Here is a 142,693-nt window from a genome sequence, read left to right as displayed (position 1 = left end):
GTGATGCAGTATTCTAACAGACTAAAAATGTAACTTTCGGCAGATTAAAAATTTCTCGGAAAATATATTTCTCCGATAACCTGAATTGAATTGATAGCGATGGATTATGACAGTTGAAATTTCATTTTATGCTGACATATGATTGCAGAGAAAGGCGCAGTTATATCAGAATTGTATAAAATATAATTGAAAATAACAGGGTTGTTCAAAACTTGTCCCCCAATTCACACGTCATTATTCGCAAACCGACCTCTAAGCTGAATTGAACTGAACGGTATACACGATCCTTTTAATGTAGGTTGCATATCGTAGGTTTAATGTAGGTTGCATATCGTAGGTTTAATGTAGGTTTCATATCGTAGGTTTAATGTAGGTTGCATATCGTAGGTTTAATGTAGGTTGCATATCGAACGCTGACACTTATCGACTACGGAGTACCTTTGCCTTGATATCAATGCGATTCGGGACTATGATATGCCACACACATTTTATCAAGCCGCAATGAGCCCATTAATGACACTGAAACTTAAAACCATCTATTATCTGATAGTATAGGTAACTTATAAACTTAAAACCATCTATTATCTGATATTGTAGGTCACTTAAAAACTTAAAACCATCTATTATATGATATTATAGGTAACTTACAAACTTAAAACCATCTATTATCTGATATTGTAGGTCACTTAAAAACTTAAAACCATCTATTATCTGATATTAGAGGTAACTTATCAACTTAAAACCATCTATTCTCAGATATTGTGGGTCACTTATAAACTTAAAATCATCTATTCTCAGATATTGTGGGTCACTTATCAACTTAAAATCATCTATTATCTGATATTGTAGGTAACTTATAAACTTAAAATCATCTATTATCTGATATTGTTGGTAACTTATGAACTTAAAACCATCTATTATTTGATATTGTTGGTAACTTATGAACTTAAAACCATCTACTATCTGATATTGTAGGTCACTTATCAACTCAAAACCATCTAATATCTGATATTGTAGATCAAGTTTAAACTTAAAAACATCTATTATCTGATATTGTAGGTAACGTATAAATTTAAAACCATCTATTATCTGATATTGTAGGTAACTTACAAACTTAAAACCATCTATTATCTGATATTGTAGGTCACTTAAAAACTTAAAACCATCTATTATCTGATATTAGAGGTAACTTATCAACTTAAAACCATCTATTCTCAGATATTGTGGGTCACTTATAAACTTAAAATCATCTATTCTCAGATATTGTGGGTCACTTATCAACTTAAAACCATCTATTATCTGATATTGTAGGTCACTTATCAACTCAAAACCATCTAATATCTGATATTGTAGATCAATTATAAACTTAAAACCATCTATTATCTGGTATTGTAGGTAACGTATAAATTTAAAACCATCTATTATCTGATATTGTAGGTCACTTATCAACTCAAAACCATCTATTATATGATATTGTAGGTCACTTATGAACTTAAAATCATCTACTATCTGATATTGTAGGTCACTTATCAACTCAAAACCATCTATTATCTGATATTGTAGGTCACTTATGAACTTAAAATCATCTACTATCTGATATTGTAGGTCACTTATCAACTCAAAACCATCTAATATCTGATATTGTGGGTCACTTATAAACTTAAAACCATCTATTATCTGATATTGAAGATCACTTATAAACTTAAAACCATCTATTATCTGATATTGTAGGTCACTTAAAAACTTAAAACCATCTATTATCTGATATTATAGGTAACTTATAAACTTAAAACCATCTATTATCTGATAGTATAGCTAACTTATAAACTTAAAACCATCTATTATTATCTGATATTGTAGGTCACTTATAAACTTAAAACCATCTATTATCTGATATTGTAGGTAACTTATGAACTTAAAACCATCTATTATCTGATATTGTAGGTCACTTAAAAACTTAAAACCATCTATTATCTGATATTATAGGTAACTTATAAACTTAAAACCATCTATTATCTGATAGTATAGCTAACTTATAAACTTAAAACCATCTATTATCTGATATTGTAGGTAACTTATGAACTTAAAACCATCTATTATCTGATATTGTAGGTCACTTAAAATCTTAAAACCATCTATTATCTGATATTGTTGGTAACTTATGAACTTAAAACCATCTATTATCTGATATTGTAGATCAATTATAAACTTAAAACCATCTATTATCTGATATTGTAGGTAACTTATAAACTTAAAACCATCTATTATTTGATATTGTTGGTAACTTATGAACTTAAAACCATCTACTATCTGATATTGTAGGTCACTTATCAACTCAAAACCATCTAATATCTGATATTGTAGATCAAGTTTAAACTTAAAAACATCTATTATCTAATATTGTAGGTAACGTATAAATTTAAAACCATCTATTATCTGATATTGTAGATCAATTATAAACTTAAAACCATCTATTATCTGATATTGTAGGTAACTTATAAACTTAAAACCATCTATTATTTGATATTGTTGGTAACTTATAAACTTAAAACCATCTATTATCTGATATTGTAGATAACTTATAAACTTAAAACCATCTATTATTTGATATTGTTGGTAACTTATGAACTTAAAACCATCTACTATCTGATATTGTAGGTCACTTATCAACTCAAAACCATCTAATATCTGATATTGTAGATCAAGTTTAAACTTAAAAACATCTATTATCTGATATTATAGGTAACGTATAAATTTAAAACCATCTATTATCTGATATTGTTGGTAACTTATAAACTTAAAACCATCTATTATCTGATATTGTAGGTCACTTATCAACTCAAAACCATCTACTATCTGATATTGTAGGTCACTTATCAACTTAAAACCATCTAATATCTGATATTGTGGGTCACTTATAAACTTAAAACCATCTATTATCTGATATTGTGGGTCACTTATGAACTTAAAACCATCTATTATCTGATATTACAGGTAACTTATAAACTTAAAACCATCTATTATCTGATATTGTAGGTAACTTATAAACTTAAAACCATCGATTATCTGATATTACAGGTCACTTATAAACTTAAAACCATCTATTATCTGATATTACAGGTAACTTATAAACTTAAAACCATCGATTATCTGATATTACAGGTAACTTATAAACTTAAAACCATCGATTATCTGATATTACAGGTAACTTATAAACTTAAAACCATCGATTATCTGATATTACAGGTAACTTATAAACTTAAAACCATCGATTATCTGATATTACAGGTAACTTATAAACTTAAAACCATCTATTATCTGATATAACAGGTAACTTATAAACTTAAAACCATCGATTATCTGATATTACAGGTAACTTATAAACTTTAAACCATCTATTATCTGATATTGTAGGTCGCGTATAAAAAAAACATGCATCGACTAAGCATAAGTTGTTTTTGGTAGATTTCATAATTGGAATTGCCAAAACAAGTTATGTTTGGGAACCCTCGATATGACTACAGCTACATATAGTACCACATCAAACTCAGTTGGTGATATACATATTTTAAACAAAACATGTAATTAGATATCGCATTATTTACAATAACGATTCCAATAATTCCACTTGTATATCCCCAAAATCCCCGACAAGCCAAGCTAAAGTGCGCTGCAAATAATTATCTTGAGTAATTGGCCAAAATTATAAACCATCTTAACTCCCCGTGGAGCGCACGAATCTAAATGTTGTTTGGGGTTAAATGCCAAACATTCCACACCAGGTTTTCATTCATCCCTTGATAGACAAAGCGAGTACGAGTTAAGTACCTTGCCCAGAGGAACAGCACTTGTTGTAACCAGCAATAAAACTCTGCCGTTGTAATTATTTACAGAGAATTCAAATAATTGGAACACTAGAATGTATATATTATAGTATACATACAAAGAGTGACGATCGACATATATATCAACCTAGCCATATAACTAGCACCTAACTCGAGAAGAGAGAGAGAGAGAGAGAGTAAACTGAATCCTAATGTATTCACTGAATATGCCAAGGACAAATCGAGGTCTATACAATTTTCATGGCGATTTCCCTTGACGTGCCTCACAATATTGTCTGCAAAATTGAACTGCAGATAATTTATTGAAAACATCTACTATATACACTATAGATAAAAAACAATACATTCGTATCGAGACAACTACATTATCATGACAAAATACGAATCACCAAGGTGTAGATACGTAAGCGCACCGTCGCCAGGTGATATCTATATGAACGTAGGTACCGTTGTCACACCTTATTAAACTCCGAGTGACGTAAAGTACCGGAAATGTAAATGATTATCTGATATATAATAAAGTATAATGACAGGTGATACGCCGGCGGTCGGCGACATGTTACCACGCATGGAAACATTAAAATACCCACCGAATATAATTGTTATGTGGGGGTTACCTATTTGAAATTTGGGGGCTATGTATTTTTTTGAAATGTGTATATGCCTGACGATTTTTACTCCAATAAACTTTCAATCATTCGCAAAAAATATTTTTAACTGTTTTTTCTCAAAATATCCCTCAACTGAAGAACCCCTTGCCATGCAACAAACGCATTGTGCTGAAATTAGGTCGGATATCAAGATGACCCAATTTAATAAATTTACACCTTCGATAGAAAAAAATATTTTCAATTCATCAGCAATTGTGATGAACTAATTACCATGACTTGTCAAATAACTTTATTCTCTTGTTGGATAATATTAATGAGACTTATCGATGCATGCATGGTTTGGTGTATCAGCCAAATTGAATATTAAATGAATATGCGACATTAGCAGCAGTTACACTATTCATATATTGATGCACTAACCCAAGAATAAGTCTTCATACTCTTCACACTTGCTATGTTGATTTCAAAACGAAATGAATACAGTATGGTTGCAATGTACATGCTGAGTAGAGGGCAACGTGTTAGCATGCGAATACAATGAGATTAATTTGAAAAATCGTCATCTGTTGAATATTACACGAATAACCAATGTGCATATCGGTCGCGTGACTTTTTTTAATTAGTGTAATTGCAATTTTAATTTAGCTGTCAGTTATCAGCGACATAGCTTTTGCTTAGTAGCTGTATAATCACATTTTTAGATTAGATAGGCAGTCCGCGATTGGGATTTAAGATGACGTACAACTGAGTAGATGAACACTTATTCGCATTAATTTGAAAATGGCGAAGGTCAAAGCGCATTAATTCAGTGCAAGCGAAACAACATTGTTTAATAAACATTGTCAGACGTTTTCTATCGAACAAAATCAAAGACCTGCCCCAAGGAAATTTAAACCACAACACGGGTAAAAGTAATTTCGATAGACCTTATAACTCTACCTCACACACCATTACTTTAATGTGTAAAGCGAAAACTGTTTGGCGTTCCCTGCAGTTTGTTCAGACCTTTTTATATAAAGGTCGTCATCACGATGCTAGTCCGATCATAATCCCAAAGTATCGACTGAATATGTGCAATCAATCAAGAAGACATAAGCCAATGGCACACATGACCACCTTTAGTAGTAGCAGAAACAGCATCAGTAACAACAGCGACGACAACAACAACAACAACAACAAAAACAAAAACGATGACGACAACGTCATAAAAACACAAAAGAAGAATATCAGTGCTTTGAATGGTATTAACTTGGATTTAGTATAGCTTTGACAGGTTTCATTCAGGGTTTTACGGCGGTGGAAATGAATCAGTATATACAGCGAAGACGAGAATCTCATTCACTAAACTAATGGTCACTATGTTCAAATCAATCTAGGAGTGGGACAGATGATGGATATCACATAGGTTATATTGGCGAATTCCCATGCGTTAGCCTTGTCCAGTAAATGACTTTGCCGAGAGAACGATTAATCGATATTATAGTAACGAGCTATTTAATCGATAGTCATACCTACTGGAATGAATGAATGTACTTCACCGTGTAAGCTTCCACCAACAAACAGTTTATTTAGTACATCTCTTATCTGAGAGCATAGAAAGAAACATGCCTAGACAAATACACATGTAAATGGGAACAAAACGCATCTTTACGAAAAACAAATATATAATGTTAATAAAACAGATTTCAAATATAACACATTTGAACTTCATTGTCAACGCATTTCCAATTAAAAAAAACAGTTGCAGGTATTGGAGATTGGTAGTATATTGGAAAAATAGAAAGATCGATAAAAACAATATCTAGTGTGACACATGGAAAACATGCCAATTGTGCATAAACCTGGAGGCAAGCCTGTAATGTATTTCACACAATATAATATTTGTTTGTGGAATTGGAAAACATAGATAAACGACTTTATAACCTTATGTTTACTTCATCTTCATGCGAGCCGTTTTGGGCAATCTGACGCTCCATCCGTTCATTTGTTTCAGGATAATTATTGAACGCAGGAGAAAAGGTCACATGCGGCGTGATGCCAGCTTTTAAGCATACCACATGACCTTGCCTCTCTTTTACCCAATTAATACCAAAGAATTATATTGTCAAATTCACGTGGTCAGGATTTCTACTTTGAAAAGAACGGCACTTACACCGCAATTACGGTGAAATAGGCACATACAGTTCAATTCAGCAAAAAGGGTTCAGCGTTTTTTAACGCATTCACGGCTTGTTATTGAAGTAACTGTTGTCGCTTCGCTTTGTCTTTATATTCAGTGGATAACACGTACGATATGTTTCCTGTACATACTCCACATGCGGTGATTGTCTAAACAACGTCTAACACCATTAGTCTGTGTTAAATTACCTCCCCCGCATTCACGGCCTCCCTTCTAATATCTGATTACTGACACTAAAATATACGCACGTCAATGTTTAAGTACGTAGCTTGTCAAGATCAAGTACCTCAACACCACTTTGAAATGAAAAACCCATTTAATAATAGTATGGTATAATTATAATGCATATGGGAGTTGTCAATGCCATGAACACAACTACATGAAATGAATCACGCATCATTTCCACACAGCTATATAATTCGCCATGTCACTTATAGGTTGTTTGCACACACATTTCCAGGTTGTAAATCCCATCACATGAATTCCAGCTCTTTAAAATTAATTATTGTACTAACAGTTCTTATTCAGTCACGCATCATTTCCACATAGCTATATAATTCGCCATGTAATTTATGTTTTTAAGAGGTATAACGTTAATTTGGTCTACACAAAATAACTGCTAAAGAGGGCTCCTAATTTACATATAATTAGCATATTTATGCTAACAAATCGAATGAAAATGCAAGTAATATATTGATGTTCTTAAAATGTGTTCATGAATAAATTAAAATTGTAATATAGTTTCTTCGTTCTTTTTCTTCGTCTCCCCGTGAGAATAGAGATCAAGTAATTGATCCCATCCAAAATGTATGTATTATATAGCATATACAATTTCACATCAACGATTCATTAAAGTAATATTTAAAGCAATCGAATGTGGCATGTGTATCAGGTGTCAATATGTATGTAAATGAGTCATATATTGTAAGAATAGGTTCGTATTTTTATGAAGACATTGTCTTCTCCCATTCAAAGTAACCGTAAACTAGACGTCTTCCTATATTCTGGACAACATGCCTTATCATAGACAATTTGCCCTAATCCAGATGATTTGTTTTACCCGAGACGACTTGGCTTAATGCTTTTTACTTGCCTTAACATAGACGACATTTTTAACTTAGACGAGTTACCCTAACTTAGATGATTTTCCTTATCCTAGACGTATTGCTTTACTTGGGAGAACTTGCCGTGACCTAGATGAATTTCCTTATCGTACACAATTTTCCCGAGCCTACACGACATGCTCTATCCTAAAAGATTTGTCTTATTCTAGACAGTTCGTATTCGCCTAGATGAATTTCATGTTTTAGTCCACTTTCCTTAACTTATCTGCGAAAACTCGTCTTAGGGTGGGGTAGAGTTGTTTTCGTGAATTTCCTGATCCTGGATGACTCTCCTTAACTTAGAGGATTTGTCCTATCCTAGAATACTTGTCTTATTCTAGAAGACTTGCTTTATCCTAGAATACTTGCCATATTCTAGACTACCTGCCTTATCCTAGACTACCTGCCATATTCTAGACTACTTGCTTTATCCTAGACTACCTGCCTTATCCTAGAATACTTGTTTTATTCTAGAATACTTGCCTTATCCTAGAATACTTGCCTTATCCTAGACTACCTGCCTTATCCTAGACTACCTGCCTTATCCTAAACTACCTGCATTATCCTAGACTACCTGCCTTATTCTAGACTACCTGCCTTATCCTAGACTACTTGCTTTATCCTAGACTACCTGCCTTATTCTAAAATACTTGCTTTATTCTAGAATACTTGCCTTATCCTAGACTACCTGCCGTATTCTAGAATACTTGCCTTATCCTAGAATACTTGCCTTATCCTAGACTACCTGCCTTATCCTAAACTATACCTGCCGTATTCTAGAATACTTGCTTTATCCTGGACTACTTGCCTTATTCTAGACTACTTGCCTTATTCTAGAATACTTGCCTTATCCTAACTACTTGCCTTATTCTAGACTACCTGCCGTATTCTAGAATACTTGCCTTATCCTAGAATACTTGCCTTATTCTAGACTACCTGCCTTATCCTAAACTATACCTGCCGTATCCTAGAATACTTGCCTTATCCTAGAATACTTGCTTTATTCTAGACTACCTGCCTTATTCTAGAATACTTGCTTTATCCTAGAATACTTGCCATATTCTAGACTACCTGCCTTATTCTAGACTACCTGCCTTATCCTAGACTACTTGCCTTACCCTAGACTACCTGCCTTATTCTAGACTACCTGCCTTATCCTAAACTTCTTGCCTTATCCTAAACTATACCTGCCTTATCCTAGAATACTTGCTTTATTCTAGAATACTTGCCATATTCTAGACTACCTGCCTTATCCTAGACTACCTGGCTTATCCTAGACTACTTGCCTTACCCTAGACTACCTGCCTTATTCTAGACTACCTGCCTTATCCTAAACTTCTTGCCTTATCCTAAACTATACCTGCCTTATCCTAGAATACTTGCTTTATTCTAGAATACTTGCTTTATCCTAGACTACTTGCCTTATTCTAGACTACCTGCCTTATCCTAGAATACTTGCCTTATCCTAGACTACCTGCCTTATCCTAAACTACCTGCTTTATCCTAGAATACTTGCCTTATCCTAGACTACTTGCTTTATCCTAGAATACTTGCTTTATTCTAGAATACTTGCTTTATCCTAGACTACCTGCTTTATCCTAGAATACTTGCCTTATCCTAGACTACTTGCTTTATCCTAGAATACTTGCTTTATTCTAGAATACTTGCTTTATCCTAGACTACTTGCCTTATTCTAGACTACCTGCCGTATTCTAGACTACTTGCCTTATCCTAGAATACTTGCCTTATCCTAGAATACTTGCTTTATCCTAGACTACTTGCCTTATCCTAGAATACTTGCCTTATCCTAGAATACTTGCTTTATCCTAGAATACTTGTTTTATCCTAGACTACTTGTCTTATTCGAGACTACCTGCCTTATCCTAAACTATACCTGCCTTATCCTAGAATACTTGCTTTATTCTAGAATACTTGCTTTATCCTAGACTACTTGCCTTATTCTAGACTACCTGCTTTATCTTAGAATACTTGCCTTATCCTAGACTATCTGCCTTATCCTAGACTACCTGCCTTATCCTAAACTTCCTGCCTTATCCTAGACTACCTGCCTTATCCTAAACTTAACCTGCCTTATCCTAGAATACTTGCTTTATCCTAGACTATCTGCCTTATCCTAGAATGCTTGGCTTCTTCTAGACTACCTGCCTTATCCTAGACTACCTGCCTTATCCTAGACTACCTGCCTTATTCTAGACTACCTGCCTTATCCTAGAATACTTGCCTTATCTTAGACTACCTGCCTTATCCTAGACTACCAGCCTTATCCTAGACTACCTGCCTTATCCTAGAATACTTGCTTTATCCTAGAATACTTGCTTTATCCTAGAATACTTGCCTTATCCTACAACACTTGTTTTATCCTAGACTACTTGCCTTATTCGAGACTACTTGCCTTTTCCTATAATACTTGCTTTATCCTAGAATACTTGCTTTATCCTATACTATTTGCCTTATTCTAGAATGCTTGCCTTATTTTAGACTACCTGCCTTATCCTAGACTACCTACCTTATCCTAGACTACCTGCCTTATTCTAGAATACTTGCTTTATCCTAGAATACTTGCCTTATCCTAAACTACTTGCCTTATTCTAGAATACTTGCTTTATCCTAGAATACTTGCCTTATCCTAAACTACCTGCCTTATCCTAGACTACTTGCCTTATCCTAAACTACCTGCCGTATTCTAGAATACTTGCTTTATCTTAGAATACTTGCCTTATCCTAGACTATCTGCCTTATCCTAGACTACCTGCCTTATCCTAAACTACCTGCCTTATCCTAGACTACCTGCCTTATCCTAAACTATACCTGCCTTATCCTAGAATACTTGCTTTATCCCAGACTATCTGCCTCATCCTAGAATGCTTGGCTTCTTCTAGACTACCTGCCTTATCCTAGACTACCTGCCTTATCCTAGACTACCTGCCTTATCCTAGAATACTTGCCTTATCTTAGACTACCTGCCTTATCCTAGACTACCAGCCTTATCCTAGACTACCTGCCTTATCCTAGAATACTTGCTTTATCCTAGAATACTTGCTTTATCCTAGAATACTTGCCTTATCCTACAACACTTGTTTTATCCTAGACTACTTGCCTTATTCGAGACTACTTGCCTTTTCCTATAATACTTGCTTTATCCTAGAATACTTGCTTTATCCTATACTATTTGCCTTATTCTAGAATGCTTGCCTTATTCTAGACTACCTGCCTTATCCTAGACTACCTACCTTATCCTAGACTACCTGCCTTATTCTAGAATACTTGCTTTATCCTAGAATACTTGCCTTATCCTAAACTACTTGCCTTAATCTAGAATACTTGCTTTATCCTAGAATACTTGCCTTATCCTAAACTACTTGCCTTATCCTAGAATACTTGCTTTATCCTAGAATACTTGCTTTATCCTAGACTATTTGACTTATCCTAAACTACCTGCCTTATCCTAAACTACCTGCCTTATCCTAGACTACTTGCCTTATCCTAGACTACTTGCCTTATTCTAAACTACTTGCCTTATCCTAGAATACTTGCTTTATCCTAGAATACTTGCTTTATCCTTGACAACTTGCTTTATCCTAGACTACCTGCCTTATCCTAGACTACTTGCCTTATCCTAGACTACTTGCCTTATCCTAGACTACTTGCCTTATTCTAAACTACCTGCCTTATCCTAGAATACTTGCTTTATCCTAGAATACTTGCTTTATCCGAGACTACCTGCCTTATCCTAGAATACTTGCCTTATCCTAAACTACCTGCCGTATTCTAGAATACTTGCCTTATCCTAGAATACTTGCTTTATCCTAGACTACCTGCCTTATCCTAGAATACTTGCCTTATCGTAGAATACCTGCCTTATCCTAGACTACCTGCCTTATCCTAGACTACCTGCCTTATTCTAAAATACTTGCTTTTTCCTAGACTACCTGCCTTATCCTAGAATACTTGCTTTATTCTAGGCTACTTACCATAACCATAGATTTATTTCCTCATCCTAGACGACTAGCCTTATACTATTTGTATTATCCTATAAGGTTTGCCTTAACCTAGACGACGTTCATTAACAAAGAAGGCCTGCCTTAACCTGCTCGACTTGCCTTAATATTCAACAAATGTTGTTTGCATGCATGTAAATATGTTAGCTCTGTTGACTCAGACAGCGTTGATCTTTGGGAACATCAACGTAACTTGCCTGAAATAGACCATTAGTCTCTAAAAGAAACTTATTGACTATGACTTAACTTGAATAGTTATATGGCAGGTGGCACGTGTTGAGAAGGATGTGCTCACTCTATTCAAAATCTCTGACATCACATCTTGGCTGTATGCCGATACGTACTTGTACTTATTTGTTTGTCATTTGTTTTGTGTTCCTTGACTAGTAACGGCCATATTGTATTATCATTTCACCTTGTTCGTTATACTCAATTACAACATATGGCAAAAACAAATGTTTAATATTTTATATTGAAATAAACATTGTAATACGTCTGTAATTTAACAGTAATCTCACAATCTGTGTTTGTTTCGTGGCAGTGTCTTATTAAGGTCTCAGGTAACACACAGAAACATTGCTGATTATGTTTTTGTTTTTTCCAATCCAAAATGACCGCCAAAGTACTGCTCAACGTTATACAGGACGATTGCCAAGTCGTTTTTGTTCATGGAAACAATTTTGAGGTACCGCCATTTGCTTTTGTCAATTTGATGAAATTGTTCAATCAGAAAAATTTATAATGCTTTTAAAGTGTCTGCACATTTTACTATTTATAATCGTCAATTCTGTTCAAAAAATAATATTATTTTTGTCCTAACATGTATAACGTTTCATATTAGAAGAATGAAGCCAATGTTTTGTCATCGTTGTTGCGTTTTACGGCAAAGATATATCGTAATATGTGCTAAAAATAGCGTAGCATAGTTACCTTAAAGAACAATTTATGCATAATAAAATCGCCATAAAGTAGAAAATCATACTACATGTTGCCAAGAAAGTAATTATTTTGAATTAATTTTCTCCATACAGATGATTCTCGTATTTTATGATAGATACGTGAGAACAATTTAAATTAGATTTCACGGCAATGAATATAATACTTTTACATATGTCAATTTTCATTGCGATTGGCTTGAGAAGACGTACAGATAATTTTGTATAGAGCATATATTTTCTTAATTAGTTTCTTATATCTTTTGCATATGACAATCGTCCAGACTTATTTAAACGTGACAAATGAAAGCGTGTGTGTTTTAAGGTAATATACTTATTTAGTATCCGATGTAACACGATTATACATGTAGTTTATTATAGAAAGCACAGCGTAAACGACCGAATTCCACGTGCAAAGCGAGCTCTATAGATAACATGTGTATATAGACGAGTATGGGAGAAATCTATATACAATGTACCCTAAGAGTTTCAAAATGATGTACTTTCGGTACATGACCGACGTCATGTACTTTGTTAGTTATTTTACAAATTACGCGAAGCAAGACAGATAATTCATGATAAAACATCATCAGAAGCGTTGTTTTCTGGCAATAGACTGAAAATAGTTTAATTTTGAATGGTAATTTTAGTCACGTTGAGTAGCAGCGACACATGTGTCGTGCAAACACCCGTAGATGACGCGCTTCGACGTTCTATGGTTACGTCAGTTTCTATTTTTAGTAAATATATTGCTCAGCTGCGCGCACTCGCCAGGCCTTACCTGCTACATATTATCGATATGCACCTAATATAATGAAGCCATTTTGCAATTTCACCTCCTCGAAAGACCAATGTGACGAAACTGATTAAATTGGTACGCAATCAGCACAATGTTCATTCCGCACTTTGTAATGCATTAACGTATCAGACTAATAAACCATATACACGCGAGATACCATTGGAAGCGATACAGCCACGAGAGTTGTTTGTGCCTAACAATCAGTGTCCCATCAGTCTCTCCCCCGTCATCGCATCATAAGTTTCCCTTGACCCATGTGACCTTGGTATTTGGAGCATTGGGCGCGGTATTTTTTTTTTTGGGGGGGGGGGGGTCTAGTGCGTGGTTTGCATATTAAATATTACAATGTTACTTAATCATCATCCATTTGTACAACCGCTGTACAACATAGTCAACATAATCAAATCGGTGTATCAGTGTTTTGACAAACGTTATGAGTAGGCAAATGTGACATTCGTCATCATCATACAACCAGAGCATGTGATTAATCGAAATAGTGTGTGTTTTGCACTAAAAATATATTGGTTGGTAAAAGTGGCAAATGTCACATGCAAATGAAGTCCCACCAGTTATACTTTAAGCAGATATCCACGATCGGTTTTGAGTAAATTCCGCTACAACGTTACGAGTTGACATGTTCACAGAATAATAAATGTGTATTCTCTGAAAACACAGAATGTGATTTGTAATCTAAAGGTATATAAAAAAAGATGCAGCTACAACAACACAATCCGGAAAGTAATAAAAGCCTTTACTACAATTATATATTCGAAACATTAAAGCACTTCCGACAATCTGAATTTTGCACCCGCACTTTATGTATGTACTGCATGGAATTACCGATTCTGAAATTCATAATCCTCCCCACCTGCAGTATGATGAGAGGCGGATTAAAATATCCCGTATTTTGCAGATAGTTCCCCTCATTCGATTATGATTTATGTTGCTTTATGCGAGACTGCTATGCACATACGTCTTTCATAACTGAGATAGACGAATTTTAGATATTTAGAAACAATCAAAACCAAAAACGTTATTAAAATGCACACCGCTGGTTATTGCATTAAAACCGTTAGTATACATGCAAATACGCTTTTTAAAGAAACCATAGAAACAAGTGTATTCTAACTCTCCCGATCGAATAGATGACGCAATTAATAACAGTTACACGCTTTTCACCTATTTCACCGCGATAAAGTTCACATTTGATCGATACGAAAGGTGCTACAGGGCTTAATGTCACCGTAGTCATCTGTTAGAAGCTTTTAATCCATCTTGATAACATGTCACAGGCTATAAATTAATGCCGGTCAGCAGGACATCCAAAATGAGTATATCAAGGTGGAATTGAAAATTGGTACACACACGTAAGAATTACCACAGTCCAGTGCCAAATGTATCCGACGTAATTCCGCACTCAGAATATTGTGAATTGTTTTCTAAGCATTGAAATGTATTTGTAATCTGAAACTCCAGTGACATCGTACTTATCCATCGTACATGCCAACAAATGGTGGCAGTACTATAATATCGTATCTCCAAAAACGACCGAAAAATATATTGTTCGATGTGGCAGAGGATGTTAATATGAAATTCGTGATATGTGTTAGATTAGAATTCTGCAAACACTCGGTAATCCTGACTGTCTAGTGTGCGATCGATTGTTTTCCACCCCGTCCGGCAGGCATACACAACATACGACCAGGAAAACGTCAGATATACTCGTAAGTAGGTACAAGTCAGTTGTGGACGGGGGTCACGTTGGGGTAGGCGGAATTGGAACTCGCACAGAACCACAGCCATCGACCGATCGGCACCGCCTATCGCCATCATACCTGTATTTCTTATCTGATGATCATACAACAAGTACAGGTACATTACATCGAACTATAAGAGCTATCGAGCATTGAGTGATGGAATTGTGGTGTCTTAAGTGTCAATGTTGTCGACAATTGAAGACGCGCTGAAGGCCACTTTTGGATCGTACCATTATCGAACTTTTGGGACTTCTTAAGCAAGAGTCGTTTAAACAAAGGAATCTTTGGAGATTGACATGTAAATATTCTTTATTTGAACAGAACATTTTCTGTATTCTCCCAACATTTCTATACATACAGTGAACTCGGAACATGAGACACCGTCCTACCAAGCGACTTGTCATGTCCCCTTTGCGTCTCCCAACACAAAAACAAACAAACAAACAAAACATTGAAAATAAAACGACCGATTTTCGCTTAACAACAACAACAGCAGCATATATTTCTACCTAGGCATATGACCAACAGATCATCTGTGGTTATATGTGTGTGTTGGCGAAAAGTGCATTGAATATTTTTATCTATGAGAACAAAGTGATGTTGTGATGACAGCATTTACATATTTGCATATAATTATTTTGATGGGTGTGATGTATTACCAAATAAATTAAATTATAATATTCAAAATAAAAATTGCACAGCTTGGGCACACACAAATATAGTCATAATCTCGGGAGCGGACATCTGGGCATTTCACCGCCTCGCAACCATCTCGGTGAAAACAAAGGCCGTAGTAAACTCACAGAAACGGTACTTTGGGACAGTTGTTAAGACCTTTATGAATAGTATAAAAAGAGTACCCCTACATGTGCAATATATATAAATTTGGTTACTCAGGATTAATTTAAAGTTGAATTTGTGCTGTTTCTTCGCGCAGACCATATACTGTAGTAGCTCCGCCATGAGGATATCTGATAAATAACACAGTTGCTTTGATTGGTCAATGCAAGAAGACGTATTATTATATATGAATAATAATCGTGGTATCTTACATTTCATTACTGCGATAACATTGTAACGTCATAGCATTATGCACAACAAGGGAATATTTATCATCCCAGAGGGCAAATTCGACCGACAATTTGTCCAGACGTTATTTGAGATAATATAACACTCATCAGTCTTGGTCGCCGTCGACAGCAATAATTATATAGACCCCGGTTTTAACCACCCGGGCTTTAATTTTGATATTGACCGAAGCTAAGGCCAATAGATGGATAATATCCAAGTAAGAACATTTTTTTATGCCACAAGTTTATTAACCATATAAACAACGGTCACATTACTCACTGCATTTGGGGCATTAGCGTAGAGTATTCCATCGCACCACTGAAGCAAGACTGGGTAGATTAGTACAAATAAAGAATGAATGCGAAGTAACGCACAAGATTGTGTGTGATTGGCTACCCAGCCCTTACATCTAACAGTCAGACCAATTAGAGAGTGTTTTTTTTTCGACGTATAAAATCCTGTTTTGTATAGATGCTTCGACACTGTCATCTCATAATTATCATTCATGAACATCGACTCTCTGTGAAACATCTATTCACACACAGTCCCTCCATTAGTGATGTATTTTCGCGTAATATTTGTGTAAAAATACTTGAATGACTGAGCCAAGCCAGTCAACATCCAAATTCCACGATGTGTGTGAATTGTAAACGCGATCCAACACTGACTTGCCGCGTCAGTGCGTTTTTTTTAAAGAGAATGTAACATATAGTGCCTTGCAATACAGAGTCTGTGGCATATATATTCGTAAAAGAAACGTGAGTCTAACATCGTTGGACGGTATGTTAGCATAGATTGGCAATGAAAAAATAAGATAACACGCGCTAGACTCCTTGCACACCTCTTTATCATTGTCACTGAGGTGTCTTTTTATCGTTTTAAGTCATTGTAAAAATAATATATATAAATAAGATGTTATCGCAGTATGATAATAACACTGCGGTTGTTATTCCCATAAACAAGTGAATTTTAGTGACTGCGCATGCACTGTTTTATCTTCAAACCAATTGATATTCCCAAATCGTCGGTTTGTATGGAACCCTGGGAGCATATCCTTTTTTTCTATGAATGTAATCTTGCATTTTCGTAATTACAATTTTAAAAGATATATAGATCCCATGGGTCATGATAAGCGTTTGAGTTATTAGAAGGAGCTCTGCGTACAACAAAATGATGAAACAAAAGACTAGTGACACTAGTGCACGTCCTAGCCCACGGCGGTCCTGCCCATGCGTTATGGCAGGGCACCTTAACGCAGAGCAGACATAATAAAGGTCCGCTATGAGAACAATTATGCAACAGTATGTTTGTCTGTGACTTGTTATTTTATACTGAGTGAATATGTATTGCTACTACTCGTAGTTGAAAAATAACATAATTTATACATATATTCACTAGGAGCTAACACGGATACAATTAGGTGACTTGAAGAGTCAATACATTCAAATGTGCTGTCTATGTCTACATTCACGATGGCAACAATACGGACTAATCTCGTAGATGAACGATACTGTCGGTGATAAAATTCTCACTATACTGTATCTCCATTGACTTGACTGTTTCGTCGGATGTGCCGACAGATTGGACGGAAACATTAAGATTGATAGAAAAAGGCGACGTACCACAAGGTCGCTTCTTTTGAATATCATCTATCATTTGTAGGGATATTCACAATCTGTATGATGTCTCCCAGCTGCATTCCGTGAAATTATTTCAATGGAATTGAATTGGACTGAATTGATGTCGTTGAGACGGCTGTCCGGTTGTGTGAGTATATCTAATGTACATAACCGAAGGGCATTAAGGGGAATTGGAATTGAAATGAAGACACTGAAAAAGAGAAATTGCATTTCCTGATCTCGAGCACATATTGTTGATTATATACCAATGAGGTCAACCCCGACCGATTTAGACCTTTATAACGTAGACATTAATATTAAATACTCATAAAAGCAACATTTTGACATTTTTTCCCCACGTCTTATTAATATTGTATATCATACCAGCAGTGTTTAGTTCATATTCAATCATTCTACATTACATATTCATTTGTTATATCAGCCTAACTAAACTAATGAATTGAACATTGGGGTCCGAGCATTCATTAATCCAACCGTGTCCCATGCCAACGCAAGCGCGTGCCGGAAACAGGAAGCCTGACGTATCACGTGATCGATTGCTTTGTATTATGGGTAACGCCCAACAGCCCGTTAACAATAAATCTCCCTGTTTAAATTATGCTGTAATTACCGCTAATTCTATCTAATTACCTCTAATTACCGCTTTACGGTGAACAGTCACTCATAAGTAAGCCCATGCCATGAGGAAAGTAGCGAAATTAACTGTTTCATTTATTAACGATTATAAAAAAATTGCAGCCTTCCGGGCTACATGTAATTAGAGGTGAGTTTTGGATACATGCAGCAATGCAACCTATAGGATGCTTAGTTTGTTTACACGTACCATTTCATCTGAGTGAACAATGTGTCAGCGAATTAAAATAGATCGTACGCAGTCCAGCTCATTACTGAAAATCATCGCATTTCAGAGGCAATTATTGAGCTCTTGAAATATACACAAAAACTGTTATTTGACACAACATGTGGTTTTCAAATAGTCTCCTATCTATCAGTGAGTGTACAGGAGAAATATATTGACAGCGAAACGTGAAAATAATATGACAAGTCGTCTGTCATCGCTTCCCAATAACGTTGTGCATTTGGTGTGCTTGACGCCAACATTCGGCTCAACTCAGCTGTAATGTAAGCTCGCTGAGAAGTAATTACATAGTGACGTTGGTTCATTATTTGTTAGACCATGGAAGGTATTTGGTGACGTTTACATATCTACCTTTCTAATTATCTATTGTGTCGGATTAGGAACTTGAACCACTTAAATATTTGTACCGTGGCAACAAGATTAGAGCAATTGACAATGTATTCGTGACGCTACCATAACCGTGGCCGTTTTTAAGGTCAAATGTGAATCTATAAAGATCACAAGCAAATTCATCAAACTTCAAGATTGGATTCGCCGCTTCGTTAGCAAGCTATGTATTGTGTGTGCTTAACCAGGAAAGTATGGAATGAACGCAATAGCCCATATAATACGGAAACACGGGAAAGAGCAATTCATATCAATCACCGGCGTACGTGTGTCGGTTAGATTAAGAAAACAAACGCAGATATGTGACAAATATCGCTGTGATTACGCACGCATAGTTAGAAATGCGAACAAAGTAGGTATACGTAGAATCGGTGTCATCAAAGCGAATATTGGCGAGGCCAACACAATGATGTTATTTTGAAGTAGAAACGGACCCTATATGGGGTCGAATTAATACCATAATCATTGAGACACTGTGTAATATAGTGACCTTATCATTTATCCACATGGATAAATTATTATTAGATAAAATCATGAACCTCAATGATAAAAACACATATACATTCATTGATAAAAGAAATATGCAGCTGTCTATACAGCTTTCGGCTCGTATGTGTTAACACACGGCTGCTAGATATACAACTGAGGCAAAGAAAAAATAATACGATGACTATAAGGTCATAAGATTTAAAATTAACATTGCATTGTGCTAACTAACCACTGTGCGACCCTGACATCAGAATTAAACCCCAAAACAGAAAATATTTTACTCACTGCGCTGTACCATTTTTTTTCCCACTGAGATGCTGCTGATCTGTTACACGTTTGAACGCAATGCAACACACGGTAGCGTACCGACATATCAATTTAAAAGTACATGTTATATAGACACAGTGCCCATTGAAAGGGCTGCATGCAACGTATAGTAAATGTGCCTCACATACTCACCACAGAAATGATCAGCCAATGCTTGCAGATAAGAGCGATGGTTATTATAAGTGAGTCCTGATTTGTGCCAGTTAACTACTATATCGACGATATTCGATAACTGTATGTGCTGCTGTGCCTAGCGACAAAATATAAATCACGTAGAGGGATGATTAATTGTACTTAGATCATTGCTATGTGGTACCGTACTCGCTGCTGATTTCAGTACGCTCGCCCTCACTCGTTTTCTCTTGATGGCGTTCTGATGAATCGATCTCTTTATACCCAGCAAATAAAGCTCATCGCAAGAGACAGTTTAATTGGCTCAGTGTCGTCATATATTTTCTGGAGTTATAATCTTTCTCTGTTTTACAGACATTAATAGACTAAAGTCTCGCGTAAACCGCTTTCTGGCGCGAGCCGTTCATAGCAAATCACTGGCAAATGGGGCGTTTTGAATATGCGATGCTTTATACTGCTTACACTAGGCGTTCAACGAGACAGCCGATTTGTGACAGGATACAGAGGGACTGTGTACAAATGATTGTTATCATATAGACCAGTTCATATACTAAATGCAATGAACACGTTCAAATAAATGATATAAACATTAATTATGCACGCATATGTAAATTCAAAGAAACATTAAACATCAAAATGATAATTATACTGGCTGACAACTTAATGTGTTAAATATAAGGCAAAATAATGGTACGTTAAATTATAAAAAAAAATCTTTCACAATAATACAATTCGTTACAATAAACCCCCATTCCGAACTGGCATATCTGGTAGCGTTTGTGTGTGTGTGTCAATCCGGTCAATCAAGTTCGAATTGCGGTATATTTTTCAAGAAAATTGAAGATGTCAGCTTCATAACCTCATGGTTTGTTGATCCAATTTGTTTTTTACCCCGCATGCTATCATAGAAAAAATAAAGCAAGAAATGAAACGTTGGTAGCGACGGGATGGGCATGAAGGCAATACTCAAGCAATCAATTAAATAAATGTATAAATATATAAATAAATAAATGTATAAATGTATAAATAAATAAATAAGAAAATAAATAAATAAATAAATAAATAAATAAATAAATAAATAAATAAATAAATAAATAAATAAATAAATAAATAAATGTATAAATAAATAAATAAATGTATAAATGTATAAATAAATAAATAAATAAATAAATAAATAAATAAATAAATAAATAAATAAATAAATAAATAAATAAATAAATAAATGAATGAATGAATGAATAAATAAATAAATAAATAAATAAATAAATAAATAAATAAATAAATAAATAAATAAATAAATAAATAAATAAATAAATTTTCGATTTGAAACTCTAATACCAAAAACGAACGCCAACGATGGTGTCGTCGAGGGCGCTATGCTTACCTTAGTATATTTTAAGTCGGATACTCTACGGTAAGCAATTCTATCGGGCGATGATCTGAAAACAGAATGAAAAGACGTAATAGAAATAGAGTAATAAAGTAAAATATACTGTATAGAACTAAGACGCTTTGATAATAAAGTATTTTAAATGCGTAAACAATACAAAAGACGAACCTCAAGAGAAATAAATTCAATTAAGTTGGATATCAGAAACAACATGATTTATTACTAAATTGATACGCTGGGTTAGTGGTACAAGCCAAGCATCAAAATCAAATATTGCGGATTAAGAGGCGCCATAAATCAGTTTTAAAATCATCAAGGTATTAACAATTTTACTGACAACGCCAGTCTGTCTAGATATGGATATATTACGTGATCTTTTCTAACTTATATCTTAACAATTTCATTTCTATTTTTCCCTTATAGTAGTTTTATACCCATGTCATATATATACATCACATGCACAGACAAGTATGTTCGATGGTACAGGATCCAAACACAAAATGGGGTTTCAACCCTTGTGAAGTAGGGAGGGTGTTCTAAAATTCGGCTGAGCGGACCGTGAAAAAATAGACGTAATCAGAGAATTTGGCTTGGGGAAATACATATTTTGAGGTCAGAACATCCTCAATACCCGTCTTTAAAAATGTAAAATGATGGAAAAATTATTGTACATCTGATGTGTTTTGAATTGGTCAATGGGCGCCAAGTTCTAGAATTTCCGTAGTTCTATGCTGTAACCAGGTTATGACGCGTTATCAGAAATCAAAATACCGAGAACTTTAATATGCAACAAATTGATCACAAAATAAGCTATGCGTGCTAACACCGACGATTTGAATGGCTGAAACTGCCTACTTCACGACAGCCCTTTTACAAATGAGTTAAATCAATTAAATGGTAACTTGACTCGCGCGATCACGTCTCCGAGTAGTGTTTTAGATGCCGTAACCAACACGTGACCATGTTTTAACTTATACAAAAACTCCTCGTTTTTCAAATGGCAAAGAAACAATTTGAAAATATTCCCCCGTATTTACAAAATAAAACTGGCATAGGGTGGGATTTAAAGACCTGGCACCTTACCCAGGATTGCTGTCCATATATTTGATAGCTTGAGCGTTTTTTGTGTCTCGTAATAACCCCATTATTGCTCTTCTGTAAACAAGACATCGATTGCTTTTACATTTCTCCGTCGCCTTGGTAACTGAAGTGGCGTGTTCGAATTGCATCTCCAGAGTAGAGTTCGGTACTCTGTTTGCCCTGCATCCCGCTAGACAAAAGAATATAAAATGAATTATTTATGACGTCAACAAACAACTCATATGGCATACTAGTATTTACAATGCAGCGAGTATGACAACTTAAAAAGTTGAAGAGTACACACAACAGTTGCTCTGTGAGGGCGCTATTCTCACAATAACCCCAACCGTTTCAATCAGCCCATAAGCTGAAAAGACAGCTGTTATAATAAATGGATTCAAAGAGAGGGTAGTTACGAACAATGGGTTCTATTTAGGGTCACAGCTGGGGTCACGGGTACTATACAATACCAACAAATACCACGAGGTATGAAAATGATTTCACCTAGTGGCAAGAAACATGCAGCGCACGTGTAATGTAGATGTAGAACAATGCGCACAGTCACATTTGAATCAAAGTATATATATAAGGCATAATTTGATTCGTCGAAATAGCCTGTTATCAAACAAAAAAGCTGCTCGCTAATTGGTCGGACTGTTAAGTATCAAGATAACTTGTAGAAAGTGTACACTGCCCCACCTGTTGGATTTATGACGTTAGTTGCCCTCAGTAGTATGTTTGATAACTTTTCTTTATCTTCGTCATTTGCACTTCTTCTGAGACAATAGCACCGGTGTTTAGAATTATTGTCCATTTCATAAGACTCTTTAACAATCTGTAAATCAGCTCGAGACAGATTCCTACTTGTGAGAAGTTGACGATAATCTTCAAAATGGATGATCCCCGGGAGATCGCCCTCTCGATATTTCTCGCCCAGAAATGCAACGAAACACAACGATTCTTCAAAACTACTTTCTGCGCATCTCCGTATTTCTCGCAATTGGGTATGGTCGGAGGGGGAGTGAAATTGGCTGGATGAGGGTATTTCGGAAATATTAAAATTGACTCCTCTAATGTACGCTAGTCTACGCAGGTACGGGTACACATCAGAAAAAATGACGTTCTTTTCCGCGGTGAAGTCGTCGTTGGAACATAGATATATCTGAATAGAATTTTCATATTTCATGCTTATTAGGCTCTCAAAGTCGTTGATATACAAAGAGGGTCCGATTGTTACATTTGAATCGTTGTGGACGTAGTCATCAAGATTGGTGGTTATCTTCAAGTATTGTCTCCACTTTGGCCGCCCGCCTCTCTTAATCCTCCAGTGTTTGAGTTGCACAGTTTCCTTCGGACACAAGTCATTCTCTTCGTTCCAACGGATCTTGCCTAGAAATGGCGGTGGCATGATGGTTGCAGACGCGGCAGAGCCCATGTCGGATGAACTGCAGTAGTATAAAATCACGCTGGTGATAAGGTAGAATCAAATATACGCGTAAACATTAAAACAGATGCCGTCGAGGTCGATCACAGCCGATTTAGATTTAGATCACTCTGACTCTCTATTTTCATCTGCCTCTGTATGGTGTATCATAAGCGTTCTATTGACATCCTTTCACGTTATCGCACTCCGTGGGTCTTTTCTTTGTGCAATGGGCACGCGACTGCTTTTGGGTTACAACAATGGTCTGTGATCGCTTTGTATTTTTAAGTGCACGCGCGTGTACTGAAGTGAAGACAACGAAGGAACTTCACTCACCGAAAAACTTATTCTGAAACTATGACGCAGGAAACCCTCGGAAATACATGTATATGGGTGGACTTCTTTAACTCGCACAAGGATTACAGCTAAACTGGTGGTTCGCTCTTTGTTCATTAACATATTACACATGTCCTATACATGTACCATACAAGCTCTTCACGAACCAGTAGCTAATAATGATGGTGTCACACATTTAAAGTTTATTCAATCTGCGAACGTTACGTGCGCAGTTATATCATGCAAGTACGAGTATAAAACGCTAACTATTTATCGGACGAAATAACAAGCTGCAGTGAATACGTGAGACATAATGAATGGCCGAATGATTGGAGTTTACTTAGCTTATGCATGTAGCTCCATGTATGTGCTATCGTCATGACAACGCGTTTGAATAGCCCTCCTTTGTTTTCGTCCTCCAGGTGGGGTCCTTGCCATATACGAAACTGTAGAGTCTGGAAAAAGGGGACGCCGACCACATCAACATCAATTAAATCACTCTCTCAGCGGAGATTGGAACACCTGTCCGTTTCAGAAAACCGTTGAGTACTAGTATTTGCATTCATAAAGCAGTTCAAATGGTTCACAACATATACATTCCCCAAAAGTACTTGTAACATTATAACAATATTAGGGTGACTGTATCAATTAGGGCATATACATTTTTTTAAAGAAATGGGTCAGGGTTTGAGGTGTGTTTAAATATACTGTACCACCGCTGCATGCATGACCCTGGCCATTCAGCCATAATGTGGGGAATATGTTTACCCCGGTGGTAACACCTTAACCGTTATCATTTGTGGCACGCCTAATGGCCAAAAAAAATACCTTTTGGGTCGAGTACATAGAGGAACATAATCCCACACAGAGAAGCGTAGAGTGTAGTTGTATTAATCACCCAGTTATCATCAGTAGTGTTCATTTCAATATCAACATCAATATTTTGCAAACAACAGTTTCCCATGGTCTATTCTCATGGTGGCGCTCTTTGCATACACCAATGCTGAGATTTCAACTACCAGTATCTATGAGTAACATTTTTAACGGCTTTCGAAAACTGGTGCTACAGAAGAATTTGGAGAGTGAACTGGAAGGATCATTTAACAAATGAAAAGGTTGAAAGACTTATAGGATGTCAACTGAAATTGGCAACAATGCTGTGTCAAAGGAAATCTAGGTTTGTATGACATGTTCTTAGAGGATCTAATGGTGGGCTTGCTAGTCTCGTAATTGAAGGTACTATAGAGGGAAATCGAGAGGACAATCTAGAAGAACTTGAGAAAGAACATCACAAAATGGACAAACACGGAGAACCTTGGGAGCGCGAAGAAAAATGCTGAGAACAGAAGTTTGTGGCGCAGTCTTGTTGTCAACCTTCGAATTGAAGAAGACACTGGATGATGATGATGATGATGATGTGTTTTAAACACTCTTTGTAGATCACGTATAATCATTACAGTATATTACACGTAGTTTGCTGATAATTTCCAAATAAACAAAGTTGTATACATGTGGTGAAACGTGGAAGAAATGAATCACGAAGTAGATGCAAATAGTATGGCAGCGTAGACTATGCAGGTCATGAATTTGACAATTTATTATACCACGTAAGTATCAGTTATGACGTAATATAATAATCCAACGACGTCCATAGTGTCATCCACGTCTGTGAGAAATGAGTAGACCATAATAATTACGCTGTATATGAACAAATAAATGTGTTCTTATAACGAATGAAATGAACAGTGAAATGATCATGGAATAGTTTATGTCGTGCAACTAAATCCAGCGTCTGTGTGTAATACAACAAACAGTTGTAATCTATTCGTCTTACAAACAGTCGAACTCAATCAACACATTTTCATCCCCGATTGTTTTCTACGATTTGGTTACCGGACATGAAATCTAGTTATTTTGATACGTAATGTTAAGACCAAATATTCAATAAACGACATAGAGTGGACATGGCGTCTGTGTTTCGACAATTCCTAGAAGGGAGCACACTGGGCAATATAATGTTGTAACAGTAAACTAAATAACAAGGGAGCACACTGGGCAATATAATGTTGTAACAGTAAACTAAATAACAAGGGAGCACACTGGGCAATATAATGTTGTAACAGTAAACTAAATAACAAGGGAGCACACTGGGCAATATAATGTTGTAACAGTAAACTAAATAACAAGGGAGCACACTGGGCAATATAATGTTGTAACAGTAAACTAAATAACAAGGGAGCACACTGGGCAATATAATGTTGTAACAGTAAACTAAATATTCTAAAACTTCGGAAATTCATTTCACCTAAATATATTTGCAACATTGCATTCGCGAGAATCGGACGATCAAGTAGAAGTTATCAAAGTGCCGAGTGACATGAATAACAACAACAATTTAGTGTGAAATACTAGTAACAACAAATCGAACATTAATTTTTGGTATGTGTCAAAGGTAACTGCAAATAATACTGTAAAACATGTCGAAAAAGCGACATGATGTAATAGCGAATCTCTCTCTTGTTGATTTCCTGTTTTTACAATACTTGTCTGCCGCGTACTAAAACAAATGCACAGTTATCACCCATACAAACAAAGAAAAACTGTCAAGTGTAATTAAGAAGCGCCCCAGATGTTTGTGTTCCAAATTACTGTATACAATTCCCCATGCCTTGGCCATTTTGAATTTATAATAAAGTCATTAGCGACATTTTGAATTAGCGAATCAGTTGTCTCGCTAAATTCGCTGAAAAGACAAGCTCGCGAAAAAGACATGTTTTACAGTATATATTTTAACATATTCTATAATTTAAATTAGCTTTTCTTCAAACAGGTCGCTCACGACTGTTTTGTGGTTTCTGACAAAATATTAAAAAATGGAAGAAAGAACAACCAAAAAATGCACAGAACCGCACCATATTCGTGAATATCCCCGGAATTTAATCAACTCTTTTTTTTATTACCTGTTTTGGTTTTTATTCTCGACGTTTAACTGACGTCCGTTGCCGTGGTGATAACATCATCACTTTACCTCATAGCCGACAATGTAAACTAGGAATAGTCAGTTCAACACAGTATACAAAGGGAGTCCTAAAATCCAATTGAGAATAAAACCAATAACTAGTAATTGAATGAAGTAATTTATTATGAAACAGAGAGAAAATAAGTTTAAATAATTACATTTGGATTATTTCAATCGTTCCCGGTACATTTCAATATAGGCCGATTATTTTGTACATCTATCACGTTACAATTCTTAGACACTCTACGTATAGATTTAGTATCGTGAGTATAAAATACAGTCTTTCAATAATGTTGCCATATAAACAAATCAGGTACCCTCTGTTCGGCTTGGAGGAGGTGGGGGTGGTTTTACTCACCCGCAATGATGTTACACATCGATTAGTATATCGGGAGATTAAATTTAAAATATAGAATTGCTATCTGCTTCGTGGAGGTTAGGGGGCCAGGTTAAGTTTATATATCCCAATATACGTTATTTGTCAGATATATCGTCACTACATAGTAGACATTGAATATAAATTGTCGTATAATCTAATTTTGGACTCATCTCCAATTTCCCCGAGGGAAACATATTCAATAGATTCAAACGACAAAAGAACATGAATAGTATACAATACAATGACGTCAGCTAAAGACGTCAAACTAACGTTTACATTTTTAATAAGTGAGTAAGATGGAACATCACAGTGGTAATTCGGCGCATACTAAATAGATTCATCATTGGTGGAATGAGGTCACGTGGGTAGTTTATACATCATATCCCGATATTGACTTATATTTCACTCACAGTGAGACGTGACTTAATTGTAGACGATCGTGTAGAAATGGAGACATCATTGGATGCAATCATTTATTGAAAATTTACCGACGTTTATCATCGTTTCGCATGAACATTAGCTCCCTTAACTTTCGTGTTCGAATAAACCTGTATATTATTTTCTATAATTGTCAACAATTTTGATTATGAAGAAGTGCATCCAATGAGAAATTGTGTTTATTTGTTCCAAAGTGAACAAAGAAATTCTAGAAAAATACTTGAACCAACGAGAAATAACTTGGTATCTGAGAGTTACCGAATCTATCTGGGAAAACATGGGAAGAACACTTATAATGCGTATGAGACATGAGTACATTTACTTGCATTGTGACGTACACGGTATTGGTATATCATCGGGATTGATGTACGGTACTAGTATGTTTGACAGATTGTATTGACGAATCGGAATATAAAAAAAAAACACCACCCGAAATTTACCTATTTAAAATGTATTCTTATTGTACAGGTTTATTCAAATGTAAAATTCAATAAAGTCTTTCGACATATCATCGTTTCTGCTATATAGTGACGCTAATTTGCTAATACCGACTGACACGCCTTATCAATCATGTCACGTGTGAGAACGTTTCCTTTGACGTAAGGTTGATAATTTTCACCTACATCAGCCCAGATCGGCTCGCTGCACACTCACATGAACAATAGTTCTAAGTGGTAATCATGTTTTCACTAACCTTTGCAATACTACTAACCCATGCTGCGCAAAGTGCTGGTTCTCGATTCATTGAACAGCACACTGTGCCTTTATCGTCGAATGAGTTAGAAGAAGCGAGCGACATAGACATTTTCAGGCTTTTGGACATCATACTTGGCAATATGAAAGTCCGACGAGAAGCTACTAACGAAAAATATATCTCAGAACACATTAATGATGGGAACCCGGATGGATACCTCTCGTTGACGGAACCGAGTCACCAATACAACATTATCAGTAAAAAGGGTGACCACAGCAATAAGGATGGTTTTATATTCGGAGACGATGACCGTATTAGGGTATCCGTTTCGAAGCAACGACGTGTGCCGTATAGCAACATAGTTCGATTGTCCGTGGGTTGTAGCGGCATGTTGGTGACACCAAGCCATGTACTGACAGCAGCACACTGTGTACACGACGGCTCTAACTTAGTTGTGAGTAAAAACAGAATCAAAATTGAAGTGCCTTATATGTTCAAGTTTAGTCTTTTCCACGTGGCAAATGTTAAGCTACCTCGAGGTTGGTTGCTAGGGGACAGTATGAGTAACATTGAACGTTCCATATATGACTACGCTGTTCTTACTCTCACGAGGAAAGTAACGGGACACGATCAGTTTCCTGACATCCAACACAGCTGGTTTTCAAAAGCAGGAATCATTCATTTCGTGGGATACCCTTCCGATAAGCCAAGTTCTCAGATGTGGCAATCCTCTTGCGTTGTCTCCAAAGACCTTATCGGATTGCACGGCAATCTGATGCTCACACGATGCGACTCTGCCCCGGGCAGCTCAGGTTCCCCAGCGTTTAACTTCAACTCGCGAGGTGGGAGACCCCAGCTCATTGGGATCGTTTCTAATTCCTTCAGCATCAAGACACGGGATGGCGGTGAAATGAGATACAATGTCATCAATCGCATTAACGATATGAAACTTCGGGACATATGCACAATGATCGAGCCATACGTAGACATGTTATACGATTGCAGGGGAAGACACAGTGCGAGGCAGGGGAGAGAACGGCGACACAGACGTGGGCAAGCAAAACGGGTTGCATGAATATTACCAATATATCGCATATAAAATACCGCATGGACAAATTTACTGATATTTATAGAATTTAATTTACGGTAAATAATAAGCAGGAGTAAATATCTAAATTAAATTTGTTTCATGGTGAAAAAATGTCGATTTTTCCAGCTTTCATAACAAGATATAGTGGCGGCGTTTTAACAGGTCCTGGAATTGTAATTGATTATCTGTGCACAATTGCAAAGATTAATTTTACCATTATCCGTATGATTATTGTTTGGTATGTATTTGTTCTTCAACCTGTATGATATACTATTTAATCCTGACTTCCGTAAATTTGTAAAATGAAAATTAAAATGTTTCAACCCATAACAAAGCTGAAAGGATATATACATGTTTCAATAAAGGTCTGAATAAAAGAGAGATGTAATTGAGAAATTGTTTGCAATTATAGCACATTCAAGACCGTGTGACTGCTTGTCCATGCTATGCTTACATTTGTGGTCTACGTTTGCTGTGCTATCTTCAATATGGGTCTCACGCGACTTACTCAGCGCGTGTTAGTATTTATTGACTTTGAGAAAGCATTCGACGACATTGATCACTACTACCTCTTATGTAACTTATTTAATTGTGGAATAAATGGAAAATTTCCATAAAATACTGTCTTTTGAATATTAAAGCATGCGTCCATTCAACAATGTGTATTGTAGATTTTTCTTGAATGTAATTATGGTGTGCAAAATTCCTTCCATTCTACTTTATGGTTCGAAAATAAGGGGTTTCAACGAATTAATAAAGTACATCGCTTTACCCCGAATCTCTGTAATACACAGAGTTTTGCTGGAAGTTCATGAATATTGTAGAGCAATTAAATACTGGTTGAGGGTTTTGAAAATGAAAACTGAACGACCAGCATACAAATGCTACGTATTTCATCGTGTTATGATATACTTTTTCTGGGCCAGAAATTTTGAGTAATTGTTTCAAATCTATGGTTTTGGGAAAGTTTGGGCTCAACAGGGCATTGGCAATACAACAATGTTCTTTTTTATATTTAGAAAACGTTGTATTGACATCGATATCCAAACCGGGCAGGGAAATTACACTGTTTGGGCAAACTTGAAACGTATGCCTGGTTTAAAATTGCATTAAAGCATCTTTTAACGTGCGTGGACAATCCTCTGTTCAGACATGCTCTCGTTAAATTTAGCATCTTTGGCAAATCTTAATATCGTGACCGGTTGTTACACCAAGCAAATAGAAGAAGTATGTTATACAATCTGAACTGTGTTCATTTCCTACTGATTTCCTATTTCCTATTTATAGTGTCCTGCCATCAAAATAATACTGATTGATTTTAATCCACTCTTGGTTCATACATTCTGTAGAGCTTTGTCATCTCATAATATATGTACAATAATATATCTTTGCAGATATATCTTTAAGACATTCAAATTAAGAGAGGTACATGTGGCGGATTTATGATTGTAATAATTTAATGAATTTGCGTAAACTGAACCTGAACTCTAACCCATACTTCTGTATTTCCCTTTGATGCAATGTACCTGTAGGCCCGTGTTTTTTTTTACATAATATATAATTCATCCAGCACCCAGATCACAGTGCGAGGCAGGGGATACGTGTATACAACACACAAACATCATTGCATTCGTGAAGAAACGAGCGAAGACGAAGCAGTGTATGTATTCTGTATGTTACACGATAATGATTAACAAAAGCATATAGAACATCCTGAAAAATGTTGAATGTGTTATCTTATAATAATTGTACTACCTGTAGCTACAGAGCGATATCTCTTCCCTGGCAGCTATATACATTATGCGTATGGTTTCGTTATGATATATCAGTTTATGTTCTGGGTAGGTACCAGTTTCAGCATCGAAGGTGCGTAATACACAGCATCTATAATTCGCATCTTCGAGTGATGAAGCGATTCTATGACGTAAAACTGAAGGCAAACAAAATCAACTACTGCCAGACAGATCTGCCTTCGAGACAGACAGATGTTTAAATGTTGAGTAAGTGTGTATTACAAGTATTAGAGCCTATAACATGCCTTACAACAGTCCTCAATCTGTACTATTTGTTTTAATCGCAATCTATATATTTTGAGAATCGCAAAGACTTGAGTACTACAATACAAAATGTGCAATTTGAAAACTGGCAGTCTGTTATCGTGCGGGAAATTTGCAACATGTACTAACTAAGCGCACACCAAAGATGACGAATTTGATGATTTGCTTTACGCCACAGAACGCCTCTTGTGACGTCAACATCGTGTGTGTACTTCCTTTTCCCTTTGTTGCCTACAAGACAGCAGTTTTCCAGTTGCAACTGTTTGCACGCTAACGAGAGTAAACGACTATGTTGAAAGCGTCAATAATGTTTTGATACTTGATCGACCGTCAACGGATTTTTAGATTTTTGCTATGAACTGAACAACGAATGACAAAAACACAAAGGTTTGAACCACATTGCTTATCGTGTATAAAGTGTTGTAGACCCTTCAAGCTTATGTTTTTTTTTAGGAAACTGACTTTGGCGGCACTCATATGAACTATCATAGAAGACTACTCAGTGGAAGCCCGCCGGGAAATGCGGTCAATTTTGTCTACCTGTTTTGATATCGTTGTATTTGCATAATTCCTTTGTGATATTCAAATATTTTAGAAGCATCAATTATGCTAAATTTGCGCGTTTCACGCATTTATGATGTAGATAAATTATTTGCTATACCTCGGCAGGATTTATCAAATCTACTACGAGATTAGTACTGAGTAATTGTCATAGTTTCTGTTAGCATTTACAATAAATGAGGAAATTTTCAACACAGTTGTCGATATTTTTTATGATATTTCAACCACATTTCCATTGATACTTCTGAACCTAATATTAATTATTTCCCATTTTATGATAGTCGTTTCACGGTGTTTTAATAATGCATCTCTATACCTTCCCATCTTGATTATTAAATTATGAAACTTGTTATATAAAATGAAAATGTACAGTTAAGAGGATATATATATATATATATATATCCTCTTAACTGTACATTTTCATTTTACAGTTATATAACCAGTTTCATAATTTTTATTATCGGTAATATAATATTCAGATAATCAGTTTTTGTCATCTTTCGTTTTTGATTTCATGACATTAGCTAGTTTCTCACTATATCATAAGAACATTCTGCACACTAGTAGCAGTCCCACGAAGCATCCACGTGCGTATATATGTGCCAAGCATGCGCATAAGAACTTTGGTAATGGCCTTGCTAGGTCTAAATAGTGATATGTATAAGACAATATAATAATAACTAAAATATACAATCCTGAATTGTTGTCATTTATCCCGACGTTATTAAATGCCTGTCCGTCTACCTACAACATTTCTGGGGAGTTAACTATCACTTTAATAGAACGGAATTCGGACAAATCAGAAGCAAAACGGCCACAAGTGACACAACATGCGTTTTTAGGCAAAACAAACATAATGTCGGAATTTTGAAAAATATATAATATGATTAGAATCAGAATATGTCTACAATATGCTTAAAATTCAGAAAAATAAATTTGAAAAATGACCTACAAATTGATTGGATACTTATTATTGATGTGATTCGCATTCCTACCACATGCAGATGTATTTGCACCAATATTTAGGTGGTAAAATAAAATACACGTGTATGTGTTGCTTTTCTAAATTCAGTGTTTCTTAATAGATGATCAAAAAAATTATCGGTAATTTGTCATTGCAGAATCAAGAACAGTTTGTGTCACGTGGCAATGTATTAATATTCCTGACTTGACAATCATTGGAATTGTCCGAATATTGTTAAAATTGTCGTAAAAGGGCTGAGTATCCTTAAACAATATAATACAAATGCATCAACAATACAAATAATAAGGATACATTAAACACAGTCCATGTATTTACAAACTACAAAAAACTGTTGATAGCATATGGCGAAAAGACTGTACTATTAATTGTTAATAATAATAATATTAAGTAAATATTACTGGAAATATGTGCCATGTGATCATGAGAATTCGAGGTACAATTGAAAAATGAAGTCCTGTATTCAAATTTCTCGGAGATTTGAGACAAAGGTGTAACATCAGCCCAAACCTTCTTAATTTGTAAAGTTGACACATAAATCATATATAAAATCATAGTTTAGACGTAAATACTACGTGCAACTGACATAAATATCTTTGTCTTAAGGGGCTAGCATTGTTATCGGAAATGCATGTTTCCTGATTCAGTTTCCGTGAGATCATCCGGACTACAAGTATATTGTATTAATAGAGTCGGTGCGTACCTAACCATCAGTTCTAACAGTATGACGTGTGCTAGTATCTGAATGTAGTCATATCAATAGTCAGTCGAGAAATAAGTGGGAAGGTGATTCCATAAAAAAACATAAATGTTGAATGTGCTATCTTATAATAATTATACTACCTGTAGCTACAGAGCGATATCTCTTCCCTGACAGCTAAATACGTTAGCATTCTATGCATGCGTCGTTATGCGTATGGTTTCGTTATGATATATCAGTTTATGTTCTGGGTAGGTACCATTTTCAGCATCGAAGGTACGTAATACACAGCATCTATAATTCGCATCTTCGAGTGATGAAGCGATTCTATGACGTAAATGCTGAAGGCAAACAAAATCAACTACTGCCAGACATCTGCCTTCGAGACAGACATATGTTTAAATGTTGAGTAAGTGTGTATTACAAGTATTAGAGCCTATAACATGCCTTACAACAGTCCTCAATCTGTACTATTTGTTTTAATCGCAATCTATATATTTTTAGAATCGCAAAGTTTACAATACAAAATGTGCAATTTGAAAACTGGAAGTCAGTGATCGTGCGGGAAATTTGCAACATGTACCGACTAAGCGCACACCAACGATGACTGACTTTGATGATTTGCTTTACGCCACAGAGCGCCTCTTGTGACGTCAACATCGTGGGTGTACTTCTTTTTTTGCCTGCAAGACAGCAGTTTTCCAGTTGCAACTGTTTGAACGTTAACAGGAGTAAACGACTCTGTTAAGGTAGAGATGCAGGTTCGTGAGCACTTGGGAGTGAAATATATATTTTTTTATTATCCAAAAAGTCTTGGCTATAAACTGTTAAAATTTTGTAGAATTGTGAATAGTGGAACATACTCAAAAAACGATTTTTAAATATAACAGGTGCAAACATTCTCTCTTTTGAATGCTTAGCCAGATTTAGCAAGGCTGTACATAAATAATAAAAAAGAAACATGGTGAAAAAAAATTATGGGATCTCCATATTATGCACTATATTTAACTTTTAACAAAACAATAATACATTTAAATTTGGAACTGTTACAGCCATTTAATTATGAGCATTAGCAAACTTCTTACTGGGTGAATTGTTATGCAAATTAGCAATTATCTCAGCATCTTTTTAGTGCACATCCCAGAACTTTAAAAAAAATAGCTCCTAGACGCTTTGGCCTTTTGTTTTGAAAATTTCACAAATGATTGACAATGTGTTTATCTTCAAAACGCCGTCGGTGCATTTGGTTGAACAGTGTTACAATCGTACAGACTAGCCTGGATGTTAATTTATGCATAAACTTTAAGTACCGGTAGTGCAATTTGAGCTGCTGCCCTGCAAAATTGACAACTGGTAGACCAATTTTGACAGGAAACAGAAGCATGGTTTAGAAGCTAATTTTTTAAAATCACTTTTGACCAAAAAAGCACATTTATGTGCATATTTCAAACTACAGTGTCCATAAAAACAACACTAACAAAATATTAAAATTCTTACAATAAGCTTTTCGAAAATATATAGTTTTGTGGACAAGGGAGGTCATTTTGGTTTCCTAATTAACTAATTAAAATAGGAAACTGACTTTGGCGGCACTCATATGAACTATCATAGAAGACTGCTCAGCGGAAGCCCGCCGGAAAAAGGGGGGTCAAATTTTTCTACCTGTTTTGATAAAGGTGTATATGCACCATTTCTTTGTGATATTCAAATATTTTAGAAGCATCAATTATGCTAAATTTGCTCGTTACATGCATTTATGATGTGGGTAAATTTTTTGCTATAAGTCAACCTCGGCAGGATTTATCAAATCGCATTAAAACTGTCACTGCACTTCACTATAATGATTGCTAATATATACTGAAGAAAAAAAGAAATGTATCACACATCAAAATTAAATAGTTACATATTCATCGAAATGGCACATAATTGGGGCTTGCAATGACATACAGTATTGTTATGTTATCGTTGATGCATCGACTGACTGCAATCTCATACACCGTTATAGAAGATGTTAGATTGAAAATATCGTCTATCTAGACGTCCCCAAGCTATATAAAATATCAAATCAATCATGTTAGCTTTCCAATAAGTTGACAAATATAAGGTTTTACCCGCAATATTCACCAATAAGTTGTCACCACAAAATGAAAATAATCGAATAGAAAATATAATTTTTCACCAAAATATATTCACTGTAAAAAATACATGTACATTATAAACATATAATCACACACACACAGCTCACTACACCACAGTTATATATGTCAAAAAAGACGACTTCAAGCAGCGTGTAAGAAACACGGCCTACAGCTCATACTATGAATATATGTTGAATCTCTGACATCACAAACAATATACAAATTAGATTTCTGCAAACATATTTCATGATCAGTATTGAACGGTATTAATTTCAATTTCAAATAAACAAGCATTACAGGATTCCAACTCCAACATTCTTATCAGATTTGCAAACTCTTATGAAAACGAATATAAATATATATTATGAATCTCCGACACATCTAAGTCTGTCTTAATGAGATTTTTTGACCCACGTATAATTTTACTTTCTGCGTTCTGCTATATATGTTGTTATATAGTTACATCCGGCTCTACCTCTGGACTAGATATTTCTTTGTATATAGCCCTGGGTAGATAGATGGTGATGTGGAAGCAGCTGCCATGAATCAAGTGTTAATGCCCCTGCATGGTGAAGCAAGCTTCGATGGCACAACTTTTTAGATGTGCGTTTAACGCACGGAACACCATCAACTGATCCAAGGCAGTATACGGTCTCAAATAACTGAGGTGTTGAAGTGTAGTAAAGCGAATATCTTCATCTATAAGAATCTTAGCGGAAAGCTGATGTCAAGACTTGACTCAAATCGCATGATGCAGATCCAATATATGATATAGTTAAACTGCAATTGTCACATGGTAATTTGGGTTGCAGGTTCCTTGGCGTAATGGTCAGGGAGATGAGAACCTCGTGATTTTATCAGTAATCATCAATAAACCATAACCATGGTATCGGGGAGGGATGAAGTTTCCACTGGGGTAAATGGTTTTACTTAGCACCAGGGAAAGTATTTTTTTGGCCCAGGGAAAGGTGTGCCCCACGAATCTTCACATTAATATTCATGAGACCATGGTAACCCTGCTGTAGGTGCAATAACCTGAGTAAACTATCAAAACCCTATCCTAATCAGGTTCAAATACGAGGTTGGCAGACAGTTCTGAAAGAAAGCATTGAGATGATCCCAATATACACCGATCGATCATGACATCATTCTCCCTTAGACTTTGCTGAAAAATGTTTAGGAGTGTCAGCATCATTTTCACTTGAGAGGTCACCCACAAGAATATGAACATGAATGAACCATAGGCAACCAAAGTGACAGAAGGCACTGGATAATTTAGTTAAGACCATCAAATCCTGAGTTAATTCAATACCAGCTGTTTCTCCAACCAAATCATTATTATCATGTACGTGTAATACCCTTGTTTCGCTGTTTACAGATTTCTGATTATCTGTAATTAGCAAAACGAACCATTAACTAACTAACTAACTAATCCCGTTATTTTCGGCAAATGTTTTATGAAGTTATACACACGACTGAAAGGTGAATATACTGGTCACGTGTTGACAGACAATTGTGAATATTGTACTTGTAAGAAACGAGCCATTTACGAATATTGTTATTTTCGGCAAATATTTTGTAAATACTGTGCGTATAAAACCCATTTTCTCTGATTACAGTTAATTTTTTTATTATGTGTGTCATCCCGTTCAGTTTCATTTCGTTTCGTCGATTATAATAAGCCCATTTGTGACCACAGAAATGACATTCAACATTGTTTGCAACTCAAACACTGCCTAAACATCTATTTGAAATAGTGGCGCAAACGTAACAGTAGCATGCTTCTTTCAATGATGAAGACAGCCTGGCTTTGTAGATTGTTATACAGCCACATCACCACTGCCAGCATAGGCAAAAAAGTGGGAAAACACAGACAAACACAAAGTAAAATAACTGAAGTATTGTCTACTCACCAGCAAGCTGATGACTCTTCTGTAGAGGGCAATGACTTTGGTAAGACTATAACAGCATAAAGTTTACAAATCAAATGAGTACTCCTTCCATAAAGGTCGGTATGTCAAAATACCTGATTTTAATGTTTTTTTCAACAAGTAAAATAAATGACAAGATTATTAGTTAACCAATCAAAGTGACGCGCATAAACTACCCATAATGGTAAATCCATTCATCATTTTGAAGCAAATTGCCCACATGCCCAATATCTTGTTACATGGCAGACATGTCAAAATATCTGATTTTGTTTAACTAAAATTGTCAGCAGTCAGCCATCTTGGATCAGACAATTGCTCAAAGCATGTAAATATAATTTGTCAAAAACAAAGTCCAGGATAAGTGCTACATCCCCAACCCAAATTCCAAGGGCATTTAGAAATCCTTCCAGGACTTTTAGTATTTTCTACTGGACTTTCAGATGCATGTTCTCTCTCAATATGTCTTTGATCTAAAAGTTAGAGTGCAACTTCCTTAGACAGAAATGCAGCCTTCCTTGATCATCTAAGCCATGGAGTGACCACTCCATTGACTCAGTCAAATAGGCGAGTTGTGATATGATAGAACAAGTGCCCCATTATTACATGTTTAGGCAGAGCTCCAGAAGGAGTACCTACACTTTATGCAATTTTTTTTAAATTATGCTAATTTATTCATGACGTAGCAGTTTCTGTGCTCATGAATATTCATTAATTTGTGGGTCAATACATTTTTAAAGGGGCGATATATTATTTTGAGGGGAAGAGTTAGAAAGGGGGATTAGCAATCCTTAGGGGGTCAATACAAAAGAAGGGACCCATTTGGAGAGCAGCCAAAAATCTAACTAAACATACTGGATTCGAACCAGCGATCGCTCACATTGCTGACATAGTACAAATCAACTGAGCTATGTGGGTAGTCATGCAAATTAAATAATTTGTTGTCGTATTTAGCTTTATTGCCAAATGGTGTTTGCGAGAAAAAGATGGGCAGGCAAGGGAATTGAACCCAGGTCCTCCTGATCACTATGTAGAGAACTGACCCACAAGACCATAATGGATTGACTGGATGTGTTTGCATTTGATAAGACTATATAGTGTGTATATATATAGAAATACAACATATTTCTATTATTGAGTTACAATTGTCCAAAAAATTGCAAATTTATGCATTTTTTTGCATGCATAAACTATATGCATGCCATAACCCGTTAGTGTACATCTTGCCAATTGGGTGTTTGCCATTTGCGTTGCCCATACCCGACCCGACCCTAACCCTAATGTCAAGACACGTTCCTGTTAATAATTCCGTTGCCCATACCTGACCCGACCCTAACCCTAATGCCAAGACACGTTCCTGTTTATAATTGCTCAATAATGATACTCTGTTGTGCACTGTCTGCGGATAAGTTGAATTGATGTCAACTGATTAAACAAGTCGCGTTTAAGTAATTTCCACTATTAACAAGTGGTTAAATTGTGACAATAAATGTGTGGACAAATATTTGAGATTAATTTTGGTGTAGACAACTCTCGTTTAATTATTTTACACCATTACAAGTTGTTAAATTGAGAGAATAAATGTCTCAACAAATATTAAATACTTAGTTTGATGTAAACAACTCACGTTTGATTAATTCCCACAATTACAGGTTGTTAAATTGAAAGAATAAATGTGCGGACAAATATTTTAGACTTATTTTTGTGTAGACATCTCTCGTTTGATTAATTCCCACAATTACATGTTGTTAAATTGAGAGAATAAATGTGCGGACAAATATTTTAGACTTATTTTGGTGTAGACAGCTCTCGTTTAATTATTTTACACCATTACAAGTTGTTAAATTGAGAGAATAAGTGTGCGGACAAATATTTTAGACTTATTTTGGTGTAGACAGCTCTCATTTAATTATTTTACACCATTCCAAGTTGTTAAATTGAGAGAATAAATGTGCGGACAAATATTTTAGACTTATTTTGGTGTAGACAGCTCTCGTTTAATTATTTTACACCATTACAAGTTGTTAAATTGAGAGAATAAATGTGCGGACAAATATTTTAGACTTATTTTGGTGTAGACAACTCTCGTTTAATTATTTTACACCATTACAAGTTGTTAAATTGAGAGAATAAATGTATGGACAAGTATTTGAAACTTATTTTGGTGTAGACAACTCTCATTTGATTAATTCCAACAATTACAAGTTCTTAAATTGACAGAATGAATGTATGGACAAATATTGACCATTATATTTGTGAGTAAATACCTGTTGTTTAATTAATTTCCACCTCTACAAGGTTGAGAGAATAAATGTGTCGACAAATATTTGATACTTATTTAGGTGTAAGAACTCGTGTTTGACCAACTTCCACCATTGCAAGTTGTTAAAATAATGAAATAAATATACTGGTATCATTGGATATTTGATTTAATTGTGAAACTTTCTAACAAAATGTTAACTGCTGGCTTCGAACCCTCAATCAACAATTCCGCAGACACAGTATAAATTCAACAACACCACAGAAGATATTCGTCTGTTGCCTGAATTGTTTTCGTAATATAGGGAACGCCATTGACACTTTAACAAAACTTACCTTGACTTGGGTCTTGTTTATCTCTTGTCACAATCTGGAAACTGTTGAACAAATTGCGCGTCGTCCAGTTAGTTATTTTATTATTTATTCATTCAGTTTTGTATGGTGGAGTTTTGTGAGGTTTATTATTTTTTTGCGACGTTCTTTGTTTACGGTTTGAGAGATTTCAGTTTATTTGATTAACGTTTTTACGGTAGCTCTGAGCGGGACTCGAAACCACTGTCTTTTCAAGCTAATTTTGTTTTATTTTGATGGCACGCTTGTGTACCACGCCACGACGTTGGTCGTTAAGTGGTGTTCATTTTTCTAACTAATCCAGTGTTCCGATGAGTTGAATGGAAAAGCCAAAACGATTGCTGGTTTCTGATTGCTTCGGTTCTGGTGAGTGTGTATCTAGTGTGATTCGAACCCATGTCGTTTGTATTGGGCGTTTTTTTATTTCCCATGTTGGCTACGCCGTAATATGCAACCACTTCCCCGTTTTATTGTGATTTTGAGTGTTTAATGATGTCTCCCTCACCCATCACGCCATGACCCAGGTTCAACCACACGGCCATTTTGCAACACAGTTCGTGACCCTCGGCGTCACCCGACTGACTATATGAGCGTTCTGTTCAACTGTTAAGCTAGGATTTATTACCGTTATTATCATTATATTGTCACATGATTTGTTTTACCTTATGTGTAATGTCTTAAGTATCTTTATTGTAATTTGTATATACCAATTCGTATATACCGAGGAAACGACCCCGATTGAAGGTCATGTATTTTATGACGTCACCAATTCATGTGTAGGTACTGCTTCTAGATCTGTGCCCATGTTTATCAGGTTTTTTCTGCTTATCACTTCATTGTTCCTCCCTCCACACAATAAAGAGTTATATAATACACTTATGCAGAATGTTCAGCTGGACAATATGTAAATTTACAGCAGCCAGTACTGAAGTAGATCAGGGATTTCTAAAAATCCCTGTCCTGACATCCTCTATTTCAGTAACATTGAACATAAATCAAAGAACTTCAGTGTGCTGAAAGTAATGGAGACGTACTAAAATTAATTATTATGGATGCATACAAGCCCAAATCTAATTAGATCATTGCATTGTCTTAGAGTATATATTTACGAAGATTCATTGAAATAAGATAAGTGCTTGAGATACTGATAGAAGAGCTGAAAAATTGATTTGTGTAAATTTGGGTAATAAATATTAACCTAAAACTAATCAGGTCTGTGTATTGTTCTATGTACCAAGTTTTATTAAAAAATGATTTTCTACCCGAGATAAAAGTCGAAAAGCCAAAAATTGACTAATTGTTATGCAAAATAAGTAATTAGTATGCATGGGATTTTTACCCAAAAGTAATCAGGTCCGAGTATAGTCCTATATCACCCATGTACCAAGTTTCATTGAAATGTAATGATCAATATTCGAAATATCAAAATCTGAAAACTGACCAATTATGCAAATTAGGTAATATGCAAATTTATTAACCTAAAACGAATCAGGTCTGTGTATTGTTCCATGACATGTACGAAGTTTATTGAAATTGGATAGTACTCGATATGTCAGAGAAAAAGTCGAAAATTGACTGTTATGCAAATTAGGTAATTAATATCAGTGGATATAATTAATATCTTTAGATATCAGTGGAACAGTCATGAAATGGCTAAAAATTAGTAATTATCATGCAAACTAGGTAATTAATATGCATGGGTTTTAACTAAACGCTAACCAAATCTGTGAATTAGCCCAAGAGCATTTATGCATCAAGTTTTATCAAAAAACAACATATGGTTTTTGAGTTATCAGTGGAACAGATGGACGGACACATGCACACATACAGGCACACCAACAGCAAAGACTCCCATTTTGTGCTTTACACACAGGAGTAAAAAATTAAGCGAGAACAAGTCTTATATTAAAACCTGAAAGCTCTAAATGTATAATAACATTCTCTATTGTAGCACATTAGTTCAGTTATGCACAATATCTTCAAGTAATATTGTGGGGTTCAAGATAGAGAACTATCTTCCTTCAATGTTTCTGGTATTTGAAAATAAAGCCAAACATAGCTACAATTGAGGTTGTTAAATTATCTATTACTTCATTTATTTATGAACCATGGCGACAGTGTTAAAAGGATTCCCCAGTCAATAACAGTTATGCATGTATTAATTTTAATTCAGTATTATTTTAATAATCAACCTCACATTAAAATGTGTACCTCATAAAATATTACAATAATGAATTTGAAAGATCCTTATGTATTTATAATTTTTTTTAAATATTTATAATAAAAGATACAATTTAAATTAAAAAATCAGTACTTAAAGAATTGGAATGTGGAAATGCATATTATACTGGATGACAAAATGCAAGTAAAATATTCTTGAGAATATTAATTAACAATAAAAGACTCATACACTTTGGTCTAGAAAAGGAATTCACAAGCAAGTCTAGCAGCTTTGTAACCTACACTGTAAAATACTTTATTTCAGCTGGAATTAATTAATTTTTTTGGATGCTTTGTATGGAATCTATTTTCACTGATTTTTGATGAGTTGAATGTAAAATATAGGAAAAAAAGTATATTCACTGGACTTTATTTTCACTAAATTATTCTTTCAGGGTAAATTAATTCCAAGCGAAAATAAGGTATTCCACAGTATTTGGTTATTCCTAATGTTGACAATCCCACAGAAGCTGTTGTTGGTAAATTAGTTTGACCACAGTATGCAGTGCTCCATGCCACTCTATTAACACCAAGAATGCATGTAGTGTTTAACTCACTATATGTCACTCGTATATCATTATGTTCACCTTTTGAACATAGGTGATTGGTTGAATGAAAATGATAGCAACATGGCAATGAACACTGCTGAGAATTTTCCTTATGCAGCACTTAATTTGACCAATATATAGCACGCATATTTATATAATACATTCCTTAGTCTCTGTATCTTTGCATAGTAAGTGTTAGAGAAGTATATCAAGTGGAATGTGCATATTATTGGACATTTGAATTATACATGTTCCTGAAGTGCAGTACAACGAAGGAAACCTCATATATATTATGGGTATTTGAAGAGTGGTACATATTGAGTGGAAGGCATTATAGATCCTAAGCAAGTCAGGATATAGAGATGTGTCTAGCTGTATATCAGACAAATACACAGACATGTTGTCAGGCTATGTCAGCAACAGTAATTGTGTTCTCATACCAAGCAGATATAGAAGATGTTCACAAAGATGTTACAGCTGAAGTTTACTCTTCAGAGTACAAATCACATTAACCAGTCGACCTGAGAGAATTATCACAATATGGAGAACTGTCCTAATAATTAAATCACACAGTCACCCCCACAGCATTTCAGATTTATCAAGGATTACAAACATTACTCTCTATACATTATTTATTAACACAATGTTTGAACAACAAACTAAAAGCAATTTACAATCATCTGTATATACAGGTGATGGAAAGAGTTCCCTTTTATTTGCAATAATTATCCAGTGCTTGAAGTTTGAAGTTGCAAGGGCACCACTTTTTCAAGGCCAAAATTGATAAAAATTGCCTTACCATAAAGGAATATCTGTATATATTGAGGAATATCTTTATTTTTTAAAAAGCACCAAGGCAAACTCATGAGGCATCAAGGCAAATTTGCCTTTGACGCCTTTGAAATCTAAGTCCTGATTATCTGCTATTATCATACATGTTTATACCAATCGTAAAATAGATTTCTTTTTTTCTCATCCATCCAACTTTTGTCGTGATCAGTTAACAGTTGTTCTTAAAATTATTATCAGAAGAGTAATCAACAATTCAATGTTTGACATAATTTTCCAACAGGGAGACAGCTCCATGATTGCGTAAGACTTCCTCCATTATTTTTGTCATGTCAGCATTGTATTATATATCCACCAATCATACACCAGATTTAGGTACTCACATACTTGAGTTCTTCACCTCGAAGTAAAAGAGTTTCACTTTCTAACTTAGGTACTTTTCTCTCCTGTAAAGCACAAAGAATATACCTGATTTAAAGTAAAATTACATATTTTTTAAGGGTAATCCCTTTGTATACAGAATGATGTGTATAGTGGCTGTATCCCCCCTCCAGAGACTGAGAGATATTGCTATACAAAGATGACGTCGTATACATAAGTAGCAAGATTAATATTTTTTTCAAGTGAGTATTGTAGGAACAAATATCAATATCACTTCATGCAATACCACATGTGTCCAATTTTAGCCATGAATAAACAATTATTATGTAACTCATTATTCTCAATGCATATGGGATGCATTGAGAATAATGAGTTACTGTGAAAATTAACTCCTCCATCATAATTAAACCAACTAAGATAGCATCAAACAGTTCAGTGGTTTTAGAGAAGTCATTTATAGCTGTCTGACATTGATTGATTACAATTGCTATTGACACAAGGAGCTGAAATGGCTAGAATGGCAAGTTTTTGACAATGTGTTCACTAAATATGATTTAAATTCACGTTGAACACTTCTGGAAACCTTTGTTATATATTAACTGCATATATAAAAAATCTCTTTGTAATTTTACTACAAAACATTGAAGTGAAAAAAGAAATTTCATCAATATAGTTCCGCAATAGACTAGACAGTGACACTATTCACAAAATATTTCTCTTATTGTTCTCAATGGATGATTTTAAATGTATTTATATGACAACAATATGTACTTACACTCATCATTCCAGTTCTTTCAAACTGTGTATTACCACAATTTCTGAAAAACAAAAGCATTTTATAGATGTACAAGACTAAACCAAACATGGTATGCATGATAATTATTTCAGAATTATTTTAGAGTCGTAGTGTGTTATTTTGTTCAATGCTTTGTTGGGTTTAATACTTTTGCCAACTTTGGTATGAATTGTTCACTTGGTTGAAACACCAAATAGTTAAGACGTTTACAGTTGGAATAGATCAATACTTTTGTTAAACTTTACATATTTTCCTTACTTTTGGCTCTACATACTCCAGTCACTTGTCACTCGTGACTGGAGCTTGAAGCCGTGTGTATATATCAGTTGTTCCGTATATGCCCTCTTTATTTATAGTTGTGTTATTAAATATTGAGTTGAAAGTTAATACATCTTCGTGTTGACGTCATTGCAAGCATGTGTGTCGAATTCGTGTACATTTCCAAACCTGGTCACCCCAATAATGGGTAAAGAACCCACAACACAAGGCAAGGTCTTTTGGTCCTCCTTTGGCTACCATTATTAATTAACTGAAAACAAGCCTTGTTACAGGTACATACATGTATACTGACATAGTTATATCGGTTTGAACTGTCACTTAGCAAGATGGCGGGCTACTTTGCAAATCACTTTGGCAGTTACGTCATTCTAGACTTAAAGGGGCACTTTCAGTTAAGACTACTCTCACAACAAATTTACTTTCTGGATTAAAATTACAATGGATAACAAAAGATAGATCAACTTTGTAAACAACATGAACAATAGTGTCCCATGATTCTTTGGTGCAATCTATGGGATTTTGCGGTTCCCCTTTAACAGATGGTGTACTGTATAAGATTATCTATTCGTATTTTAATAACTACTGTAGAATACTTTATTTTCGCTTAGAATTTATTTTCGCTATTTTCGCTGAAGGGATGATTCCGTGAAAATAAAATCCAGCGAATATACTTTTTTTCCTATATTTCACATTAAACTCATCAAAAATCAGTGAATATAAATTCCAAGCAAAACGCCCAAAAAGTCTTTTCAGCAAAACTTTATTCCAGCGAAAATAAAGTATTCCACAGTATTCTTTATGTCTTGTTTATCTACACTGTATACAATTCAAGAATATGAAACATCCAAAATAACATGATTTTTTTTTCATGAACGAGTTTCATTTTGAAAAACTGCACTTTACTTTTCATCTTTCATGAAAATGGAATGACCTAAACAAAGCCATCAAGTCTACATTGGATAGAAAAGTGTTTTGCAAAGTTGAAGTAATAAATATTTGGTTCTAGCATAATAAAAAAACAACCAAACTATTTACAAGTCATTTTAATGAAAATATACCTGAAGGCATGAAATAGAGTAGCTAAATAAGCTTAATTAAAAATTATATGCAAAAGCATATTAAATGACATTTTACTATGAAATTTGCATATAAAATTTTCTTCCCAGTGTGAATATTAAATGTCTAATTAACATATAAGATTATATATGTTTACATGTTATGGTTATGTGCGCTACATATAGTATTTGGTAAAGGTGAATAAACTTTGTAGATATAATTGTATAATTTACATGATTTCAGCAAATTATCATTCAACTACTTCACTTGATGTAAAAAGTTCATAATTTATGCAGTCAAAAACCATAACTAACAATATTTTGTTTCATAGTCCCTACAAAGATTCAAGCAAACATATCAGACTTGCCATATAGGCGAGTTTTGAGATCTCTGGTTGCTAAGTTACTCTGCATGTGCCAGTGATAAAAACGATTGAAGATTGAAATTGGCATGTGCACTGTAGCCAGAGAAAAAACCCAAAGAAAGCTTAGAAAGGACTGAGAGTATTGGAGACACATTAAATATAATTCGAAATTACTTAGCTGAAAACTAATTATGCAAATCAGAAAATTAATATGAACAGATTTGAGTGTAAAACTAATGAGGTCTGCGCAATGTAACAGAAAATCTATGTTTCCAAGTTTAATTGAAATGTGATTAGAACCCAAAAATTATGAATTATTATGCTTATTAGGAAATTAATATGAACAGATTTTTACCCCAAACTAATTAGGTTTGTACATTGTTCTAGAGCATCTTTGTACTAAGTTTCATTGAAATGGAATAATTAGTACTTTAGATATCAGTGTGAAAGCTTAAAATTGGTTAATTATGAAAATTAGGTAATTAATATGTACAGATTTTAACCCACAATTATCCAGGTCTGTCTATTGTCCTACAGCATCCATGTACATTCATTGATATGTGATGTTTAGTACCTGAGATATCAGTGTGAAAGTTGGTTAATTATGCAAATTAGGTGATTAATATGCACAAATATTTACCGGAAACTAATTGGGTCTGCATAATTCTAGATTCATTGAAATGTGATTAGTACTTTAGATATCAGTAGGAAAGCTGAAAATTAATTATGCAAATTAGTTAATTAATATGCACAATTATTTGCCCTAAAACTAATCAGGTCTCTGCATAGTCCTAAAGGATCTATGTACCAAGTTTCATTGAAATGCGATGATTAGTACTTGAGATACCCGTGGAAAAGCTGAAAATTAACTAATTATGCAAATTAGGTGATTAATATGTACTGATATTACCATAAAAACTATCAGGTCTGTGCAGTGTCATATGACATCTATGTACCAAGTTTCATCAAAAACCGATGTATGGTTCTTGAGATAGCAGTGGAACAGTCGGACACACATACACACATACATGTACACACATACACCCATACACACACACAGACAGACACACTAACTGCAAAGACTCCCATTATGTGCTTCGCACATGGGAGTCAAAAATTAATCCTCTAATAATATGCATATTAATATGGCCAAGAAAAAATAATAATTTTGTTTCCAATAACCTACTCATCTATACCTTTGGTGAAATTTTATTTTATGCAAATCATTCTATTTTTATTTTATGCAAATTAGCCAAGTTGTACCCACAACAATATTTATTTATTCACTTTGATGCATTGGATGACTTCCACTGTAAAGACCAATAGCAATTTGTAGTCAATCTTTCTTAATCTTAAGTCTGCATGATAGAAACAACCTGTTTATATTTAGTTCATTGTTTAAAAAAAAGCTGCATCTACACAATATTTTGTCAGCCCTAATATTTATTAGAAACACAGAATTTGTCTAGCTTGGCCTATGTAAAGATGTATCACACAGGTTATATTTGAAGTTCAATAGCTCTATTTAATGTCCAATGACACAAAGCATGTCTATTAATTCAACTGCTTTCATCAAAGATTATTAATTGTCAATTCTGAATGAATTACAAGCGTATCATTACAAGCGTATCATGTATTTAATCTCCAATAAAATAACTGAAGTTAGTATTCTGCATAATTATTTGTATGTAAATTATCTTCTATGGTTGGACATATTTCTGGGGAGAGCCCATCAATAGAGTATCACATATTTTTTGTTAACCAGTCTGTAAATGACTGATGAAGAATATTGCTCACTTATCAACATTAGCTCACAATCTGCTTGACAACATTGCCCATAAAATGTTTTAACCGATACACAGACATGTATATTCAATAGCAGCACCATTATTTTATCTTGCAAATGGCAATTTCTTGCCAACGAGTGGCTATGTATGCGAGTAAACTGTAAATGTGACCATCTATACATATATTATTTGTGTCAGGTCAGTGCTATCGGTATCATGTCATTCAGAACTACCTGCTTACATTTCTGTTATCTGGCCACTCATCCAACACATGTATACCGGTAATCTAATTTGGCTGAGTAAACTCCTACACTTGAATAGAACCAATTTAATAGAACTGCTAAACTTAAAACACAGTATAAATGAATTGAGTGACCTCAAAATGAGGTTACACGAAAGAAGTCTTGATTTTTGCTGAGGTTAGAATATTTTTCACTACATTGTTTGTTTTAGCCAAACACAAACATGCTAAGCAACTTGACAAAAATGGAGAAAATAAGAACAATCACAATACTTTTCATATTCAATTATTATGATTCAAGTAGTGAAGTGAAATATGATACTGCAACAAGGAATTAATTTATAGATACTGTAGAATACTTTATTTTCGCTGAAGGGATGATTCCGTGAAAATAAAATCCAGCGAATATACTTTTTTCCTATATTTCATATTAAACTCATCAAAATTCAGTGAAAATAAATTCCAAGCAAAACGCCCAAAAAGCCTTTTAAGCGAAAATTAATTCTAGCGAAAATAAAGTATTCCACAGTAATACATTTTTCTGATGTTTAATTTGCTTTTCTGTGTGCTATAACATAAATGATCACTATGGTTTGAAATTCCTCTTAACCATAGGTAGCAAAAATTTGTTGTAGCAAAATCATAAAAATAATCTGTCATTGGTGACTGATTAACAGAAGCCCATACAGTATGTTGTTGTAGATCCTGAAAATATGTGATTTTAGAATTGAAGAGAAAAGTGATCGAATTACAATTTAATACTGTTTCATTACATATTTCCAAATTGCTCAGTGATAAAATAAAAGTATAATCATTATGTTAATATTTTTCATGCAAACAAGCTTTACATGTGTCCTCTAACATAACTGATTTTGTAGATATTTGGGATCAAAATAGAATCCCCCCAAATCAAGTTGAGTCAGTTTGTTCAATGTTGGGAGGTCAGACTTTAAGTAAAAATAAAATTATATGTGTCTTGAGACAGAAACTAAAATGTTGCGGCCCATGATTTCCTTCATTTTTTCACTTATTTTGTTTAAATATGTGAATTTAATTTTAACAAATTCTGTATAGCAAGGTGTTTTTCAAGATCACTATATCAATGTTTCTATTGCATCACAGCAAATCTCTGCATCAATGGTGCGTCATGTTGGCCAAGAGGACATGCTTTTCATAAAGTCCTATTACAAATATGGAAGCTGCATCTTTTGTGATGGCTTTCATAAAATAAAAGAAGCATTTATCTCTTAGATATCATTTAGTTCTTGTGATGTGTTACTTGAGTTTTTTAACATGCACCGACTACATCCAACAAACATAATTTATCGTTTTTAATCAATAGGATACTTTTCTCTTAAACATCACATGTTTAGTTGTTCAAGCAGAATGCACTTTAGTTTATATTACTGAGTGAGCAGTTTCAAACCCATATGTTCTGGATGTATAGGTGAACACACTAACCACTGTGATATCCCCTGGTGAATATTACTGGATTCTTTCAAAGCAAGTGCAAAACTTGATACAGTCAAAACTGTGCTAGTGACCACCTGTCTATAGTGACAATTTTTAGGCAGTCCTAAGGCATAACATATGAGCAACCTGTGTATAAAGACCACCTGTCTATAGTGACCTCTTTTAGACAGTCCTAGAGCATAACATATGAAAAACCTGTGTATAAAGACCACCTGTCTATAGTGACCTCTTTTAGACAGTCCTAAGGCATAACATATGAAAAACCTGTGTATAAAGACCACCTGTCTATAGTGACCTCTTTTAGACAGTCCTAAGGCATAACATATGAAAAACCTGTGTATAAAGACCACCTGTCTATAGTGACCTCTTTTAGACAGTCCTAGAGCATAACATATGAAAAACCTGTGTATAAAGACCACCTGTCTATAGTGACCTCTTTTAGACAGTCCTAAGGCATAACATATGAAAAACCTGTGTATAAAGACCACCTGTCTATAGTGACCTCTTTTAGACAGTCCTAGAGCATAACATATGAAAAACCTGTGTATAAAGACCACCTGTCTATAGTGACCTCTTTTAGACAGTCCTAAGGCATAACATATGAAAAACCTGTGTATAAAGACCACCTGTCTTATGTGACCATCCTTTCAGCAATATTTTTGCAGACTAGCCTTTTTTTTAAGAGACCAAAACAAGATAAATTTTCTTTCTTTCAAATGTACAAGTTGGCGATTCCTGAGAAAAATAATCAAACTTCCATATAAAAACAATTTTAATGAAGTCGAATGGGTGGTCACCCAACAAATGTGTGACTGTAACACAGTTTCCATTGCTGTGTGCAATCTGATTGTTCTGCATTACCTCTATATTGAGTAAACTTTCCCCCAACTTGAGTACTCACCTACAGCTACCAGTAGGCAACATATTAAAAGTAAACATTCTGGTTTTACATTTCTTGCACTGGTAGTATCGTTGTTTAGTTTCATGCCACTTTAAACTATGATTTTCTTTTTTACATCTCTCGGAAGGACTGAAGTAAGTATACTGACACTGGAAATAGAATGGGTAAAGACATTTTCAGGCGATGATGATGAAACTTTTAAATAGTTGGTTTTCCCCACAACATTGGAACATTCATTGTTAGCTATACCTTGTTATGACTTTGATACTGGCACTCATGGATACACAGGGCAAACTGGCTGGCAAAAACTATATTTATTTATTTATGAAATTAACATACAAGCGAATTTTTATATTGACAAAATAAGTTATGTTGTGTTATGTTAAGTTCAACAATTGATTACGGTCGTTGTTCAACATCAAGGTATGTCAAAACACCAGCACAATGTTACTAAGTTGTTGGAAAATGATAGGTGGATATTGTTTTCCTTGATTATCAGTATCCACTTTAAATCACTGCTCATTTACCAACTTAGCGTATATGAAAATTCTTACTTGTTTACAAGAGACAACTTTGCAAACTTTCTCCATGATAGAAGTTGCCCTTGTTTCCAACTTCTCCTTTTTTTCCAGCTCTTGGAAATACTTCTCTTGAAGATCAGCTTCCACCTGTATCAGAAATATGTATTTATAATTTTCCAAAATTTAATCATAATATATGTTGAATATAGTATATTATTGATTCATCTAGAACTGAAAACAATAAAGTTTACCATTCAGTAAAAGCTATATTTGTATTCATTTCTTAATGTATAATTTAAATTTGAAGTAAAATGCGTCACCACCATTAACACCTTACAGATGGTACATTCCAACACAGTAGCAAGATGGCCTGTTGTTGTTGTTGTTGTTGTTGTTGTCGAGAGCGTGTTCTTGAAACTTGAGTTCCAAGTGGCATATACAACAGATGGTTTATTTACATCAAAACACGTGTTCCGTGTAGTAGTAATATGGCCAAAAATAAAAACAGCCGTTATTTGGCCATCTTTGATCTGATTATGAAACACACTGATATGTTTGATGTATGTGCCAAATATGAATGAAAATGAAACATAAATTGTGGAAATATAGAAGTAAGGCCAAAAAGTCAGATTGCTGTCAATCGGCCATCCTTGACCAGATTTTGAAACAAATTGTCATGGACATGCATCCTAACATGTATAAAGTACATGTATGTGCCAAATTTGAATGAAAACTGACAGAGCACTTCCAAGCTACCACATAAAAAAAACAAAAAAACAAGATGCCTGCCAGTCGAACATCTTTGATCCAATTGCGAAATAAATTGTCATGGACATGTAACATAACGTGTATAATCTATGTACCAAGTTTGAATGACAACTGACAAAGCATGTCCAGCCATCTTTTCAAAAAACAAGATGGCTGCCAGTTGGCCATTTTGAATTGAATCGCTAAACCACTGCATGTGCATATGTTCCACATAAGGTACTAGGCACATGCAAAGAATGAATGGAATCGGTCCAAGGGATTCTGAAATATTACTATTGACAGACTGACGCAGGAACGGACGGACAGACTCAGGAACTCACGAACGGACGGACAGACTCAGGAACTCACGGACGGTCGGGACATGTATCCTAACATGTATGATCGATGTACTAAATTTGAATGAAAATTGACATAGCATGTCCAAAAAACCAGATTTTGAAACAAATTGTCATGGACATGCATCCTAACATGTATAAAAAACATGTATGTGCCAAATTTGAATGAAAACTGACAGAGCACTTCCAAGATACCGCATAAAAAAAACAAAACAAGATGGCTGCCAGTCGGCCATCTTTGATCCAATTGTGAAATAAATTGTCATGGACATGTATCCTAACATGTATAATCTATGTACCAAATTTGAATGAAAACTGACAAAGCATGTCCAAAATACATTAACATTTTTTTCAAAAAAACAAGATGGCTGCCAGTCGGCCATTTTGAATTGAATCGCTAAACCACTGCATGTGCATATGTCCCAGATAAAGTACTAGGCACATGCAAAGAATGAACGAAATCGGTCTAAGGGATTCTGAGATACGACTACGGACGGACGGACAGGGACTAATTACTGACACTAAATCATTATGTTCATCACCCTATGAAATAGGTAATCATACACAGCATGCCATTTGTCAAACAGTGCCATTAAGTCTAGAACAAAGTAAACAATAAAGTGTTTTGTAAAGTTGAGATCCATCTTGCTGACTAACCGTTCGAGTAATTCAAATAAGTGGACTAGACTCCAAACTCTGTAACAAACCATTTACGCTGCTCAAAGCTTGTTATACTAGCTCACCTCATGTACAAGTTCAGAATGCTTTGACTTTGCCTTCACCATGTTTTGGAACTCCTCTGAGTGCTTATCAATCTCTGATAAGTCCGTGCCGAGAAATTTCTTTTTCTTCCTAGGCTGTTCGCTTGGGGGTGATTCTATGTATAAAGATATGTAGTAAACGTATTTGAGTCAATGCATTGATTTAATGCATAACCTAGGAATTCCATTGGATGCACAGATGATTAATTTTCAAAATACATCCAAATAGATTGAACCCAAAAAATGACAGGATAAGTTTCTCATAATTATCAATCTCTCAATTATGTGCCACCAGCTATGGATACTTTCAAATAAGAGCTCAAGAACACAATAACCATAAATGTCTTCATTTCAATCAATAAACCATGTAAATGTGTTGAAAGTGGATCCAACACAATCGAAACATCACTTGTGTGTATGCTTACCATCTTGTGAAAGCCTCCTATCTCGCTCAACTCTTTTGTTTATCTGTGTAACTTTATCTGGTGTTATCTTCTTACCAACAGCATTGGGATCATCTCTTGATGCAGGACCTTTGGATTTCCAGAATGCAGTAGCTCGGCTCTATAAATCAATTACATGCAACTTTATAGCATAATTGAAGGTACATCTCGTGTTTCAGTGAAATAGTTCATGCATGACCAAGATCTAATTCTGGAATGGTAGAAATGCTTGATAGGTTTGCTTTACAGCACTGAAATATCCACCAGTCAGCCACATTGAATAGGATAAATGGCCATCAATCGGCCGTTTTGAATAGGATAAATGGTCATCAATTGGCTGTTTTGAATAGGATAAATGGCCATCAATGGGCCGTTTTGAATAGAATAAATGGTCATCAATCGGCCGTGTTGAATAGGATGGATAAATGGCCATCAATTGGCTGTTTTGAATAGAATAAATGGCCATCAATCGGCCATTTTGAATAGGATAAATGGTCATCAATTGGCCGTTTTGAATAGGATGACTGACCATCAATCGGCCGTTTTGAATAGGATAAATGGCCATAATTCGGCCGTTTTGAATAGGATAAATGGTCATCAATTGGCTGTTTTGAATAGGATGACTGGCCATCAATCGGCCGTTTTGAATAGGATAAATGGCCATAATTCGGCCGTTTTGAATAGGATAAATGGTCATCAATTGGCTGTTTTGAATAGGATAAATGGCCATCAATGGCCGTTTTGAATAGAATAAATGGTCATCAATCGGCCGTGTTGAATAGGATGTATAAATGGCCATCAATTGGCTGTTTTGAATAGAATAAATGGCCATCGTCCGTTTTGAATAGGATAAATGGCCATCAATCAGCCATTTTGAATAGGATAAATGGTCATCAATTGGCCGTTTTGAATAGGATGACTGGCCATCAATCGGCCGTTTTGATTAGGATAAATGGCCATAACTCGGCCGTTTTGAATAGGATAAATGGTCATCAATTGGCTGTTTTGAATAGGATAAATGGCCATCAATCGGCCGTTTTGAATAGGATAAATGGTCATCAATTGGTCGATTTGAATAGGATAAATGGTCATCAATTGGCCGTGTTGAATAGGATAAATGGCCATCAATCGGCCGTTTTGAATAGAATAAATGGTCATCAATCGGCCGTGTTGAATAGGATAAATGGCCATCAATCGGCTGTTTTGAATAGGATAAATGGCCATCAATCGGCTGTTTTGAATAGGATAAATGGCCATCAATCGGCTGTTTTGAATAGGATAAATGGCCATCAATCGACCATCTTGAATAGGATTGCTAACAAATAGTCTGGCAATAATGTATCCTACCAGTAAGTACTATCATAAATGTACATATATCTTTAAAGTACAGACAGAAAGATGGACAGACAGACAGAGACACAAAGGTAAATCTGATTCCCTATCCCTAAGAGGCACATTGAACTGAATCCTTACCTTGGCAGACGATTTACTTGGTGGACTAAAATCTAGAAATACTTGCTGATCATCACCTACTCCTCTACCAAGCATAGGTGGAAGAGGTACATTGGGAGAGGTTACAGCTGATAGTTTTCTTTTTTGTGCTCTTTTTCTTTCAAGCAAATCTTTCTTATGGATTTTAATTAAATCAGAAGCTGACACAGATTCTATTAATCCATTCTTGACTTTTTCTGAAAGTGAAGAAAATAATTAAATTACATTTTCCTGCTTGATGGTTGCCAGGCAATGAAAATTCCCAGATGTCTGCCCAAGAATATTGAATAATTAATTTGTTATTGTTTTCCTATAATTCGCTGACAATTTTTTAAAGCTGAAGGGATGTCACCTGAGCATGCATAGGAAATGAGTAGAAAGCAAAGTTAACAACAAATGCTAAAACTTAAAGATTTGTGGGTAGATGCTTGTTTGTAAACTACAACACGTTATGGCCGTTTGACGCATGTGTAGGTGATGAAACCCCCTTCCCATCCCCGCTTTTAGTTGCTTAGGCCATAACTTAATTTCAATAGAACTGAATTATAAATCCGGACAAATCCGGACAAATAGAAACGTCCAATGAACAAAACAGTGTCTTTAAGCTTAAAAAACCTGAAAACAGATGAATCTAGGAAAATGCAAAATAATACATCAAATAAATTACATAAGGTTACTTGATGTACGTCATAGATTGTCCTTATCTTTGACCAAATATTGATTTGTTAGGTTCTCTTCCCTATTAATCAATATACATAGCTTTACTATTCAAATTTGTAGATAAGATCAGTAAAAAGAATATTCTTTCCTTTTCAATCTAGCTACACCCTAAAGGCATCCTGATATTTGCATAAACTGATGCTTGAGAACCGCTATTGAAGAGGAGAGTAGTGTGTTATATTTTTACATCCCTAAATATTTTCACCAAATTAATTCTTCATCAATTCTGTAGAAATTAAATATAAGGCTCAAAATTCATGTATGTATCGTAGTACATATTGCAATCAACCACAAATCACCTACTTTAATAGTCTGGAAAAACAATCCTATCATGGTAACAGGTTTTATTGAGAACAAAAAGGCTAATGAACAGCATCTTTGTCAGCCAAAGTTCATTTATTTGGCCATCGCCTCACCATTATAGCTTGGTAGAATTCCCCATAAACATATATATGCATTGTAAATGGAACACAAGGGTAAAAGTTGTGACGTGTTTCCATGGGAAATTAAATATGAAGTCACGTGTTTGTGCAAGTTAATCTCTGATGTGAAATATATCTAATGGAAAAATTTATTGATTTAATTTTGAAATTTATGTATTTTCAAATCATTCAGAAACTTGTATATGGGTACTGTTTGGGATTAAGTAGGAGTACTTTCCTAGTAAACAGGCATTGTTGAGAACAGAGAAACCTGACCTGTAGTGGTTCAACAGTAGGTCATGTGACCTGTAGTAGGTTAACAGTAGCTAGGTCATGTGACCTGTAGTAGTTGAACAGTAGGTCATGTGACCTGTAGCTGGTTAACAGTAGGTCATGTGACCTGTAGTGGGTTAACAGTAGGTCATGTGACCTGTAGTGGCGTTGTGTCGTCACCGGAAGCGCTGTCCCAGCACAAACCTGTGTCATATGACGCCTTACTAGCCGATTTTGGCTAAAATTCCGCTCCGCCGCCTCTTTACAACAGTGTTTATACGCGAAACTTGATATTGCTTTTTACAATTTGGGTTGCCTTTTAATCACATATTTTTATGAAATATTGTTTATTTAGTGAAATATTATTGTCATACATAATTCAATTGTTGAAACAACAGAAACTAACACATAATAACGATAATAAAATTTGTGTTTGAAGTTCGAAGTAGTTGCGTTATTTCCGGTTTCAACTAGTTCGAAAATAGAACGTCCTTGAGCGCAATAAAATCACACGTAGAACGCCTTCCGAACCAGACATTAGCAGCGTAAACTTATTGCAAATTTGCCCAATTTTAGGGCCAGTATGTCCTTACAATATTTCTAAGTTTTATTTATCGTTTTTTAGTAAACATGCCCCTGAAACGATTTGATATACCCGTAAAACTTCTAAACATTCGAAATTTCGAACAAACTCCCGACACACCTTGCACGATATGCGTCAGATCGGTGTTGAAAGAACGCCGACCTGCAGCGTCAATGCTGTAGTGGGTTAACAGTATGTCATGTGACCTGTAGTGGTTGAACAGTAGGTAATATGACCTGTAGCGGGTTAACAGTAGGTCATGTGACCGGAAGCAGGTTAACAGTAGGTCATGTGACCGGTAGCGGTGGGACAGTAGGTCATGCGACCTGTAGTGGGTGAACAGTAGGTCATGTGACCTGTAGAGGTTGAACAATAGAATTTTTGATTAATGGGCACTTCTGAGAAAGCAACAGTGAAAAACATTTCTATTTTTTTTAACTTTGTATTCAAATAAACTTGATATAAGATTGAGATAAACATTTCTCAGCACCAAATTTCCACTGAAGAGCTTATACTGTACATAAATTTTGATGATGAAAAATTATCTTACCAGTTTCCTCAGTGGTCTTCATATGTTTTAATAAATTCTGTGAACCAACTGTAGGGACCACTAATCGTTCTTGGCTGTACAAGAGATTGCAGTAAGTGTATTAAACTATTACCCCACCATCAAATAGAGAATATCACATGGAAAAGTTATCATCAAGAAATATTATCTTGCAAATGTCCTATTGACCTCTTGAATTGTTTCATTATTATTAAGTTGCAAAAGATTGATAAGATGTGTGTAAAACATTGCAATAATTATACTTTCAATAACAGCCACTTAAGGGAGTATTTTTATTGCCTTTAGCAAAGACCAATAAGTGCATAATAATCTATCCAGAATGATTGATGTGGCTGAATTCATAAGACAGCATTCTTACAAAGACAAATTCTCTGTCACTTAAAATTAACATTTCTTTTTTTCATTTTTTAATATACATCTCTTATTGCCCGGCCTCTGGCTACATTCAAGAGATTAAGTGTCTGGGTGGGTGCTCGAGCTGGGGTTCTAGTTCAAAGAGTTTATGACTGTGACCGAATGTTAGAAAGCTAGCATGTCTTATTGTTGTGACGTCAGGCATAGGAATATCAATCCCCACTGTAAACGTTTGAATAAATGGTAGTAATAAGAATAATAACAGAGATAAATGAAGAACAATTAGTTCAATTGCATTTTTTCAATGAACTCTATAAGGTATATCATAAAACCTTCATGGATTGGATAAGGCTTTTGTGACCCTCTGTCTTAAGGCTAACACAGCCTCGCAAGCTTGTATCCAGTCCATAAAGAGTATTATCATAAAAGTAGCAATTTATTTTGCGGCTTGTCTTCTAATAGACAATTCTTTTGTTTTTATTATAGCCATTGATTTATGTTAGGAGTCCTCTGTTTTAATTGTAAATACAATAGAAATGTATTTTGCGGCTTGCTTGTAACAGAAAATTCTTTTGTTTTTATTATAAATACCAGTTTATCTTGCTGATCAGCCAGGCAATTTCCTGTCAAATCATCATGCTATTTAAAATTTCTTACATTTCCCTCTTATACTTGACAATTAAATGATCAATACTTACAATTGTTCGTTTCCATTAGCAACTCCAATAAACTCGGCACTCTCAGTGGTAGATAAACGATGTATTTTTAGCATATTCATTTTATCAGCTTCTTGTAATTGTTTGGCCTTAGACAAATCTAAGTTTTTTAATGTTTTTGTTTCCTTCTTGACTTTCTTACCGCTGGATCTGATGGAATTAAAAGAAAACATAATTCTGTAAGAACAGATGTAATGTAGAATATGAGCAATTTCAAAAATGCCAGCTTAGAAAGTCACACTGACAATTTACAATGTTTTTCTTCATTAAGAGAGGTCTTTGACATACTGGAAAACACATTATTTTGCTATACATTATTCATGGAAACCTGGTTTAATGAATGAATTTAAGAGCATAAGCATAATTTAGTGAAAATGACGTCACAATTAGAATGTTTTTTTTTTTTTACAGAATTATTCCCAGTATTGGAATTTGTGAGGGTGAAAAACAAAAACAAAAAACGGTTTTACCTGAATACAAGTCTTTTTTTTAAATTTATTTTTATAAATGTGCTTCTCATTAAATACTGTAAATTGCTTGATTTTCACTCAGAAATTGTTATGATTTGATGTCATTTAAATAGACAAGTAAATTTTGTAAAAGTTTTTGACACTTCACTGCTACACAATTTCAGACTTATGAAATTGCTAAAAGTTTGTCATGAAATTAAAGAGGTTTATAGTAATTGTATCACTGAGACAAACACTTATATAGCCCAAAGTTATTAAATAATTGTTGTTATCTCAAATTGTCAAGTTTGAGTGATGGTGCAATACTAAAAGTCTCTGCAGAAATCAACAGTACAAGACAATATTTATTGTAACTTATTTTCATTTTTTACCACACTCAAGTAACCTAGTGCCTATGCTTGACTAAGCACCCACCACATACATTTGACAGATTTTTGTTTTTGGAGTGAAGTTCTAATGAGGACTCATGCTTAAAAAACATGAATTCAATCAATTATTTTCTGCATACAATCTAGTGATAAACTTACGATTGAGAAGTATATGTTTGCCCTCCATAGAATATTGTTCCTTTCTTCATTTGTTCCTTGAATGCCCTTGGTTGTGGGCCTACATATCTATCATGATGTGAGAATGGCATAATGTGTACATAAATACAATAGTTTATCAACCACATCATTTGTTCCTTGAATGCCCTTGGTTGTGGGCCTACATATCTATCATGAAGTAAGAATGGCATAATGTGAACATAAATACAATAGTTTATCAACCACATCATTTGTCATTGTTATTTTAGACTGGATTTTATAGAAAAAGACACTTAAATTTATAACAAAATATTCCAATAATTTTTCAAAACCTCTTTGACATTTATTTGTACACATGGTAAAATTCAGTCCAGATTTTAAGATTACCAAATTCAATTTTTTCAGTATGTACAAAGATAATATGACCTAGTAAGATTTGTGGAGAGCGCCCCCTAACGGCAGATCAGTAACTATGATTTATAGAGTGTGCCACCAAGTGGCAGATCAGGAGTGCATTTGTTTTTCCCAATCACAAATGTGATTGCTATTTCGATAATGTTCAATTAGAGTGTGATTTGAACAATCATGTTCTTAATGATTATCAAAAATAAATGTTAGAAAGGCGATAGGCAGCCATGGGAAAATGAACAAACAGAAATCAAATATTCAAATGTATTCATACAAAACACAGTTTTTATAAAATAGTTTGTTTCAGTAATAGCATCAAATTAATTTAGAGTGCAACCTAGTGGCAGATCAGTTATTATGAACTACATTTTTAGAAATCTATTTTGCTTGGTCCTGTGATTTGATTCATGAAGCATGCAAGCAGATGCACATCATATGTTGGCTATACTGAATAACAGCTGTTAGATTATTGATAATGTATTGATACAAGAATTTCAAAGCATACTTACGAGGCTTGTAAATCAGTTCTTTTAGAACTCATCTTTTTGTAGGCAGATTGAACATGGTATTGACAAAATTCACATTCTGTCCTGAGAAACGTAACAAAGTAGACATTTACAAGAAAACATACAGTACCCGTCTTCTTAATGTACAGTGCCAATGGACAGTTCGATGGATATACATATAGGAGGTGATATAAATGGATACATATTATCATTCACTCATGAATTTTGTGTAAACTATACTATTCTTCTCAGTTATATAACTATAATCAGACTTAACAATTCCTTGCACACTTATATGAATATTTCTATAATTTCTATAATTGGTTATTTCTAGACAAAATTGGCATTGGCTACATGTCAAATTACAGAAATAATTTAGCTATCAGCAAAAAATTAAAAAAAAAATGAATAAATGAATAAACAAGCCCAATATGTGTTGTTTACAGTTGGACATTTTTACGACAGACATTCGGTCCGCGCCTTTCACGCAATATGCAAGATCTGACAGCAACCGGAAAATCACCTATAATCCTAAATTGACACGAGTTTCAGAATATATTTTATTGATGGTGTGATCACCATACCATGATGCATATTTATTTTGGTGCAATGTATGTAATCTTCAGGAAGACTTACTTGTTAACAAACATTGTACAATCACGGCCATCTTTTCTTCTCCCTTTACACCAACCCAAATCTTTTGATTTTCCTAACAGCATTATCTTCTGTGCATGATCCACTTTCAATGTTGATTCGTCAAGCTGTAATTAGAAAATCACCACTTTTTTTTATTTGTGGAAAATATCTGTTACATTTAAACTGCGGCTCTTGGTGTATAAAAGGGAAGATGGCCGCCAGTTTTCAGTATGCAAATGACACTCAAGTGTGAAACATCACTTCGGGGTGCTCTGCAAAATCTTTTCGACAATCTTAACACATGTGGGGCATTATTTTCATGTTGTATACAAACATGAATATATCCATGATATAATTTTGATGTTAATTTACAATTTACAAGTTTCGAGCGATGTTAGTGTTATTTCCACAAACAAAGCAACGGGAAAGCATGATTCAAACAGTCGTTTGGACTGCTCAAAAGGACTGTCATGGGTTTATGCAAATGCAAGGTGTTAATCCAGAGTTGTTTGCTCAATCTTTAGGTATGTTTATGTAATTATGGAGTTGATGATGTACGTGATATCATGGAGCTAATAAGAAATGATATGTGTGTGCATGAGAAAGTAGGGAGTGTGTGTAAACATTCCAACAACTTCCTTAGTGTATGTGCGAAAGAAAGACATCCACAGTTACAGGGCTTGTAAACTTGCTCCATTCTTACTTTTTCAGTGACAATAGAGGTGAACTAGGTCAGTTACGAGAAAGGAAAAAAAAGACAGTTTTCACCCCATTGTTGATGAAAAGACGAACCAAGCTGTGGTTACTGGCCTAAGATTAGTTCATTGCCGAATCTGATGAGCCTGGTTGGTCATGATAACATGATAATAGCAGAGTTTGTTTGAGGGGCTCGTCAACAAATACGTCCCGATAATATGTCGAGTATGCTCAAATTTAATATATGATGTTTCCAACAATTTAAAAAGTACAAATGTGTCTCGAAATAAATAAATTGAAAGATCCCATAAAAATGTTATGTTCCCTGAAATATACCAAAGGCAAAGAGAATGATGCTTCACTACTCCTGTTGGAATTGTTTCTCTGACTTCAACCCTTTTTAGTTTGGCACAATTATCTCAGAAATCAAATAATAAATTGAGAAAATACATCTACGATCTCATAATCTTCCAACTGCATTAATGCAATCAGGGTCTAAATTGTCTCCTCTTATCACATGTTCTGCAAAGTACCAGTACATGTAATCATGATCTCCTATTAATATCTCAAATATCAACTTTGTGCAACTTTGGAAAGTGTGTGCATCAAACAGACAACAAATGTAACAAATACTGAAACACAATGCACAGATTGGTAGCCAGATCTCCACTTGTATTATGGCAGATTATTAACTTTCCTGCATTTTCGCAATGCAACCATAACAAGGTTTATTGTAAAAGACCAAAATTCCAAGGTACATGTAACTACCAAATTTAACTAACATGCTACATTCTAGATACAGAAACACAATAATTGTTGCCATCAAACTTTCAATGCAACAATTTTCAAATCCGAGTGTATTTTTCTATGTTTTTTTGCATTAATTCTGAATAAAATTGATATAATTTTCTATTTACATTACATATTTTCTAGAAAAATTTATTTTTACTAAAGTTTATTTTGATGCGGTTAAAATACATATTCATCAAGCAGAAAAGGTGAAGGATACTGACCCCATCTTTTTTACTCATAACCTCAGCATTAAGGAGTCCTATCACAGTGCCTACAGACAGCTTCCAATGTTCTTTATGTACTTCACCAAACAGAAATAAAGTGACAACGACATCCACATTAATGAGGTCATTTAACTTCCATATACTGTATGCTTTACCCTAGTGGAAAAAACAACAACAACATTTTGCTTCATGTGGTCGTACTAGTCAGTTTGAAACATGTGCCTCACACACTTTTTTCAAAACTTTCTGTGCTGGTGAAGTGCCCCATATATGGTAGAATCGTAAAATGTAGTTTTCTGTTTCAATGGGATTTTGTGAATCTATATCAATCTTCAATGCATCTGTTCAAAAGCAGTATTTAATAAACATTTGGCAATTTTTATATTATACTGTAAAAGGGTTAATTAATTATTCACTGAGTTTTAATGTTTGCTTATTTTGCTGACTGAAAAATGCACTAGAACAAAACCCAGTGAATGTGTAAAATTGAGCATAGAATACATTATCTAAATGATAAAACCGTGAATTCAAAACCCACTGAATATGCCTGAAATGCTAAATCAGTGAAATTTAAACCCAGTGAAAAGTAGTCATTTTATATTACTAGTAATTTACTGAAATTACAGACATTTTTGAAATGGAGAATAAATATATCAACTTACATTACTAGATGTTTTTGGTGGTATTTTGTTAACAAGAACACCAATGGTGACCCAGTCTCCATCTACTTTACCACTTTTTACATGTTTAGATATTACTGACATTCTCACCATTCGTCGTCCTGACATCCTTATTTTCATCATTTCAGATGATATCAGGGGATTTCTAGAAAGTAAAGCAAAACAATTTAAAACTGTTGACAGAACTGCTCATGTGTGTTTTCTATAGTACATATTGTTCTGTTCGTATTTCATAAAATTAATTTAACATTATTCAACCCCAGAACTCACATTTATCATAGTATTTTATCATCATGAAAAACCTTGACTATGACCAAGCAAAACACATAAATGTGACTGTAAATATGTATTTACTAATTAACAGATGGGCATGTGCTGAGGGAGGATGGGCATGTATTAAGAAGGGCCCTTGATTTAGAGGTGAGCAGTCCAAGGAAAAGGGGAAGGCCAAAGAAGACGTGGAAGATGCAAGTGGAGGAGGAGAGTGGGAAGGTTGGGATGAGGATGAGGGATGCTTTAAATCGTGAAATGTGGAGGGAGGGGTAAGAGCGATTGCCACTAGTTTAAGGTGAATCCGGCCACCCTCGTCTTCGGGGACCAAACCGGATTTAAAACTCTGGACTACTACTAACAGACCTTGAAGAACTGGTCACTATGTGTATATGCAAACACTGGTCAATGCATGAGCCTTGCACACCTCTAATACAGGGCTGCTTTAAGATATGACCAGCATGAAACGAGACAAACCTGTAAAAGTTTCACTGCATACTTTTCACTACTTACGAATATATGTGTATTTTACAAGATAAAAAATGAGGAAAAGCTTTAATGGGATACAATACTTCATCTAGGGACTAAAATCGATGGTAGCCAGTGGCAACTTGAACAACTATTCAGTGCACAAGTAGCTGGTTTCACAGATCTGCAAATTCCACTGTATATTACACTCTTAAGCAAGTAATGGATTTGTGAATTTCAAGACATCACATCAAGAATTTATAAGATAAGCATATGAAACGGGTGTGATATGTGATAAGGATCTCAATAAGTCATAATTTATAAAAGATTGTTCAAATAATCACAAATTAACCTTACATTTTTAGACTAAGCAAATGAGTATGTCTGTCAAAATACTAGTTAGTGTTCATCTTAGACTGCTAGTTTCTTTACTTATTCAACAATGCATTTTGCATTTTTTTTCAAAACTCAATCTAACCATTCTAAGCGTTCACTGTTTTGTGATACCACTGGTTAAAATACGCTCAACATTTGCATGGAACTTGCAGGTATCCAAGTTGTATACCTGCATCTCATGAATCTTTAATTATCTTGACTTCAGATTCCCAATCCAGGACAAGTACTGTATTTTCCTATTACTAGTGTATAGGCTTACATAAATGAGTCCAAAATAGTCATACTTTACTGATCCTCCATACAATGAATGCACACATTGAGAAATTGAGATGCAATTCTAATTGGCAAAATATGGTATTAGATTTTGCATAAACTGAAGACATAACATTACATACATTATTCTTATCTGTGAGTAGACTTCAGTTTCCCAATTTCCATCTTCATCCTCCTCCTTTGGTTTCATAGCAGGAGCCAACACTCCACGGTTACTTTTAAACTGGGAGTTTTTATTTCCAGATGTTAAACCTCCCATTCCAGATGCACTCGGTCTGCCACTAGGAAGTTTCACATTATCAGTACGCTCAAGTTTCTTTTGTGCTGGTGAAGATACTTTGTCTGCATGTAGCTTTTGGTGGTGCATTTTGAGGCTGATTTCACTGTTGAATGTTTTCATACACAAATCACACTTCAGTGGATTATTTTTCTGATGTTGATACTCATGAGATTTAAATTCCTCCAATGTAAAGAAAGACTTATTACATAGCTGGCATCTATAAGGACTATTAACTAATGAAAAATACAGAAACAAAAATGTTATCTATCTGCAATGAGTATCATAGTTAATAATGCATAACAATAATATCGCAGCGCAATGTGAGCATGTTGCTTTCGCGGGAGGAGGACAGGAGTAGGGTGTCCCCCTTCCGTAGACCGAAGACTTTTAGAAAGTGCAAGACAATTTTGGTGGCAGGTTTGAATATATTTTTGCTCATTTTGCATGTGGGCATGTGGTTTAAATAAAGACCAAAATAGTAATTTGTTTATTGTGAAAGATTTTATTTGTGATCATTTTATTTATACATTTTATTCCCGTCTTGTTTCTCTGTGTGATCCTACGTTTGGATGCCATTTTCCAATCAACCACGTGACAACATGTGTGACCTATGACCTGCAATTGAATTCTGCAACAGTAGACGGCCATGCGAGATTGTGTAGACGGGAAATAAGCCGGCGACCGGCTTCTAACGAAAACCCTGTTTCTATAATAATGGCCCTATTAATAATGATGAAATGGTAATTGAAAATTCGATTGAAGACCATACAGAGTTTTTTTTCAGTCAATGGAACTACCAGCTACTGATGAAAATAACTCAGAAGTTCTCATGCTGCTTAATTATAAAATAAGGTCATCTTAAGTTTACCACCAGTTGGGGTCATAGTACTTGGTTTAGAAAAAAACAATGAACAAAATGGAGTGAAAATAGCCTGTTTTGTCTGTTGTAGGGTATTTTATCCTAGTTTCCCATGAAATGAATACATCTTAAACTGCTGTGGAACGCCGATTGAAGTCAGTGAATGCAGCTAAAGTCAAGGAAACAGCACAAACTCAACTTTGAAGTAATCCTGAGCAACCAAATTTATATATGTTCTCTCCTAAAGTACAGTTTTCTGAGAGTTTTGTTTTCACATAATGGTTGCCAGCCAATGAAAATGCCCGCATGTTTGTCCAGAGAATACCCAAGTAGTATCTTACAAGGTACTTTAGATCTCTAAAATTATTAAAGAATTGACAATATTATTAGTGGGTTTTTAACAAGGAAATGTGTTTTCATTGTGGTCTATGGAAACCGCTGCTAAAATTATATTTGCATATTATTACCATTTTTCCTCAAAACAGATTGACAGTGAACCAAAAAAGTCCCCATACTGTTGTCTAATACTAAACAATTATTGTCTGATTTTGACATGAAATAATGTCACTGCTACACGCTTATATATACACATATGTCAAAAACCATACTATCATACTACTTTAAGTAATTAATAGAGGAATTGCTTGGTAGTAAAAATGTCATTCAAAGAGCTAAATATGCATGTACTGATATCAGAATACTTGAACTGACCTGTTTGAATACATGATTGTGATTTAGGAGTGTGTGCAGTTCGTTTATTTTTGCTTAACTCTGGACTGGAACCAGAATCCTTTCTTGACATGATGGAACTTGATGGTGGGCTTAAATCTTTAAAGGCCTCCAAAAACTTGGAACTTTGCTTTCTTTTGGTTTCTGATTGATGAAAGGAATAATATTATCACGTGAGGGATGCTGTAGTATTTTTTTGAGAAATTTATTTGTGTTCCATAATGTATCATTCTTAGGGTGAACACGCCACAAACAACAATGATAAAAGATTTCATTTTATTTGAATAAATTTGTTTTTAATCAAACAATTATGTATGAAAATAATTGAATGAGTAATTCACAAAACCAGACAGACATGCACTACTGGTATAAATGATACATCTCAGTAAAGAGCACTCTCTCTTATGACTTTTTTTTTTTTTTGCGCCAGGCGACAGTTCTGGACTTTGAATGTCACTGTTGTCTCTCCTGAATTTTTTTTGTATGTGCAAATTGCAAGTGCAAGTGATGACTTGCACTTGCAATTTCTGCCACAGAAGTCATTTCCTGTTTGGGACTACATGACAGGGCTGTGCGGCCATCTCCCTATCAAATGGTAATTTAATGCGCTATCCTGGAGTAAACCAGGCTCGGTCAAACACAAGCACCTGCGGACCTTAACCAAGGTTCCCCCAAAGTCGCATTCGTTAGTGAATAAATCTCGGCCAGTGGATTATTGGCCTTCCCATTGAGTCTGTGGCACACTCACCCAGGGTAGGGGTCGACCCTTTTGATGTTCAGCCTAAGGTAGGATTTGAACATGGGACTACCAATCATGAGTCTGATGCGACAACCACTATGCTACCAGTGACCAGTGACTCTCTCTTATGATAATGTTATGAAATAAATGAATAAACAATGCCTACTGGTTAGCTTGCTTGTACATACCTTGTGAAGAAATGGGATTTATTCCACTGTTTCTACGCTGTATTTGTGGTGTCACAGCTACTGATGCTTTACTTGGAGTGTGCTGTGCTTGTTTTTCAAGTGTACGTAACTTTTCTTTCATGAGTCTAATTTCCTCTGTTAGTATTGAATAAAAATGCAAACAGTAAAACAGATAATTAAATTTACTGCTTCTGTAGAAAAGAAATAAAGGCCAAACTGATCAGTTAAGGTCCTCAAACACTTTTTGTGATTTTGGCTTAAGCATTTCTCATAAAAGCATGAACAATTTATCTTATCTATTTTCTACATACATGTATTAGCTTGTATACCATATTTTATTAGTAGCTCTTATGTAAAATACAGGGGTATTTCAATGGTCAAAATAATTAGTATTTTGATGATTGAATAAACAAATGCAAATTTTGGAGAAATACTTCTAATAGAGTAAAATATAATTAGACGCGGTATTCAGTTTAATTCTGCAGTGATTGACAAAGAGATTGACTTGAGAAACAGTACTGTAAAATACTTTATTTTCACTAGGAATTAATTTTCGCTATTTTCGCTAAAGAAAAGATTCAGTGCGTATACCTTTTCTACATTCAACTTGTCAGAAATCAGTGAAAACAAATTTCATACAAAACACCCAAAAAGTGTTTTCAGCGAAAATTAATTTCAGCTAAAATAAAGTATTTTACAGTACTTGTAATAACACAATACAAGAAGATAATCAACGTATTGATAATCCTTGAATACAGAAAAAGTGATAGAATTGTCATTCAAGTGTTGTAGATAAGTTTACCCATGAGGTCTTCCTTGGACTTATTAGCATCATCATCACTGCTTAGCGGATCCTGTGTACTAGACATGTCATTATCACTACTTCTCTGTGACTTTTTACATTGTGAACTCTGTGTACTTGTCGAACTGGTATGGTCATCATCATCATAACTGAATCCTGGTGGCATACTGCCATTTTGTTCCTCATCTAGTAGGGAAGTCAGCACATCTAAATCATCACACTCATAATCATCATCCATGTTTCTATTTAAAATAGAATATTATTCAGATTAATATTAATATAATAAAACCATGGATACCAGTACACAAATGGGGGAGATTTAATTATAGTTTGGTATAGTGTTTACTATACTGAAGCACATAAAAGTTGCGTTTGTTGGGAGCAGGTGACATGCAATGTGTTCATTATATCAGGAAAATTATTATCAATACAATTTTTACTTGGTTTGTTTTTCAATGTGAATGCTACAGGGTTCTAGAAGCATTCGGACAAACATATGGCAAGATTGATTACAGCTTTGAGAAACACTTAGCATTTGCTTTGTTTTAGACTTGACGTCACCATTTGAGAAAATGCTGAATTGTTTGATTTACGGACATCAAGATACAAGTATGACCATACCCATAATAACTCAAGTTACAATTTGGGTGTTGTTTCTAAAATATGGGTGGAGTCATTTTTGTAATTCGCAACAATTCAGCATCTCCCATTAGACTGATGTTGAGCAGTGTGGGGTTCACTATTTTATACATGAACATCATAATTTGCAAATCAAAATCATTTCTTATTTATCTACATTCTATTTAATTTTAGGAATAATACAAAACACATCAAAATAACATGTATGCTAATGAATTTGTATTATTTTGATAAACTGGGCTTTACCCTTATCTAGTATGAAAATAAAACGATATAAAATGTAATGGGACAGCATCAAGTCTAGATTGGAGGGAAAAACCAAAGTGTTTTGCAAAGTCAAACCTTCTGTCTGAATAATTCTCAGAAATGCTGTAATAGACTAATGTGAGAAATTGTAATAAAAACCTATGAAACGCCTGTATAGTTATGGGGATGCCAAGTTTGTTTTTGTTTACACATAAACTATACACTTATTTTACTTACAACATCACCAGAACACCAACAAAAAGAATTCAATATGTAATTTTTCATGGGGAACTTAATTACCAACTTCACTACAAAAATCTAAGCAATATAATATTTTCTGTTTTAGTAGTGCATGCAATTACCGGTACATCAATGACAGGTGTGTATCCATTGCCAAAATTGAGTCATTTTCAAATGATCCAGAATTCAATAAGTGTAAGTTTTGATTTATATGCACTTTTATTGGAGATGTAGTTCTAATAGAGCAAATATATTATTTCAAGTGCAAGAATGAATAACCATTGCCAATATGCTATGAATATTACTAATAACCATGTGTTAATAGTCCTCCAATCAGTTTTAATCACAGTCACTTGGGGGCTGAAAATCAATAAATACTAATTTTTTGAAAAAAAATCAACCGCTATACGTATATAAATAAACAAGTTGTGACACATGGCACCTAGTAAACAGACACCCTGTCGGTTTCAAATTTTGATTTCTTACCTTAAAATGTGAAACAACAATTTTAGAGGGGATCAGGTGTTACGTTAATAACCATTGTTTATAATCACTAACTTGGTTTTATTCAAAACTGCACAAATCCTGCGTTTTCTGATGATATCCGACAATTTCATGATCGAAAATGGCCAGCAGCCAGAATCAAGTGGGATTCGCACCGAGTTCTGGGTAAATCAAGTGCGCATACTCATTTTCAGCCAATCATGCGTGCCGTAACAGCGAGTATTTCCTTTATTTACCCAGAACTCTGTGCAAATCTCCCTTGATTCTGGCTGCTGGCCATTTTCGTTCATGAAATCTTCGGATATCATCAGAAAACGCGGGATTTGTGCAGTTTTAAATAAAACCAAGTTAGCGATTATGAACAATGGTTATTAACGTAACACCTGATCCCCTCTAAAATTTTTGTTTCGCATTTTAAGGTAAGTAATCGAAATTTGAAACCGACAGGGTGTCGATTTACTAGGTGCCGTGTTTCACAACTTGTTTATTTATATACGTATAGCGGATGATTTTTTTCCAAAAAATTAGTATTTATTGATTTTCAGCCCCCAAGTGACTGTGGTTTTAATAGTAAAAAGTTAGAAATAAATTTAGCTGAAAAACTGATACAACAAAACCATAAGTGTTGCAAATTGTTTATAAACCTGAATATTTATAAACTCAGCACTTTTCAGAATTGAAGTGAGGTTACTTTGTGATTTGTGTTTTACAGACTGGCTAAATATTAATTAAAAATCCCCCCAAAATAGATCATTTTGAACTTCAGTTGGCTGGAAGATTTACTAAAAAAATGCATGCAAGGTGTAGGAGGGAAAAACATTTCAATAAAAATATACATACACTGAGAAAAAAATGAACTGATAACACTCTTGCAGAATAAGGACCGTACTTGTAGTAAAGGCCCTCTTTTTGTGCTATATGTACATAAGGGAAAACGACGGCTAAAAATGACACGCACCCAGCATTTGACGTGACATTAGTTGTGTTCACGTTACACGAAGTACGGGCTAAGATTTAAAGTGTACACTGAACGATAAATTCGTCAAAGATATTATATTTCAATAAATAAATTGGTGACAATACCGAAAATTTCATCAAAATTCACGCACCATGAGCTTTGTTATGGGCGATCAATGTTAGCATTTTTACCGGTGCGTCGATGCTCATTTGTCTGTCAGGAACTCCGCGTCATTTATGGGCGTCAAATCTGTGACGTCACAAGTGTGACCCAAACATAACCCTAAGGAATAATGGCGTCGCCAACTCATAGTGCTGAAAGTTCGTCAACTCCAAGTGATGCGTCGTCGCAGAGCCGTGATTGCGAGCTTGAGTTGAATTACGAGTCTTCTGACTTCGATGTCGAGGGTTCATCGGTTGACGGAGGTATACGGCCCTACCAATTTGAGCCCGAATTTAACGACGACAGTCACAGTGATTCTGCTGAAGAAAACGATGTCGGTGATGCTTTGGGCGATCGCCTGAATACTACCGAGTGGTAAGTGGTCGAATCAGCTGGTTTTGATAACATTAACTTTCGGAGTTCCGCATATTTTGAATAATTATTAACCTGTATTTCGGAGTAGTTTAAGTCCCAGAACGAAATGTTCTGATTACGTTCAATCACGGAACTCAGACATGCATAGCCCACTAAGTTTAATTTCATTTTCTGTATCTGTTGACATTATATTTGCAAGTCAGTACAATACGATCGGTGACACAACAGCTACCATTTAAGCTTCATATTATTGCCCTAGTAGTTAATTACAATTTATGATTAAATTGTATGCATAGGAGCTTATATTTGTGATGCATGTAATCACAGTCCCTCTATCCCCAACTGTGATGTAATTATAAATTATAAAGTCGAATTTAAGCAAGACATTTACTAATTAGCCAAATTGAAATTATCTTGTATATTGGACATCCAGCATTATATTAGACAGATCATGACAACCACAACACATACAATTAAATTGTAAGGGGCCAGAATGTTAGTATTTGGGAGGAGGCTTAAAAAACTTATTCCCAATAAGTTGCTGTGATGTTTTTGTTTTTTTATTTGAGACTTGGGGTGGGGTGGTGCTATATCGTAGAGGTAATGCCTAATGAATATTAAGGTGAAGACCGTATTTTCAAGTGTCAGGAATAAATGATTTTGAAAATATGCAAAAAAATATCAATCTTAAGATTTTGACAACTTACCTTTGATAGTTCTGATATGGTAATAATTTGTTCTCACAAATAATTATACTGTATTTAGGAGGTAAATAACAAGATAGTAAATTTCATTTTTGCTGAGATACCTGCTTCAAGTATATGTTGTTTATATAATTCAGGTGTCAGTGTAACAGATGCCATGTCATGCCCTCTGCTGAGGAATGTAGATGCTGTTATGAAATAATGCAGGTGAAAGCTGTCTGTGATGAAGTTCCAAATACAGCATGCATCGCAGAACATCCTGGATTTAAGCCAGTGTGTCTGGACAAGTATGTTTTGCTAACAGCTTATCATGTATATAGACAGTACCATGGAACTATTCCAGAATCCTCTGAGTAAGTATTAAAAGTCGCACATACTGGTCTGGTATGAACACAATTTTATTAGGACAAAATATATCATGGTTTTTGTTACACTGAAAATGTATTATGGTAGATGTGCATAAATGTTAATGAATGTCAGACCAATTACAATTATGTTTTGCTAGAAATTTCTGAACTTTGTGAACTGAAAATGGTTGACACATAAATATGTACAACCAGAACCTCAGTATTTTGTTGAGGGCCATACCAACTACATTACATTTGTAATTGTGTACTAACAGTATTCTCTCATGTCCAATAGAAGTATAGGCATTTTATTAGGTTGGAATAAACTGTGTGCAGTAGACAGAATTTGTACATTCAATTTATTTTCCTTGCAGGAGATACAGGTATGTTGCCTACAGGCAACTTGTCCGATGGTGCTGGGGATATTTAGGCAAAGATGTCAGAGTTCCACTCCCATCATGTGCAGTTCATCTTATCAGAGAAACATATCCTTCACAGAATGGAGTTTATCAGGGATTTAATTATGTTGATTAAAAAACCTCGACTGAAAGTCAGAAACTGCCACTTCTTTATTCGGTCTTTTGAATTCACTGCAGAGTGCAGGAGGTACTTTGTTCAACACATCACCTTTTGCCTGTGACATGGTACATTTTACCACTCTTGCAGTGACATTAGTTGTCACATTTTGTACATAATCTGTAATAAAGAATATTTTATTTTTTTAATTATTGTTATTGTTTTATTTGTTGAAAAACTGAGCTGTGGTTGTGATTTTAAGTAGCTTCAGTCATGCAAATATATAAAGCTGCTAGTGTACATGCATGTAGAACATTTTATACCGGTACTTACTGAAGGTAGGTTCTGTCTTTACTTGACGCACTGTGTAACTGCCTTTTTTAAATTTTGGATAAGTTATTTTATAGCAAGGATTTCCCTGCTTAGTAACAGCAGCATGTCGCCCACCATTTTCATTATAATGCATTGCTGCCAAGACAAGCCTATAAATAAAACAACCATGCATTATGATATACTGTATTTTACCACTAAGGACTTAATAGAATTACAAATTCTGAGTGTTAGAATACTTGTTACATACTACATCAATTGTGATTGCTAACTTTTGAAGTTAGAAGGCTCTATCATAGGGATAAGACCTGTCAGTAAATAATTAAAGTCAAAGACAGTAATGAGAACTTGTGTATTACACAGGTCTCCAAACCTGTTGATTTGTAAACAATATGTTGTTCTCTGTTTGATTGTAGAATTTAATGTGATAAAACTTATGATATTTGTACTAATTTAATCTACTAATTTGCTAGCCAGAACTACCAGGGCCAATGTTTTTTCAAAAATGTTGAATTTCAGGTCGTCATTTCAATGTTAATATATTTTGCTGCTATTAGACAACTGTACCAGTTGGAAGGTAGTTTTTTGGGGGGTACACATTGTGAAATAATACAATGACAAGTTTCTTTTATGGTGCCAAACTTTATCAACATCACTCCAGCCTACGTTTCCAACCCACAGTATATTACAACAAAGCTCTTTTGACCGCAAAGTTACTTGTTTATTTTCAATGTTGATTAATACAAGTATGCAGTTACCTGCACATCATTCCATTGTATGAGAACCCATGCATCTTTGGGGCAAACTGATTCACCACAGAATGGTATAAAATAACATAAAATATTCTCCTAGCCTCCCCACATACAATACATACCTTTATTTGATCCAAAGGGCCTTACTTGTACACGCACACTTCTCTTATTAGGCTGCTTGTAAGATATTTGAGTACCATATGTTCTAACAGTCTTAGCCTTGGTTAAAGTCTTAAATGTGAAACAAAATTTAGGAAGTGATTATTTATTTATTTATAAACACACTAATATAAACACACCAAGACGCTGTTTATAGAATACATACATGTTTTTCATGCAAGTTTCTCGCAAATGTTCAGTACCTGAATAGAGCTGTCGGTAAGAGAATCAGTGTCCTGTACTTGGTGGCTTGTGTCCTCGTCATGGGTGTCCTCCGAATACTGCAGAGTTACCTGTATCAAACAATGATTACAAATAATAATGTATGAACAAAACAGACAAGTGAACGTACGTAATAGCATTACCGCCATAGACAGTCGTTATGTGTAAACGTAAACATACTCGCGGTAAATTCAGTGCGCGGCACATAGTCGAACATGAACGAATACAAATACCTACCCTAGCATTTTCTCTTTTAAGAAAAGCAATCCTTGGCCTTTTAGGTGTTGACACAGCCGGATACGCTGGACTTGTATCAGTCTTGTTACTAATACTCTCCGCCAGGACGCCGGTATGAATTGTTGGCACGGCATCTTTGTGCAAAGTTTTTCTTCCGGGAACTTGTCCCATCGCACGCATAAACTTGTATTTTGCCGGGTAGCACTCGTCTGTGAAATGGACTGAGCAAAGCACAGAATGCTTCGTAGGACCATGCCATTTAGCTCTCTTCACCCGAACAAACTTCGTCCAAAGTTTGCTCAAAGACGGTCTGTCGAGGGGGAATGCGTGAAGCGAAACACCGTCAAGGTTCGTGTTCCAGCACCCGAAAGCAACGCAGCGTTTACCTCGTCTGTCACAACGACTTGACATTACTAGTTTAAATACGAAGCTCAAATGAATAAAAAAAAAATCCCAAACGCAACAGTTCGCGTCTTTGGTTGCAATATCACTAAAATAAAACCGTAGAACATACACGAAAATCAACAATAACACAGCTGATCACGAACGACATTTACATACGGTTTACATATCAATGGCGGCAAACTGAACAGGGCGGTCACACTTATGACGTCACATCCAAGAGGTCATGTAAACGAGGTCAAACGGGGGGAGCTTACGTGCGATTTTAACAGAATCCGCTATATTTCGTAAATGAGTCATCGGATTTTAAAACAAATTTCTGGTGTTTGATATTTAAATACAAGATAGCAGAAAATGAAATAAAATCTAGCGTTCAGTGTACACTTTAAGCTGATTTAGGCTCATCTAGCATATTTGCATTTCGGCTAGACCCAATTGCGTCCACGCACAGGGAGGGCCAGTCGTTAGCACGGGCTAAGGGGTGCCATTAGTCGGTGACCTTTGGTAAGCCGCTATTTACGAACGAAAAATGGATGACACGCGCGAGGTTCTATTTCTGCTCCTGCCATGTTTCGCGAACAAAATTTATTTTGTCTACGATTGGAGCTGCTGTACGCTCTACTACAGTGACCCGATTAGTGTGGAAGCGAGCGCTGTGTAATGACTGGTGGAATATTGTCGTTATACGAACATGGGACAATTTTCACACCCAAAGGTCGCCGCAGAGGGCGCTTAGCCCTGGGCTAAGCGTTCGCGCATACTTCGTTAGCCCGTGCTAAGGTCTAGACCGCGTCTTAAATTCGGATCAGATTTAACCCGTACTTAGCATTCCTTAGCCCGTGCTAAGCGTTCACGCACGTTTTCTAAGCACGGGCTAAGGAATTTGACCTCTTAGCCCGTGCTAAGGAGCTGTGCGTGAACGCAACTATTTTGTTGTTGTTTACTAGTAATTAATTTGACAGGAATCAGTTAAAACAATTCAAAATTAAGAAACAAATACGCAATAAACCAACGATTTTGTATCTCAATAATCGTTCAACGGCTCGTTGTTGTCGTGTAAATACTTGTGACTTCCTGGGTTCACGAAATACTAACTCGTAGAAATATTGAAGCCACAAATAGACCGTTTTATCCTCCCTCGAACGGAATCAGGGAAATGTAGCTGCAACAATGACGTCCCAGTAAATTACATAATGCTTTGCCTTCTTAAATTTAATCAAAACCTTTATAAGTTCGCAGATAAATGTTGTTGAAATTATCTGATCCGACCTACCTGAAGTCCTCAAGGTTCCCCGCCAAACATTTGATTCACACTTCGCGGAATTCGCGCATGCGCAGTTAAACACACGGCCATCTTGGTTCACGAAGTTGTGTTTTCGTTACGATAAAACGAAAGGTGGATGAATTCAGAGAAAGCTATCTTGTTTTTCGCGGATTTATTGGTTAATTTTAGACAGAAAGGTAAGAAATATGCGCTAGGTTACAATAAACCAAATATAATGATCCCAATTTTCCTCAGTACTCATATTTCCGTATCTGCATTGCATACACTACATACACTGTGTGTACAGTTTTTGCGTACGAGTTGAAAAATGAACAAATGTAAACATGAATTTTTGGAGCCAATTCTTCATCATTTTTTATATGGCAGCCTGTGATGTTGAGTAATGATATACTACAATACATGCGCACGCATAATACGTGTGTACCCTGTTTTAAATTCGTGTAATAATGCGCTTTAATAACATTAAGTGACTGGAAGGTTTGTAATATGTAAGTTGGACTGTGCCCAGGTTGATATTTTGGTTTGATAAATGGGTGTTTTCGTTCGAACAACAGCGGACGATTGCAATAATATGTATAAATGTTTTTCTTTCATTGGTGTATTTATTGTTAGTTAAAAACAACTTCTTTATTATGTCATATAATATCACGTGGTTTACTTCCTGCTATTCGCCAGTATGCTACACTACACAATTCAGAAAGTTATTGAATGTTTTGTTTTATATAACATGTTTTATAAATTTTAAATGATGGTTGAAAACAACTTGATCAATCACTTAGAGATCAAATACTACCAATATCAGTGATCTGTCATCAATATAGAATTCTACAGTGTTCAGTGTGGCCTTTGACCAATCACAACAACTTTCCCTGTTTTACAATTTAAAACATTGTTTGTCAAACTGTAGTGATGATACTACTTGTACTTATTTGAATTGTATATCTATGAATGATAATTTGAGGAATTCTGAATCAATTTGATGGAATCATTTTTCTCACTAAAATTTACCATAATTAGGAGAAAGACACAGACTGGTGTGTACATGTATTTGGCTTTATCAAAGCGCTTCTCCAGCTGCTAGCTAACTAAAACTTCTTTTTCTTATTTGAGTGTAACATGAGATTCTTCAATTATTGACCAAGTTACCATGAATGCAAATAATAATTATATCTCACAAAATTTGTTTTAAAACACTTGAAATTACAGTGGTTTGTTCGCTGAAATAAATTTGAAAGCTCCAAGTACAGGTAGTACTGGTACCATTATTTTTTGGAACCGAATCTTAAATTGCATAACACATTTATGTTCAGGAAAGCAAGCAAGTGTAAAAAGAAATGTTATTTGACCACAGTGGAATTCTATATAGACTGTTATTCATCCACTAAGGCATGTGGTTGGTCAGGTTGTTAGAACTGTTACTTGAAATTTTTAAAACTTTTATGAATTTTTATATAAAACAAATTCACATGTCATCATGAAACATAGCGTATAGTCAAATAGAAAATTGTATTTCCAAAAATGCAATAAAGTTTTTAGCTCTGCTGTTATCAAAGACTGTCAGTCATCCGCCATCAATTCTATTTTAAACTTCCTCTTGAAAACTATCAGCTCAATTGCTTTGATACTTAGGATGCAGGTACATGTACCTTGGGTGGACCTTTGTCAGATTTGTTTATATTTGACGCTGTCTCAACTCTCTCAATTATTAGTGAATATTTTTGGTAAAAGGTTATTTTCAACTTCTCTGTCTCAATTCTCAGTGAATATTTTTGGTAAATAAAGTCTAATTTCGACTTATTGAAAACTACCAGTTTGCTTTAGGACTTGGTATGTAAGTACCATGAGTTGACCTTCATGAGATTTGTAGCAATTGCAAAAAAACAAATATACTATCATGATTGTGATATATAGCAAGAACATAGTGGAAACACTAATAACCATGTCAAATAGTTAATATCTCATTGTACAGAACGTTATCAACTTTGTCTTGAAGAAGACGCTCTTACAGTGGAGCTAGTTTGACCATTAGGTGGCTTGTTGTTTATTCAACAAATTTATTGATAAAACTTGTGTGATTTTTATGTTTTTGTCTCCAGAAATTACAATGTGATGCATACAGGGTAAAATGAGTTTCATTAATAAGGAGATAGTGGTTGAGGAAACAAGTGCCAAAACTGAAGGACTTGAAAACAAACAGGACCAGGAACCAGTTGTTAAAAATGCGAATGAACACCTTGATAAAGGACATGATGGTAGTGGTGATGATAAAAGTATTGAGGAAAAAGACAAGGTGAAATTGAAAGAAGATGATGTTAAAGTGAGGGATGAGAAATCTGGCTCTACAACCAGCACATCACCAACAGGAACTGGCAGTCTTAAGATCCAGCAAAGTGGAAAAGGAAAATCAGACTATTATAAGGATAGAAATCGGGCAGCAGGTGGTGGAGACAAAGGCTATAACCAGCATAGAGAAGATCGCAGTAGTAAGAGTGATCGAAGAGACAGTCGAGGAAAGGAATTTGAACATGGTAGCAAAGGGGGATTTACAAAGAAAGTGGAAGATCAGAGGAGGTTTCCTTTCAAAGATAAGACTGCTAGTGCAAAGAGAGATGAGAAAAAGGATAAAGAAAGTGATAGAAGGTACTGTAATTGCTCTGTAATTGTGGTGAATGCTCTTAAGTAAATTACGGAGGTTTTTTTTATGGGAACTTAGTAATATACAATGTATTAATGATTTAGTCTACAACAAATGCAATTTTTTGTTTATATGTGCATTCATTACAAAGGCGCTTTTACGATAGCAAATAGACTCCAGGAATATATATATCAGTTTATATATCCTCGTAACCTCAGAGTCTGCATCGTCAACAATAGTTTTTATTGAATTCATGCAGAAATAAAGTTACAGTGTTAGCAAAGATGACTCCCAGCTTTGCAGAATACTTTGGCAGTTGCTTAGTTCTAAACTTGGTAGCGCCACTTGACAGATCGCGTATTGTGTATGATTTACTATTTCATAGGGTGAACAATATGATGATTTGCAAACATAGCGTACATATTCAATAAATACTAAATATTAGAAAATATTAAAAAACACATAAAAAATAAAATAAAATGAAAGCGTTTCATTTTGAAAACTGCCTTTTTACTCTCATCTATCGTGAAAATAGAGTGTACAAGACTACGTGTGTCAATAGAGCAGCGCCGTCAAGTCTAGGTTGAATACAAACCAAGTGTGTTGCAAAGTTGAAAGTCATCCTGCTAAATGACTGAATCATTCTCAGAATGGCTCTAAATACATGTAGATTAATAATTAATTAGTTTTTGCCCTTGAGAATTCAAAATTGAACATGGAACATACTTCAAATTTTAGTTTATTTAAGGAATTTTAACTGATATTTATGTACCAGTGAAACATGATTGAATCTATATCAGAACCAAACCTGTTTTCAGACACTTCGCTTTTTGAAGAATTAAAAGCGAACACTTCTGTAAACTGAATAGGTTTTCTTTGTGGTTGTGACAGCTCAGGTTTTCGTTAGCAAGGGGGCAATAAGAATAATACATGTATGTTTGATGATACCGGTACTTGTGGCTTGGAACATTTGCTAAGCATTGCAGGTGCAATTAGAAAATGTAACATTATGCTACCTTCCTAATTTTATTCGGTTTCTGCAGAATTGTCTGATAATTGAGTTGAGTTGTAATTAAAGAAAAATACAAATTATACAATAAGGATATTGACAAAACACCAGAATTTACGTCCTCAAGCATTGTACAGTGAAGGTATTGTCAAAGCTGCAAAATGGACAAATATCGCACTCAGATGTAAATTCTGGTATTTTGTGTGTAACCTTATTTATAAGTACCACTTCATAATTGTGAGAGAGCAATGTGCCCCTGTTATCTAGTTCAGAGAGAACACTGGGTTTCATTTCTACATGTACATTGATTTTAACATGAATAGTTTAATGGCCTGTTTAATATTTGATCTTGATTCAGTATTGTCTTAGATACATTTGTATATCACAAGTTGTAGTAGGACCAGTATTACATACCAACATTTTTGCCTTGTTTCAGAAAGCAAGAACTGAAGGCAAAAGAGAAAGCCAAAGAGGAAATAAAGAAGTCCTCAGAAGAAATTAAGAGACAGAAAGAAGAAAAAGAAAAACTTGAGAAAGAAAGGAAAGCTGAAGAAGAAAGAAAACTTAAAGAAGAAGAAAAACAACGCAAGGAAGAAGAGAAAAAACGAGAAGAGGAAGAAAGGGTTGGTATTCAATACATAAACATGAGATAGTGTCATAATGATAAGCTACATCTAGACATTTATTGTATTTCTACATGTACATCTGTTCAGTGAAAATGATGGAGATGTCATTCTCACAGCATGCTGCCTGAAATTTTCTTGATTTGAGAATTTGTTGGCATTCATGTAGATTTAAGTTAATTTAATGAGAACCCTTATCAACTTATGTATGCTTTCAGAGGGACTGTGGTATCCTAAAAAAATTGGGTGATTAATTTAATGTAGTTAAATCATAAATACTATGATGACACTCATGAATATTAATTAGTGACCAGCACCCAAGTCAGGCTTAGCAGAATCCTGATATTTAATGGCCTTATATGGTCATGTAATCTTATTAAAAATGATTAAATATCATATCTGGAACACTATTGCAGGTAGAGATATACACAGTGTTCTAGTGAAAACATTGCACACTAGATCAGATCAACATGCTTAATGACCTTATTTGGTAATATGACCTGATTAAAAATGCATAATTACCATATCAGGAGCTTTATTTCAAATAGACATTCAACTAATCAATTGTTAATCAATTAAAACTAATCATTTATTTTGCCATCCAGGAACAAATTTACCCCAAAACTCAAACCCAAAATTCTAACCCAGAACTGAATAATCCTAAACTATTGCATTCCTGTCTTGTATAATATTTTTCTTGTCTGTATTTCAGCAAAGGCGAGAAGAAGAAGCTGTGAGAATGAGAGAAGAGGAGGAGGTATGTAAAACCTTTACAATAGTCCCACTTGTGTACATGTGATGAACCTGTGTTGCTGCTAGTTTTGTCTGAGTTTCAGTGCTCAAGGTCAAGACCAAGGCCATGATGGGTACAGTTTAAAAGTATTAGACATTAACAATGACAAACTGAAATGGCTACATATTCATATTGTTTATATATAATGTCAGTGACCGGTCACTGGTAGCATAGTGATAACTGGTAGCATAGTGGTTGTCACATCAGATTCATGATAAGTAGACCCAAGTTCAAATCCTACCTTAGGCTGAACATCAAAAAGGTCAACCCCTACCCTAGGTGAGTGTGCCACTGACTCAATGAGAAGGCTAATTCCACTGGCCAAGATTCATTCACTAATGAATGCAACTTTGCATGTCAGGTCAGCAAAATGCTGCTACCATTATGACAGAAGATGGTACTACCCGCTCCTACTGCCATGTAGGAACATACAGGAGTATGAAAGGCTCCTGCTGATTCTCAAATGTATTGACCCTGTCTTTCTTTTGTCTCTTATCATCTGTGTCGAGAGGGGGAACATGTACGGGCTAGGCACCTTCTCCATATCCAAAGCCCAGGCAAGCAGCATCTACATGCTGCGTCTCTATCAAGACGAAAAGAGCCATATTAATGTCAGTATGATGCCTGAATCATACAAGTGTGAGCCTGAATTTTACCAGGTAGATGTGAAAACATGACATTTATTGAATAATGTTTCTTTTTTATCATTACAGAAGTTAGCTAGAGAATTAGAAGTAGAAGCGAAGGAAAAGATTGCTGCCAAAATTGAACTTAGAATGAAAAATCTTAATGCTACAGGTATGTTTATTGTTTTCCGACCAAACTGAATATTAATTTACTGTTATTTTTATAACAATCATTTCTGTCACCTAAAAACATGACGGATATCGTATTGCATCATGGTTCAAACCACTAATTAGAACTCCATAGATGACAAAGTTGGTGTTTGGGTGAATTTCTCAAAAAAAGGGTTACAAAGATCAATATATTGTTTAATTTGTTGAAATCATATGTACATGTATGTACCGGTAATAAAATTCTGGTCAGAAAAACGCATGTTTGTCAGCTCAAACTTATACAAAATGGTAATAAACAAAAATGATTTGTTAGGCTTTCTACCTTCAGTATTCTTAGAAAAGCAGCCAGTTTTGAAGTGTCTAATTGAGAGTTGCCCAGATCCACGGGTCACTGGTAATTGTCAATAGACAAAGCTTCACACATGAGTCTAAACAGCGGAAGTTCACCCTCACACATCTCAAAGATGCTCAGTTCAACATGTTCAAACTTTGCACGTACACTATACTTCATGTCACAAATATGCAGCTGCATTCATTTCATGGTTAAAGCATTTTTGCCATTCTAGATTAAAATTTCAGTCAGAAGGATTTAATAAGTCCCTGTTCGGACGAAATCCGAAAACGGAGACTTATAATTCGGTCTGTCCGTCCGTCCGTCCGTCCGGAGTCATGTCTCAGAATCCTTTGGACCAATTCCGTTCATTCTTTGCATGTGCCTAGTACTTTATGTGGGATATATGCACATGTATTGGTTTAGCGATTTGATTCAAAATGGCCGACTGGCAGCCATCTTGTTTTTTAAATATGTCGTATTTTTTACATGTTTTGTCAGTTTTCATTAGTATTTAGTACATAGATTATACATGTTAGGATACATGTCCATGACAATTTCTTTTGCAATTGGATCAAAGATGGCCAACTGGCAGGCATCTTGTTTTGTCTTTTATGTTTGGTATCTTGGACATGCTTTGTCAGTTTTTATTCAAATTTGGCACATACTTTATACATATTAGGATACATGTCCAGGACAATTTGTTTCAAAATCGGATCAAGGATGGTCGATTGACAGCCATCTGAATTTTTGGCCTTACTACTATATTTCCAAGATTTATGTACCATTTTCATTTGTATTTGGCACATACATCATACATGTCAGTTTGTTTCATAATCAGATCAAAAATGGCTGAATAACGGCTGTTTTTATTTTTGGCCATATTACTATTATCTCTGTCACCCATGTATCATTTTAGTTGATATTTAGCATGTCATTAATGGATACATATACATGTCAATTCAATTTGCAATTTGATCAAATATGGCCAACTGGCGGCCATCTTGTTTGTTTAAAATGTGATAACTTAGACATGCTTTCACTTTTGATCTATGTTTTTCTTTGCTGTCTTAAACCGAAGGGGTCGTCACGCAACACGTGTTCGATTTTGATGTGAATAAATAATCTGGTGTATATGCCACTTGGGACTCAAGTTTCAAGGACACGCACGTGACAACCCCTTCGCTTTAATATGACAAGCACAAAGAGACCTTTCAAAAAATTAACAGGGACTGTGTCATTTTCAATGACTTGTTCAAACTTACCGGTAGTATATACATTGAATCGAATTCAAAATGGCTGACTGGTGGATTAAAGAATTCTGTTTTGGGGCCATAACATAACTGATTGCAATCAAACTTTACTCTTATGCTATACATTATTAACACATATTGACATGCATTCATTTCAAGTTTCGATTCAAAATGACTGACTCATTTCAGTTTTGTTTACAACAGAGGCTGTGCATGTCAATAACTTATTTTCTTAATTGTTTTCTTTCCTACAGCTGGACGTCCTGAAGAGTCATTCTTTGGTAAACTTGACTCAAGTCTCAAGAAGAATACCACCTTTGTTAAAAAACTGGTACGACTTACTTCATACCTTTATAATTGATTATTGTTACTATGATCCACATTGTTCTTCCTAGGTCATTGTTAAAAAATTAGCTATAAGAAGAAAATACTTTTAAATGTAGTACCTGCTTTCATTAGCAAGTGTACCAATTACCCTACTTTTCTAATTTTATATCCTCAGTTTCTACAGAATTATTCTATTAGTTATGATTGATAAACAAAAATTAAAAAAATACCAGAAGAGAGCTCTCTAAAATTGCAATAGAACAATACGCCCCTGTTATCCTGTTCACTGATTCATTTGATTTACATGTAGTGACACACCAAAGAGTTTGACTGTGTACATATATGCACGGGTACAAGTCTAACAAAAGAACTGCATGAAATATTCACACTACAATTATAGAATGATAATCATTTATGGAAAATACAAGATTATGATTTTAACTTTGTGTTTGATTTCAACAGAGAACTATGACTGAACAACAAAGAGAATCCCTATCTTCAGATTTCGCTGGGTTGAATTTGACAAAGTACATAGGAGAGGCAGTAAGTCCAATAACTCATTGAAAGATGATATGAATGCTAAATCTGGAGCATTATGATTTATTGACATGATTAATTTGCATTTCTCGTTCCTCCGTGAATTTGCATATTCTCGGAATAGTTCAGTTCCCTGCTATATTTAGGTGAAGAGATGCGGCAGCTTTATTTGGGTGCGACTTCTATTAAAGATGCGGCTTCTAATACAGATTTTACAGCGTGTTGTAATAGGGTGGGCTATTACTTGCATCAGCTTCTGAACTGACTAGTAGGTTTTGGCTCATCTAAATTTTCTGGACATTCTTTTCTGATTGGAGCTGCATCGTCTGCAGCACAAGTCGGAATTCAGGACCACTTAATAAAGGCACTCGGTCGGTGGTCATCCAATAGTTATGTGTGATACATTCATGCTTCAGATGTAACTTTGGGCTCTGCAGTTACTGCCCTGGCTGAGCAAATAAAGTAATTAACCTAGGTTTGTGGAAAGTTGATGTAAGGGATGCACTCATTTTGTAGTACAGTAGGCCATGAATTTGTGCTAGTAATTGTACTTTTATATTATATATATTATATATATATTTAAAAAATTACTTGTGCTCATTTATTCCCCAAATTAAATACCATAAAGTGCTTTTACAAAGTGTATTTTCAATTTTTCGAGTGTTTTTATTACTTATAACATTTCAGTAACCATTCATGCGTAGTTGTGGTCCTCACCACCTGCCAGGTACAGCTACGCTGTCGTCATTTCTGTAGTTGCAGTTTTCACTGCCTCTACCTACCTAACTTGTCATCACGTAGTTGCAGTTTTCACTGCCTCTACCTACTTAACTTGTCATCACGTAGTTGCAGTTTTCATTGCCTCTACCTACCTAACTTGTCATCACGTAGTTGCAGTTTTCACTGCCTCTACCTACCTAACTTGTCATCACGTAGTTGCAGTTTTCACTGCCTCTACCTACTTAACTTGTCATCACGTAGTTGCAGTTTTCATTGCCTCTACCTACCTAACTTGTCATCACGTAGTTGCAGTTTTCACTGCCTCTACCTACCTAACTTGTCATCACGTAGTTGCAGTTTTCACTGCCTCTACCTACCTAACTTGTCATCACGTAGTTGCAGTTTTCACTGCCTCTACCTACCTAACTTGTCATCACGTAGTTGCAGTTTTCACTGCCTCTACCTACCTAACTTGTCATCACGTAGTTGCAGTTTTCATCGCTCTACCAATAACCATTAATGTTCATGTAGTTGCATTTCTCACTACCTCTACCTAATCACCTCTGGTAAGTTTAGTTCCCACTGTCCTACTACCACCTCATCTACTGACCACTAACTAGATGCAGTTTTCACCACAGTAACCTTTGCAAAATTTTGTAACAGTGGACCCCTTGATTTGCCAGAATAAATTAGTTTCCTATTTTACTTTACAACTTCAAGTGTTGTGTCATAAATACTGAATTTGCTCTCTTACATACAAACCAAATGTCGCTTATTTGTATATTGAATCATTAAAAATATTACTTACATTCAATTTAAAAAAACCAAAAACATTTTTAAGATACAATAGAATTTTTTAATTTTTATATTAAATGACAAATCATTTAAATTGCTCACTATTTACAAATGTGTTCACACACTTTACTGTTTTTAACAGGTTACTTCAGTGGTTGAAGCAAAGTTAAAGGTAAATATAGACACTTCATGTTCAGTGTTCTTCAGTTCTTCACAAAGGGTTTGTAGTAGGGTGGGAGTCCATCAAGTTTTACAGCACCCCTAAGGACAGTCAACGCTAATCAACCAGTGTACATCTGCCTAGTGTGAGCGATTGTCACTGTTTATAAAATGATTTGTAAACAAAAATTGTCCAACTCATTATTCAGTATAGTTTCAAATGTCGTGATATAAATAATGACCAATGCAATCATTTAAGAACTGAGCATTGCGAAAATTTTAATATTTTCTAAACTGACAATTATAATATTCATTTGTTTCCATTTATACAACATCAGAATGCATTTAAGGTAGAGATGCAGTTTATTTGGCTTGCTTTTTAATTGAGTAATTAGACAATGAAGATGGTATTATATATCCAGCATGTTATATATTTTCTGAAAGCTTATTATACAAACTTTGTAAAACTTGTCTTCATTTTAAATATCCAGAATGCGTTTTTGATTTTGGGTCAAAAATATGCTTTTTTGGACAAAAGTGGTTTAAAAAAAATTAGCTCAAAAACTTCAAGTCCGTTTGTGGGTAAAATTACATCACTGGATACCTTGGTATACTACTAATTCAAATGCGTCCACTCATCTCTCTAACGGCTTTCAAAGTCGCACAGCATGACCTCAAAGTTCACTCTTTTCTATTTTTGCATAATTTATATATCCATGTTAATTGCGGACTTGTTATTTTTGTTCCACTCGCAGTAATAAACTGTCCGGACGCATTTTGAAGGGGGAACACCTTGTCAATAATGTGTGAACATTTCGAGGCAAATGGCCAAAGCGTCTATCAGCTATTTTAATTTAAAACCCAACAATTCACCAAAAATAGAAGACGAGAAAAAGGCTAATTTGCATATTTGCGCGTTAAATCGGGAATTACTGCTTTGTCATACTTTCTAGACTATTGAAATTGAAAGTTAACGTATAGACATAGACATTTTATGGAAAATTGTTGGACCAGAACAACTGCTCTTGAATATATAAATCAGAAACACGTCATTCATACCAGTGTTTTGATGGGGTCGGTAAAAACACGTGTCAATGCCCAGTAAACATGACGTCATCTCATGAATAATTAAACAGGGGGGCGGTCCTAGGAAGGTGACTTTTTATCACGATCAAAACAGCATGGCTTCTCTTCGATGTATTTTCAATAAAAAATCTACGAGTATTTCAGAGCCTATGGTTTACCATGAAGAGTACAAAGTGGGATATTAAATTAATTATCCTTGATGATTTTTATGTAGTATTTAGAACCAACTCCAGGAAGCGAATGCACAATAATGAATAATCGCGTAATCCTCGAATCGAAATGCGAGGCACAGAAGTTTTGTTCAGCGTTTCCAATCCCATTTTCCCACTGCAACATATTTGTTAAAAGAAATATTTGAATTCTGTTCGTTTTTTAAGGAGGCAATTTTTTTTATTTTTTCCGATTTTGGTAACGCCTTATTCAGGGATTTTCTAAGACAGTCGCAGGCAATCAGCGCACGGATGTACGTACTAGTACAAAACATGCTCTTGTACTACCGGCGATGGTCGCTGCAAGGAGAGAGCTCCAGCTCCTAACATAAAAGTTGTAAAATTTCGACCGGTTTTAAATAATTTGTGTTGGAAATCTGACATGACATGAGTGCAAAATTAAGGTGCATTTTCGAGCGGTCGAATTTTTCTGAATAGAAATCAGCAAATGAAAAAATAGGAGTGCTAAACAGTGTGCTCGTTAGTTTAAAAAAAAATGGAATGTCCGTCAAATTGACGTAAACTTCCCCATTTTTCACGGAAAAAGCAAAGGTCGTGGTTGAGTTGCAGGCTAAAGAACTCAAAAATCAAAACAAAATCATCAATCAGTAAGTATTATGACAAGGAAAACAAAACATCAGACGCGGAGAAGCGGTCAGCGCGTCAAAAGAGTTGTTAATGTATCAAGTTACCTCTCTCTGTGATTTATTTTTCATTGAAATTATTTGGTTGTTTTCAATTAATTTTAGCGTACCTCTGCATTTTATTTTAGCATTGTCAGTTGTTTGTTTCATTGAATTAAACGGAGTTCGTCCGGTTGCAAACAAAGCTGTCTCGCACCACCTAGCACCTAGCATTGGACAAAAGATACACGAAAGTTTGTATCTCCCCGACCCAGTGCAATATATCCGGTTAGAATCAAAGCTCACGTGTCCCGTATTTGAGGGACCAGATTCTGCCGTAAATTCGGGATGGGATTTAGAAAAAAAAATTAGGACTTTTAAGGTGTATTTTGGCGTCATTTTCGGACATTTCAATCATTCCTGATGCCTAGCTAATATAGAGTCTAAGTTTTACCGTAGTCATTGACGCCTATTCAAGAGTGTGATGTTTATTGTGACTAGCGTGAATGGGTAAGCTTCGTTTCGACAATGAGCTGTTATCACTGTGAACAATGTTAAATTATTCTTCACATGCTCAGTTTATTTTTTGAGAACAATTATTTAAAAATAAAATCTCTCAGTCAATCAGAAACTCGGATTCACGCCTTCAGGGAAAGTCACGTTTAGACGCTCACATCGATTTTGTTTTTCGTTCGGCGGGCTGATGCCTTCAGTGTAGCTTTTGCCTCTTCCGACATAGAAATCATCTGAATCTACTTTCTACCTCTCTTTCTTTTCACACCACGCATAATGTAATGATAAAAATTAGGAAAAAACGCTGAGGAAATATAATGTTTGGTTTGCTAGCGAGCGATAACTGATTCGAGAATAATTGCACATGCGCGTGAATTGAATGAACTATGACCCGTACAATCTCGATATGCATATTGTCAATCAAAGGTCCTGTTATTTGCTTACTCATGCAAATTAGGCAATTGGACATAAACATTGCCACGTGTGAGTGTTTTTTATTTTTAACCAGAAAATAAACAGCAATTTTAATGGTGTTCCAATAAGAATTCATTGGTCAAATTTTCACAGAATGTTCTTTAGATAAAAATCTATATAAAAAACGAAAAAAACTATTTTTGATTGAAATTCACAAATAAACTGCATCTCTACCTTAATATTTATATTTTTACTCTTGGCAGATGTCTGATGTTGGCTGTGCAGTTCACATATCTTCACTCCTCCACCAGCGATATGCAGAATATTCTCCACAGCTTCTACAAGCATTCCAAAAAACATTACAAAAGAAAGATGAAAAGGTGAAGTATAATCTATAATTTCATGGATTATTAAACATACATGTATGTCTTTATCGTCATAAATTCAGCAGCATGTCTTAATTTTGTAGTATTGCACAGAGTTACCTGTACCTTTGTCCCCTACTCATATTAGGAAATACAATTTTCAAATATGGAATAAAACACCGAAACATCATAATATCCTTGTAAATTGTTTTGTAAATTACTTGCACTGAATGATCTACTGTAGAATACTTTATTTTCGCTTGGAATTTATTTTCGCTATTTTCGCTGAAGGAATGTTTCCGTGAAAATAAAATCCAGTGAATATACTTTTTTTCCTATATTCCACATTAAACTCATCAAAAATCAGTGAAAATAAATTCCACACAAAATGCCCAAAAAACCTTTTCAGCGAAAATTAATTCCAGCGAAAATAAAGTATTCCACAGTATTCTATTTGACACTATAATTAAAATCAATACTGCAGTGTCTGGAATATTCTTGAAATGTTTTCATACTTTTTACAGCTGAATCCTCCTTGGATAGAAAGATTAGTTAAATTTTTTTTTTATATTGATAAAAAGCTATTTGACATCAGGTGACCATCTGTATTCTGATATGGATACAAATGTTATGGTTTACTAAAAGTGGACCATGAAATCAAGAGTGGTATAATATCCATTCACACTGTTTCTAACGTTTTTTTGTTGTTGTTTCCTTCAATTATAAGGTTACAGATCCAGCAAGAATGAGGATCACCCTGCGTTTGTTGGCTGAGGTTAGTACGTCACTCATCATGTATAAATAACTCTGAAATAATGTTATCCATTCACAGTGATGCAATTTTTCCTGTTTAAATATTATAATGTGATATTTTATTTTCAGCTTGTTGTTCATGGACTGTTTACTGACAAAGAAGGGCTACCATTGCTAGCAAACCAGATTTCTGCCATAGTAAATGTAGACAAGGAAACCCATTCCAATATATCTTTAATTCTGAGTTTTGCCAGACATTGTGGTGAAGATTATGCTGGCTTGATACCCAGGAAAAACAGGTGGGTAAAGTCCAATATTAGATAAATTAAAATATGTGGAATATTTTTTGGCCAGTGAACTCCTTGAAAATTGTATTTACAGTTTTATATTGTAATTAATTATGATGTTTTATTTTACTAACAAAATTATATTAAATAGGCTATTAGCTGAAAAGTTTGGCATCACACTTGCTAGAAGTGAGATCTTCTCAGCAGAAGTTCAGAAATCCTGTAAAAACATGTTAAAGGATTACTACACTTCACTTACCAAGCACCTTGTGAGTGAACATAAAGCTTTACAAAATCAGGACAGACAGAACAGAAGAACACTTATGGTAAGTTCCTTAGCTAATAAGGCTTTGACAATTAAAACGTGGGGTGAGGAGGTGGTAACTGCAAATAATTTTTGTCTCCACTTAACTCGCTAACATGTACATTGTACATGTAAAGCTGAACAGAAACAAAGCTATCTTTAGGAGGAAAGGTGGGGTTGTTTCTAATTACATCCATCATGACATTTATTTTTGTGTTTCAGATGAAAGGAGAACTGAGCGCAAACAGGAAAGAAGAATATGAAAAAGCACTGAGTGCTTATCAGAAACTTCTGGTGAATACATCAACATTTTCAGTAAGTTTTCCACTTGATCTCAATTCACGACTACAGAAAATACATACTTGGCTTGCATGTTTATGTAAAACTTAAATCAGTTCTTTAATTAATAATTGTTTATGGTTTCTATACTAATTATGTCCTTTTATTGTCTTTTTAGGATTTACTTGATGAAAGTATGCCTGATTTACCAGAAGATGGTAAGTACATTGAAGGCTAAAATTTGTCTTGTTTCAGTCATCTTCCATAGACACTACAATTAATACATCCAATGAATGTGATCATAGTCACCTCTTAACCATATATTTGATTGTAAATGCCTAAGCATTTAAACTTGAAAATGTCATGACTTTCAAATACACTGATCTGACTATTGTCTACAAAAGGAAGCGAGTTACTAATCAGTTGTTCAAATGGCAACCTTTCAGTTCTGATGAATATTCTTCCTTTTATCTGGGTTATGTATTGACATACATGTAGTATGTAACATTTGAATACATTTGCATGGCTTATAAGATATTAAACACTTTCAGTAAGTAGTTATTGTAGAGGTCTTTGAGACTTCAGAAAATACCTACTAAATTCTAGGCTTGTTAATAACTTGCTTTTTTAAAATCCAACTTCAATCTCATACTAGTCATGTACAACAAATAAAAACAGAACTGTACAGGTGCACTAAAATCAGTGAAAAGTTTAGTGACCACAAATCTTTAGTTTGGTGTTCAGTGAAAACTTGCCTTACTAGTTTTTCTGAATCACCACAAATTGTGCACAAAGCATTCAAAATGAAACTGTATGTAGTTTCAATATTTAAATATTTCTTCTCTTTTGAAGGTACAGCTCAGATAACCCCTCGATCAGAGTGAAATATTGTAATATTAAACACAGTGAGCAAAATTTTGTTTATAGTAGGTTAACATCTGAGGTGTAATTTATACCAAATATGTTTTCTTTCCCAACAATTTTATAAATTTTCAGAAAATGCCAAACTGGATGGAGTGATGGGGATTGATGTATTTAACCCATATAATTTATCTGTGGAATTTGATTGGGATACATCTCTATGGGAAGATGAAGATGCAAAGTCTTTCTATGAAAACCTTGTGGATCTGAAAGCTTTTGTTCCTGGGGTAACTATTGCATACATATATTATTTTGTTTGAATAATTGAGTTCAATACATTTTAAGCTGAATTTAAGCCATAGAGATTGCATTTTACTGTGGGATCAAAACTATCGCACATTTCCTGTATGAGAGTACGCCATATTGTATTGAAATTTTGAAGAAGTTGATTTTCAGTTTCACTCACAACAGTATCTTGTAACTTTATTGAGATAGAGAAATTCTGCTAATGCATCTAAATTTGTCATTAGCTTTATATTACCATTTCATTTCATGGAGGTGCCTCTTTTATAGTTTCTTATTCTTGTTTATGTACCATCAGATATTATTTAAAGACAGTGAAAAGGTTGCTGAATTGGCTGAAGATACAGAAGAAGAAGGTAAGAATTTGTATATTGTGTTTTGGTGATCTGTAGCCAATAGTTGAATGCTTTGGTGTCATACATAAGAAGATTGATAAACCCAACATCAGACTCCTACATACTGTAGTTTTATGAAGTCTTAACTTCCATCTACCGATACATACTGGGAGTATATATTTTGAGCTTTTTGATTGCTGTATTTTTGCTGAAAAGTCATTTTGGATGTTTTGTTTTCACTGATTTTGTTGAGTTGAATGTGAAATATAGGAAAAAAGGTATGTTCGCTGGATTTTATTTTCACTGAATCATTCCTTCAGTGAAAATTAATTTCAAGCGAAAAATTAAGTATTTTACAGTACTTACTCATAATATGTACCATATTTGCTCTATTAGAAGCACATCTCCAATAGGAGCGCATGTAAACCAACAGTTGCATGTATTGTTCACTCTGGATCACCAAAAATATAGGCCATAGACACCGCTGTCATTTTTGTAAGCGCATACACTGTCCGGTATATGATTTTGATGAAATGATAAATACTTGTTCTTATGAGCATCAGCAGCATGAATATGTGTACGGGAGACATGTATGCAGATTATCAAAATCAATCAACCGATGCAACAACAGGGTTTGAACAGAGTTGAGAGAGCACCTATTTTCAAGGCCAAAATTTATAAAAATGACCTTAGTACGGTACATAGGAATAATATAGAGAACATAGAATGGAAGTAAGGCAGTCTCATTGGGCATCAAGGCAATAACCATTCATGCCTCCATGATGTACCAAAATGCTAATAATACATTCATAACTATAGAAATATATGCTGTTTATAAAATAAACGTATAGAATAAAAATTTGTGTTGTCTTCAATGTGTTAACAAAATTACATTCACAGAATTGAATGATCTGGACATCACTGATACTGAGACTGAAGATGATGATGAAGAAGAGGCACAAAAAGAAGTTAATGCAGCATATGAAGAAGAAAAAAAAATAATGGAAGATTTGGAGTATACTGCAGAATTGGAAGGTATTAAATATATATTTTCAGATGTAATTTATTGTGCTATCAGTAATGTGTTTATTATATAAAATACATGATACATATATATTTGACTTGTCATAAGAATGCACTGTTTTAACCTTTTCACCACCAGTTCCCTCTTTGCATCACAAATCCACAAAATAGTTCTGTTTATAGTCTGCACTTTCCTTCAGAAGATTGGTACATAAATAGCCAAATTGTTCAAGTAAAAACTGAAAATTGACTCAAATCTTGTCTGTTGGCTCCAAAATTAGAAAAAAGTGCAGAAAAAATTTGGCAAGAAAGTCTGGTGGTGAAAAGGTTGTATGCTTTTATATTCCACTGTTCCTCACATACAGTTACATTGTAAGAAAAAAATATTGTCTTTTTTCATTGCTGCACAGACATTGAGGAAGAGGAAACCACTGGCAACATGAATATGAAAATTCTTCTTGAAGCATTCCTACAAAAGTTACCAACCTGTGTTAATAGGGAATTTATTGATCAGGTAAAGATTGTTGCTGCGTTTACAAGTAATGATAGAGTGAAATATGTATTAACATAATTGAATGCCATATTTTATCTCATTTTGGTGCAACATTTTCCACATAATTATGTATTTTTAGCTCCGCTGTCGACTTTGTCGAGCGGAGCTTATCATATGAGTGATTGTCCGTCGTCGTCGTCCGTCATCGTCGTCCGTGTCAATGTTTTACTTTTTTGACTTCTTCTTGAAAACTACAAGCCTGAATGCTTTGATACTTGGTGTATATGTACCTTGGGTAGACCTCTCTTAGGTTTGTTCATTTCATGTTGATATCTTCAATTCTCTAATTTTGGTGAATATTTTTGTCATTTTTGGTAAAAAGTGATATTTTCGACTTCTTGTTAAAAACCGCAATTGCTTTGATATTACATATATAGGTACTACATGTGGACCTCTCTCAGATTTGTTCATTTTGTAATGATATCTTTAATTCTCTAATTTTGGTGAATATTTTTATCATTTTTGGTAAAAAGTGATATTTTCGACTTCTTGTTAAAAACCGCAAGTTCAATTGCTTTGATATTACATATTTAGATACTACATGTAGACCTTTCTCAGATTTGTTCATTTCGTGATGATATCTTCGATTCTATAATTTTGGTGAATATTTTTGTCATTTTTGGTAAAAAGTGATATTTTCGACTTCTTGTAAAAAACCAATAGTCTGATTGCTTTGATATTACATATATAGGTACTACATGTGGACCTCTCTCAGATTTGTTCATTTTGTGATGGTATCTTCAATTCTCTAATTTTGGTGAATATTTTTGTAATTTTTGGTAAAAAGTGATATTTTCGACTTCTTGTTAAAAACCAAAAGTTCAATTGCTTTGATATTACATATTTAGATACTACATGTAGACCTTTCTCAGATTTGTTCATTTCGTGATGATATCTTCGATTCTATAATTTTGGTGAATATTTTTGTCATTTTTGGTAAAAAGTGATATTTCGACTTCTTGTAAAAAACCAATAGTCTGATTGCTTTAATATTACATATATAGGTACTACATGTGGACCTCTCTCAGATTTGTTCATTTTGTGATGATATCTTCAGCTCTCTAATTTTGGTGAATATTTTTGTCATTTTTGGTAAAAAGTGATATTTTCGACTTCTTGTTAAAAACTGTAAGTCTGATTGCTTTGATACTATACATATTGTTCATTTTCTAATGATGTCTTCAGTTCTTTAATTGAAATGTGCATTGCTAACAGCGGAGCTATCTCAGCCAATAGGCTGCTTGTTCTATGATTTTTTTTAAATTTTTGACCAGATGGACATACTTTCCTGTTTTTTCATCAAATATTTTTAACAAATCCAGAAAAAACGATGTGAGATTTTTTTGTAAATGATTTTGAAAGTTCACTTCACATACTCGTTTGTTGGACGAATAAGTGTATTGGAATGTATTTACTGTATATTTGTATCAAATCTGCCACAACAACCATGTATTCTCTTATAGGCTGCTGTAGAGTTCTGTATGAACCTAAATACCAAGTCGAACAGAAAGAAGCTGGTAAAAACATTATTCCTTGTACCTAGAACAAGGTATTTCAACCTATCTACTCTTGCTTATTTGCTCAAATTATAATTACTGTATTATGGCTGAGATTTCCTCTATAAATGTTTTGCCTCCAATTTAATTTCCACTATTTATGCGTGTTCACAGCATCAGTGTGTTGCTAGAGAGCGGTTTTTATACAAGACATATATATTGTTAAAGGAAAAAAAAAATGCTTTGTAATCCCGATTCTTTTTACTTTCTTGTCTCATTTATTTCTTTTCAGGTTAGATTTGTTACCATTTTATGCTCGTCTTGTTGCCACACTTTATCCATGTATGGGTGATATAGCAAGAGATTTGGTTGATAAATTCAAAGGAGATTTTAGATGGCATGTAAGTATTAGGACAAAATGAGTTTATTGTACTAAATGTATCACAGGTAGTTATATTATTTATAACATACCCAAATGTATAGGAAATTTAGAAGTTCAAGAATACAAAACAAATAGCTAACAACAATCCACAAGAACTAAACTAACAAGGAATTAGTATGTACAGTACTTGAAATACAAAAGATAAAAATTGATTAATTATGCAAATTAGGTAATTAATATACACAGATTTTCAGATCATCTATTTACCAAGTTTCATCACAATCCAATTTGTGACTTCTTAGCTAATTACCATGCAAATCAGGTAATTATTATACATGAATTTCTACCAAAACCAAATCAAATCTGCACATTAGTCCTAGGCGTCTATACATTAAGTTTCATCAAAAACCAGCATTTGGTTCTTAAGACTTAACATAGAAATGTTTGCAAAGCTTAGGTTTAGTAATGGGGGTAGGTATGATACAATTACATTAATATTAATATAAATTGAACCATACCTTCCTCTTTCATTAAATAAATTATGTAAATAGTGAGGGTTGTCACAATGTCGGCCCTGTCATCACAAGTCTGTGTAAAGTTAAATTGAAGTCGTCACAACGTTGATACCACACACACCCACAGACACACATACAGACACACTAACTGCAAAGACTCCCATTGTGTACTTCACACACAGGAGTCAAAAATCTAATTATTTTTTCATCAATATGGCATATTTAATATGTTAGTTCTATGTCTAGATGGTATGTCTATTACCTGCCAGATGTTCATTCACATGTTTGTTTTTTTTTTTGTTGTTATTGATTATCAGGTTAGAAAAAAAGACCAAATCAACTTAGAATCAAAAATAAAAACTGTAAGATTCATTGGTAAGTAGATTTGATAATGCATTTATGTGTAAAACAATTTAAATTACTGGACTCAATATATTCTAAAATAAAATGTTAGTAGTCAAAGGAAAACTCTTGATAATAACAGGAAGTTTAGAAATCGCATGTATATTCATCATTAGTTTTTATGGATTGATATCACTAAAGCTTAATGTATGTATTTCTCTCTTTTGAGATCTGAGCTATGATTGCTCTATTAGTTATGTATTATTAGTTGAGAGAGAAGTTTGTCTATGGTCATAATACGTCTGATCTTATTGATCTAGCATACAATAAATGCAATTTTTATTTTTATGTGTGCTTCCATAAGAAATAGGCTTTTAACTGAGAAAATATGGTTATACATTTATTTCACATACATGCATCTATTGCTAGCTTTGCTGTTTATGTACAATGTGTATTTGTTTACTTTATAGGGGAACTAACCAAATTTAAGATGTTTCCAAAAACTGACACACTACTCTGTTTAAAGGTAGGTTCATAAGTTATTAAAAATAATTACCCCTCAAGTCCAGCATCATCAGCTGAGGTTTCATGTGAGGTTTCATGAAAACTGTATGATGACTTAAAGATACATATTGCAGAATTAATAACTTATCCAATATCTGATATTTCTGAAATTATTATAAGGCCAACATTTGATTTTGGATTTTACTTGAGTTTTGTCCTAATGGTTCTATGAGGATTTTGTACAATGTTGAGACTTGTACATGTATCTTCAATCATAAATGATGTAGTGACTCTAAATCTCATTGATACATTTGTTCTTAAGTTTATATTGTTTGTAAATTTGAAAGTATTACACTATGACAGAACCCCACACCCTCCCCGTGGCTTTTGTTGCGTATGGAAGTTATTTTCACTCGAGATACGGTGTATTCTGCTGTACGGCCGCAAGATACACCGCATCTTGCGTGGGTGATATGCAAATTAGTTTGACTCAAAATAAGTGACTGCCTAAAAGTACCATTACTGTTGTTCAAATTTCATTTCACTCGGCAAGTATATTCATGTACCCCAAGGGGAAAATATCGTACTTCTAAATATTGTTTATTTCGAAAAACGGTACTCCTGAAGGGACTACTTTGTTTGCTCTCAGACCTCATTTGCATATGGGTTGTGGAAATACCGATTTTGATTTCAGGGATGAATCAAAATAAACTGCAGTACATATGTAATAATACACAGAATCTTGCACCATGCTTATTATTATTGTCTATATTGCAATGTACATGTGCTTACTCAAATATGGTTTATGCATACAGATGTTGCTCCATGATTTCTCCCATCACAACATTGAAATGGCCTGCAATCTCCTGGAAACATGTGGTCGTTTCCTCTATAGGTCGCCAGATTCGCATCTCAGGACTAATGCCCTTTTGGTAAGTACTGTGCATGCCCTTTGTTATTTGTCCTCTTTAGTTGCGGTTGCATTTCAACTTTTGCAAATTTGTGAAGTTTTTTTTTTCTGTCAAATATATACACCATTAAATGTTGAGATTGTCAATTTGGAATTTAAACAGGTCTCGTAAATTAGACTGAGTTAGAAAGCTTTGTTTGTCCTTGAATGTAAATGAGCCACAATGACATAGGTATTTAGTGATAAGAGCCTCAGTACTCGCAAAACAAAATGGGCAGGAAAGTGAGAGCAGGGTATCTACATTTAATATATATCTTCTTTTTTTTCCAGCTGAAACAGCATTATTTGAACACATTTTTTGTTTTTAGCTTGTTCTGTTCAACTTTAATTTAAATTTTGTTGCATTCATTTGTTATTTGTTTTTAAAGTACAGAAGGGAATATTTCTAACTGTTTTTTCTGGAAACATTTTTATTATTAATTAAAAGATTTTTGGAGACACTAAATTACACAAATTTGAAATTAACTAATTAGGTAAAAATAAAAACAACAAAATAAATTCTTCCTGTCCATATTTCTTGGTGACAGTGAGTAATCAAATGAAAATAAAGAAGTTTTCTTTTTTCCATCAGAACCAAGCCTTTGCATAATTTGAATAACAATTCTATTTCACTCTGATGCTAGTTGTGAAAATGGATAAAATCAAAAAAATTAACTATATGTTTGGGGGTTCCCAATTTTTTTAAAGATAATTAAACAGATATTGAGAATAGTAAATACATGATAGATACATGTTGAATATGAAGTGAAGATATTTTGATCTGCTATTAACTGTTGCAAAGCTGATAATACAGTTTCATGCAAAAGTCTTTGAAAATTGTTATTAAAAACAGGGGTTACAGGTCTATTTGTACAGATATGCAGTTCAAGTAGTTTGCCCTATGCCAATACATGGATGATAGAACATGTTCTCATGTGAGAACAACAGCAGTCAGGCCATGTTTTGATTTTCTCTACATAACAGGAACAAATGATGAGGAAGAAGAGCAAGTTACATTTGAATGAAAGACAGAACACAATGGTAGAGAATGCATTCTTTTACTGTAACCCACCCGAAGTCAAGCAAGAAGAAAAAGTGGTTCGACCTCCAATGCATGAATACATTAGAAAACTTCTCTACAAAGATTTGACAAAATTGAATGTTGAAAAAGTATTGAGACAGATTCGTAAACTACCTTGGGACAACAAGGAGGTACAAAATAAAAAAAATGTTTTTGTTAGATTGAAACACTAGATACGTGTGTATCTCACTCAGTGCCATAATGGTAACTCTTTCTTTGTTATTCAGTAATCTACATTTATTAGATACGTGCACAATGTATGAACAGATTGAAACACTAGATACGTGTGTATCTCACTTGATGCCATAATGATAACTCCTTCTTTGTTATACAGTAATCTACATTTATTAGATACATGCACAATGTATGAACATAAAAGTACAAACTGCCTTGGTTGGCAATGCGAACCCTGTTGTTTGAAAAGCTGTAAGGAAAGGAAATCTTGATGTTACCCTGTTATATGTACATCATTGTTAAAGATTACACATTTGTCATTTTATAAAACAATATTTACATTGCTACTTGTAATCTGATTTTATTCATTGCATTTTGATTTCCAGATTATCAACTATGTTACTAAATGTATGACTTGTATTTGGAATGTGAAGTTTAACAATATTCACTGTGTTGCCAGCTTATTGGCAGGATTAGTCCCATATCATGAAGAAATTGGTATACAAGTAGTTGATGGTGTATTAGAAGATATTAGAATTGGCATGGAGGTAATATAGATATTTTGTATTTAATTCCTGATTCCCGTAGTGGTAGTGTTTGTGCGTTTATTGTTTGTATGATTGTATATATTGTGTTACGTGACAGACCAGAAACCTCTGAAAATTTGCACATATTTTCCCAAACATGAACATGCAAATTACCCTTGGCTATAGTGTAATATTTTCATATTTTTGGGGTTATTTCGAGAGTTGAAACCTAAATTATGGTAATATTTACTCACACATATGGTAATATTTACACACACATACCATATCTTTGTCAGTTTTCACTGACTTACTTGGTGTTATAAAAAACATAGTTATATATAGATGATTTGTTATTTTTCGTAGATCAATCATCCAAAGTATAATCAAAGAAGAGTGAGTATTGTGAAGTATTTAGGTGAACTTTACAATTATAGAATGGTAGAGTCGGCAGTCATCTTTAAAGAACTTTATACTTTTATTACTTTTGGTGTTAACCTTGAAGGTCAGTCTACTCTACATCTTTTGATTTTGAGAAATGTCATCATTTTCCTTCTCCATTATCATCATCTGTGAAGTCACAGCATTTAATGTTATGTTTTACAGAAAGCAAACATGCAGTGTATTATTTGTGGGTAACAACAATGTACAAATGGATTTCAGTCTTATTTTATGTAACAATAGAAATAGCTTTTACTTAATAGTACATGTAGTTAAACTTGAAGGTTGGTCTACTGCTTGTTTTTGCAGGACTTTGTTTGTTATATTAACAGATATTATGGTTTCTGCTTGGTTTTCTGAAGTTCTGAACTACCGTAAAAACTTGATTAATTCGCGGTAGTAAAAATAATAATTTTTTCAAGTGCGCGAATTAATAGCATAAAAACATAAATTATTGGTTTTTGGTGCGCGAATTAAAAGAGTACTTTTAGATCGATTCAAAAAGGAGCTGTTTTCATGAATTTATTAGTGATTTGTTTTGTTTTACAATGAACACGATTACAGGACGTTTTTTAGTGCCTCTGAGACTCGTGGCTAGCGACATTCATGGCGTATAGTCGGGCAGAGAACACGCACCATGTTACACTTGAAATGAAACAGTGAAATGGCAAAGGTCACTCTGTACACAAACAAACAATGAACACGTGGCTACAAACATGGAGGTACATGTACCTCCATGCTACAAAGTAGCCGTCTGGCTGCACTGCCTTTTTTTTAGCTCTGCTGTCGACTTTGTCGAGCGGAGCTTATCATATGAGTGATTGTCTGTCGTCGTCCGTGTCAATGTTTTACTTTTTCAACTTCTTCTTGAAAACTACAAGCCTGAATGCTTTGATACTTGATTTGTTCTTAGATTTGTTCATTTCATGATGATATCTTCAATTCTCTAATTTTGGTGAATATTTTTGTCATTTTTGGTAAAAAGTGATATTTTCGACTTCTTGTTAAAAACCAAAAGTCCAATTGCTTTGATATTACATATATAGGTACTACATGTGGACCTCTCTCAGATTTGTTCATTTTGTAATGATATCTTTAATTCTCTAAATTTTCATGAATATTTTTGTAATTTTTGGTAAAAAGTGATATTTTCGACTTCTTGTTAAAAACCGCAAGTTCAATTGCTTTGATATTACATATATAGGTACTACATGTGGACCTCTCTCAGATTTGTTCATTTTGTAATGATATCTTCAATTCTCTAATTTTGGTAAATATTTTTGTCATTTTTGGTAAAAAGTGATATTTTCAACTTCTTGTTAAAAACCGCAAGTCCAATTGCTTTGATATTACACACATAGGTACTACAAGTGGACCTGTCTCAGATTTGTTCATTTTGTAATGATATCTTTAATTCTCTAATTTTGGTGAATATTTTTGTCGTTTTTGGTAAAAAGTGATATTTTCAACTTCTTGTTGAAAACCGCAAGTCCAATTGCTTTTATATTACATACATAGGTACTACATGTGGACCTCTCTCAGATTTGTTCATTTTGTAATGATACCTTTAATTTTGGTGAATATTTTTGTCATTTTTGGTAAAAAGTGATATTTTCGACTTCTTGTTAAAAACCGCAAGTCTGATTGCTTTTATATTACATATATAGGTATTACATGTGGACCTTGTTAATTTCGTGGTGATATCTTCAATTACTTAATTTTGATGATTATTTTTATCATTTTTGGTGAAAAGTGATATTTTTGAATTCTTGTTGAAAACAGCAAGGTCCTTTGCTTTGATACTATACATATTGTTCATTTTCTAATGATATCTTCAGTTCTTTAATTGAAATGTGCATTGCTAACAGCGGGGCTATCTCAGCCGACAGGTTGCTTGTTCTAGTAAATCATACAATATAATCATACAAAGTATGAATTCAAAGTGTTTCAATATTATTGGTGAGAGGTTGCATTTTACGTGAACAAGAACATGCACTAAGAAGGAAAAGCAAGCCAAAGTCGAAACGGGGTGCATCATGCACATGACACAACACACGCTGCGACAACTGAGTGATCGGCGACATCATTTTGGGACGCAATTGAACTTCAAGTACTTCTTTGCAAAACTTGCTGCGCAGCGATGCTGACATCAAGTGTGTGTTGACCGAAGTTTGACCCCCAACTCACGCACTGAACTGGCGCGTTACCTTAGCAACCTTTTCCTTTCGTGCCCCGCGCGTCAATCTAGTAAAATTGTTATTATATCCGAAGTTATTGTAATTACGCAACTATTATGCAACTCTGTACTGGCTTTGAATATATCAACATCGTTTACTTAGTGCACTGCTTTTCTAATTACGCAAATTTGTTTAAAATATTGTACCGGCTCTAAATATTTCAACTTCGTAATGTATTGTTTTCATGATAATTAGTTTTTTTTTTAACTATTGTTAGGGCACTGACCCGGGGTATTGGGTCTGTTAATATTTCAATATCACCGACTTTATAATGTGTTACATTCGTAATAATTACGCAAACATAAACATACCATACGTCAAATTAAATTTTACTATAATATAATAAACTCTGGGCAGCGCACTTCGATCGCATCATTCACGTACATTTCGACTGAACTCTAATAACCACGCGTTTGAATTGCGTGCGGCATTGGGCAATGACCTCCAGAGTTCACGCACTGATATTTAAATTCAGGCCACCCAGCAAATCAATATAGTTACTTACATTTGTTAAAAAAATCTTTCAACTCTCACAAATATCATGGACGTGAAGAGTTAACTGGGGTTAAATGAAAGGGAATGTCTTTTTTGGACAAAAAACACGTCAGTACAAGATTATGTGTGCGAGGTTAGATTTATAGAACATACATGACCGTTTAACTCTGTGTTTTTTACCGAATCCGGTATAATGAAGATGTGACACGAAGTTACTCGCCCGACCAATCAAAAACGTCAATTTACGGCGGTTCACTTAAATGACGTAATAGAATAATGGCGGACACATGCAACCCTGTGGACCAGCGACGAAAAAGCCCTGCACTAAGCTTTCCAACACGGAAATTCGTAATCGATGTGCTGACCAATGGATATTTATCGACTAAGTAATAATCTTGCCCAACATCTGTAGTGTCGTGGGGGAATGATTTTTTCAGGTCAAATCTTTACCGAACCTAAACTGCTTGCTAACTGAAAGGCTGTGATGACGGAGATCATCTGCGATTGCGGCTACACCAAGTACTGATAACATAAAAACTCAAACAAAATGTATAATTGTAATGTCTTCATGCAATATATTCTGAGTTGTCCACTTTATTCTGAATTAATAGGATACAATTTTAAACATGTTTTTGAACGCCGCGAATTAAAAGGATATATTTAAAAATTAGCGTTCGAAAATAAAATGGGTGCGCGAATTAATCAAGTTTTTACGGTATTATTATTATTCCCTTTTAGGTCCACCAACTCCATTAGATCCTCCAGAACATTTATTTCGTATTCGTCTAGTTTCTACATTGTTAGACACATGTGGACAGTACTTTGATAGAGGCTCTAGCAAGAGAAAGTTGGACTGCTTTCTGCTATATTTCCAGGTATGAATGCTTATTTCTTCTTTTAATCTCGCAATGAGTTGATGAAGGATAATCAGATGACAATGAATGGCTGATATCCCACGCAATGAGTTGATGAAGGATAATCAGATGACAATGAATGGCTGATATCCCACGCAATGAGTTGATGAAGGATAATCAGATGACAATGAATGGCTGATATCCCACGCAATGAGTTGATGAAGGATAATCAGATGACAATGAATGGCTGATATCCCACGCAATGAGTTGATGAAGGATAATCAGATGACAATGAATGGCTGATATCCCACGCAATGAGTTAATGAAGGATAATCAGATGACAATGAATGGCTGATATCCCATGCCTCGAATGACATTTTCACCTCTTGTGTGGTTAGCACAAAAGGAGGCCATTGTCATACCTATGTCTGTCTGTATGAATGTGTTATATTATGTTCCACCAATATCTCAAAAAAAAACAATATCTTAAGAATCCAGTGAAATCAACAATATTGCAAAATTTCATGTTTTTGACTGACATTTGATTACTTGGATTTTTTCAGAGGTATATCTGGTACAAGAAGCATTTAGACATTTGGAATCCAGAGCTTCATCCATTCCCAATAGATATAGATTACATGATATCTGATACTGTAGAAGCACTAAGACCCAAGTTTAAATTCAGTTCAAATTCAGAAGAGGCAAATAATGCTGTAAGAGAACTAGAACAAGAATTTTTACCTAAAATTGGTAAGTTACATCTGAGTTCTCACCAAATTTCTTATACTTTGGATCTTTGAATCCTGTCGTCGTGTGTACAAAACCCGTTATCATTTTTTTTTTCAGCCCCTTACTTACCAAAGATTAGTGTTAGTGAAGATCTTGATGATGCCTCCCATCCATTAACAACTATAGTTGAGGATGATGAAACCACTTTCCAACCTCAGACAGGTAAAAGAAAAATATATCAGTTGATTATATTTATTAAGAATTGTTTTGTTTCTGTCATTTAAAAAAAAGCCTTACTTTGAAATTTGATCCAGAATGATAAACGATACTTTGTCATGTGGCCCAAACATTTACATGGTTTAAGATGCACTGTCAGAGGTGCTGATCATTGAGTTTTAGTCTTGTGTGGAATTTAGGATTTTCCATCTACAGTCTTGCAATGAAGTCCGGTATAAATTCATAAAGAATATTTAATAAGTTTCTATAACCTGTTACATATAGAATGAAATATGTATAATTGTTGTTCATATATTTGTATGCCTTCTTAAGCATTAGAATATTTATTGACATTTTGATTTGTACTGCAATGTGCTAGTGTAAGCTAGAAATATGTATTTATTTATTGGGATTGCACTGTATATATTACTCCCAGATGGAGTTTGTGTGAAAAGTGCAACATATGCAAGTGTGGATCAATAATTTTTCTTATCTGGTTTGTTTTTGACTCCCGTGTGCGAAGCACAAAAGGGAGTCTTTGCAGTTACCCTGTCTGTATGTCTGTATGTCTGTATGTCCGTATGTCCGTATGTCTGTATGTATGTATGTATGTATGTATGTATGTCACTTTTTTTGTTCCACCGTTATCTCAAGAACCACTAATCAAATTTTGGTGAAACTTGGTACATAGATGCTCTGGGATAATGCGCAGAGTTGATTAGGTTTTGGTAAAAATCTATGAATATTAATTACCTAATTTGCATGATAATTAGCTGATTTTTAGCTGTTCCATGACTGTTCCACTGATATATGAAGAACCACTCATTGGATTTTGATGAAACTTGGCACATGGATGCTCTGAACTAATGCGCAGATTTGATTTGTTTTTGGTAAAAATCTATGAATATTAAATGCCTAATTTGCATGATAATTAAATGATTTTAAGCTGTTCCATGACTGTTCCACTGATATTTGAAGAACCACTCATTGGATTTTGATGAAACTTGGCACATGGATGCTCTGATCTAATGCACAGATTTCATTAGTTTTGGGTAAAAATCTGTTTATATTAATTACCTAATTTGCATAATGATTAATCAATTTTCGGCTTTTCCACTGATATCTCAAGTACTAATCATAACATTTCAATAAAACTTGGTACATAGATGTCATATGAGACTGCACAGATAATTTTTAGGGTAATATCAGTACATATTAATTACCTAATTTGCATAATTAATTAATTTTCAGCTATTGATATTTCAAGTAGTAATGAACACATTTCAATGAAACATGGTACATAGTTACTTGAGGACTGTGCAGAGACCTAATTAGTTTTTGGAGAAATATTTGTGCATATTAATCACCTTATTAGCATAATTAGTTAATTTTCAGCCCTTCACCTGATATCTCAAGTACTAATCATCACATTTCAATGAGACTTGCGACATAGATCTTCTAGGACTATGCAGAGACTTGATTAATTTTAGGATAAATTATTGTGCATATTAACTACTAATTTGCTTAATTAGTTAATTTGTCCTAAGAACCACTCATTGAATTTTAATGAAACTTTTAAAGAGTGCTCATCACATTTCAATGAACCTACATGTGTAGGACTATACACCATATTAGTTTTGGTAAATATTCCTGCTTCTTAATCACCTAATTAACATAATTAATTAATATTGATATCTCAAGTATTGATCATCACATTTGAATAAAACTTGGTACATAAATGCTCTAGGACAATAGACAGCCTGATTAATTTTGGGTTAAAATCTGTTCATATTAATTCTCTTAATTAGCACAATAATTAATAATTTGTTGGTTCTAATCACATTTCAATGAAACTTGGTACATAGATATTACATTACGCAGATCTTATTACTTTTACATTGCGCAGACCTTATTAGTTTTACACTTAAATGTGTTCATATTAGTTACCTTATTTGCATAATTAGTTTTCTGCATTTCCATCAATATCTCAAGTTCAAGTAATTTTGAATTAATTTTTAATGTGTCTCCAATACTCTCAGCACACGGGAGTTCTTTCTAAGCTTTCTTTGATTATGTAAATAAAACTGCAAATACAATTTTAGATGGTTTGTACAAATCCAATCAACTCATTCTGTATCTGTCTATAGTATGTAATAAAGTACCTACAAAATAGAAATACCAAACTCACTAACAGGGAAAATCACCTTGTATTTGATTATTTATTCAGAGTGTACACCTGAAATAGGATCTGATGGATTACCAGTCATTACTGAAATAGGTGAAGAATCTGATTCAGATGATGAATCTTGCAGTGGGAGAAGAAGAAATGATTGTCTTAGAGGAAGTGGCAGTCAGAGTCAAGAAGGCATTCTCACAGACAAAGATGTAAGATTTTTAAATGTTGTTTTGCAATACAAAACATATATATTTTTAATTGAAATGAAATGAAGTTCTAGTCTTATAAATTAGTGTTAAATTATGTGATAACAAATATGTACTATTGCACAATTTCCCTAAATTTTGTCTGCATAACGTACTCAACTAGTGACAACACACTGTGAATGATTGTTACTGTGGTCATGTGAAAACAATAACCACTGATAAATGATTGAAGTAAATTCTTGTCATAATTCCTCTCTCTAATACAAATAAAAAGAATATATAAATTAGGTAGGGAGACAATGATCTATGTAGCTTTACAAGGTAGGTAGGCAATGATCTATGTAGGTTTGGAAGGTAGGTAGGCAATGATCTATGTAGGTTTATAAGGTAGGTAGGCAATGATCTATGTAGGTTTATAAGGTAGGTAGGCAATGATCTATGTAGGTTTATAAGGTAGGTAGGCAATGATCTATGTAGGTTTATAAGGTAGGTAGGCAATGATCTATGTAGGTTTATAAGGTAGGTAGGCAATGATCTATGTAGGTTTATAAGGTAGGTAGGCAATGATCTATGTAGGATTATAAGGTAGGTAGGCAATGATCTATGTAGGTTTATAAGGTAGGTAGGCAATGATCTATGTAGGTTTATAAGGTAGGTAGGCAATGATCTATGTAGGTTTATAAGGTAGGTAGGCAATGATCTATGTAGGTTTATAAGGTAGGTAGGCAATGATCTATGTAGGTTTATAAGGTAGGTAGGCAATGATCTATGTAGGTTTATAAGGTAGGTAGGCAATGATCTATGTAGGTTTATAAGGTAGGTAGGCAATGATCTATGTAGGATTATAAGGTAGGTAGGCAATGATCTATGTAGGTTTGGAAGGTAGGTAGGCACTGATCTATGTAGGTTTATAAGGTAGGTAGGCAATGATCTATGTAGGTTTATAAGGTAGGTAGGCAATGATCTATGTAGGTTTATAAGGTAGGTAGGCAATGATCTATGTAGGTTTATAAGGTAGGTAGGCAATGATCTATGTAGGTTTATAAGGTAGGTAGGCAATGATCTATGTAGGTTTATAAGGTAGGTAGGCAATGATCTATGTAGGTTTATAAGGTAGGTAGGCAATGATCTATGTAGGTTTATAAGGTAGGTAGGCAATGATCTATGTAGGTTTATAAGGTAGGTAGGCAATGATCTATGTAGGTTTGGAAGGTAGGTAGGCAATGATCTATGTAGGTTTATAAGGTAGGTAGGCAATGATCTATGTAGGTTTGGAAAGTAGGTAGGCAATGATCTATGTAGGTTTATAAGGTAGGTAGGCAATGATCTATGTAGGATTATAAGGTAGGTAGGCAATGATCTATGTAGGTTTATAAGGTAGGTAGGCAATGATCTATGTAGGTTTATAAGGTAGGTAGGCAATGATCTATGTAGGTTTATAAGGTAGGTAGGCAATGATCTATGTAGGATTATAAGGTAGGTAGGCAATGATCTATGTAGGATTATAAGGTAGGTAGGCAATGATCTATGTAGGTTTATAAGGTAGGTAGGCAATGATCTATGTAGGTTTATAAGGTAGGTAGGCAATGATCTATGTAGGATTATAAGGTAGGTAGGCAATGATCTATGTAGGTTTATAAGGTAGGTAGGCAATGATCTATGTAGGATTATAAGGTAGGTAGGCAATGATCTATGTAGGTTTATAAGGTAGGTAGGCAATGATCTATGTAGGTTTATAAGGTAGGTAGGCAATGATCTATGTAGGTTTATAAGGTAGGTAGGCAATGATCTATGTAGGTTTATAAGGTAGGTAGGCAATGATCTATGTAGCTTTACAAGGTAGGTAGGCAATGATCTATGTAGGTTTATAAGGTAGGTAGGCAATGATCTATGTAGGTTTATAAGGTAGGTAGGCAATGATCTATGTAGGTTTATAAGGTAGGTAGGCAATGATCTATGTAGGTTTGGAAGGTAGGTAGGCAATGATCTATGTAGCTTTACAAGGTAGGTAGGCAATGATCTATGTAGGTTTATAAGGTAGGTAGGCAATGATCTATGTAGGTTTATAAGGTAGGTAGGCAATGATCTATGTAGGTTTATAAGGTAGGTAGGCAATGATCTATGTAGGTTTATAAGGTAGGTAGGCAATGATCTATGTAGCTTTACAAGGTAGGTAGGCAATGATCTATGTAGGTTTATAAGGTAGGTAGGCAATGATCTATGTAGGTTTATAAGGTAGGTAGGCAATGATCTATGTAGGTTTGGAAGGTAGGTAGGCAATGATCTATGTAGGTTTATAAGGTAGGTAGGCAATGATCTATGTAGGTTTGGAAGGTAGGTAGGCAATGATCTATGTAGCTTTACAAGGTAGGTAGGCAGTGATCTATGTAGGTTTATAAGGTAGGTAGGCAATGATCTATGTAGGTTTATAAGGTAGGTAGGCAATGATCTATGTAGGTTTATAAGGTAGGTAGGCAATGATCTATGTAGGTTTGGAAGGTAGGTAGGCAATGATCTATGTAGGTTTGGAAGGTAGGTAGGCAATGATCTATGTAGGTTTATAAGGTAGGTAGGCAATGATCTATGTAGGTTTGGAAGGTAGGTAGGCAATGATCTATGTAGGTTTGGAAGGTAGGTAGGCAATGATCTATGTAGGTTTATAAGGTAGGTAGGCAATGATCTATGTAGGTTTGGAAGGTAGGTAGGCAATGATCTATGTAGGTTTATAAGGTAGGTAGGCAATGATCTATGTTGGTTTATAAGGTAGGTAGGCAATGATCTATGTAGGTTTGGAAGGTAGGTAGGCAATGATCTATGTAGGTTTATAAGGTAGGTAGGCAATGATCTATGTAGGTTTGGAAGGTAGGTAGGCAATGATCTATGTAGGTTTATAAGGTAGGTAGGCAATGATCTATGTTGGTTTATAAGGTAGGTAGGCAATGATCTATGTAGGTTTGGAAAGTAGGTAGGCAATGATCTATGTAGGTTTGGAAGGTAGGTAGGCAATGATCTATGTAGGTTTATAAGGTAGGTAGGCAATGATCTATGTAGGTTTGGAAGGTAGGTAGGCAATGATCTATGTAGGATTATAAGGTAGGTAGGCACTGATCTATGTAGGTTTATAAGGTAGGTAGGCAATGATCTATGTAGGTTTATAAGGTGGGTAGGCACTGATCTATGTAGGTTTATAAGGTAGGTAGGCAATGATCTATGGTAACTGGTAGCATGTTGTATGTAAGTAAGCTGGTAGGTAGGTGATGAGTATGTGTAAGCACATAGATAGCTTGGTTGATTGTTTCTATGTAAACTGTGAGCTAGGTGTGTATGTAGCTAAAGAAAACATAATCAGGTAGCAAGTAAATAATTGTATGCAGATACAATGCTAAGGTATACATAGAAAGATAGTAGGTAAACGTAGACAGTAAATGTCTGCTATGTATCCTAGATACAAGTCAGCAAGAAATGATGTTTTGGATTAGTAGTCAGGCTGCCAGTCAGGTACATAACTACCGTATTTATCCGGCTAAGAGCCCATGCTCGGACAAACGCCCACCCCCCACTTTTGATAAAATAAAGGAGTTGAGGTCATATCCTAGCAAACGCCTAGGATAACAAAATTTGAAAAATAAATGTCAATTGCGTATAACGAGGAGTGAATGCGAAATAGCTGTGACATGAATACTAGAGCAGCGCGTTCACAACTGTTTACGTAGTTAGCGTCGCCGACAATAAAACCAATGTTGCAACATTGTAGCAACCCGTACCTGGGAGAGTGGTTTAAAGCTTGTCGTTTTGGCTTTATAAAATATTTGCGAATCCATAACTGGGGGCAGCAATTTTGCAATGTCACGCCGAAGACTGCCAACTTTATTACCATCTTTCACCACAGCTATTGCATTTCATGGAAATTATTCTTCTGTCGTTGGAAAAAAAAATCTTCCTATTTCAAGCCCACCGCGATATCCATATAACTTGCTGAATGGTAACTTTCACCATGATTGATGAACGAACGCCTAGTCTGATAAGAAAGCGATGTTGAATTAACTCTCTGACGAAACACTAGTAGTGATGTCATTCTTAGCCAATCGGTAAAGCGGATGCTTAAAGGTCAAAGATGATTGCCTGACGGTAGACAAAAGCATTGTGCGAGTCGTTTGCCGCGACCCTATTTTTCTTGTCTCTTTATTCTGATTATACGTGATTATACGTGACAGTGAAATACGTGGATTAAATGTGCTAAGTCCAAATTGTGTGGGACGACATGGACAAACTTCAAGACAAAGCTATAGGATTTTAGTTCGATCGAGACAGTGGCGCCGACTTGGAATTTCAGGGTTTTGACTTTTACGAAGATAGCAATGAACATACAAATAGAGGTCTTAGAAGTTTTTTTTCTAACAACTATGAACTATGGGCGGCGTGTTTGTCGACGGGATATTCTAATTCAAATGAATCTTCACTGTCGATTTTTATTATTTCTGCTTTTAATTTTTGTCACATTCTAAGCAATAAATTATTTCTTGTTACACTTCTAATGCTGCATATTGTTCATTTATTGTTGTTGCATGTTTTTATTTGCCGTTTTTCTCCCTGTCGCAGTTCGATCTGCGTGTTGCCAATTTTCACGATTTTTCGTTTTTTTTGCCGGGGATATCCGGACAAACGCCCACCCCTTCTTTTTGGCGATTTTCCATGTTCAGGACCCTGGGCTTATACCCGGATAAATACGGTATATAAGTAACTAGTAAACATGCAGGCAAGCAGTTGAGAAGCTTGTAATTAGAATTAATGGCACTTGTATAGGCAGATAAGTAGGGAGGTAGGTAACTTGAATATGTTTAATAACATGTTAAATAGACCGATATATGTATATTTATGTACTCAGGATTATGATACTGATGTGCTGATGTCAGCTGGGGAGAATGAGGAAGATGATCAGGTGAGAATGGGATTATACTCTGAACCTTTAATATATGTGCTCATGAAATTTTACCCAGTGTACTTTATTTCATTCCTTATATCTTACAGATTATCATGGAACAGGTTTGAAATTTCTATTTTAGCTCACCCTTTCGTTGATTAACTTGTATTGACATTTGTGATATATTTCCTGGTAGGACTTGTTGGATGATTGTGTGCATAATTTTGGATAAGTTTTGCATCTGTTCATAATTCAAATTTCAGGTACATGTGCTTACTGGTGGTCCAAAACATATCAAGTGTGATGAAGATAGTGACTTTCTTGCTGCTTTTGACCAGATGATGGCAGAAAACTTACAGGTAATTTACCATTCATGCTGTTTTTCTTTCATTGAAGCAATAAATTGGTTGATCTCTGTGCAAAAATAAATTGTATTTGTAAATATCATTCATTCATTCATTCTTTCAAATTTAATCTTGACCATGATGCATGTCTGAATTGTAAATTAAATTTTGCAATGGAAACCATAAAAAAATAATGGTTACATAGTGTGAGTGATTGGAAAAGGAATTCATTCTTCATTATTACAATACAGAAGTTGGTCATTAATAAATTCGTATCCACTTTTACACCAAACTGTAAAAAAAGGCTTACAGTTGCCTTGATGCCCTACCAATTTGTCTTGATGCCTATTGAATAATACAGATAGTCTTGTATGCAATGGCAAAACTAATCATATTTGTCAACTAGGTCTCTCACCTCTAAAGTTTGAGCCATATGCAAGTTGGCTACATGTTATGTTATGATTTTATCTGTTCTCTTATCAGCATCGCAATAATGAACTTATCAAAGTCCCTCAGTTGGATGTATCTGTGCCTGTTAACTTGAAAACTAAGTTGAAAGTTGGTGATCCACTTAAAAGGGAAGAAGTAGAGAAAATGCATGTGGACTTTGTGATGATTACTCGTAAAGGAAACAAGCAACAGTTGAGAACTGTTCAAGTTCCTGCTAACTCTCACTTTGTGTCATCTGTCAAGACCAGAGAAGAGGTATGTACATCTTGTAATAATCTTCCACAAGTAGATTCAGTGAGTAAATAAAACAACATTTAAAAGGCAAAGATTTCTGAGTCGTCATCAATCGGTAGACATTTGCAGAAATACTAGTAGGAGCTTAGGAAAAGAAGCCTACTTTCAATACTAGAACATTTGTCATTTGCAACTTTTGTTAGTTCCCGTTCAGGCTTTGCCTGAAAGGGGAGTACTAGTTTTACTTTCTTTCTCATTTTCAAGTTGCTGCAAGTTATCTCTCACATTTTCTCAGAGACTCTGCGGCATATGTCAATTAAACTTGGCAGGTTGATGAACAAATCTGTGTTATATATGCACGTAATTTTTTTTTCCAGATCTGAAAATTCGAAGAGGGTCTTTTTCGAGATTTTTATCCAAAATTACCTCTCTCTACTACACTGACAGAGCAACTGAGCATGCTCATAATAATTGATTCTTTTAAAAAAGATTCAGATTCATGAATTCCTGATATCTGATTCACAAGTTTTACCAAATGTATTCGATCGGTAGTGTATACTTTTCAGACCTCAGAACCAATTTCTCAGAACCCAATTTCAAAATAGCTTCCTTATCATCGGAAGTCATCTTTTAGGTTATTATTTATATGACCACACCCTATCCAAAAAATATGCAAATTAGCTAAATTCAGTTATTTCCTTTGATCTCAGCAACCATTGATCCGATTTTGTTCATATTTGGTAGGATTGCACTTTGGATATACTTCTGACAGTAATGACCACCCCTCCAGAAAATATGCAAATTAGATCAATGCAGTTATTTGCTATCTCTACCACCACCATGTCGATTTTATTCATATTTGGTATGATTACACCTTGGCACGAGTTTATTTATTTAACACTTTATTTAAAGAGGGTAGGCCAATATACAATAAAGTAATTTTCATTGGGCCCTCTGTAGGGACAAAAAACACAAAATAGTTGATGTGCTTTTGGCAATAATGACCACACCCTCCCAAAAATATGCAAATTAGATCAATGCAGTTTTTTGCTCTTATCCCAGCAACCATTGAGCCAATTTAGTTCATGTGTGGTAGGATCACACCTTGAAATGAGTAGATGTGCTTTTGGCAGTAATGACCACACCCTCCCAAAAATATGCAAATTAGATCAACGCAGTTATTTCCTCTTATCCCAGGAACCATTGGGCCAATTTTGTTCATACTTTGTAGGATTACACCTTGACACGAGTAGATGTGCTTCTGACAGTAATGGCCACACCCTTCAAAAAATATGCAAATTAGATCAATGCAGTTATTTGCTATCTCTACCACCACCATGTCGATTTTATTCACATTTGGTATGATTACACCTTGGCACAGGTAGATGTGCTTCTGACAGTAATGACCACACCCTCCCAAAAATATGCAAATTAGATCAATGCAGTTATTTGCTTCTATCTCCACCACCATGGTGTCGATTTTATTCATATTTAGTATGATTACACCTTGACATGAGTAGATGTGCTTTTGGCAATATTGACCACACCCTCCCAAAAATATGCAAATTAAAACAATGCAGTTATTTGATCTTTGATTTGTCCCAGGTCCTGGTAATATACTAAGACCTTAATTAACAAAGAAGTCATGTACATCTAGGGGCACTCAGATTTATGAATGCAGTTTCTTGAGCAAGTATACATGTATGACAAATAGTTTTGTTGCACTTAGTAGATTCTGAACATGGGTCAGTGGAAGTTTTTAGCTGTCAGTACAAAACTAGATTATGGGAATATGTACCCACATAGAGTACATATTCATTCACCTGTTTGCAGATGTTTCTTGTACTACTTTATAATCAAATAACGGGGACTGTGACATTCATGTCTTGTTATGAATTGTTATGTCATCATGATGCCAAGTACTGTTATCTTGAACATTCTATCTAAAGTTAGTGTGTGTGAAAGTTTAACTTAATTGAGTTTTATATAAAAACCAATAAAATCACTGTAAAATTTTTATTAGAAGCTGTAGCATCTATTAAAATCGTATAATGCAAGAAAGGGGACACAGCTTTAATTCGAGATTTTACACATCTTTAGAAATTGTTCAAAAAGAATGGTTGCAGCTTATATCAGTAATGTAGTTTCTAATTCAGATTTTAAGGTCTTACTGCTTTGAAATTTCAGGCAGAAATGGCTGAAAAACAGAGAATGAAACGTTTAACTCTGAATATTAATGAAAGACAAGAAGAAGAAGACTATCAAGGTAAAAGATAATTTAGTTTTTTTTATAGTGTATATTTTTGTAGTTTGTAACAGAACATTTAAAATTTTAAGACAATGATCTTGTCATAATCCATAATAGTACTATGGAAAAATATTTTACAGAAATGATAGCTGCAATGCAGAGACCAACTGCTGTTAATACAACTAGAGAAAGGAAATCCAAGTTCCAACATCCGAAAGGTGCTCCAGATGCAGATCTTATATTCAAGTCAGGAGGAAGGTGCTGTATCTGTATTTATCTGTGTTTGTTTTACTTGCTCACTATCATGTAATCCTGTTAGCCAATAATGATCAGAAAACTTACTTTGTGTACTTTTCAATAGTTTACATTGTCCAGTTTCGCTGAAGCTGACTATCCTTGGCTGCCAACAAATGTGCATAATCATGTTAGGAGAAGCTGTACGTAATTATATTTTGAAAAGCTGTATTTGACCTCAGTTGAATTGACTGATTTTCAAGTGCCAAGGAGCTAGATTCACCAATCAACTTCTAAAAACAATTTAAATCAATTTTCAATTTAAACCGATTGATGTTGTTGTCTTATGTCACGGCTTTTCAATAGAAACACACAACATCACATGACTTTGTGTTCCATTTACACATCAAAGCATGTCCCACTGTGTTTGATTACATCAACAGTAAATACTGGTTTATAGTAGGAACCTTGACTGGCGAAGATGCGGCTATATAATGCTGCAGTATTTGTATGAAATGAAAAAAAAAACAAGCAAAACAATACAATCAACATAGCTCTTCACAGTTTAACATTATGTTTTGTTTCAGAAGATGGTAAATTCAATGCATATCAAAACACTTGTGAACCAAGTGTGATAGCCAGTACCTCAAGAACCTTATTACTGTTTGGGAAACATGAGATGTGTCACACTCTGTACCTATTAAAGAGAAGGTTCCGGATTTCCCTAAGTGGAGAGTCAAAAGGACGTGGATGATCCCAGTACGTTATAGACCATCATACAAATTTGGAAAGAAGCTATGGCTTGGTATATTATCAGTTTTGTCATCAATTGTAATTCTTGGTGACTCTACCAAACTAAGAATTAATTTAATATCTGTGATGTTAATTTTCTTGTGTTGGATCAATACTAGGGACATTGTTATTCAGTGTAACACTGAGTTTTTCACAGCTACTTGATTATATTCACATCTACAATATGTCTTAAGCTGCCTTATTGCAATTGTATATTCTTATAACTCTCTGTTTAACAACAATCTTCTAAACCACAGAAAGCAAAGTGTTGAGGATTGAAAAAAATTTTAGTAGCTAAATACAGGAATTAATTTTGATTCTGTAAATTTCAGCATATTAAATCACCACTGATGGTGTTTAATAACGTATATGATACATCAGCTATGTAAGTTTATTGGTTTAGTGCTACACTGGAATTTCGTTCACATGCAGTTAATTTTGTGTCATACCTGAACCTGTTACTTCCTGACCCTGTCTTTGCAAGTATGCAATCTCTGTAATGGCATGTGCAGTCAGTGGATGTAAATGAGACTTGAAACCTGAAACCAATACAAGAATAACTGTATTAAAAGTAAACAAACATGTTTCGCTTTCAAAATGAGCAGATAAAAGATGATGTAATAAGTACAACTTTTTTTTCATTGGATTAATGGTGATGGCTTGCTGGCTGGCAGGCAAGCTGGTGGGATTGCATGTTGGCTGGTTGTAGTTCTGAAAAACATGTGTGGGCAAATAACAACAGTATGTGTATTCAATAGTCGTATGCGTCAATCCATTATGCATCTCATTTCTTAGTCAAAATATTTTATCTTTTCTTAGGTCACTTGTTTTTTTGTTTTTTTATCAGGGTTCTCCCCAGAACATCATAGAGTAGGGAGCTCCCTACTCAATAATTTAGGATAGCAAAAGAGCTTACTTTTTGATTAATATGTTCTATTGTCAGGTGTTTTGTTATTTTCATGTATTGTATATTGATTATACATGTACCTTCTGAGCGGCACATATTTTAAATGCTTTGACACATACTGGAAAATGCTGCAACACATACTGGAAAATGCTGCAACACATACTGGAAAATGCTGCAACACATACTGGAAAATGCTGCATCTCTTTCACACTTTAATAGTCACAGTATTATTCATTACACAGTGTTCTTTACAATTTCAATTTATAGAATAATCACCACCGATAAAATTATGAATTCTTGGTTTTTTAAAGGAAGTGTATTCATCAGTGTGAGGATTAAAAAAAAGTCCAGTACAACAAGGATATGAAATAATCCTACATTAATGTTACAATACTTTGAATGTAATATTGCTAAATGACAAGTGACAAGCATATTTTCATCTGCATTGTAAGTACAGTTAAATTGGAATGAAGCACTGAGGTTGAATTTTTACACCGAAAGTTGTTTCTTACTGATTGTATGGCTATTTATTTTTAATGATTTTATCAGTTTATTCAGTCTTTTTACAAGATCTGACAAATAAATACCATTACCAGCCAATGCTTGTAGAATGTTTGTATCATTTCCCTCTTTCCATGATGATAATCCTTGTGTATCTTGACATTATTAGTCCTTAATCGAACACCTCTATCTTGGACATCCTTGGATCTGTTCACATTCTTTACTCATACATATTGGGATACATATGCATGTACATGACTGAACAACGTCCATTTGTGACATTCAGTTTATTTATTTGGCGTGGGGGAGAGGTGCTGCTGCTGCTCTTACTTACTATAGTTGTGATAAGTATTCGATCCTGAGTTACCAGGTAATACTAAACCAGCATAATTTTAGATTTGTTGTACAGAGTGCAGTAAACCATGGGGTTTATCTATATTTCTATACTGATATGTACTGTAATGTCCTTGTTAATATCTGTTTGTGGATTTGTAAATTCCTGTTGATACCGATATCGTTTGGGTATGATGTTCAGTGGGAAATGCCGCCTAAGGTGAAATTATTTCTAGAAAATCCTTGCAATTTTTGGTACTTTTTGGTGAGTCTGACTACACCATGGGTGAATGCCTGTTTTTTCTACTCATGTTATTACCACTTAAACTAAAAACTAGTCAAAGGTGGTACAACGTACCAACCAATGGTGTCATCTAGTGTGAATAACAACAAAATTGAAATTGTCAGGCATTCAGAATGACTTTTAGAGACGAATAGAAGCAGGTGAGGTGAGGTCTTAGTTCCACCAGATTTGCTTAAATCAAATGTTAACGCTGGTTAAATGCCCTAGCTGGTCTCATAATGCAACAATAATACAATTCTTGTTTTGAGCTAGTTCCTTTGATTGCTGTTTAATATTCTGATAAAACAAAACTTTGTATAGCACACATCCATAGTAATTAATTTTATGTAATTGTACTGTCATTGTGAGTGCTTAGTATGAATGCATGTTCTTTCATCTTCAGAGCACTACTTGCTTATCAGCTGTTGGATTACCTTGCTCACAACAAGACTATTCCGAACAACATCTTGTGCAAGCCTGTGCACACTATAGTTTTCCTTTTTTAGTCCCCGTTCGGACGCTATCTGAAAACGGGGACTTATGTTTTGACCTCTGTGCGTCTGTGCTTGTATTCTGTATCATAGAAATGCCTGGATCAATCACAATCAAACTTCACACATACATCATACATGATATTATACATATGCACATCAATTTGTTGCACGATCTGATTCAAGATGGCCGAATGGTGGCCATTTTTGTTCTAAAAATCATCAAAATCAAGCATTTCTCAGCTGTTTACAGATGGATTTTGTCCAAACTTGGTATATTCGTTGGACATTATAGGACCTTGATGCACATCTTTTTCTTTCCAGATAAGATTAAAAATGGCCGACTGGTGGCCATTTTGTTTTAAAAAATATTGTTCTAGTGCCATATCTCTGACTTGCTGTGACTGATTATGTTCAAATTTTAAATATTCATTATACAGATGTATTGGTTTGACGATCCTATTAAAAATGGCCAAACGGTGGCCATTTTTTTGTGCTAAAAAATTATCGGATTCAGAATGGCTGACTAGTGGCCATATCTCTGACATGCTTTGACTGACTGTTCAAATTTTATATATTCATTATACGAGTATTCAAAATGTCTGATTTTGTTGACTCCCGTGTGCGAAGCACAAAAGGGAGTCTTTGCAGTTACCCTGTCTGTATGTATGTATGTATGCATGTCACTTTTTTTGTTCCACCGTTATCTCAAGAACCACTAATCAAATTTTGGTGAAACTTGGTACATAGATGCTCTGGGATAATGCGCAGAGTTGATTAGGTTTTGGTAAAAATCTATGAATATTAATTACCTAATTTGCATGATAATTAGCTGATTTTGTGCTGTTCCAAGACTGTTCCACTGATATCTGAAGAACCACTCATTGGATTTTGATGAAATTTGGCACATGGATGCTCTGAACTAGTGCGCAGATTTGATTAGTTTTGGGTAAAAATCTATGAATATTAATTACCTAATTTGCATGATAATTAACTGATTTTAAGCTGTTCTATGACTGTTCCACTGATTTTTGAAGAACCACTCATTGGATTTCAATGAAACTTGGCACATGGATGCTCTGAACTAATGCGCAGATTTGATTAGTTTTGGGTAAAAATCTTTTATTATTCTTAATTACCTAATTTACATAATGATTAATCAATTTTCGGCTTTTCCACTGATATCTCAAGTACTAATCATAACATTTCAATAAAACTTGGTATATAGGTGTCGTGTGACACTGCACAGACCTGATAGTTTTTAGGGTAATATCAGTACATATTAATTACCTAATTTGCATAATTAATTAATTTTCAGCTTTTGATATTTCGAGTACTAATCATCACATTTCAATGAGACTTGCGACATAAATATTCTAGGACTATGCAGAGACCTGATTAATTTTGGGATAAATAATTGTGCCTATTAATTACCTAATTTGCATAATTAGTAAATTTTTTGCTGTTCTATGGCTGTTGCACTGATGTCTAAAAACCACTCATTGAATTTCAATGAAACTTTTAAAGAGTACCCATCACATTTCAATGAACCTAAGACTATGCACCATATTAGTTTTTGGTAAATATTTATGCTTCTTAATCACCTAATTAACATAATTAATTAATACTGATATCTCAAGTATTGATCATAACATTTGAATAAAACTTGGTACATAAATGCTCTAGGACAATAGACAGCCTGATTAATTTGGGTTAAAATGTGTTCATATTAATTCTCTAATTAGCATAATAATTAATATTTTTTGGGTTCTAATCACATTTCAATGAAACTTGGTACATTGTGCAGACCTTATTAGTTTTACACTTAAATCTGTTCATATTAGTTACCTTATTTGCATAATTAGTTTTCAGCTATTTCATCAATATCTCAAGTATAAGTAATTTTGAATTAATTTTTAATGCGTCTCCAAAACTCTCAGCACAAGGGAGTTCTTTCAAAGCTTTCTTTGATTTTAATTAATGCTGCTTCAGAGCAATATCTCTCAATACTCATTTGACGATTAGATACAAATGTCAATCATTTTAATGTTAAACAATCATCATAATCATATTCCGGACATGTTTATATACCAGCTATATTACTATAAACAAAACTATATATCTTAAATTTGATAACTAACGGGACTGTGCATGGCTTGTTGGAACAACGAGAGTTTAATCATCTAGTATTTGGCACAAGGCTGTCAAAGATATTCTCTCAAGTCATCTTTCACATCAACTGTGACATTTGATCGGTGTTTGATTACATTAATGATATTATTATAAAGTAGATGCATGTTTTTGTACTACAATTTCTGACATTTCTTTATGTCATATTCCTGTACAATTTAAGACAATTCATTGAAAGCTCACTTTGTTCAAAATTATCAAATTACCAGTAGCCACTTTAATTCCTGTACCCAGCCACTTCAAGCAAATACAAACAATCCATTCGAACTGTATTTCGTGCCGACTGGCTGATTGAATTTTCAAATGCATAATTATTTCTCTGCTGAAACCCAATACACATCTACTTTGCACAGAGATCTAAGTATTGTATAGCAATACTTGTTTCTTGTATAACCTTCATTCTGTGGCTGTCTGAGTAAACCATCTTATTTTTCAAAGTTCAACTCTGCCAGCAAAAAACACTGCACTCTGTCAGGTTTCATGAATGTTGTATCTGTTTGTTGTTTATTTTCGCCCTGCAAGTAAACAACACTTTTATTACATCTGTTTGAACCTTACTGTAATTTCCTTCCTCTCAAGATTATCTATTAAATGATCACTAACATCTGTTCAAGCATACATTGACCAATTTCAATTTCTTGATTAACTTGTACCTGGCAAACAGTTCGGGCGAGGTATTGGTGAAGCATTTCAGGAAACAAAACGTTTCTAACGACGGGAGGTGCGTCTTATTCATTGAGCCCCAGTCTTATTCACTGACAAGTCAGCACCAACGGCCTCAAAATATGTACGAACAAGCCAACGTGGTAGACAAGGGTGGTGGCAATCTGCATTTGGATGCTGTAAAAAGGCTTGAAACTTATGACAACCAATCTTCAGTTGCAGTGTTCAAAGGTATCAGGCCGAGATGTGACATAATGTATTATTCGCTAGAACGTATGGATCCTACATCTAAGACTAGGATATATGCAAAATTCAATCTTCAATCTTCAATCTATCTCCATGCAAGATGTACAGTACACCCGACAATCCTATAGGGACAGTTAATCCGTCAGTATGAAATGTTTTTTGATCTGTCTTAATGTTGCTCATAAACTGAATGAAAGAACTTCCTCCGAGTTCCATACAGACGCTGTCCCTAGCAGTGGTGTTAATCTAAGTGACTGCGAAGAGGCTCAAGAAAATAAATCAGGAAATTGCACAAACTGACTAATCCATCTGAAGCCGATATGTGACATAATGTATTATTAGTTAGAACGTACGGATCCTACATCTAATACTAGGATATTTCTAAAATCAATAATAACCAATCTTCAATTGCAATGTTGAAAGAGTTTTGAAAAATGCATCTCCGCGAAAATACCTTAGTGCTCATTACCTCCGACAAGTAAAATATGCGCAATCGCAACCTGGTGTTTTACATTACGAAAAAGTTTAGCACTTTGAATAGATGAGTCTTTTCAAAATAAAGAAGACATTACGCAGTATGTATTTCAAATTTGATGGCCATATATATAGTTATCAAGAATGTGAAGGACATGATAGTAGTAACTTGAAGCTTCAAGTTGTATGTTAATGCTACTCAAGATGTAACACTACTAGTTTGTAGCTACATGCCCTTGGCATAAAAACCTCGTTATCACACAGTTTAATGAACAGTGCAATTCAATATCTTTAATTTCAATTACATTACCGCAAAATGACGAAATTCGATATTTTGATTCACAAACAATTTGTCTGTTTTGAAAATATTTGTAGTCAGACTTGAACCTGAATGTTTAAAATCAAGCATGTGAGTAGACTCTGCCACCGTCCAGAGCTTCGACAGAGTACTAGAGAATCAACATGCGTAACACATTTACATGGTTGTAGACTTTAATTACTCACATGTTAAATAGGGCATCTGATATAAAGTAACCGGCGCGCCCCTTGTAATCAGACTGTGAAGAATAGGTAGAACAGTAGTCAGTTGCTGACTGTGCGTAATTCCCGTCAACAAATGCAGGATTGGGAAACAATACAAGTTATTTATAAAAACGTGTTGTTAAGTAATATGAAGTTAAACAAAAGTGTAGTCATATCAAGTCGCGTTATTAATTAAGTATATTTTGTCGTTGTTGTTAGTGGTAGTGTAAATATTATACATACAAGATAATATAATTGTAATAGGCTTTATTTTAATTTATATTAAAGTCATATCATTAAAGTCGGCTAATTCATCATACATTAATGAACATTCAACTTAAGACGTCATATCTTTATATTTCGTCAGTCAGTCAGTCAGTCAGTCAGTCAGAATGTTGTATAAAATTCAAAGAAATAACTATGTTATAATACTAGATGAAATAAAATTCATGAAAACCAAAGCTGGTATTTTTGTTATTACCGTATATGTGTATCTGCCATCAGAAAAATGAGTATTACCTATTTGAATACTGTATTGATTATTATTATCACTATATGTTTATTTTATTTATGCTCGGTGACTCCTAAATTATATCCGAGAAGGACGAGACAGAAAGACTACACGACAATAGCAAACTCGTTTATGAGTACCAAACATGACACAGTACCAAACATGATACAGGCATGCATAGTCGAATAGTTCAGTAGTATTGTGTCTAGATGGTACATTTCAATGGACTAGACATGTCATCATGTAAGTTATTATGCATTATAAAAATAAAGATTAAGTTTGCAGAACAGATACTGTTCATAGTACTGATTTCCAATGTAGGTTAAACAAAGACTCATCAATTTACATTTCAGGAGAGTGTCGATCTGTAACGTGGGGTCTTGATAAAACTGTGTTGCTGAAATACAGGCTATTGTAATTAAGATTGGATACTAAGATGTGTACTTTGTATTAATCGACGCCTAAACAAAATTGTAATCGCATTTATTATAACCTAATATTTTATCACGGAGTTGTCCGTAGCTAATGTCATGTTACTGCTAATACTATCATTATACGTATTGAGAGTTAACTCCGTTGTTTAGGCAGAACTCTCATTAGCATTTTCAATAATAGTTGGATCATTATTAATTGACGCAGAGCTAGCGCCCTCTCTGGTCTCTTGAAGCATAGGCGCTGATGTCGTCTCTTCGTAAGCTGGCGGTGGCTCTTCTGGAGTACCATTTTCAGGCACCTCTTCTCTGGTTTGAACGTCTGGTTGCGAAATAGCAGCCGGTCGCCCGGTATTTGTAGGTGCCACGAATCCCTCGGTAAAGCACAACGAGTAGGCAGGAGGTGGTGGATCCATGTAGAACAACTCCGGGTCTGCTAGATGTTCTGTGTCGGTGCTAAACTGGCGGAACCAGGAACGATAATCTGAATAAACAAAGCAAAATGACAGTTGTTTGATTGCATTCTCACCTAAGATATAATCGTCGTGGTCGTCATCTACATGTTGCAATATATTATGGCTACAAACGCGTTGCTTGAGTCTCGATATCATTTACACAAATGCTTCTTAAATACTTATATAAAATTCATTGATAGTGTAAATACGGTTATTACAATAAACTAATTAAACATAGCCCAATTACAACACATGCGCAATGGCATATACCAAACAGAAAGTAACTTATTATAATAACACAGCGTTGTTGCGTATATTTATATTCATTGCGAAATTAATTACTGTTCAATAGAATTGTTGTATTATCTTGTTGTATAGAGAATGTGTTTGGTTAATTAAGATGACAGGCTGTTTTCTAATTGTCCAAGGACATATTATTTGTAGGTTTTGTTCCGAATTATCAAGTGAGACGGAAATTAGCCGAAGTTTACTGAACTGGTGTTTAATTTCCCAAACGGATCACACCCTTTCATCACACATAATTGAGGGGTATGTGAAACAGTGTTTTAGATAATTACCCGATTGTCCAGTAGATGTTGCGCTAATGGCTGTCATATGTCTTCCTCTTCGGTGTTTCTTAGACAAGGCTACACTACACATACATGTTAGCACCAGACCAATTAATCCACCACATACATATAGCACCATATAATAACTATCACTCTCTTCATAAGTATCATCTAATGAAATAAAAACAATCGTTTTATACGTTAGTGATCTCCAATGTCATTTGACAAACACTAGTGCAAAGATAACGTCGTTTTCTTCACATGTTTTGCAACTAACTTTTACAGCATTCTATATATTTTTATATCAAGCCTAACACTGTTATGAGAAGCATATATTCGTGGGTAGCAATCAATATGAGTACGAAGTATATGGTATTCGAAGTCTTCGTAGAACACCTGATCCAGCTTATTTTCAAAGGACATATGTCACACACACAATGGGATGTTTTTATTCAAAAATGGCGCATAATAACAAGTCATTGCACAGCGCGTTTAAAATCGTGACGTTAATTCGTCGTATAAGTCACATGGAACCTATATCGAACATCATGATACGTTGCAATGAATGTGAAAATATTACGTTACCTGTATAATAGAACTGACATTGACTGCCGTAAAAGTTTTCTGGGCAAATGCAGATACCTAATGTCTGATCACAATAACCACCATTATAGCATAGACATTCCACTAAGATAGAGATATTGAAAAGCATATTAAACTAGGTGCGATAATAATATTTCATGATATTAAGCGTTTCAAGTTCTAAAACCATTTGCATTGATGGTTTAAATGGACGCCATGGCGCATTACATACTTTGTATGTCGACAATTCTGCTTCCAGTTAATAACATGCTAGGTAATTTGGAAGAACCATGTTACCATGTAAGGGCACTCATCTGTTATAGCTTAAACTTGCTAAGAACCTTGAACGTGGTGAAATGGCTAGTTTGGTTTCTGACTAAGGATGTAATAATTAGCTAAACCGTGAGTATGTCATCAGAATGTAAAGAACGTTGTTGCGCTTGCCAGAATGCTTTAGATCTATGAATTGTATGTTAGAGTGCACATTCCTGAGCTACCACTTCCCAAGAATTTGGTAAAGCCAATCGATTTGCTCAGTTCAACTTATGACATCCTATTTTCAAACGCTTTTTACGAAATCTGTAAATCCCAAATACTAAACGATGTAGCGCACCACTTAGACAATATATAATTACCAAAGACATAACTCAAGTAAATATTCATGCAATGTCATGCGACTGAAGAAAAACAACTGTCAAGATAAAAGCTAGTCCTTCATAATTAACATTTTCGAAATAAAATTTTAGTAAGCAGTATGTAATAAAGCATTCCATACAGATACCTCGTGGCAATAGTGTAGTAAGTGTCTGTTTGCGACTTGGTCAGGGGTTAGTTTGTAAAATTGTTGTAAGCCTTCAAAATGAATTCAGGTATTAGCGGTATGAATAATAACGCATATAATGTACAATACTCACTATCATGGTTTTCACAGTGTATACCATGGTATCCAGTTTGACAGACACATTCACACGTTTCTCCTTTCCAGTTTTCACGACAATGACACTGTCCATACTGACATCCTCCGCATCGGTCTGATTGGGAAAAAAACATCTGTTAAAATGCAGTCACGAGTTCGCAATTAAATTATAATGCCAACGTTAGATTTTGTCAACGCTTTATCCAATTTCCAAGTGAAACAATTGCTGTCTTCAATAAAATATATAATATATTCCAATCTCGCCATATTGGTTAAAGCGGCGGAGTCGTCACCTGCGCATGCGTCAGGCGGCCATATCGTGTTGTTACCATTGTCGTAGGACTCAATTCCCAAGCGTGCGCATGTGACGACATCCCAGCTTTGACGCGGTGTGATCGTGTATATCTCATTTCAATACTTACAACCATCCTTGCCGCATCTACCACCTTGTTCAATCATAGCTTCATCACTGCCATCACCACAGTGATTTACACCATCACATACCAACGTATTATTAATACACTTGTCGTCATTTTGACAAGGAAAGTAGTTCGGTGGACACTGATAGTCAGGATCTGCGAAGTTGGACATACCGTTAATTCCGTGTTTGCCAAAAACTGTGCTACATCTCAAAATATTCAGACATTATGTATTCGAGGTAATTATATTCGAGGTAATTATGTTTCTCGTCGACTTTCTGGTTGTACATTAACATCTTGTATACTCAATACAAAAAATGTCAACTAAAATATTCAGATTTTTTTGCAAACTATAATGTAAGTTACATACGCTTTTCATAATTAAATAACAACGTTTCTAATGATTCCGTTTGTTTAAACAACACACCCATTACTCTCTCAGTGGTTGTCGCCAACAATCATGCAAAAGTTATTGTTTATTATTTTTCCCATATCTTTGTAGTGCTGTAGTAGAAAGTTTTTGTAATTTGGTTGATAATTTCACAACAATTATTCTACATTGTTCTCTCCACGCTTACGCGCAAAAAAGAGATTGTTTATAAAAAAAAATTGCACTGAAATGACTTGATGTCCACGTGTAAACACATAAATAGAAACCCAGCATCTACTTGCGAGAAATTGAACTTATCCCTAAAAATATTTGTACAGCAGAAAGTGTCCCAGTATTATTTTTTATTCGTCGCGCCATCACACTACATTTGGGCATGACCAGAAAAAAAATCGCGAATTAATGCTGAAACTATGACAGAATCCAGAATAGATAGCATATTTTATGGAGGCTATAACAATTACGACATCGATCGACTACTTTGGTTCGATGAATCGTCCGTTATGAGATCGACTGGTACGACGTTTGTGTGCGGCCACGCTGAGAACCAAATGTGTTCGCGACCCAAGTTTTGCTACGAGTGTGCGAAAGAAGACGTGTAAACACGTGCGTGATAACGTCAGTGATCTGTTTTGTATAACTAAAGACAAATTAACAACAAAAATACAAAACATTTCCAGTAGTGTAGCAACATTAATCTAGCCTCAGACAACCAATGTATTAGTTGTCTGAGATTTAGCACAGTGTTATCATTGGATGAGACAGACGTGGAAATGACAGTAAGGGTTCCAAAACTCACAACTCTAGAATTAATGCGTCATTGTGAAATTTGCCTCTCAACTGTCACATACTTGTTGTGTTTTCTATAGCATCATGTAATTACCAGCAAATACCATGGTACAACATAACATTCAATTTATTTTATAAGAGACTTTGAACCGAGTTAAAATAAAATATTTGTTAATAGAATAAACACAAAGGTGACGTTATCTCTTGTTTGAGTGTGCATAGTTTGATTAACATGATTTTAGAAACGTGTAGCTATAAAGTGCGGAAACCCCGAATTGAACACAGAAGACTGCTCATGAAAAAAATCCTATATTTTACCCATTTTGGATAGCGACGTAATTTCTTAAATTGTAAGTTGGTAACACAGGGTGACAAAAATAATATAATATGAATACTTTTTGACCTGAATTATTTCAAAAATATGTTGTTATTTTAAAGTGACAAAAACAATATTTTGCTTTTATACTGTATTCTATGGGGTTATTTAAGGCAAATAGCGATTCTCATAAAACATTTAGTAAATTTTCTCAAAATATATAGTACTGTAACACACAACAGTAGCATATTGTTTCACATCTTGAATTTTCAAGGTGAATGTTCCGGCGAAGCACTCCACTATCACCTTGAAGTATTTCATTAGGAATATGTGTATGTGACAATGCCCTCACAGTTTGGAATCAGTTTACCAACAGCCAATCAACGCGCTTGACCAAGCTATCAACATTGTCGGGGCGGAGCTAAGTCACAAGACGCTATTAAAGACGCGCACCACTCTACCATGTATTTCTATGGGCTCTGTGCGAGCTGCTGTGGAACGCCGGTCGAAAAGCCGTTGAAAGTAGCTAAAATCGAAAAAACAGCACAAACTTAACTTTAAAGAAATCCTAAACAACCAAATTTAAATATGTTGCATATGCAGGGTAATCTTGTTACACGGTTCAGGGGGTGTCAACAAACATCCCAAAGTACCGTTTTCTGAGAGTTGTTGGCCTTTGTTTTCACCATGATGGTTGCCAGGCGGTGAAACTGCTCGCACAGTGGAAGCTGTTTTGGCTTGGATGTCGAGGCAATACAATATTCGGACAAAAGCCGTTCAGGGTACTTAGTTCCGAATCTGATGTGTTCGTTTTTAGTCGCACTGGAAATGGTAAACCATTATGTTATTATGCTTTACCAACCTTGCGACCATCAAGCGTGGTAATAGTGTTGTCGCCACTGTTGAGTATTATAGAAGAGTATACCTCAAAGCTCATTGTGTCACTGCAACATATATTGACAGAAATGAAGCCGAAGATGAAGACATCAGAAATGCAAATCCCCAAGCGCTTTTTGGTAGTCATTGTAACAAAGCTTTCTATTGGTCGGTAAACTTTCTATCGCGCAACCACGTGACATACACGGTTATGAATAGAATTACCGCACGGTGTTGTGGAGGGAGGAATGTTCGAACGGAGCATCACCGTGCAGGCGGACGATAATTGTTTCAAAATATCATATGACTGTAGCTCTATGACTGTACACATTAATAGCTGTAATTTATGCAATTTACATGCAAATTATAAGTAGGCTTAATATCCTTAACGTGGCCAATAATTCCTTCTAATTATCATATCAATATTGTGCCAAACATTCTATTTATATTCAGTTCGTGTATATTTCACATACACAAATTCAAATATTACAATTGACTATTCAATGCAAATGATAAAAGTGTAAATCACTCTTACCCGTTTTTACATAATGTACATATAAGCCATTGACAATGTCCACGCGGGATTTCAACGTCGCTACAAGTCGTATAAACATGGTATTTCCAGTTGATAATATTCTGTATTCGCCGTTCACCAGCCCAATGTTTCCAATAGGTCGACTGGTAGATGTCAATCCATCCCTGGCAACCAGTGATGGAGTTGTTGAGATGTCTGAATATGAATCAACAAACAAGTTTGGTATTATATGAATAATATTAACGTTCGTATGTATGTATGTATGTATATGTGTGTTGGGGGGGGGGGGGTCTCACATAAAAGTGCATACTCATACATATGTAGTAATATCAGATTAATACTCCAAACTAGACTTTTAACCATATGAACGACAAAGACAACGTATATCTCCTTTCGCAAAAGCATGCATGTATATGTTGATGTATATTTTCAAAATTGTTGATCAAGAGCTGTAGCCTTTGGATAATTATGTGCGCGTGGACCCAAAAATAAAAGAAAATATGAATAAAATGTTTTATCAACTTTCCAGCGGGAAAAAAACATGCATAACGCGTGATTATGTGGTAGTCATGTTCGCAACTTCGGTTTTTGCGCGTGATACAAAATGAAAGGAAGTTGATGATACATATCCCCATGGCAAAAGTGCACGTTCGTTATTTTTCTTGAAGTTTGTTTTAATCTAGACTAATGCTACTACTGCTTGCACCATCAATGCATATAATTTTTACGATCAACAAAAGTCATGATAGTCGTACTTACAACTCAGCGTTAGATTTTGAAATCTAACCCACACTTTATGACTGGTTGGCGCTTTAATGCTCCATATGACATCGAAATTTGCATCTTCATTGTCCAATGCTTTGATGAATAACAGATGCGAGGGACTAGTGTAGAACTCGCCAATTACTGAAAGAAAGTTGTAAGCGGTATATATCAGTAGACCTACTGATAGACAACAACATAACATATCACATGAGCGGATACAGGATATTGTTATGGGGGGGGGGGTCCAAACTTTAAAATGAAATATAAACTAAGTTAATGATTTTTTATATTATACAAAAACAAATTGATTACATTTTTTCAACAGTGGGGGGGGGGGGTCCCCCCGGACCCCAAAGAACCCCTCTCCTAGATCCGCCACTGTATAACATCATATGGTCAATTCATTGAGAAGATGGCACTTATCTAGATATGGCAGGTGTTTCAAAAAGGGTGAGTACATTTTGATTCATGTGAATCATAAGTATTATATATAGTATGTGTTGTACATTGGGCAATTTGCATTAAAGTTGTATTCATAAATCTGTGGGGTACCATCTTCAGACCAATATTTCACCATAGAATAATCATAAAAACCGCAAGACATATTGATTCATAAGGAGGGGGTTTTCATTATCAATTGATTTCAGTGGCTGAGTGGTTAATGAGATCTGAGCATTCAGATGTGGTGTGTCATGCCTATGGGTGATCCCATCCAATTCTTTTTTCTCGAAATATTAATGACATTGGAAATCATATCAAATATGCAGTTACCTTAAACTGTTTTTATCATTTTTATACATTTTATGGTAATATCTATGATTTCTAGTGATTATTTCGGTGAAAACAGATATTTTCGTATCCACAATCAATTGTTTACAGTATTGTTACAGTATGAATCACAGACACTAGATTTACACAGACTTGCATGCTGTTATAAAATACTTGATTTAGTTGAAACAAAACGTACACGTGTTAGAATAACGTTTACTTGATACATTATCAAACAATTAACAACAAATCAATACAAATTGCAATTTCACTTTTTAAACAAAATATATTTGCATGCACCATTAAAATACACGTAAGCGTGCAAGTACACATGCGTTACCTTCAGGTTTATCTTCCCATACGTCATCGGCTACAAATTTATACGATGCTTTGAAACCTACAGCGAAATCTGAATCTCTTGAGCCAGAGAGGAATTCTACCCAGAGTTCCGAACTACTAGACACAATTGCAGGGGGTCGGGATGCACCATGGTACGTCCCATATAGCTCGGATGTGTCGTTTGGTCCATTACGGATCTGAAAAGAAGTACATTCCATGAAACCATTTGCGTGATCATCAACCCAGTTAGTATTTTCAACGATATTTTGCAGGAAATATATGTATATATGAAACGGGCGTACTTGCACGTGGTCGGGTGTATACTCAGTGAGAATAAAATCGTGGAAGAGAAGCTGAATATGGCCTCCATCACTGTTCTCTATACGATATACAACCCTGTAAATCCCACCCGGGTAACGGTCTGGAAAATTAGGTGATGTAAATGTTCCCGTATCATTGTGCTCATGTGTGCCAGTAAAGTGATAGAGTAGTCCTCCTTCTAATGAAAAAAGTAAAAAATAAATGAATGTTAAATTACATATACGGTCAATTTATTCGTTTATATATGTCGTTCCTAAATTTATTGTGTTCAATATAATATACAGACATGAGAATCGAGAATCGCTGTAAAACCGATTTATTATTTCGTATCCGTGATGTCAACGCTTATGTTATTAGACACGTAATTTACCCTGTGACTTGACCGAAGTCCAGATGGCGAGGAAGACACAGGCAAGCAAGGCTTCTCTTGTCATGCTTAACCCACCAAGTCTCAGATGTACACCAGACTTCTCCTGTCAATATTTAAATTACTGAAAAGCAAACAAACACGGATAAACAAGTCGCGACTAACAACTGACTGTTTATATCACTGGTAGTTTATGTTTACTTAAACGAATATGTCATAAATATACATTTCGGTAAATGATTTATTGTTAATAATAAATATAAATGTATTCTATTCAACACTGACAGCTATAGTCTTACCCCCACAACTACCCTCGATTGACTGCACATTGTGTAATAAACCACTATATGTAAACATCGTCATGTCAACAAAACTTCCGTTAAAATATACAGTGTTGAGGCGTGGGATGCCAAAAGCTGCAATATTTGACATACAAGATATACCATACTTTCAAGTTTCATATAAATTGGTACACCTTAAGGCAAACTGCGAACTTTTAATGATATTCTACTACACTGTTCATTGAATTGGCAGTCGATGTAGGTTTGCTATCTCACAACGTTAATGTTTATAGGGATCCGCCATGTTGGATTGAGATAGAATGGGTCAGTAGACACAAAGACAACATACTGCATACAAACGTTTACACACACCTACGTACTCACCAAGTTAATTCGACACAAACTGCAGTATATAACCAAAAAAAAAAAATCCTCTGGGGTAAATTCTTGATTTCAAAACAAAATGTATAAATTGTGGAACTGATGAGGACAGAATAGTGTGTTTTGTGCGCGTCGTACACTTCGCGTCAGGTGATGCTGATGACGTAGTTACCGACGAACTTTGGACTGGGGTGCGTACCACACAGTATCGACCACCCAAATGATAAATGTATTAATAACTATATCGTCATGGTTACTCAGATAAGCACATACAAGTATCACCCTTTTTTTCAATTTTTTTTTTCTGTTACAAGGCCCGAATTTTCTCAAACTTTGTTTATTTCCGCCAAAGTTTAATGTCAATGTCGTCACTAAAATTCCATGTATAGATTTGTTTGTTGCACGTGTGATAAAATTTATAAAACTTGTTATTGCGTACATGTTTTACCAAACAAATAAACAATCCAAATATAATTGTGTATCTTTCCCAAATTATCACATTTTTTCACTTATTTCTATTATCCACTTTGTATTGACCAATTTACACTTCAAAAACCTCGTTTATCCCCAGACGATTGCGTTTTTCGCACCGTATTTCAATGAAAATGAATCCTCCATCCACCCAATCTACACCATACAAACAATGTTGATAAATAAACCATCAATGCATTATGTAACATGAAATTAACACGTGCACAGAGAAACGACAATACACAACTAACAGAATCACATTTTCGGGCGATGGGTATGTATACAATACCAATAGTTTGTTAGTGTTAATTGCAATGGTGTAAACACTCCAATAATCAACCAATTTTCTGGAAAATGTACTTGTCGTAAAAACGACATTTTACGACATCGCACAGTAACGGCGAACTATGTACAGGCGTTGTTTTTACTGCCCAAAAATGTGCCTCATTTTTCTAGATCTGAATATTGAATATTATAATACCCAACATTTTATTTATTTTCCATAGAATTAAAAATATTATTCCCGTTTTTGAAAGTTACTGATTTAGTATTCAATTATTATTCGCATTGTTCATCGGAGTTAGAAAGTAATGTCCATGGTTTATTTCAAATATATATACTCAGTTGATATTAATTACATGAGGTAAGTTAGTCAAACACAACGATATGGATATATTGGTATAATATAATATATTTATATTCTTATCTTAGCATTTATCGGAAATACATCTTGTATGTTACTGTAATAACAATGTAATATTCTTCGTATTTATCGTAAATACACGTTGTGTGTTGCTACATACGAAGTACTGTCTTAGTAAGTATTGGTAGTACTCGTTGCCTGTTACATTGTAATAACATCGCACTTACTCTATTGCATTTGTAATACATCATCATACACGTTGTCTGTACTGTGATAACATTGTTGTATTTGTTTGTAAACTGCGAACACATCTTATAATTGTATTTATAATCATTAGATAATAAACGTTGTCTATTACTGTTACATTTTACTATTACTTTTGAAATCATTGAGTGAAACACGGTGTCTGTAGCATAGTCGTTATTTTGCTAATTTTGGTTCGGTGAGTTTTTCGAATGCATACGCTACTTTTAGCACAGTGCTTTCATCAAAGTGTTTCCCTACAATCATCATGCCCACAGGAAGTCCGTCTGCTTTGAATCCAGCATTGATACTTATAGCAGGGTGGCCAGTGACGTTGAAAGGCAAAGTATTGACACCATTGCCAGCCGATTCATCAAAGCATTCTATCGGAAAATGGAAGAATCCAGGTTAAATGTATTGTAATATCACTGAAGTTTTGTGATTGTCATATTATCGTGCTCTGGTTATTGTTATATCTTGAGAGTTTTGTTATTGTGACATCGCTGTTGTTTTGTGATTGTAATATCGTAGTGGTTGTATTAATGTGATATCGTGGTGGTTTGCTATTGTGGTGGTTTGTTATTGTGATATCATTGTGATTTGCTATTGATATATCATGGTGGTTTTGAGATTTGATATCGTGGTGGTTTGCTATTGTTATTACGTTGGGGTTTGCTATTGTGATGTCGTGGTGAATTTTGTTGTTTTGATATCGTGGTGGTTTGCTATTGTTATTACGTTGGGGTTTGCTATTGTGATGTCGTGGTGAATTTTGTTGTTTTGATATTGTGGTGGTTTGCTATTGTTATTACGTTGTGTTTTTTATTGTGATGTCGTGGTGAATTTTGTTGTTTTGATATCGTGGTGGTTTGCTATTGTTATTACGTTGTGTTTTTTATTGTGATGTTGTGAATTTTGTTGTTTCGATATCGTGGTGGCTTGCTATTGTTATTACGTTGTGGTTTTCTATTGTGATGTTGTGGTGAATTTTGTTGTTTTGATATCGTGGTGGTTTGCTATTGTTATTACGTTGGGGTTTGCTATTGTGATGTCGTGGTGAATTTTGTTGTTTTGATATCGTGGTGGTTTGCTATTGTTATTACGTTGTGTTTTTTATTGTGATGTCGTGGTGAATTTTGTTGTTTTGATATCGTGGTGGTTTGCTATTGTTATTACGTTGTGTTTTTTATTGTGATGTCGTGAATTTTGTTGTTTCGATATCGTGGTGGCTTGCTATTGTTATTACGTTGTGGTTTTCTATTGTGATGTTGTGGTGAATTTTGTTGTTTTGATATCGTGGTGGTTTGCTATTGTTATTACGTTGTGGTTTTTATTGTGATGTCGTGGTGAATTTTGTTGTTTTGATATTGTGGTGGTTTGCTAATGTTATATCGTGGTCGTTTCTTTAATGTGATGTCGTGGTGAATGTTGTTGTTTTGATATCGTGGTGTTTTGCTATTGTTGTACGTTGTGGGTTTTTAATGTGATGTCGTGGTGAATTTTGTTGTTTTGATATCGTGGTGGTTTGCTAATGTTATATCCTGGTCGTTTTTTTAATGTGATGTCGTGGTGAATTTTATTATTTTGATATTGTATGTTTGGTTTTGCTATCGACTCTGTCCGGTGATGCGTTTTATTATTATTTTGACAAGCTGATTTTTTTCTCGTAGTTTACTTCGAAAACATACGTTATTGTATGTAATTGACGTATGACGAAACAAACGTGCATGCATTTGTATATTTGTCAACCACAATACTATAATTTAGGGATCGACCATTTGAATTGATGGGGGTAGCCAGAAGATTTGTTTAAAATTTGCAAACTAGACAGACAGAGAGAGAGAGATAAAAAATGCCTGCAAAGATAAAAATGTCGGAACTCAAACAAAAAATGCACAGATAAGACACCGTAAAAAAACAAATTCACTAGTTACACTCTTCAAGCCTCTCAATGATTCCAAATGCTTGATCCCTTACTCCTATGCAGATTATTGTATGGCGAAATAATTAACACATTGTCGGACAGGTATGAGACTTATATTCCGAGCGTTGGATACTAGTTGTATTTGTTATTACTCCATCAATGCTTCAAAAGTTGACATGTCTAATAAGTAGGCTTTATCGCGCGAGAGCGTGATGTCATGCTCACAAATCCATAACACCACAAAGAAGAATCTGTGTCTCTTTACACTTACCTTTCACAGACAAGTCTTTAGAAGGCAATTTTTTAGCAGCTTTGGGTCTCGTAGGCAACACGAGGACGTCGTAGTTCTCAAGTACTTCGTCGTATTTGGCAGTCAGTTGTCTTGCTATATTCCGAGATTTCGCGTAGAAACGTTGCCCATAATTGCTCTTTAAATATTCCCCTGTTATGAACATGAGCTGTCAACACAGGATGTCGTATATTAGAAATGACAACACACTACATTGCATGTCCTAAATGTTTGTTTAACCTTACATTATGACAACATAAGATAGTGAACTATAATTTTAGTTTTCTTATTCGGGTAAATATTCTCCATGTAAATTAATTAGAAAAATGATTGTGTAACACAAACATCCAGTCAGGTTTAATAACATATAACTCTTAAATTTTCAGTATCCGTGCGTATATTTGTAATATAATTCTGGTGGACAACATATGAATACTGTATGTAATTTCAACTTGTGTGAAACTGTAACAAACGAACTGAACGCCTGGTTTTAAAAGGCAGGAAATATTAGTACGCCCGGGGACTAATGTACGTTCTAGGGAAGATTATTTTCTAATTACGGCCTAAATGATTTAAAATCTGCCAACTTGCATTTTATGCCCACATTCGTCTGACTACCTTTAAATTCAGGCTCATTTGACTCTTCTGTGATTGAAATGTGTTATGTAATGTGTCTTCCAGACTTGTTACATATTCTCCTCTAGTCCCAATAAAACCTGGAATAAATAATAATTTCACTGACTATATAACTTCACATTCACCCGACTACAAGTAATTGTTTCTCGAAATCGAAACTAAAATACAGACAAATTCAGTCTCTAAACTGATCTAAACGAGACTTACTATTCCCTGACACTAAGTGATGGATACCACGGCGAACTATCTCCCAATGAACAACTACACTCACACCTGTAAACGGGAATAAAAGCGTAAGATACGTGTTACTCATATGAGATTTAGATTTTACACCAAACGGCAGGGGACCAAAGTGATGTCATATAGGCGTAAATGCAATTGGGTTAAAATTATTTGGACGTTTTTAATTTTGTTGGTAAATATGTATTAAATTAAGTTATTTTTCAATATTTTATTTTATTAAATGTATTCACTTGCTACTAGTTTTTTTAACGAGTTGATAATCGCGAAAGCTCACAAAAATCAATCGGTGAAAAATGAGATGTCATGCCCATAATAGTAAAGAGTTATCTACAAAAACGAAATATTTGGAGACAAACATCACATAGCGAATAGCAATAAACAGAGGCTTAATAAATAAAAATAGTTCCGAACCACACAGATCATATATATGTACATTAGACCACACATAGAGTCAACTAATCGCGTCCAATTTATATTATAATAGATAATAAATGACGATAAACTTAATTAAATAAAATGATATAAATTAAATACAAATTCGAACAAAGAACATTTTTGAATGATGTACCTATGTGCATTGGTACTGATACGTCTTCTATGGTCGCTCCTACTTCTTGGAGCCGATGAGCTGCAGATTTGACGATATTATTAACTTCATATTCACCACCAGGATGTTGAAATCCCTCCGCCAACATACCTACTCTGATACCAGATAAATCTTTCGTGAGCTGAACAATACATATATGAAAAAACAAACAATGTTTTACTTTACATTAACGTTTTCGGTGTTGATATTCGAATATAGTGTTGCCATAGCGACATTATGTACGCACATTTGGTTCACGCGTCGTTGCACTTTCGTTTAGAATCAATAACTTGCATGTTTAGAGTAGACATTATAAACATGTATTACATTGTATTTAGTAGTCGTAACTTCGCAAGGATTTAACCGCGAGACACATTCCTGGTAATCACGTGATCGTGTCAATGACAGCATCAATTGGCTGATCGCATGTTAACTCTTCCACGCCTTAGAGTTTGTGATAGAGTTTGTAAGACTTTGTGAGAGAAGGAGGGAAGAGGTAGAGGGTTACCTCAGCTGACGGTTTAGATGAATAGGGCTCTGTAATGAACTAATAATGTGTATTCATTTGGGTCGAATCTGGAATCTATACGTGTAATTGCTATCAGCTATTAAGTAAGTCACAGTCCTCCGAACACAACGCTAGTGATCACAACAATAGAAATGTGTTTAGTTGAATAACAAGTGAGTCGGACAATAAGCCATACTTGCCTGTTTAGTATATTCTGGCACTGTTATTCCGACTGGTTGTCTTGGATCAAACCCGTTATCGTAACCAGCTAGTACCTATTACGGAAGAATATCTATATAGATGAGTTGTATCGGAAGCAGCAAACTATTAAATCAAGGTCTTTCTAGAGAGCTACTTTTCTAAACATTCGAAAGGTTTATTGGTATGCATCTTGAGCATGTTGATAAGTATACCGATTATTTCAGACAGTGAATCTCAGAAGACATCAACCTCACTTTTCTTATGTATATGCCACGGCATTTTGACACGAGCTATTTGATTATGTACCACATGTGGTGTAGAGTAATATTTTCGAAAAACCTAACACTTCTTGCTGGTTTTATACCTTGAAGTCCATCATCTATTTTTTTTCTTTATTTGATCATGTTTTAGAATACGTTTCGGATGGATTCCCTTTATATATTAAGATATGACTGAGTCAATGCACGCATCCTACCTCAAGTAATAAAGCACAGTCATACACATTCTTTGTCATCGGTCCCACGTGGTCGACTGTCGGCTCCATGGCAAATATACCACTGTACGGAACCAGACCCCACGTTGGTTTCAGCCCAACTATGCCACACCAGGATGCTGGCCCACGAATTGAGCCTCCCTGGTCTGTACCTAGCGCCATGTCTACCACTCCATGTGCCACCTGAAAAATGTATAATTTAATTTAATTGTGTATAACCAGTAGTTGTCCTCATAGAAACCAGCATGCTGGAAAATGAATACAATTGCGATAGATACCAATGTAGCGCTACCACTACTAGATCCTCCAGCGGCTCTGGAAGCATCATATGGATTTTTCACCGGTCCACTAGACGAGGTAAAGCTGCTTCCCGATATGCTGAAATCTTCGGTAGTAGATTTCCCGATGATGTGACCACCTAGAACAAAAATTACGCATAAATTTGTCGGTAGCCTATTTGTCGATGTTCCCGGGACAAACATTTACTCAATTGGCTGATGGAATTGAGTAACCAACCTGCATCTAGTATCCTGGTAACCACAGTGGCGTCGTAGTCTGGGGTGTAACCATGGAGAATGTGACTACCAAATCGTAGTGGTACTCCAGCTATCGATATACTGTCTTTAATAGCAAAGGTTTTACCAGCTAGTTTGCCATTACCAGCCCCTGGAATATCACATCGCCAACACCTTCAATATAACACGTAATTAAATATGCCGGTTAATGTGATATGTTTGCTAATACAAAAAGAGATGGACATACGATCCGATTTGGGTTATTTTTATCACGTTGCCAAAACAAAATTAACCATCTAGAATGATCGATAATATATTATTCTTACAAAATACATGTTTACGTATAAATGCCGAATATTCAGCTTTTGACCTTTATTGACCTCACTTACCATCCATTATGAACGTTCTCAGCAGGTTTTGGTCTTTGACCTGGCGTGCGAGGATATTTGATATAAGGTTCTACATCCTCACAATCATCCAATAAGTCGTAGTCCTTTAATGATTCATGAATCTCATCTAATATCAAAAAAACATTCAGGAATCAATACGAACGATCATCAATATAATATGAATTGTGCCATCTAGATTGTTATAAGTTACACGTAGCCATTCCTGCTGTGGAATTTAGTAAAACTTCGTAAAAAAGTTAAATCTTGACCGACGACTACAGGAATCACAAGATGAAAACGGGCTTACAGTAGCTAAAGGGCGCGTCTCCTGTACTTCCGGCCAACACTGATTTTAAAAAGCAATTACAATTCACCAGTCTTGACCCAATTTTTTGAGAAACTGATGGTTGTATTTTAATGAATGACGGCCATTTTGTCAGTATTTGAGCAATTTAACCATAAGTAAGTATGGTTGAGAAATTATCCCAAATTGTTGGCTGTACACTTATCTCTAACAATTTATTATCGAGCCTGAAGATGTTTTTTTGTTATCCTGAATCATTTCGGAATTGTTCTAGAATATTTTAAATGTTAAGCAAATGTTTCCAACATACGACGTAACAAAAATGAATGATGTTCCATGTTACCGTAGAACCAGAACCAGATCTATAGATTCATTATAGTACACAATAAACCAATAAACATTGTCATTCCGA

The 142,693-nt window shown here is 34.8% G+C and overlaps 5 protein-coding genes across 6 annotated transcripts; 3 read left to right on the top strand and 2 right to left on the bottom strand.

The window, feature by feature from the left end:
• Nucleotides 1–28,898: 28,898 nt before the first annotated feature.
• Nucleotides 28,899–29,987, top strand: LOC102806867 (serine protease 23-like). The gene has a single exon (XM_006818779.1). It carries the CDS (start codon nt 28,899–28,901, stop codon nt 29,985–29,987), a length of 1,089 nt encoding a protein of 362 aa, XP_006818842.1.
• A 14,346-nt stretch (nt 29,988–44,333) lies between these two features.
• On the bottom strand, nt 44,334–77,829 carry LOC102806169 (protein MCM10 homolog). The gene is made up of 19 exons (XM_085496767.1): nt 77,775–77,829; nt 69,709–69,950; nt 68,907–69,041; nt 67,962–68,123; nt 66,234–66,624; nt 64,687–64,849; nt 64,022–64,180; nt 62,313–62,437; nt 61,680–61,760; nt 60,766–60,852; nt 59,751–59,918; nt 58,681–58,754; nt 56,115–56,329; nt 54,624–54,762; nt 54,181–54,314; nt 52,368–52,481; nt 51,814–51,962; nt 45,692–45,734; nt 44,334–44,981 (listed from the first exon to the last, which is right to left on the bottom strand). Exons 2-19 carry the CDS (start codon nt 69,944–69,946, stop codon nt 44,907–44,909), a joined length of 2,652 nt encoding a protein of 883 aa, XP_085352893.1. The 5' UTR covers nt 69,947–69,950; nt 77,775–77,829; the 3' UTR covers nt 44,334–44,906.
• Nucleotides 72,513–74,608, top strand: LOC146747480 (uncharacterized). Its single transcript, XM_085497557.1, has 3 exons — nt 72,513–72,832; nt 73,674–73,889; nt 74,258–74,608. Exons 1-3 carry the CDS (start codon nt 72,588–72,590, stop codon nt 74,415–74,417), a joined length of 621 nt encoding a protein of 206 aa, XP_085353683.1. The 5' UTR covers nt 72,513–72,587; the 3' UTR covers nt 74,418–74,608.
• LOC100368739 (regulator of nonsense transcripts 2-like) lies at nt 77,815–119,725 on the top strand. Of its 2 annotated transcripts, none has more exons than XM_085496766.1 (36): nt 77,815–77,962; nt 79,883–80,426; nt 81,867–82,053; nt 82,766–82,810; nt 83,560–83,644; nt 85,482–85,558; nt 86,017–86,097; nt 87,749–87,778; nt 90,874–90,990; nt 91,703–91,750; nt 91,858–92,027; nt 92,167–92,341; nt 92,542–92,634; nt 92,777–92,816; nt 93,595–93,746; nt 94,061–94,118; nt 94,998–95,132; nt 95,531–95,634; nt 97,137–97,222; nt 97,462–97,570; nt 98,384–98,441; nt 98,879–98,934; nt 99,728–99,844; nt 100,846–101,073; nt 101,503–101,664; nt 102,007–102,145; nt 105,552–105,688; nt 106,231–106,417; nt 106,514–106,618; nt 108,840–108,997; nt 113,880–113,933; nt 114,179–114,274; nt 114,743–114,964; nt 117,131–117,209; nt 117,332–117,449; nt 118,016–119,725. In XM_085496766.1, the coding sequence occupies exons 2-36, from the start codon at nt 79,912–79,914 to the stop codon at nt 118,020–118,022; spliced, it is 4,230 nt and encodes a 1,409-aa protein (XP_085352892.1). In that variant the 5' UTR covers nt 77,815–77,962; nt 79,883–79,911; the 3' UTR covers nt 118,023–119,725. The 2 variants fall into 2 exon arrangements, with proteins under 2 accessions (XP_085352892.1, XP_085352891.1); XM_085496765.1 differs by having other exon boundaries at nt 118,013–119,725.
• Nucleotides 119,726–125,918: 6,193 nt separating this feature from the next.
• On the bottom strand, nt 125,919–134,241 carry LOC100368895 (neuropilin and tolloid-like protein 2). Its single transcript, XM_085497283.1, has 10 exons — nt 134,178–134,241; nt 133,789–133,985; nt 133,488–133,683; nt 132,374–132,520; nt 131,615–131,809; nt 128,738–128,866; nt 128,290–128,406; nt 127,379–127,480; nt 126,803–126,949; nt 125,919–126,253 (listed from the first exon to the last, which is right to left on the bottom strand). Exons 1-10 carry the CDS (start codon nt 134,239–134,241, stop codon nt 125,919–125,921), a joined length of 1,629 nt encoding a protein of 542 aa, XP_085353409.1.
• Between the last annotated feature and the right edge of the window lie 8,452 nt (nt 134,242–142,693).

Source organism: Saccoglossus kowalevskii, chromosome 3 (genome assembly GCF_978046115.1).
Source record: "Saccoglossus kowalevskii chromosome 3, keSacKowa6.1, whole genome shotgun sequence".
In the NCBI taxonomy this organism is placed as follows: Eukaryota; Metazoa; Hemichordata; class Enteropneusta; family Harrimaniidae; genus Saccoglossus; species Saccoglossus kowalevskii.
The sequence above is the reverse complement of the archived record's forward strand: the minus strand, read 5'-3'. Positions and strand labels throughout refer to the sequence as shown.

Coding starts and splice junctions, on each gene's coding strand:
- LOC146747480 (XM_085497557.1), top strand. CDS start 72,588: ATGGCGTCGCCAACTCATAGTGCTGAAAGTTCGTCAACTCCAAGTGAT. Junction 72,833..73,673: donor CGCCTGAATACTACCGAGTG/GTAAGTGGTCGA, acceptor TATATAATTCAG/GTGTCAGTGTAACAGATGCC. Junction 73,890..74,257: donor ACTATTCCAGAATCCTCTGA/GTAAGTATTAAA, acceptor TTTTCCTTGCAG/GAGATACAGGTATGTTGCCT.
- LOC100368895 (XM_085497283.1), bottom strand. CDS start 134,241: ATGACAAGAGAAGCCTTGCTTGCCTGTGTCTTCCTCGCCATCTGGACT. Junction 132,521..133,487: donor ATGGGAAGATAAACCTGAAG/GTAACGCATGTG, acceptor ACTTTCTTTCAG/TAATTGGCGAGTTCTACACT. Junction 128,407..128,737: donor TGAAGCTATGATTGAACAAG/GTGGTAGATGCG, acceptor TTTCCCAATCAG/ACCGATGCGGAGGATGTCAG.
- LOC102806169 (XM_085496767.1), bottom strand. CDS start 69,946: ATGGATGATGATTATGAGTGTGATGATTTAGATGTGCTGACTTCCCTA. Junction 58,755..59,750: donor GCTAATGGAAACGAACAATT/GTAAGTATTGAT, acceptor TCTCTTGTACAG/CCAAGAACGATTAGTGGTCC. Junction 45,735..51,813: donor TTGCCTACTGGTAGCTGTAG/GTGAGTACTCAA, acceptor TTTGTTTTTCAG/AAATTGTGGTAATACACAGT.
- LOC100368739 (XM_085496765.1), top strand. CDS start 79,912: ATGAGTTTCATTAATAAGGAGATAGTGGTTGAGGAAACAAGTGCCAAA. Junction 92,635..92,776: donor TGAATACATCAACATTTTCA/GTAAGTTTTCCA, acceptor TTGTCTTTTTAG/GATTTACTTGATGAAAGTAT. Junction 93,747..94,060: donor TGAAAGCTTTTGTTCCTGGG/GTAACTATTGCA, acceptor ATGTACCATCAG/ATATTATTTAAAGACAGTGA.
- LOC102806867 (XM_006818779.1), top strand. CDS start 28,899: ATGTTTTCACTAACCTTTGCAATACTACTAACCCATGCTGCGCAAAGT.